This window comes from Aegilops tauschii, chromosome 6, assembly GCF_002575655.3.
Source record: "Aegilops tauschii subsp. strangulata cultivar AL8/78 chromosome 6, Aet v6.0, whole genome shotgun sequence".
Classification (NCBI taxonomy): Eukaryota; Viridiplantae; Streptophyta; class Magnoliopsida; order Poales; family Poaceae; genus Aegilops; species Aegilops tauschii.
In genome coordinates this window covers 484,662,230-484,803,627 of record NC_053040.3, presented here as the reverse complement: position 1 = coordinate 484,803,627, position 141,398 = coordinate 484,662,230, and the positions used below count along the sequence as shown (strand labels likewise).

General features: G+C 47.8%; 10 protein-coding genes, 1 long non-coding RNA gene and 1 other non-coding gene across 14 annotated transcripts; 4 read left to right on the top strand and 8 right to left on the bottom strand.

The window, feature by feature from the left end:
* Positions 1-23,336: 23,336 nt before the first annotated feature.
* Positions 23,337-25,424, bottom strand: LOC109762413 (heavy metal-associated isoprenylated plant protein 6). Its single transcript, XM_020321266.4, has 5 exons — positions 25,322-25,424; positions 24,802-25,174; positions 24,357-24,661; positions 24,150-24,246; positions 23,337-23,973 (listed from the first exon to the last, which is right to left on the bottom strand). Exons 1-5 carry the CDS (start codon positions 25,328-25,330, stop codon positions 23,621-23,623), a joined length of 1,137 nt encoding a protein of 378 aa, XP_020176855.2. The 5' UTR covers positions 25,331-25,424; the 3' UTR covers positions 23,337-23,620.
* Positions 25,425-31,177: 5,753 nt separating this feature from the next.
* Positions 31,178-32,287, bottom strand: LOC109762406 (uncharacterized). Its single transcript, XM_020321257.4, has one exon. It carries the CDS (start codon positions 32,169-32,171, stop codon positions 31,494-31,496), a length of 678 nt encoding a protein of 225 aa, XP_020176846.1. The 5' UTR covers positions 32,172-32,287; the 3' UTR covers positions 31,178-31,493.
* A 52,872-nt stretch (positions 32,288-85,159) lies between these two features.
* Positions 85,160-87,428, bottom strand: LOC109762404 (uncharacterized). The gene is made up of 4 exons (XM_020321255.4): positions 86,793-87,428; positions 86,577-86,694; positions 86,250-86,434; positions 85,160-85,816 (listed from the first exon to the last, which is right to left on the bottom strand). Exons 1-4 carry the CDS (start codon positions 86,805-86,807, stop codon positions 85,607-85,609), a joined length of 528 nt encoding a protein of 175 aa, XP_020176844.2. The 5' UTR covers positions 86,808-87,428; the 3' UTR covers positions 85,160-85,606.
* A 278-nt stretch (positions 87,429-87,706) lies between these two features.
* On the bottom strand, positions 87,707-89,497 carry LOC120961810 (pentatricopeptide repeat-containing protein At2g22410, mitochondrial). The gene has a single exon (XM_040393850.1). It carries the CDS (start codon positions 89,495-89,497, stop codon positions 87,707-87,709), a length of 1,791 nt encoding a protein of 596 aa, XP_040249784.1.
* On the top strand, positions 89,407-91,891 carry LOC109762405 (uncharacterized). Its single transcript, XM_020321256.4, has 9 exons — positions 89,407-89,701; positions 89,829-89,895; positions 89,997-90,062; positions 90,168-90,261; positions 90,348-90,464; positions 90,652-90,752; positions 91,175-91,249; positions 91,337-91,429; positions 91,522-91,891. Exons 1-9 carry the CDS (start codon positions 89,688-89,690, stop codon positions 91,780-91,782), a joined length of 888 nt encoding a protein of 295 aa, XP_020176845.1. The 5' UTR covers positions 89,407-89,687; the 3' UTR covers positions 91,783-91,891.
* Positions 91,892-103,641: 11,750 nt separating this feature from the next.
* On the top strand, positions 103,642-104,944 carry LOC141025448 (uncharacterized). Its single transcript, XR_012186911.1, has 3 exons — positions 103,642-104,183; positions 104,271-104,396; positions 104,492-104,944. It is a non-coding gene; the product is annotated as an uncharacterized lncRNA (long non-coding RNA).
* A 7,483-nt stretch (positions 104,945-112,427) lies between these two features.
* LOC109762400 (uncharacterized) lies at positions 112,428-115,978 on the bottom strand. 2 transcript variants are annotated; one of them, XR_012188256.1, is made up of 4 exons: positions 115,663-115,978; positions 113,196-113,505; positions 112,815-113,097; positions 112,428-112,663 (listed from the first exon to the last, which is right to left on the bottom strand). It is a non-coding gene; the product is annotated as an uncharacterized protein (transcript). The 2 variants fall into 2 exon arrangements; XR_012188255.1 differs by having other exon boundaries at positions 112,457-113,097.
* On the bottom strand, positions 113,898-115,413 carry LOC141025389 (uncharacterized). Its single transcript, XM_073500670.1, has 4 exons — positions 114,551-115,413; positions 114,230-114,455; positions 114,057-114,125; positions 113,898-113,938 (listed from the first exon to the last, which is right to left on the bottom strand). The coding sequence occupies exons 1-4, from the start codon at positions 115,043-115,045 to the stop codon at positions 113,898-113,900; spliced, it is 831 nt and encodes a 276-aa protein (XP_073356771.1). The 5' UTR covers positions 115,046-115,413.
* A 6,011-nt stretch (positions 115,979-121,989) lies between the features above and the next one.
* LOC109762399 (NAC domain-containing protein 23) lies at positions 121,990-122,541 on the top strand. The gene has a single exon (XM_020321249.1). It carries the CDS (start codon positions 121,990-121,992, stop codon positions 122,539-122,541), a length of 552 nt encoding a protein of 183 aa, XP_020176838.1.
* A 732-nt stretch (positions 122,542-123,273) lies between these two features.
* Positions 123,274-128,753, bottom strand: LOC109762397 (riboflavin biosynthesis protein PYRR, chloroplastic). The gene is made up of 9 exons (XM_020321248.3): positions 128,286-128,753; positions 127,663-127,797; positions 126,469-126,568; positions 126,229-126,354; positions 125,825-126,138; positions 124,932-125,051; positions 124,179-124,424; positions 123,878-124,003; positions 123,274-123,753 (listed from the first exon to the last, which is right to left on the bottom strand). Exons 1-9 carry the CDS (start codon positions 128,694-128,696, stop codon positions 123,523-123,525), a joined length of 1,809 nt encoding a protein of 602 aa, XP_020176837.1. The 5' UTR covers positions 128,697-128,753; the 3' UTR covers positions 123,274-123,522.
* Positions 128,754-129,563: 810 nt separating this feature from the next.
* On the top strand, positions 129,564-134,048 carry LOC109762396 (probable voltage-gated potassium channel subunit beta). Its single transcript, XM_020321247.4, has 4 exons — positions 129,564-130,274; positions 133,014-133,157; positions 133,420-133,584; positions 133,684-134,048. The coding sequence occupies exons 1-4, from the start codon at positions 129,711-129,713 to the stop codon at positions 133,795-133,797; spliced, it is 987 nt and encodes a 328-aa protein (XP_020176836.1). The 5' UTR covers positions 129,564-129,710; the 3' UTR covers positions 133,798-134,048.
* A 551-nt stretch (positions 134,049-134,599) lies between these two features.
* LOC109762395 (auxin-responsive protein IAA10) lies at positions 134,600-136,895 on the bottom strand. 2 transcript variants are annotated; one of them, XM_020321245.4, is made up of 5 exons: positions 136,367-136,895; positions 135,607-135,908; positions 135,251-135,353; positions 135,093-135,154; positions 134,600-134,886 (listed from the first exon to the last, which is right to left on the bottom strand). In XM_020321245.4, the coding sequence occupies exons 1-5, from the start codon at positions 136,702-136,704 to the stop codon at positions 134,840-134,842; spliced, it is 852 nt and encodes a 283-aa protein (XP_020176834.1). In that variant the 5' UTR covers positions 136,705-136,895; the 3' UTR covers positions 134,600-134,839. The 2 variants fall into 2 exon arrangements, with proteins under 2 accessions (XP_020176834.1, XP_020176835.1); XM_020321246.4 differs by having other exon boundaries at positions 135,607-135,905; positions 136,367-136,893.
* Positions 136,896-141,398: the final 4,503 nt, after the last annotated feature.

The window sequence follows — 141,398 nt, the reverse complement described above, 5'->3', positions numbered from 1 at the left end:
GATCTTTTGTACGACTAGATCTAGAAATGACTTTAACATTTTCTTTTCAAATCTCACATACAGGAGTTCATGTTCAACACAAATAGTGTAAAACAGTACCCCTTAATCAGCCACCTGAGGAGCTCGTCCTTTGGTGGAGCAACCTTCCTAGTTTTTACCCTTTTGGTGAGGTAGCTGCACAAGTAGACGTGCAGTGCAATCATGTGTGCCCTTTCTCCTCGTACCGTCCTTTGTTTCATTGCACTAAACAATTCCTCAAGACTAGTGGTGAGTCTGGTGGGTGTTGGAACCAAGGATTAGCTACAGCTACTTCTTGTTTATCTTTAGGGCTCAACTCCATAGAATCCAGGGCACCTTAAACCTCTGCAACTTTTAAGGTTTTTTCCCACTCTTATCTGTCATAGACTAGACTAATCACAAATGACTAATAAATACGATAAAGGTTGCTTTCCATGTAGAAAAATGTTGCTTTTGGTACAACTAAACATAGGTCTTATCTTTGGCTCTTTGCACACTGCCTTAACTTTTGCGCCTCGTATTTAGGAACGCCAACTTTTTTTACTAGGAACCGGCTTTCTTCTTTCTTTTCTTATTTTGCCAACTACCTAAAGCCCTAGCTCACTTATTCCTTGTCCATGTGATGTGCCCAGCCATTTGTCTATGTTTGGAGGAAGAATTAATACATTTTAGAATACAACAAGCTAGAAGGTTACCTTTCAGGTGAAGTTCACCCTACCCTTTGAGAAAGGATAACATAATTTTACAATAAAGTAGTTTAACGTTACTAGCTAGGACGAATACATGAAGTTACTACCTAGTACACCTGAAAGTATATTTATTTCGAAAAGGAGACACCTTCCAGTATGTAGCTACTATGCAATGTAATGAATTCGCTTCTCTTATTTCAAAATTAATGGCACACAATTGCCTCGTTTCAAATAAAATGGGGTGGGGAAAACTCCCTTATTTTTCAAACAAGATTCCAAATGAATACCATTTGGACTCTCACAAGTTTATAAAAATCCCACTTTATCAGACAAGGGTCGAAAGAACCATGAAACTTTGATCATAGTAATTTCTCGAAATAATCCAAGGCATCATATCATGCATAGCTATACAACCATCATAAGTACAGAAGACAGCAAAATACTGCCAGTTTAAAAATAATGTATGGTTTCAACTCCAAGCTGGATTTAACCTTTCAATTGCGCGAAGGGCACTGATCCAAACATAATAAAAGGTACATTTTATATAATAAAGCACATGCTAACAACTAGCTAGTAGATCGATACAAACACTCCCAAATTAATCAAGGCTGAGTCATCCTAGCTAATTAGATCCAAATGACTGTATACTTGCAAAATTAAAGTGTTTATGATTACCCCGCATCCTTATTACTCCCTCCGTCCCAAAATTCTTGTCTTAGATTAGTCTAGAAATGGATGTATCTAATACTAAAACGTGACTTGATACATCCGTATTTAGACAAATCTAAGACAAGATTTTGGGATGGAGCGAGTAACTTTTAGGAAGAAAAATTATCATTAAGCACACTAAATCCTATAAACTTGCATATTACTTGACCACACACTTGAGGAAGCCTTATATTTCCTTTTATCCCTCCCTTTATTCAGGGTGAAACAAACATGCCTTTCTTTTGCAGTGCAGTGCTTCTAGGCCTACTTTCAACTTGCTCTCAACCATATATTATCTGTGGCATCCATTTATTATTTGATATATATGTTAAGCATCTCCCTAATAGTTAATTCCTTAATTACAAACTAGTACGTACCTACCTGAGATGAAGCCAGTCTAGGAATCTTTGGGGAAAGGAGGCAGACCAGATGCTGGGCTTTATAATTTTCGTCGTAGGCGTGAACCATAAAGTAATCGGTCTGCTCATGATCGATCCCTGCAGCAAATCAAAATCATATTCGGGGTCCGTACAGCCCTTTGCATAATCTAGGTTTGGCGTCTAATGTTGTGTCACCGAGAGCACCAACTTTTGATGTCATCCATGTGTGTGCTCTTATCTGCCAAGTCAGGCAATGAAATTAATTGAACACGCTAAGAAACTACATTCACACTTTGTCTATCTAACCTTAATCGATGGTGTGAATTTTTTTTTAGTAAAGAAGATGTTCATCATTTGATACAACAAATTAGGAGTACATTACATGGTCTATTTGATTTGCCCACGATGCAACAACAATCAATTATTAAACCCTCCCAAAAATGTCGAACGCGTCATAAGAACGGCATTTACAATTTCTTTACTGCCAATGTATGCATTTATCTGTGTATGTAAAATGGTGGGGTTCTGAACATGGTGTGGGGGGAGTATACAGTTATATCGGTAGCAGAGGTTGTCTCTGTGAACTAATTATGAATGGATGCTTTGATGACCAGCCGCAAGTTGTACTGACATGTATACTAGTGGTAATGGTAAGAAGATAAGTTGACTTAAGGAGTGTTAAGATGTCGGCATGATCCACGGCTAGCGTGCCCATCACACAGCCACGGATGCACGGCTTTAATTAGCACTAAGCATCCTGCTTAGTTTACTAATTAACCACCACCCCCATAATGTGAAGGCCAGCTGTGCCATGTACTTGAGATTCGAGCTCCAATCGCGACTCACTCAAACAAGTGAACTAAAAAGAATACTTTAATTTATGAAAAAATTATACCAACCGGTTGCACGAAAAATTCGGTATCGCTTATACTATATATATGTCTGTTTGGACGTAGTGTCATAACTCCGCAACCAACATCGGACGCGGCTAATATAAATTTCTCATTTGAAAAACCCCTCTCTCCATGTTACTCCGACTTGACGGTGTTGTGAAAACTATGCATTCGTGGCTTAGCCACGATATAGCCGCGCGCGCCTCTACGTCAGATGTACCCGCGACATAGTTGCATACCCTACCAACCATAGTTTGTAACAAGAGTGGAGGCTAGAGCCCTCTAGCAGTGGAGGAAAAGAAAAGGCAACGGATTAAGGTTGTGGTGATTGAGAGGGGCAATGATTAACAGTGGTGGAGTATCCAGTGTTGTTTCAGGGCAGATCCATGGAGAGGGAGGAGGGATTAGGGTGTGGCTGTGTGTGGTGAGAAGGTGCCCGGGCTAGGCGTGCATGTTCTTCCGGGGCCGGGGCGGGGGACCGTCCATGGTGGCCATGGCAGCAAGCAGTACAGTGCCACCGAACAAACAGCTGAGGCTGCTCTCTGCAGCCACCAATGGCCGCCCTGCTGCCCTGACCTGCCATTGCTGTTGCAACCTGCACCGGCCCCCAGTTTTCCTTTTCTCTTCATTCATATCCGCATCTCTTCAAAAAGAGAAAAATATATCTCTACTACCAGATCACATCCGTACTACATACTCTAGTACTATCTTTTTTTCCCTTCAAAAAGTGATGCATGTTCTGGTATAAAACTACCTTCGTAACATTATATAAGGCATTTCTTGACAGTACAAACGTCTTATATTATGATACGGAGGCAGTAGATATCAACTGAAAAGAAGATATACCCTAAAAAACAACTCAAAAGAAGATATACCCTACAAAAACTCAAAGAAGATATAATAAATATATAAAGAATAAAAATGTGAAACAAAACCTAGCTGGATATGTCTTTCTCGGGGTCTGGTAGCCAGGTGACACGCACGCACATCCATGTCACGCCATCACCTTCACGTCAGTGAGGAAAAGGAAATGGACCTTAACTTTATTAGACACGGACTGAGTTCCTGCTTGTGCCAGTCACCATCTTGTGAGTTGTGAGTGATGACTGGTATTTGCAATTTTTTCCTCCTAAATTGATACTTGCACGCACAAGCTAGACACCCCCACACCCCCTACAAATTGCAAGCTTTTGAACATGCCCCTGTCCCCTCCACCCCTACCTACTCCTATTGGCATCAATTTCTCATTAGTGGTGTACATGCCACATGAACTTTGGGTAGAACTAACAAATCTTGAACTTTTTTCCTCCCGCCCCCACTTTCGCGACAATTTCCAATGGGGATTAATTATACCACGCATGGATAATCTTGTATTCTTGTGGTCACATGATGCATCATGGATGGGCTAAAAATATCCCTCATAGGTCTTATTGTAGTTGTTAGTGGGTGTTTATAGAATGAGAAAACTCTGTATGCATGATTCTTCCCCATGGTTAGTCGTACCAAACTACGTCTCCAATGTGATTGCCTGTAATAATTTAGCGGCTAAATCATGTGGTGTGAAAAGGACTACCCATCCGACTTCGATCATGACAAATCATGCATACAACTATTTTGTGTAGTATCATAGGTGGCTACACAGACAAAAAAAAAAGCATGCTACACTAGTATTGTGATCAATTGTCAGTTATTAGCTTTCTCATGAAATGTTGTCTATTTAGAGTGTATGTGTTAAGTGAAATGTTAAGGTTCATAATGCTCCATGAAGCGTCTAAAAGAATGATGCTTTCGACACCCCCACTATCTCCAAAATGTAACTTCATCAGCCATTAAATTCCACTACAACACAAAACCCGATAAAAAAATAGTTATATATCATGAAAGTTCATATTTTAAAAAAGAAAATAAAATGTGAGTATGATTTTTCACACATCCAACCCAAATATTTTGATTAATAGCAGTGGTAAAAGTTTTACAAATGTTTGTCAAAACCAATGTGTAAAGTTGTCATTATTTTAGGGTCTCTTCGGTTCAAAGGAATCTTACATAAGTTTGGAAAGAATATACTCCTTATGAATCCTTTATCAAAAGATACTCCTTAGGAATCTTTCCAAATGACTCTTTTGGTTCATAGGATTGGAAACCACAAGAATAATTGTATGTTTTGTTTGTGGGTGTAATAATTTTATGTTTTAGTTTTATGCAATTCCAATAAAAAATTCCAACGAGTGCAACCTCATGGGAATTTTTCTTTGCTTGTATGACAACCATGGCATCCTTTTTTTCCTACGGTGCAACCAAAGAAATTTTGTTATAGATTACTATGTTTTCAATTCCTTTAGGCTATGTTCGGTTACTAGGGATTTGACCCCCCCTAGCTAGGGGATCCAATCCATGAGGGGGTTGGGTTGATCCCGCCCCTTCACCATTCCTTGCAGGGATTAATTCCACACATATAGTGGAGAGGTTGTTTTCCCTGTCAAAACCACAAGGTTGTGAGGGGATTGGATGGGGTTTATATCCTTGCCGGATATAACCGAATGCACTATATGGCACAGACGGGGATAAATCCCCTGGCCTGGGCGATCCCGGCTGACCCGCGGACTTTTGACCCCAAATCCTGGTGGGGGCGGGATTAACCAAACGAAGCCTTAGGACTCAGTGTGCCATGACATCCCAATCTCCTGTTTTCGGTATTCCTGCATTTTACAATCTTGTGAATCAAAGAGGCCATAGAGATTGGAGGGGGTGTATTTTCTCGCGTGTGGTTGCGCAGATGTGTGAGTGCGGTGTTCGGGTAGCGCGCCTTCATCCCGGACTCCTCTCTGAAAAGTTTCCGGTGCGGTATATTCCGCAAAGTCATTATGATTGCGATTATATAATGACTAATTAAGGAAGAAGAGGAGAAGAAAAGGGAGAGAGTGGGGAGTGAGTGTGTGGGTGGCGCTGTCATGTGCCCCCTGCGAAAACGATGTAGAAGTGGACCAATCCGACGCCCCCCTTTGGTCTCGCCTCAACCAGCAACAGCTCCCCCCTCCTCCTACTCCTCTTTTTCATTTATTTTCTCCACCTCTCTCTCTCTCTCTCTCTCTCCACTGGCCAGGCTTTCATCGCCATGGGAATGGAGCTCAAGAGCACCACCACCCAGCAGAGCTACAGGGCCACCTAGAATTAAGAAAGGCTAGCTGGTCAATTAACTCCCCGGTGCACATCTTTCTCTCTTGCTACGCATAGATCCAGCCCATGCCGGTACCACTATTCCTCTCTATCTAGGGTTTTTGGTGCTCCGCCCCTCTCTACCTTGTTCTTGCGAGCGTAGGGCTATATATAGCTGGCCGCCACCTCCCCTTGCTAGTATTGTGGAGGTGGCCGTGCCAACCAATCGATCTTGACCTAGCTCTACCTCTCCCTACCTCCGTCCTCCGTGATCTACTCCAAAGGCCGATCAATCTCTCTACTTGTAGAGAATTCCCCCCTCCTCATCCTCCCAACTCCTCCTCCTCCTAGTTCTTCTTCTTCTTCTTCTTCTTCTTCTTCTTCTTCTTCTTCGAGTGCGGCGACGCGGCGCGGTGCGGTGCGGTGGATGGCAGGAGGGAGAAGAGATAGATAGATCTATTGGGCCGGCCGGCCGCCGGCCTCCTAATTCTTTTCTGTGGTTTGTTCCCTTGTTTATTAGGTGCCTCTGCCAGTTTTCCCTTTATTAATTTCTCTCCATCCGCCTCCCTTTGTCTTGATCCATTGCATGAGAGAGTAGTATATTTTTCCTATTTTTCTTCTTCTTCCACTTCCTCTTGTTCTTCTCCACGTACCACAATCTCGCCATGGAAATACATGGGAGAAACTACATGGCCGGAGCAGATGGAAGATATCAGATCACAGTCGGTTCTTGCAGGTGCAGCACCACCAAGATTCACATCGGATCCGTCGTAAAATCAAATTTATGCGACGCGCCAGGTGATGAGAATCTTGATGATGCTGCATCAGCAGGCACTCGACTCGACTCATCCTGGCTGGAGAGATCAATGAGAAGAATCAGCTGCTAATCCGTGGTATGTACACTTTGAGCCTCGATCCAACCAGTAATAGTCTTGACTTAATTCCTTCGCAAATATTCTCTCCCTGGCTGGAGATCACTCAAGATCAATTTGACCCGGCCCAAATTGACCGACCAATGCTTTAATTTTCTCTGCTACTAGCTGGCCATTTATTTATTTTTGTCTCTTCTTAATTGCATTGATAGCTTATTGATTTCACAGGATTTACAGCTAGTGCAAGGTAGTAGTAGTAAGTAATTTGCCCTTGTCCTTTTGTGCATTAGTTGGTCCTCTTAATCTCTAACGTTCTTTGACTTTTGGCATCTGCATCTTCTCTTCTGATACACAGTAAAAACTACAGCTATTTTGATGTTTTAAGGGGAGTTAAATCCCGTGATTTTATGATATACGCCGTACCATGTATGATCGAGCTTGTTTGGAAGTTTCCATTGTGACAAGTAAGCACATCAGCACATATATTTATTATTGGCACCATGTGTACACTTGTACAATGGACGCTTCTTAGTAGCTTCCAAGCTTGTGACAAGTAAGCAAGCTCATACGTTTGCAGTGTTGTTTCTTGTACATATATGAATGGCTCGATCTCGATCCCCCGGTTTTTTTTCTTCCACCTAGGATGCTTTCATGCATGCATTAGAAATACTAGGTACAACCACTAATCAATTAACAAGTACTCCCTCTGTAGACTAATATAAGAGTGTTTAGGATCTAAACGCTCTTATATTAGTTTACGGAGGGAGTACTAATGATTCCCTACTCAATCAGTGCTAATCTGATGAGTTCTCAGAGAGGGGACACAAGACATATGAACACAAAGCTTTTGAGTCACACACACAGCTTGGGACTTTGACAGGCACTAGTTAATAGCATGTTAATTCCCCCAGCCAGTACTTCCCTGAACAAATATATATATATATATATATACTTTATCTCCTAACTGTACCCAGCCAATGGGCTTACTGCACTGACGACAGCATGCACCTGATTGACGCAGAGACATATGCTCTCTCTGCGTTTATATTCCCCATCATCATATCTTATATAGCTGAGACGGTGCTGCAGAGCTCAATCATGCATATTCTTTAGTTATATGTACACATTTCATTCCATTTCCTTGCTAAAGGGGGGACATGTCCAAGAAAGACACACATGCATGCATGCACTTTGAGCTTGTTCAGTATATATGCTTGCAGCTTCTATATTCTCTTGCCAGCACTTACTAGCTGTATTTTCTTTGTGCAGTGCAAATAGTATAGGTTTCCTTTCTCAAAAAAAAAAGTATAGGTTTCCTGCCAGGGGTATGTCCAACATGCATGCACTGGCTAGTCCAAGATGTATTTTTAGTAACCACAAGTGATCAGTTTAAAAATAACAATCACAAGTGATCGACAATATTTCTGATCTATGTATTCCTGATAATTATTTGGTCCTATTCGGCATAGAGAGGCATATACTTTCCCTGAGCACCATAACCTGAAAATTGACAGTAACTAATGGAAGATTTGCTTCGGGCCTCGATCTGCACCAACTAAAGATGCACACGATCGAACGCCGGACATAATGAAACCGGCGGTGGCCGATCTCAAGATCGATCTGCATCCTTGATCTTTTGATGCTAGTGTGTGGTGCTCATGTGCTGTGAACCATGCATGTGTAACCACACCAAAGGGAAACGCATATGATCCAGGAGGCGAATGAATGGGAGGACAGGATGCATCAAGAACTACAGTAGCTGGATGAATTGGGTGGACCATGACATTCAGAGGTAGGGGTATTCGTAGTACATTGCTATTATTGTGCCAATGGAAGGGGACCAATATAGTGCAGGCTCAACAGAGAGGAGAGGAGAGGGAGGGACAAGCCTTGCAGCTTGCAGCTTGCAGGACGGTGGTACAACTGTACTGTCTGATCAAAGGTGAAGTTTTTCTCCCTTTTTATTCATGTGAAACCATCACTTTACCCTGTCATAATTATTACTTTCACATTCTGCATGCATGAATGAATGAAGGCTGCAACCGGCCAAGTGGCCTGCCGGCAACACAGATCACTGCACCTAGACTCCTTTGCTAATCATCCAGTTCCATCTCTGGTTTTGACATGTATGTCTGCGTATATTTCCCAGCTTCTCTTAGTCATCTACTCCCTCCGTTCCTAAATATAAGTCTTTTTAGAGATTTCAATATGGACTACATATGAACCAAAATGAGTGAATCCACACTCTAAAAAATGTCTATATATATACACCCGTATGTAGTCTATATTGAAAACTCTAAAAAGACATATATTTAGGAACAGAGGGAGTATATAAGTATGGCTTAATCCATCTCTTCTTCTTGATCTTGTCAAATACTATAGCTTAGTTACCCCTCGGCCTTGGGAGTTTAATTAATCCCTTGGGGAGTACTAATAAGCTGGTGGGTATAATGAAGAGGAGCAAATTAATCAGCTGTACTCCCTCTATTTCTTTTCAGTTCGCATATAAGATTTGCCTTAAGCCAAACGCAGTAAAGTTTGACTAAGACTAGGGAAAAATATCAACATTCTCAATATAAAATCGATACTATGCATCAAAGTATATCTCTAGTATTGTAGATGTCGATAATTTTGTATATAAATTGACTTAAGACAAATCTTATATCCGAAGTAAAAAGAAACGGAGGGGGTACTAACTGAAAAAGTTCAGTCAAGTAGAAACAACACCAGTGAAGGGCTTGCTTGAATTCGTTTTTGTGTTTTGTATGATGAACCGGAATTGTACCGTATATACTGTTCATGCTTTATGTGGTATATACTGGCGCACAAACTGTTGAGTCCTTTTGTGCAGAGATTGAACAATTTCAATGACAGTGCCATTATATGGTTGAGATAGAGAGAGAGAGAGTGTGTGTGAGTGAGCATGAGTAGTGAGTAGTACGTACGAAGTGAGAGACATGACTAGTGCAACTGCAAAGCTCCTATTGGCGCTGCTGCTGCTGCTGCTGCTTGGCACATCCATCAAGACGACCTAGTAAGTGGAGTAGCAGTAACATCTACCAATGGATGAACGAAACCTGCGTGCTGCTGTCTCAAGTAATACTTCAGACTAGCTGCTGCATGCTGCCTGAAGAAAAACTTCAGATCGATCATAGCTGGTGCATGCCATCGTCTGCATTTTTTTCTCTTTTGGAGCCAGATCCGCTGCATGTATGTATGCATGACTTGGCTGCCGCTGCAAGCACAAACACACATGCATGCACACACATCACTTGCTGTCAGATGTAGCTAGCCGTGCGTGCCATCGTCTCTGTCTTTCAGAGTCTACAGTACGTACTGATCGATGGAACGCGAGAAATCGTCGGATCGATCGATCGACAGAGCTGGCTAGCATTTGCTGAGATGAGATGGGATGCATGCACATGCCAGCCATTAATCAACAGCCAGAGCTACTAGCTAGCCATGGCTGAGGCCCCTCCCAATGCTCCACCTTGTACAGGTGCTAAGCCTTTCACATAGGCAAAAAATCTGATGTGGCAAGTTATTTAAGAGGAGAGAGATGAGTTTTGTGACCCAGGAAGAACCAATGCTAAGCGCGTGAACCTAGACAAAACATTTAAAGAAAAGAATCCCACCAATACATGAAAAGCTTTAGTTGCTAAATCATTAAATGAAGCAAGCTTACCAACCATAAGCTAAGCACCTATGCATTGAGGAGTATAGTTGCTAAGTTATTTAATGTGCTTAGCACCTCATCTAAGCACCCATGCATTGGCAGCACCCTGAAGCAGGTGAGGCACGATGCGATCGGTGTGGTCACGGCGATCGACCAGCTAGCTAGCGTGCGAGCGTACGTACGTACGCACGTACTAGTACGTTTCAAGGTGCATGGACCACGCACTGCCTATCATTGCCATGCCATGCACGTACGTACATGTGCCTTCCATCCGACGGTCGGTCGTCGATGGGGTGTGTCTCGATCCGACGGTGCAGCTGGAATTAGCAATGTTTGCTGAATTGGCCCCGTGCACCGACCTGTAAATTCCGCACTACTACAACATGCAGCGCGTGCTTGTTCAATGTCGCGGCATGCTTGCACCAGCACTCTTCTTCTGGTTCTCTCCCTCCTATTTTTCTTAGTGGACTGATAGTAGTGGGTTTGACAGAGACATAGCAAAACCGTTTTTGTATGTTGTATCCATTATCTCTTCTCACCGTGCGGCATCAAACGATTCAGCTGAAAGAAGGTGGGGAAGATGAAGCAAGCGGTCATTGGATTAGGGAATATCCAGAGGCGGCAGGAGGAGAGCCATGGTTAAGAGTAGGATTATATGAGTCTCTCTGGAGCGGTTAGGATGATAGTCTTAATCGACGAGGACATCCACTAGAGGCGGAGAAGGGGAGTTGGCAGTAGGTCGTTGGATTCGGGATTTGCCAGAGGCGGAGGGAGGCGGGTTAGTAGTAGGATCGTAGGAGTCTCACTAGAGCGGTTAGGATGATGGTCTTAGTCGACGACGACATCCGCTAGAGGTGGAGAAGGAGAGTTGGCGGTGATGTCAAACGATTTAGCTGAAAGAAGGCGGGGGAGGAGGAAGCAGTCATTGGATTCGTGATTTGTGAGAGGCAGAGGAAGGAGGAGAGCCATGGTTAGGAGCAGTGGCGAAGCCACGTAGACTACCCGGCTTGGTGAAACTAGCATATATAGGTGTGGAAATATTGGAACAAATTTGTATAAATTCATATATTTGACTACACAATTTGAAATTGACTACACAAGATTACATTTCTAGCACCGCCACTGGTTAGGAGTAGGACTTTGGGAGTCTCTCTAGAGTGATTAGAATGATGGTCTTACTCGATGATGACTTCCACTTGAGGTGGAGAAGGGGAGCTCACAGCGGGGTCAACGATTCTCTTGAAAGAAGGGGGGGTGGAGGAAGCAGTCATTGGATTAGGGATTTGCCAAAGGCAGAGGAAGGAGGACAGCCATGGTTAGGAGTAGGACTGCAGGAGTCTCTCTAGAGTTGTTTGAATGATGGTCTTAGTCGTTGACGACATCCACTAGAGGCAGAGAAGGAGATTTGGCGGCGGCATCAAACGATTCGGCTGAAAGAAGTAGGACTGTAGGAGTCCCTGTCGAAGATGACATCCACTAGAGACAGAGAAGGGGAGTTGACGGTGGCAACGACAAACAGTTCGGCTCAAAGAAGGTGGGACGAGATGGAGGAAGAAGTTATCCAGTAAGGATTCGCCAGAGATGTCTCGTTAGTGTTGCGCTAGTGAGCAATTTGGTTATGAGTCGGCCTGGAGAGAGAAAGAGATGGATCAAGGAACATAGATTTGATCATAAATATTGCTTCAAGAATACTAAGGTTTCATTGTGGTTAGTCTCGCCGAGTCGAAGTCGTAGGCGGTGGAAGTGGGTCGAAGAGGAGTGGGAGGGGCTGAGGGTGAGGTTATGTGGTGGTGGTTAGGATTGAGGGTGAGACGTCAGCTCCAAGAGGAAAAACCATGCACCGTGGTGATGGTGGTTGGGTGAGGGCCAGCGGCAAGGCAACATGGTTGAGCGTCACGAGAAGACAATCGGTTGACTAGATAGAAGGGTGGTCACTAGATAATGGTTAAAGTAAGAGATTAAAATGAACAACTTTTGTTCTTAATGAATTATTATTTAGGCAAAGCAAGGAAGGTCTTATGTGAGCTCTTCCAAACTAAACATCAGGGCACAATTGAACCTAAAAATAGCGACATTTTTTCACACACCATGTGGTGTCAATTGTTTAACGTCAAACAATCCCACAAAAGAGAAAGGGAAACACTTCCTTTCAACTGGTTGATTTTGGTGTGCGACGACCGCCTTGAACACGCACTACACATTCAATTTGGGACCCACACATCGCTTCTCTTCGTCATCCTTCAGCGCATCCAGCACACCACGGATTGCACATCTAGCACATGCCGCTGCAATCTGGCACCAACCACGGACCGGCATCGCAGTTGCCTCACCCTGTTACAACCTCTCCTCCTAAACACCCATGCTCTGCTCTGCCACTGCAAACCCGAGACACAACCCCTTGCTCACGCTCCTCGCCGCCGATGACTCTTGCCTGCTGCTGCAAAGCAGGCCCCACTAACGCAAGACCGGCCACCACTCATCCTGGCGCTAGATGTTGCAGGATCATCATGGCATTGGCGTTGCTGCAAAGGGCAGCGTGGCGACGACAGCAACATTGATGGTGTTGTGCTTGCCCATGACGCAAAATTGTTTGCGGAACGCCCTGTATTCCTCGTCTGGCCTAAAGGGCCTACACGGCGGCGAGCTGCAACGGCGTCCATATTTAGCAAGTGCAACGGTGGTCGAGTTGCCATGTCGTCCATGATATGTTTGCTACACACCGCATGACCTGCGGTTGGACAATCGGCAAACACAGCATGACCTATGTTGCAAACGGCGAGCGCAATATGACCTATGTTGCATACTGGCGGGTCACACTGAACGGTTGATCGGATCGGATGGGGTGTGAATCCAACTCAACTGCTCAGAAGGCGATGGATCTTCTCCTTGTGTCGGCTGGCCAGCCGACGCATAGCGTGGCCCTAAAATGTACCGGCTCAATCATCACGTGTAGCGCCGACCCGCCGCCGACCGCCACTCTAAGTACGTTACGTCGCCCGCGCCGAGCTGTAGCAAAAGTTGCACACTGGCACGTCCATGTACGTGCACGCAGGTACGCGTACGGGATCCGAACGGGCGCGCATGCGTTTGGTTTTGCTGCCTGTTTAACCACCGATGATGATCCCGATCCAACCCGTACGTTCTTTTTTCATGGTAATACGTGTCTAATTTATATCATAACGGTCATAATACAAGTCACGTACATACCAACCTGACAAACTGAAAAGACAGCAGAACGCTAGCCTTTGCACATAGGAACATCAGGCAAGAAATAAAATTACAAACAAGACTGAAGAATCCTCTGAGCTTGACACCAACACCCGTCACCTGCCTCTGGCACCACCATAGCAGCCACCAAAGGAGAAAATGATGGATCACCTCCACACCCGAGCTCGACGCGGCTCCATCGCTGATATGCAGCTTTGCGGGTGGCTCGCCAATAAAGGCGAAGCCATTACCGTTGAATGAATCAAACCGGGGCAACACCCCGGACACGTCATCGAACTCCAGATCTGGCACCCCCGCCCAACTAAGACGTTGGAGGAGGAAATCATACTTGCATGCCACGAACCACGAACCCAGATCCGCCATCTTCCAGATGCCGTCGATGCAGACCACAATCTGCATCCGCTCCTGGACTACCTCCCAAGCTCCACGCCGGCGCTGGAGCAAACGCCGTCGCAACAGCGAAGCCCGAGGACAGAGGTCCACCACGAGGATGCCGTCGCTGCCGCACCATCCTTGCTTGAACAGTCTGGTTTCCAAATCCACCCTAAAGGCGGATCGTCTCGTTGGGGAAGGATCTGAAGATTTATTAGTCGGCGCCGCCATCGCAATCGCCGAAGCCATGACGATGAACAACCCAAAATTCTAAGAAACTAAGGCCTAAAACAATCCACACGCATGGATCCGGCGACCCCTACGTGCAGCGTCTAATTCCCTTGCTCGATCGGGCCGGACGTTTCACGTACGTACGTACGTACGTGGTACCGACTGACAGACCTAGTTGATGAACAGGTTTCACCGCTACTTCCACTCACACGTACGTACGTACCTACGTGAGGCGTCGTAGGTTACTGTTGATGATTGAAGAGCGTACGTACGTGCTCATGGATTCACACAGCCGGCCGGTACCTATAACGTAATACTCCTCGGCCCATGCGTCATTTATCACCGGTCCTCCACGCTCACGGCACTGAGATTTGGGAGGAGACCATGCCCGTGCTGTAGCTTAGATGCAGTGGTACTACGGTACTGCGCCACGATCGATCCAAAGCGGAGCACGGTAACAGTAGGCATGTGATGCGGCATCGAAAACCCCCCTCTCTCTACCGGTCCAGCCTGCTAGTACATGAATAGGCATCTAGTACATTTTTTGCAATGAAAGAGAGGTACAACTCAAAACCAACGTGTTAATCATGGCCAGCAGCGACGTTGTTTTCAGGCTGAAGCCAAGTGTGCTTCTTTTCATTGAGAAGTTCTTCTCTTCAGGCTGAGGCCAAGGGGGCTTCTCTTTGCTTCCGAAATACTAGCAAAAGTTCTTCAACTACATCAGATTACCATTTTTTATGGGACCTCGTCAGAGGACAGCGAGCTCCCGCATCGCACTAAGAAGAGTATTTGGTCCATTTATTTGGAAAAACCAGACCCAAAAATCACACAAGAGCATGGTTAATTAAGGAAAACTGGCTCAAACCACCCAGACCACCATTTTGACATGTACTTGCAAGAGCTGAGGCTTTTGGCGACATATATTCAAACATATGACGACATTGGGAAATGAATTCACACATACATAGCAGGATTCTTCAATTGTTCCAGGGCTCTTATGTTAAAGATACACCAAGTGAAAAAAGATTTCAATCTAGTTTCCAAAAAAAAAAAGATTTCAATGGCGGTGCTCGTAACTATGCCAAAGACTCGCTGAAAAAGCTTTCTAGCGCGCCTCCTACCATGTAGTGTACTAGCTCATCTCATAGGGGTATGCAATGTGAGTGTGAAGCTATGGGAGACGGGCTCCTTGAAGCCTGTTATTTCAAAAATCTCGACAAAGATATTTCAAAGTTTAAAAAAAACTTCTGTGGAAACATAGAACTGTGAATCTGTGAAATTTCTTTTAAAAATATTGTAATTTGTAAGCTAAAAAATATCCCGGCCCAAAAACAACACAAAAGTCGGCCCTTTTTCGTGTATGCATTTGTCTCTTTTTAACGCCTACGTATGAAAATATATTTTTATAAAAAAATCGTCACGTATGTTATAAGCTGCTTGCTGCCGATTGACTTGAGAAATCATTGACCGGTCAAAATCATGAACCAAATTTCAAATTGAACAAGTCAAAATTGGGAACCCAATCCAAATCAATGTCCTCAACTGGAAACCTTGGGGATTATAGATATCATCTAAATTTTAGTTTGGTTAAAATCAAAATTGAGGCAAATGTGGCGGCGTATCAAATTGTGAAATCTTTGCTTCAATACTAGTGTGTTAGTGGATAGTCTACTGTCCTGCGTGAGGAACTGCATTTTCTATGGTTGTACGAATGATTATTGATTCATATGGTGTTTTGTTTTAGAAAATAAATGCACCGAAGCAGAGGAACAACAACGAAAACAAAAATGCCAGGGCTATATCTCACTGTAAGCAAGATATAAACTGCGACATTGTATATTTTTTGCATACATCTAAGAAATGCACCGAAGCAGAGGAACAACAACAAAAACAAAAATGCCAGGGCTATATCTCACTGTAAGCAAAATATATGTTTTCATGTCTATTTTTACATACACATTGTATATTTTTTGCATACATCTAAGACATTTTTTATATATGTTTGATTTTTTTAAACATGATTTATACTTTATTAAATATTTTGAATTTTTTTAAAATCTATTTTCAATAGACCTTGAAATATATATTTTTATGATATAAAACCTTTTCTTAACTATGTGAACATTTTTTACATTGGATAATGTTTATTAAATGTCACAAATATTTTGTTTGAAACATGTGGACATTTTTCTAAATGTAGTGTGCGATTTTCTGAGTGGTATGAAACATTTTTTTACGTCATACATTTCTTTTGAATGGTAGAAGCATTTTTCTGAAAGCAGAGTGAACATTTCTTTTACACTGTGTTTACATTTTTTAAATGCACAATGGATATTGTTTTTCGAAAAATAACTAAATTGTTCTATTTCATTGTACACATATTTATTTTTTTAAAGTATAAACAAAATTTAAAAAACATTCATAATGTCGGCGTGACTATACCAGGTGGTAACTGTACCAGCTCACGTCCGCCTCGCTGCAGGTGATGCTTGAGTTGCTGTCGCTACGGGCGATACATAGTCGCTCCTAATAAAAAAACTGGCAACTATTTGACAGGTACCCCTTCGTGGGTGGGGGCGTGTTCCAGCAGGCAGTGTTGCGATGCACGCTGTTGGGGGCAGTTCAAAGATCTCGATGCAAGGAACCCAACCGTGAAAATAGTTCGTAATTTGGACATGTGGTTCAAGAGATAAACGTGTTCAAAAAATGAATCTAAAAAAAATCCTAAAACTCACAAGTTGTGCAAGTGTTACACATAGTGTGTCATTTGTCACCAGCAGAGAAGGTGAAAGTAACATTTATAAAGAGTATCATTTAACTAATGATTTTGCAACTGAAAAAGAAAGTGGCAAGCCAAGCGGATAACTACCCGAATCCTCCTAGAAGGAGGACGACATTTCTATTCGGCACACTCTCATTTGTGCTGGGCTGGCCCATCTTCCTATTTTTTTCCCTTTTCAAGCCCCAAAAAATTGCGCGCCTAGTAGGTTTCAAACCAATGACCTCCTGGTCCTTTGTAGCTGCACTACCCACCCCACCATCCTCACTTGATGTGCTCAATTACACCGTCTTCTTTTTTTCTTCTTTATTCCCTTTCATTTTCATTTTTTATTTTTGCTTGTTCCTTTTTCCTTTTTTATTGGAATGGTTCTGTTCGGTTTTTCATTGTTTTACTTTTTCCTTTTGTTGCTATTTGCAGTGAACTTTTTTTTCCAAAATTGAATGAACTTTTTCCAAAATCAACGAGTTTTCTAAAAAATGATGAAAATTTTCAAAAATTGATGAACTTTTATCAAAATTGATGAGCTTTTCCAAAATCAATGAACTTTTTTCAAAATCGATGAACTCTTTTTCAAAATGGATGAACTCTTTTTCTAAGTCAGTGAGCTTTTTTCAAAACTGATGAACTTTTTCAAAACGGCTGAACCTTTTTCAAAATCGATGAACCTTTTTATCAAATTCGATGAAGTTTCTTCAAATTCATGATTTTTTATCAAAATTCATGAACATTTTTGAATTCTTGTTTTTTTCTTTATTTTCCAAATGCGATCGAGTGAACCAGGAACTAAATGTACCAGGCCACCAACGGTTGCACGTGGGTGCCAGGGAGCTCCCCAGGTGCAGCTCCTATTACGCGCCTTTATCGCCACAGAGGCCGACTGGCGGTCACTACAGGGCCCAGTTGGCCAGCCCACAAACGCACAATGCAGCAAACCTAAGCGCGAAAAAAACGCTCAAAAAGTTGACCTCTCAAAACCCGCACCATTGCATTCACTTACGAGTTCGGCTAACCACAACATCCACTTGTCTCTAGTGACTGAGAATGGCGCCAATGATATAAGGACAACTGTGACCACGATATTTATTGCACAATACTGCTTACTGTAATACTTAGATTTTAAAAATATTTGGAAAATCGTGAATTTGAAATGAGTCATCGATTTCGAAAAGTTCAAAATTTTTGAAGAAACCTTCACAAACCTGAAAATGGTTCATCGATTTTGACCAAAAGTTTCACGAAAAAAATGAAAAAAGTTCATCAAGTTTTGAAGAAAAGTTCACCGATTTTTCAAAATGTTCACACATTTGAAAAAAGTTCATCCATTTTAAAAAAAAGTTCATCAAATTTTAAAAAAAAATCATAGAATTGAAAAAAGTGCAACGGATTTGAAAACAGTTCATCGGTTTTTTTAAACAAATTCAACAAAATGAAAATAGTAAATTGTTTTTTGAGAAAAAGTTCATCCGATTTGAAAAAAAAGTTCATCAATTATTTTAAAAAGTTCATTGATTTTGAAAAGAAAGTTCAACAATTTTGAAAAAATAAATCATCTATTTGAAAAAAGCTTACGCATTTAAGAAAAGAACAAAACTGGAAATATAAAAAGAAAGGATAAAAAGATAACATAGAAAACATAGGGGGGCATTTCTTATGCGTAAAATATATAAAAATAAGTAGCTCCCAAGGAGGACCGGCCTGGTCTTTCCAGCAAATTATGATCCACCGTATCCAGGTCACAAAAATAAGCCCACTCGCAAATAGAGGCCCGTGAAAGAAGAGAACTCGTTAGTGTGTTCTCTTCCTTTTCTAATATTTTCTTTTTCGCGGGGAGTTTCTTCACTTGTCAGTGAATAGTACAAGAGGCTCAAAAATAGTGATACCATTATACCAATATTTAGAGACTCGAGAAGTGGGGATTTCCAGTGAAATAATAGCAGACACAGCAAACCACTATTAGCAAGTAGTAAAACTGTGTGTAGTAGTTGTTGCTATATCAGCTTCCAATGATTTTACCACTCCGCCAAGTTCAAAAGAATCCGCCCTGTTCAAGCAGTCGTTGAGAGAAAGAGGATGGTGCCAAAAGGTACGTAGTCTTTGCGCATCGCCCGCCGCAGCCTTTCCTCTGAATCTGTGAGGGTACATCTGCAAAGGCAAGCACACTTTTCCCTCGTTTGCTCTGCGGTCCAAAGGCCGGGAGCCGCTTTCCTCTGGCCCAAAACCAGCACCAACACCACACAGCCACTCCGTGCAGACTAGTGCAGTCTAGTACTGCGCTGCAGAAAAAGAAAGAAAGAAAAAAGAGTTGCTGCAGCATGCGGTGCACACCTCACTCACATGCCAGAGTGCCAGTGATCTACATGTCGGCCTGCCAGTGTGATGGAATAGCCAAAGCCCAGTTGCAAGCAGTGGCCCATGGATGAAGTGGAGCATCATCATCGTTAGCATTCTTCATCTCTTTTTCTTTACCGGGAATTCTCTTCATTTTTCAGTGATCGAAGCAAGAAAAGAGAAACACGACACTGCCAAACCCCTACTGAAACACTAGTAGTAATTCTACAAGTGAAATTGCATCATCAACCAAACTGGTAGAATTTATTTTCACTTGTAGAATCCATCCAATCCAACTGGTCCTCGAGACAAAGGAGAGGCGCCAAAAAGGGGTCTTTGGAGAGCCAGCAGCCTTCTTTTCCTCTGCAGACTGTGGTGGTACGTCCTCTTTTCTTTTCTCTGGGAGGCCCAACACCAACACCACACCACTCCATGCAACTGCAGCTCGACTACTAGTACTGCCTCCTGGGTACCAATGCTGCAGCATGCATGCATGCACACCTCACTCACTCACAATGCTCCACTACCTGACCATCTACGATAACACAAGCATGCTGGCTGGCCTCAGTACAGTGCCTCCCAACCAGGAACCAGCAAACATCACACGATTTCGATTTTTTTTGAAAGAATTTTAAGATTTTTTTTTTTTGAAAGAACACGATTTCGATTTTGAGGTGCAAATCTGAGGAATCACGGTCTACGGGAGGTCCAAACGACGGTCACCCAGGGCGTACAGCTCACGGAGATCATGCGTAATGTAGCACCACCATGTTTCTCTTCGACCAGTGGCAAAAATCTTGCCACATTCATTGATTGCAAGCACAGTTTTACAGACGGCTCATCCGAAGGTGAGAACAAACAGTACAAATAGTGACCGTAACGACTTCTCTACTGTATTTTTTCATTATTAGAAAATAATTTGATGCACGAACACAGGGGGAAAAGAAAAGGAAAGATAATCTATCCAACACCAGTTTTTTCCAACATGATGATTAAAGTAATAAAAGACTTAATAATCTGAATAATTCTTCGCTTCAGACCAATGAGGCAATGAAGCAATCCATGCATTAGTCAAGGCTCTCATGAGTCTTCTCTTCGTTCCTATGCTTAAGAAGCATAAGACCCTACTTAAGCTTAAAATGAGAAGAATAGATTCTCGGAGTTTCAATTTTGAAAATCTTTCCATCAACTTGCATCTAGATTTTGCCCCATGATTTTGACTTGGTCAACGTCTCAGTGCGATCCCTTTGGTCACTGCATGAGATTTTGTTTATCACAACATGGGATTTCGTCAGACTGAGCGTTCGTTCTAACCAAGCATATCGGTTCGATTCTTAGTAATAAATTTTTTGGTTTCTTCGTATATGTGATGACTGGTTGGTTACTCCACAAATGCAGAACCGATTGTTTTTTTTTTTTTTTTGCACTGAGAACTCAATTCGGTTTTTGTAATAAAGGAATTTGGTTCCTTCGTATATGTGATGACTGGTTTGTTACTCCACAAATGCAAAACCGATTTTTTTTGCACTGACAACTCGGTCCAGTTCTCGGTCATGACCGAAGAGGATCGATATTTTCTAGGATGGGCAAATCAGGAGTCAAATCTTCAGCAAGAAAGGATGGAACATACAAGCAAAAATCTAGCATGGGCAAAAAAATGGTAGGAGGAAAGAGGAAAGAACTATTGCCAAAAATCGTTCGCACCCGCTATGTGAGTGGTAGGAATGCCATCTTCGGCCAGCCATGACCTTCGCGCGTGGAAACCATGCGAACGATCAGCCGTCGTGTATTGGGAAATACAGGAACAATCTTCGGCCATGAAGAAGCCATGGCCGTTGGTGCATACAAGTCATGGGCTGAGGTAAGGGTGGTTGCTAGGACTATGTGAGGTAGGCGAACGAAGGCGGCGGAGCTGCGGTGAAGAATGGAACAAGTTAGGGTTGGGGGTTGCATACGTTTGGGCTGAGGTAAGGCTACGCGTAGGCTTAGTTGTTATTGGACATGTATGTGTATGTGTACTTGGTAGATAGGATATTGTCCGTTCGACTTAGTTTGCTAGGCCCTGAGGCAATATCTTGGCCCAATGACGTAAGTTCGGTTTTGTACATTTGCTAACCTTTTTCGACTTCAATCTCGGGTTTTTTGCATCCAGTTTTTGGTTTGCAGTTTTTCTACCCACCTCTACCAATCAAGACGCTTGTTACCCCAAGCCTGATCGGATGTCCCCATGCCGCTTAGTTGTCCTTTTCGATAATGTGTGTCAGTTTCACGTGTGTTGCTTAGCTGGGGACCTGGGGAGGGACGAAACGGGTCAGTTTGCTACTTCGATGAGTACGACTGAAGACTGTGAAGTCATTACATTTGACGGTTGTGCCACTGCACTCATCTCTGTCTTTCTGTTACTAACGTTGTGGCTTCCCCGTCAAAACCCCTGAGCTACCATCGTGTGAAGCCGCCACGACGTATGAATGATGTCGTGGCCTCGTGGGTGTTGGTTTTGGTGGTCTATGTACCATTAGTCTATGATATATAAGTTGAGGAACTTCTTGTAGTTCAACCTGCCAATGATGAAGGAAGGGAAGAAGACCAAGTTCATTGTCGTCATCATGGAGCCCAAGGTTGGGTTCCACATCATCAAGGTCACCAGAATATGTTGCAAGCCCAAACGAGTATGTGTAGCACTACTTCATGCCGTGTGACTGCATTCCGATTAGTTTGCCGACCATCCTTTGTTTTCCTTTTTGTTGCGATTGCTCTTTTAGTTTCAGTTTGGGATGGGCTAGGAGGAGAGGTACTATCAACCTGACTCCTGAGATTCGATGTTGCTGGGGTGTTTGATCGGTGGGTTCTGGGCGACGCGTTTCCATTTCGATTTGATGGATTTGGGGGGTTATTGTGATGGTGCTTAGGTGCTACGTTCTTTCGTTGGGGAGCTCGATATCATTATTGGGGAGCGTCGGTCTCTTCATAAAGGGCGGTGTTTCATGACCTTTTTTTTTTCTATTTGTTGTTGTTTCTTCGCATTTCTTGGTTTTGGTCTTTCAGTTTCTTTGTTCCTCTTTTGTCTAGTCCTTTGTTTCTGTGTATGTGCCCGGCCCGTGTTCTGTTAATACAAAGAACATGGAAGCAATCTTAGGACGATCGCTCCACTGAAAAACAATAGCAATAACATTAGTAAACAATGGGAAAACAAGACCAATTACAAGAGAGACGCTCGGAGGCAGGCGGCGCGGTTCTAGTCTTTAATCATGCGCCATAGAGCCATATACAGAGAACAACTTCAGAACACAATGTTCAATCATCACAGATCATATAATGCAGTACTCCATCCATGATCCATCCATCACAAGAACCTGAGAACATGTACAAATTCCAGGAACACGGCACGCAATTCTCCGGTGCAAGGCCAGTCCAAATGCATGCCGGAGAGAAAGAGGAAGATGCGAGTGCCCAAAAGTAGCCTTTGCGCGTCACCCTCGCAGCCTTGTTGTGGAGTTGTGATGGCAGACGCACATCTCCTGCAGATGCGGCATCAGCAGGTCCTCTCGCTGTTCCCTCCTTCGTCCTCCGGTCCAAGGCCACAAGCCGCTTTTCTCTGGCCCCAAACACACACACCCACTCTGCGCAAACTCGAGTACTCTCTGCTCACAGCAGGCAAAACAGACAAAACATCTCTTATCTGAAGGAGCAAAAGAAAGATGCTGCAGCATGCACACACGTCGCATGTCAGTGATCTCCATTCCACTAGTACCTGACGATCTACAAAAACACAAGCATTCATCACAATGCAGACGATCTACAAAAACACGAGCATTGATCGTAATGCAGTACCCCCAACCAAGAACCAACCAACGTGACACGGTTTTGGGGTACAAAAAACCAATGAACTAGGACGTACATTTCACGGAGATCATACATAATGCTGTGTCATCATTGATCATAATGATAATGTAGTACCATCCATCACCCCATCCATCACATCACATCACAAGAACTTCAGCAGTTCACCCCAAAATCGATCGATTGCGGCAGCCAGCCAACGGTTCCATCAACAAGCCATCATCATCACATTACAAACATGGCCAAGAACCTAGTGAGAGGAACTTGCATGCACATTGCACTCCTCCCTCACCCAAAAAACAGAGTAATCATCAACCAACGACTGAATTCTGCATCGATATGTTCGGTTGCCTATACCAAATCCAGGTTTCTCCCCAACTTGCTATCTATCTACTATCTGTCTGTCAGTCCTCCGATCGTCCGCCGGTCGCCGGCCAAGGACCAAGGTCACATGACGGCGCAGGCGTTGGGGTTCTCGTCGCTGAGGAGGAACTCGGTGGCCTGCATCGCCTGCTGGTCGTAGAAGGCCGTCTTCCACAGCTGCAGCTCCGCCGCCAGCGCCTTCTCCGCCGCCTCCTTGCACTGCTTCCCGTCGCCCCCCTGCTGCTGCTGCTGCTGCTGCTTCCCGTCCTTGTTGCACCCGTCCTTGTCCTTCTCCTTGTTGTCCCCTTTGCCGGGCGGCACCACGTCCACCGGGCGGCGCAGCTTCTTGCGGAGCTTCTCCGGCAGGGCCTTGGCGTCCATGGTGCCCGTCACCGTCACCTGGTTCTTGCCCGGGTCCATCTTCACCTGCTCCACGCCTGCAAGACACAATGTAGGTACGCGATCAGAGGTACAGGGAATGTGAATGCGCAGGTACAGGGAATTCAGTCGAGCACCTAGCGTGCGTGCCTGCGCCGTGTGTGTCTCTGAAGAAAACTCTAGCGTGCATGCGGGATGGGGCAAGTGGAGTGGAGGAGGAGCGGCGCGTGCGTACCTTTGATCTTGAAGAGCTTGCAGCGGATGCGGTGCATGCAGCCGTCGCAGTGGAGGCCGGCGGAGCCGATCTTGAGCACCACCGTCACAATCACCGGCTGCCATCAACCAAACCCAGCAATCAGTCGAGCAGAGCAATCTCATCATCAGCACACGCATCGCAATACAAAATGGCAAGAAGGGTGGATAGGATCACCGAAGGACGCACCACCGCGGGTTTCTTGTTGTCCTTGCCGCCCTTCCCCTTCCCGGCATTGCCGCCGCCGCCGCACTTGTCGTCCTGCTCCTTCTTCTCCTCCTCCTTCTTGCCCTCGCCGTCGGCGCACTTGTTCTTGTCCCCGCCACCGTCAGCGCACTTGTCCTTGTCCCCGCCGCCCTTGTTGTCCTTGCCGCCTACGAGCTCGACCTTCTTCCTGGTCTTGGCGGCGACGCGGTCCCGCAGCTTCTTGGCGTCGAAGCGGCCGACGACGGTCATGGACCCCTTGTCCACCTCCATGGCCACGCCCTCCACCCCTGCAGGTCGACACGCAAGCGCGCCCACCGGGCCGATCATCGTGAAAAATTAAGGGAGAAATCATGCACGGACATGCGCGGAGAAAACAGAACAGGCACGCGCGTGACAGAGAGAGGAGATGAGAGGATCTTCTTCGTACCTGGGAAGCGGCGAACGGAGGCGCGGATGCGGTGCGCGCAGCCGTCGCAGTGCATGTCCACCTTGAGCACGGCGGTGACCACGGGGAGCGGCGGCGGCGGCTTCTTCGCCTTGTCCTTCCCGCCCTTGTCGTCCTTGCCCCCGCCGCAGCCCTTATCCTTGTCCTTGTCCTTGTCCGCCTTGTCGTCCTTGCACCCGCCGCCGCCCTTTTCCTTGTCCTTGTCCTTGTCGTCGGCGGGCTTCTCCTTGGCCTGGCCCTCGCAGCCGCTCCCGGCGTCGGCCTCGGGCTTCTCCTCCTGCTGGACCCCGCCGCCTCCTCCTCCCTCGCCTCCGCCACCCCCACCCCCACCACCGCCGCCGCCGCGCTTCTTCTTCTGCAGCCACGAGACGAGACACAGAGACAACGATGGTCAGAGCAAGAAAGGGAGGTAGGAACACGATGCGATTCGGTCGAACAGATGGTGGCCGGCCGTCGCGGGCGCCGCCGTGGTCGCCGAGGAGGTGGTGACGCGCGCACGTACCTTGCCCATGGCCGCCGCGCGCGCGTGTCCGGCCGGCCCTCCTCCGGTCGAGAACCTTCCTGCTCTGCTGCTGCGGCTGCGATGGAGGAGGGGGAGGGGTTGGGTTGGGGTTTTAGCTAGAGAGACCGAGGGGGCCTAGCTGGCTGTAGACACGCCTGCCTACCAACTCGCCCGAGCCGAGGTGGCATCCTCCTCCTGCCTCGCTGGCTCGTGCCGTGTGTTCGTACCGATCAGATCACCGGTGGCAGTGGAATCTACCGCCCGGGCCCACCCGCCAGGCCGAGGCCGGGCTCTCCGCCTCCTTTCGGGCCCACCGGCCAGCCACGCGGCACGGCACGGCACCGGGGAAGAAAAGTCGCTGCGACGGCGTGTGGCGTGGCTGTCACCGTCAGTGGGTTCCCAGTTACCGTGTGGCAGGATGGACAGTGTGCGTGCGTGCGTACGTACGTGGCGGCCGTGGATCGCCGTGCGGCGCGGCAGGATCGCCGTGCTGCGACACGGCCAACGGGATGATCAATGCGGAATTGATGGATGGATGGATGGATGCCGTCTCTCTCCAGGCCGGCCGTCCGGAAGCCTGGCATTGAGATCGATCGATCGATCGATCGGCCGGTCGGTTTACGCGTGGCGCGTGCCATGCCACCGTGCTTTGGCAGGTGCTGGCTGGGTCTGGGTGTACGGCCGGGTTGCATGCTGGCGCTGCTGCTGCTGCGGCAGGGAGGGAGGGCGGACTCCACCAGGCGAAAGGAAAAGGCGAGCGGAGGACATTGTGGCTCTGCGACTCGGCGGCCACGGCCCAGCGCGGCAGGCTCGTAGTCGTAGTACGGCCGTAGCCCATCTCCCAGTCGCCTCTGCGCGCTCCGCCTGCCCGTACGCGCGCACGGCCCCTCCTCCTCTGCTCTGATTCGTGACTCTGGCAGCTGCTGTGGTAGTGGTGGTGGCGGGCTTTGGCTTTACAAGGGCAGCGATCGACGACCGCGGTCCGGCTCGAGCAAGACCAGGACCCGTCCACCGGCGACGGGAACGCACCCTGCTTCGTTTTCACTCAACTACTTACCTTCTTGATCCAAACGAAGACCATAAGGTCAGCAACATGCTACTCCTACAGTCCTAGTACCAATTAACGGACGGACGGGGGTCGAAAGATGTGGGACGTAGTACATCAAGCAACATGCCAACATGGCAACATGAATATAGCGAATCTAACTTACTGGATATCCAGTTTGGCTTTAGGGAGCACACGCTCTTGCGTGCCAAAAATGAAATTTACAAACGGCATCTTTTATTTTTTGAAAATAAATAGATGTGTTTGTTGCCACACCCAAATGGTACATTCAATTTTGCAAGTGAAAAACAAGCATTCTAACATATGCAAGAAAAAAACAAGTCGAATGCCAAATGTTACCCCAAATGTAACACTTAATTATTATTATTTTCACCGACGAAGAACTGCTATCTCATATGGCATGAAAATTGTCAAGCACAATGACAACACTAATATGAACATTTAAAAAAATGAATTTTAAAATTTAATTTACTACGTATTTATTTTGATTTTACTGTTCATTAGGGAGCATGTGCTCCCCAGTTCCCGTCCATACCTACCACCATTTGAGTCCAATACTATATGCACTGCACCCGATTTTGTAGCCATGCGTGTAATTTTTTTGGGACCTCAATATCCACGTGACATTCCATCTGAGCAAATCACGTAACAGTGAATGGTTTCCTGAGAACCGATCAATGGAGCGAGCGAAAAGCATTCCCTACGACCCAACTTCCAGTGCGACCCAACTTCCACGTGCGGCGCGGCAGGATCGGCGTGCTGTGCACGGCCAAGGCGAGATGATTAATGCTGGATTGATGGATGGAGTGATATGTGTCGAGTGCGCGTGCCATGCCACCGTGCTTTGGCAGGTGCTGGCTGTGGCCTATACGGTGGTCTGGCTGGGTGGTATACGGCCGGGTTGGATGTTGGCGCTGCTGTTGCTGCGGCAGGAGAGGGAGAGGAGAGCGGACTGCACTCCACCAGGGAAAAGGAAAACGCGAGCGGAGGACTGGAGGAGGAGACTGTGGCTCTGCGCGTCCGCTGCGCCACGGCCCAGCGCGCCAGCCTCGTAGTACGGCCGTCGCCCATCTCGCAGTCTCCTCTGCGCGCTCCGCCTTCCCGTACTACGTACGCACGGCGCATACACCTGCCACCCCACGGCCCCTCCTCCTCTGTTGTGATTCCCCTCCTCCTCTGTTCTGATTCGTGACTCTGGCAGCGCAGCGCTACCAAAGGGCAGCGATCGACGACCGTGCTCCGGTTCGAGCAAGACCAGGACACGTCCACCGGCGACGGAAACCGCAACCTGTTTCGTTTTCACTGCTCACACATTATCGCTCCACTATTTACCTTCAAAACGAAGACGATCAAGGTCAGCAAGATACCAACCGGGCGACGTCGTGCCTTGTACGCATTTTGTTTGTTTGGGTCGGCCAGCCAGACATGCGCTCTGATTTTTTGTTTTGAGTCGGTTGTTAATGAGAGGCATACTCATTTTGGCCCGCATGACCGAAATAAACTTAAAAAATATGATTAAACGTAATGGCCGGTCAACTACGGTCAAAGCTCACTTAAACAATAGTTAAACATTAAAAAAAACCACACGCTGCCCTAGTCGTCCGCCTTGCCCTTGCCCTTACCGTCGTTGTCGCCGACGGTGAGGTCGATGAAGATGGGGGGCAGCCTCCTCCGACGTCTGCTAAGGCGCGGCATTGCAGCGAGGCGGGCGCGCTCCTCCTCCTCCTCCTCGCAGTCCCACTGCATGCGCCGCTCGCCGTCGGCGCGCTCCTCCACCAGCGTGTGCTGCCTCCAGTGTTTGAGGTACGCGGCCTCCTGCGCCGGCGTTGCGCCGAGCCAAATAGGGTGAGGGGGCGCTAACCCACATGCGCAACGGTCAGTCGGCTCGGCCTTAGGCATCGAGGGGTGAGCAGCGGCGACGACGGTGGCACCACATAATCGCCGACCGCAGAGAGGACGAGGGCCTTCGCCCACCTCGCCTTGTAGTCTACCTCCTCTGCCTTGCGCCGCCCCTCCTTGATGGAGGTCTTCATGGCCGCCGCCTGGTAGGCAGCCTCCTCCTCCTCCAGCATTTTTACTATATACATGAAGAACAAAAAGGTAAATTTGCCATCAAGGAAAACTAAGAAAACCGTATCATGTATTGTTTAAGCCATGGTAGATTTGCCATTGTGCTTCATGCATAGTGCAAAAAAATAAAAAAAAAAGAGGAGAAAAGTGTATCATAATAAAAAATTGCCATTGTCTGTTTCAATTTGCTAGGATTTTAAAAAATATGAATGTGTCATGGTGCGAAAAATAACCCTTCCATTCTATGAGAAAAATTGCCATGGTTCAAAAACAATGTTGCCATGATAGAGAACGAAAAATAATGGCCGGACGGGCGTACACCGGGTCGGATCGAGTAGATGACATCGGACCACACCGCCGGCCCTTGACCGACGACGGTTCCCAGCTCAGGCCGGTCGACGATGTCTCGACGGATTCGGTGGCCGGTGCACCGTCGTACGTCGTCTCTCTCTCTCTCATCTCACATCTCACAGGCTGGCTGTGTCTAGTTTGGCGACGATGTGGTGCGTGCACGCATATGAGACCGGCCGGCCACACACTAGTGTTAAACTGCTCCTTCGGTCCAACAACCGGCCGGGCCAATGCAGGATTGCACGCAGCTGTTGCAAAAGGAAGGCACCGGTAATAATAAGCGGAGCGGAGACACCGCTGCGCCAGTGAAGGAGCAGATGGACCGAACAAAAGTATCAACAAGAATCTGCTTTTCTGCCTTGGCCGCTGCCGCCTGCCTGCCCTGCCCTGCCCTACCCTCTGAACCCAACGCAGCGTCTCAGCAACTGACTGTGGCCCCTGGTGATTGCAGGCGGTGGGGATACATCTGAGCTGCCGTGCGCGCACTGTTCGTTCGTGCACCGTGGCCCGTGGTCCGTGGGGGGCCTGGGCCTCAGCCCTCATCCTTCCCCCGTTGCATGCCCTCTACCGTCGCCTCGCCGGCTGGTCGCTCCTCTGTTCACACTTCACAGGGAGACAAGACAATAAAACCGAACCAGTAGAGACAGATGAGATCATATACACAAACCACGCTCGCCTAATTCGTATCTTCTCACAATCCAAACACTGCTGCATTGTGCGTTGCGTTTTGTCTTGTCAGTCCAACTCCAACGCATGATCCCATTTCGTCCGGTCCAGCCCATCTGGGATGTAACGGAGCGGCTCAACGCACGAGAGCCAACTTCATCCGTCTCCTCTCCGCTCCTCTTTACCCAATTTTTGTGCAAACTGAACCGGATTTGCGTCCAACCGGGCAGTGGACGAACGCGCATGCATCCTCTCGTCGTCCACCCTCGGGCCCGTATCTCGGCCATGCAACCATTTCCCATCGGTTCCATTTAATACACACACGGGGACGAGCCCACGTGTCAGCCATCCAGCTGCTCCCCAAAACGTCCTTCTTAATGGCGAAGTCGAGGATCGGCTCGTCCACATCCGCCACCGCTTCCCTTCGCTTCTACACCCATCTCTGCCTCGATAAGCCCTAGAACTTGCCGGCAGCCACCGCCGCCCAGCCATGGGAATGTGGAAGTCGATCCCTGGCAAACCAAGGAAACAGGACTGCGAGGTGAGGTCGTCTTCAGGGCCACGCACCGCGCGGCGCGGATCCGCCACATACGTCATGGTGGAGGTGTGCCAGCGCTACTGGGGAACTTCCACCCCACTGCCTTGGTCGGAAGACCATCTTCCGAACGACTGGCATCTGAGCCCAGATCGGGTGCTACTATCGGCCATTCTGGCGAGCGCCGCGCCCGGCTTCTTGAGATCAACTGCCCCATGGCCTTGCTACCTCTGGGCCTCATCGATGAACCCAGGTACGCCATGGACTTCTCTCTGCGTGAAACATGGTTCCCGAATGAACACGACTTGCGGCAGCAGACTTTTTTTGCCGGACGTGCTCAGAGCCCGCCATCGGCGCGCTCTAGGGCACCCCATGACCGTGCTCCCAGCCATCACCGCTCGTGCGGGCCTGCAAGAGGGCGCACACGTACGCCCTCGCCACCACCACATCATGCCATGATGGTCGAAGAGGAGGAGTTGGTGAGGAAGGTGCTCAAGGACTCGGCGGTCGAGTCCGAGCACGTCAAGTGGGACGGCCTTGACGTGCAGATGCCATTGTCGGCCATCGACGACGTCACCATCCCGGAGCTCGAGGAGATGAAGGAGCGACACGACACGGAGCTACGGTGGAACTTGGCGTTGGTGGACCAGTACTGGACGTGGACTACGATGGTGGCCATCACGGCCGCCGGAGTAGGGGGCGGGAGCCGTATAGGCAGGGGCCGATACGTGGTCACAGCCCATCGTGCCAATGCAGGCGCCGCGACCCTTGCAGTGCAACCACCGCAGCGGTCGCAGGCGCCACCGCATGAGGAAGACGGTGACGACGACATGCAATGAAGACGACCAAGGACGACGGCGACAACCGATCTATTGTTCATATTAGAGTTTATATCAAATGTATGATGGATATATAATTCGACCGGTACTTTTGGACCAAGTTCAATTTATTAGTTTAAGTTGAAGTCTGTGCCTTTTTTGCTAAGAAATGTAGGTCAAGCGTTGGAGTTGGACATGCCCGTGACTGTTCGATCGATGGAGAAAGAGGGGAAGAAGGGGGAGGGTTCAAATCGTTTCAGGGACCTACGTGCTGTCTTTCTCTGCTGGGCCTCCGGACAGGACAGGACAACAAAACTTTGGACACAAGAAAACGACGACAGTGAAGCAAGTGTAGAAACTCCAACGATTTTCATTCATACGCATAGCATAGGGAACTCCAACAATCTCTCAACCGCAAAATATACATGAACAAAGAGCAAAGGAAGCAGTACTATATCTGCTCCCTGGATTCAGTATCGATCACAGCTACTACTACCACTACCCGATCATCCGGCCGATTGCTACCAACAATTAACTGAACTGAGATATAATACTGCTAGTACAAAAGGAGTACGCATATGTATATGCCATCGTCGTCTGGCGATCCGGTATGATGATCCGACGTACTCGCCCGTCTCCGGCCGCGCGGTCGGCTCGGTCGACCGATCAGTAGCCCTGGCCGTGCCACGCCGGCGAGCTCGCGCCGTAGTAGCCGCCGTGGCCCTGGGACGGGGCCTGCGCCTGAGGAGCGTACCCGTAGCCGCCGTACGCGCCCCAACCAGCACCAGCGGCGGGCGCAGCCGGGTAGTAGGAGGCCGCAGAGGAGGGCTGCCACGGGTACGCCGCGCCGTAGCCCCCAGCACCGGCTCCATTCCACCCGCCGCCGAGGCCGAGCAGCTGCTGCTGGTGCTGCTGGCTCGCGGCCCACGCGGCGCCCTGTCCCCCGTACTGGTGACGCGCCGCGGCCTGGCCCCCGTACTGGTGGTGCAGCTGCAGGTCGGCGAGCAGCGCCTGGACCGCGGCGGCGTCGGCGTCCCCCTTCTTGCGCTCCTTGGCGGGCGGGAAGACGAGGTCGACCTTCTTGCCGGTGGCCTTGCGGAGGGCCTTGCGGAGCCGCTCGGGGTCGGCCGTGGCGAGCACGCGCACCTCGCCGGTGGCCTCGGCCGCGGTCTGGTCCACCGCCTCGACGCCGGGCGCCAGCGTGAGGTCCCGCACCGCGGCGCGCAGCCTGTCCGTGCACCCGTGGCACTTGCAGTGCATCGCCACCTTCAGCGCGAACTCCCTCGCCGCCACCTCCACCACCTTCTCCCCGCCGCCGTTGCCGCCGCTCTTCTTCTTCCCCATGGCAAGGCAGGCTACTCTGTCTCTCTCTCACACACAAACCGAACGAGCTGAAAGAAACTTGAGCAAATGAGGAAGCAGGGGAGTGGATGGAAGTGTGGCGGAACGAGGAGCGCCGGGGCGGGATTATATAGCGGAGCGGCCGCGTGCGATGGGAGACAGAGCGTGGGCGCGTGAGTGTGGAGTGTGGACCGGCGGGTCAAGGTCGGTCACGGCCGGCCAGTCAACCGGAGGGGCAAGCAAACCGGGCGCCACGCGACGGAGATTTCCGTGTACGTACGCTGGAGTAGCTCATCTGTCGCCGTCCGGTCCGGTCCGGTCCGACGTGATTTTGATTTGTGAGGTGACTACTCACTCACGTAGCTCACTCAGCTCACTCTGCTAGCTAGGTAGGGGGGTGCACTGCGGTGCCGCGCAGCCAGCTCAGTGGAGTGGAGTGGAGAGAGAGAGGTCTGGTCTTTGACCGCCGGTCCGCGGGGTGGATCCATCGGTTCCTTCGTTGGGAAGGAACGCAACAGCAGCGGCAGCAGCGCACACAATTTCCAAACTCTGAACGTGAAGCATGCATGGTCTATTTACAGTATGGAGTGCTGCTTCATCAAACGTACTGAAAATTGACAACTCGTGGACGTAGCAGGTACAGGTACATTTTTAGAGTATGGAGTGCTACTTGGCCATACTGAAATCAACCACTGTAGTACAGATCGTAGAAATGATAGGTCGATAGCAGCTCTCCTCACAATGCAGCTCCATGAGAGCAACAGACTGGCAAAAAAGGCTTAGACCACCTTAACCAATGTCCCCTATCTCTCTGACAGCCCTAAAGCGAAAAAGATAATCTCCTTTCTGAGAGTGAGAGAGAAGGACCGCAGGCAAGCAAAACGAGGGGTGTTTGGTTCAGAAGTCCTACGACTAATAAAAAAGACTCTATTAGTCCCTGTAGAAAAAGTCCCTCCTGTTTGGTTTCTAAAGACTTTTTAGGGACTTTTTCTAGTCTCTGGTACTAAAAAGTTCCTGAACCAAACACCCCCCGAGACATTGGGTGTCCATGTGCAGAATTTGGTGAGGCCAAAAACACATTGCCGGTCTTCATTCATGAGAAACCAAACTTTGGACAAGGTTTGCCCGAAACTGCCCAGTGATTCTGGCGCCGGCCAAGACATGCGCTTGCTTTTTGACCGAACCGGGCGGGTTTTGATTTGGATGGAGATGGGCTGTTCTTTCTTCACGCGCCCTGCACGTCGTTCAATTCACTTCGCCGTGTCCCGATGGGGGATTGCGGCAAACCATGTTGATCCGCGACCACGTGGTGGCAGGCGGAAGAAGGAGCTGCGCAATTCGCCGCTCCACAGAGACAGAGCAGGAGTAAACTAAAGACTGAAGCCCATTGACCGGACTCGCTCGAGTCGCGTCCGCCTCCGCGTGAGCGATCGTTCGATCGGGCACGCTGATTGGCCGTCACTAACTTACTATTGCTTGACGCGTAGGACACGGCTTCCATGCATCCACTTCAGTTCCTTCCAACACTAATTTTTTTGCACACTTGATGATTGTTCTATATGAGATGAGAAACAGAATCAGCTCTCAAGGGCATCCACGCACCGACGTTGTAATCCATAACGACCTGCCAGGATACTGATAGATACTTGCACACCTAAAATTTCATATGGAAACATACCTTAAAAGGTTTGTTCTTTTCTTTCATTCAGATGAATAAACATCACCTAAAGCTTTTCTTTTTAGTGGAAGAAAAGTGCACGCGCGACAAATTATTCAGCAAATACCCCAAGCGCCGCGACACAAGAGTGGCAATTTTCATTGTTATTTTTCCAAAATGAAAAAAAAACCGACATCAGATTTCAGACGTCCAGATCAAACGCCTTTTGTACCGTTGGATCATCTCGCATGGATTTCAAAGCAAAGCTCATGTCACTTCAATGTTGCAAAAGTTCGCGCAATCGAGCCAACGTTCACGTCGCTCCCTTTCCCAGTTTACCTCTTCATTTTCTCGTGGTCGTTCCTCATTTCTCCTCCACATGTCCTCCTATGTCGTTGACCCACTCTTCTATTCCAACGAAGAAACACGGCGGCGGCCCGACATTTTGCAGTTGTTTCCTGGAGGTTCCCGACGATTATTCAAGCATGCGGTGCGGGTGTATTTGTATTGTATTGAATTCTACTCCTGTTTTGTATTGAATTCTTTTGGAGATATTTTGTTTTCGTATGGCTTTTTTGTATGAAATTGTAGTACTTGATTAAGCCCAGACGATGTTTAGGCTTACTTAGTCCTAGGCCTCATAATATGAACTTTGTGTAGTATGTAGAATTTTGATACTGACCAAGCCTATGGCAAATTTGCATAAAATGTTTTTCAAATGCCCCCCATGGCAGAAGCATTCACACTTTATGCGGATGGCAAATTTGATTAAGCCCATGGCTTTGTGGTAGATGTAATTTTGAATTTTATCTTAGTCACATGACGATTTGTAGATATATTTTCATTATCTTGCGAGAGAAAATGCAACATGCCATGTCAAGTGTGTAAATGTCAATTTTGTGGCCCTCGATTGTTTTACCGGAAATAAAGTATGATTCGACATGAGATTACGAAAATAACATGAGATTTTTTTAACAAGCGTGTATGTGAAATCAAAACGAAACGGAATTCATATTTGTGTTTGCCATTAGACGAGTACTCTGTGCTTACAAATTTGCCATCTACATTCGAACACTAGGAAATTTTTTATAGCAGTTTTTTTTCATTTGCCATGATATTTTTTTTATGAAAAATTGCCATGTCACTTGCTATAGAACAATTTTTTCCAAGGGCATTTTTTTTATATTTTTGCCATGACCAACATATCAAATTTCACAAAACAAATGTCATGTCAGTTGTACCTTTTGTTCTCCTAAGCTCCCGTATGCATGGCAAATCTAGATTCCCAAGGTTGGCAAGCAATTGAACAAGCATATCTAGGTTCGCAAATAATTCAATCAAAATATCAAGCACTGTCAACTTTTATTTGTTTATAATTTTCTTTTTGCCATGGCAAAAATGTGTATAGCTGTTGTCATGTCACTGATATAGATTTTGCCATGTCACCAATACAGATTTTTTTTCAAGGATACACCAATACAGATTTTCCCCCCCCCCAACTCATGTACATTGCCATGGCAAATAGGAACGTGGAGCATGATCTACTTGCAGTATGGAGTGCTACTCCTACTTGAAACGTACTGAAAATTGACCACTCGTTGAAGTAGTAGCAAGTAGGTAGTGCAAGGATGGCAAAGCTCCTTCCCGCAAAAAAAAAGGATGGCAAAGGTCCTCCATCGAATTAACAAAAGGAAAGGAAAAATATACATTTTTTTTATGGAAAGAGAAAAAAAAAACTGATGGCGAGAGACAAGCTTAAGCACCCTTCTCTATCAGAGAACCCTGAGGGAAAAAAGATGATATCCTTTCTGGGAAAGAAGTAACCTTTGGCAAGCAAAACGGGGCGCTGTGTCCATGTACATTGCCTATCCTCATTGATGGAGAAGCAAACTTTGGACAAGCTTGGGTTTGCCAGAAACAGCCTCGTAATTCTGGCACCGGCCAAGGGCATGTCCCTCACTTTTGACCAAACCGGGTGGGTTTGATTTGGATGCAGCCATGCAGGGTTGTTGTTCTTCTTCCACGCGCAATGCACGTCGCTCGGGTCCGTGTGTCCGTCCCAATGGGAATGGGATGGAGGAAGGATTGTTCCCCAAAAAGAAAGATTGATCACATGGCACGAGACGAGCAGATGGGAAGGAGCTGCGCAATTCGTCGCTCCACAGTGTAGGAATAAACTAAAGACTCGAGTCGCCTCCGCGTGACCGATCGATCGTTCGATCAGGCACGCTGAATGGCCGTTGTTGCTATTGCTGGGATGGGATCTCATCTCATCTCCACCCCAACCAACCAACCCATGTTCCAAAATCAAATGCTACTTCGTTGTTTACTGTAGTTGACGCGCAGGACTTGGCTTTCCATGCATACATTTCGGTTCCTTCCTACACTATTATTTTTTGGCACTTGCGTCTTCTTTACTGAGAAGAGATGAGAAACAGAATCAGGTATCAAGGGCATCAACGCGCCGACGTAATATATGTCTGCCTGCCAGGATACTGATAGATACTTACATGAATATCACTGTTTATGTGGAAACATGCCTCAAAAGCTTTTTCTTTTTTCTTTCTCTTTCATTCAAACAAATAAACATGACTAAAAAGCTGATCGTGGAAGAAAAATGCACGCGCAGCAAATCAGCCGGCAAATGCTCCGAGCATCGCCACACAACAGAGCCAGTTTTCATTGTTATTTATTCGAAATGCTTTTCTGTTCAGATCGAACGTCTGTTGTATCGTTGGATCATCTAGCACCGATCTCAAAGCAAAGCTTATGCCACTTGGGCGTTAGAAGAGTTCCCGCAACCGAGCGAACGTTCACGTCGCTCCCTTTCCCCATTTACCTCTTCATTGTCTTGCGATCATTCCTCATTTCCCCTCCACATGTCCTCCTTTCTCACCGATTCACTCTTCTATTCCAACGAACAAATACGGCAGCATCCCGGCATTTTGTCATTGTTTCCCGGTGGTTCCCGACATTTAATTCAAGTGTGCAGTGCGGGGCGTAGGCAGGTTAGGTTCGGGGCGGTGCTGGTGGCTGCGGCCGCATTGGTGGTGGCCGGATCTATGGGTTATTGGTGGCTGGTGTTGCGCGAGGTGGTCCCCGGGGCTGGCGGAGTTGGAGTAGCCGAGGAGGTAACAGGCGCGGGCCATGGACGAAGGTGACGATGTGGATCTCGATGTGCATCTCGACGCGGGCGGCGAGGTGTGCTTGATGGCGACGACGCGGCCAGAGAGAAGCGTGGCCTTTGTAGACGGCGTCCGCTTTGTTTGGATGCGTTGTCGAGGGGAAACTACCGTATCATGGAAATCAAATTTGGCATGATATTTTTAGACCATGGCAAATCCCTTTTTTGCGCCATGGCAAATTTGATTTACAGACGATGACAAATCCACTTAATCGAACATTAGCAAAATGAACTTTTAAAACCATCGAAATTTTTATTTTTTGGACCATGGCAAATTTATGGAACAATCCATGGTAATTTTTTGTTCAGCACTATTATCGGCAAAACCATGCATCCCCTGTTTTGTGGCACCGACCGACCGACCGTCCAATTCCTCACCACGGCACTACGTATCACACGGAGGAGTCTGCTGCAGCGGCACAGAGAAGGAGCCGCGCAATTCCTCACCACGGCACTACGTATCACACGGAGAAGCACATTGACCCGGGCAACATTGTGAGTCGTCGATCGGTCGGGCCATGCAGGTGTTGCGCCGCGTGAGCCTGATGATGATACACCAGCACCGCGGAGGCATTGTTTCGTTTCTTTTGTTGGGGTCCCCGGTCGGCCGGCGCATGCATGTTCCACTTCCAAGTCTCTAAGACTTCATCGAAGTTTATGCCGACACCATGCCAGCGCCCGACATACAATGCCAGCTTCAAAAAGAACACCACACAGTTCACGCTGGTGCTCTTGCCAGCGGCCGACACACATGCCAGCACGCAAAAAGGGGCGGGAGTTCGACCACACCATCGCGGCCGTGGTCATGCCAGCACACCGCCGGCATACAAAAAAGGATGGTGCTCGCCGTCATAGATCACTCGTCGTCGAACTTGAGCATGTCGGCATGCATCTTCTTGAACCACGGCCTCTTTCTTGGCGACACGGTGTTGAGATCCACCTTCATGATCTCCACCCCCGTCATCATGCTAGCGAGAGCCACTTCTTTTGCCTTTGTCTTTGCAGTGGCGGCCTCGATCTCTAGCATCTTGGCTTGCTTCTCCGTTTCCATCTCAAGCATCCTCGTTTACTTCTCCGCCTCCATCTCAAGCCTTCTCCTTTGGATCTCCATGAAGGCGTTCATTTGCTCTTTCTTCTCTTGCCGACGCTTCTCCTCCCTCGAGTCCTTCTTGGTCATCATGTCCTCCACGGTTGCGATCAAGACGTTCGACGCCGCATCCCGCTTGTCCTCCTTCTTGGAGTTGGTCTTCCCCCGCGGTCGTGCCTTCTCGCCCGCCCCAACCTCCTCCACGTCGTTCTTCCCCCCACGCGCCATGAGGGCGGCAAATTGCGCCTTGAACTTCTCCTCGTCTTTGATGACCCTCCAACAATGAGAGAGATTGAAGGACTTGCCTTCGTGTTGGACCTTGAATGCCTACAAATGAATTGCATTGAAGCATATTGGCAAATAGATATGGAAATGGACATGCAAGCATAAACCGAATGACACAAAAGAGGGGCGCTTGCATGGATACCATGTCTTGCATGCCGATGCCGCTCACGGGGCGTGCCTTGATGCTTGCAAGAGTGGCACAAAACTTGTTGCACCACCTTCCATCGCTTCGAAATGGATACCCACCCGCGCGTGCTTTGCATTTGGTATGGCGGAAACTTCTTGCGTTCATGGAATTTGCGATGGACACGAGTCCAAAAGGTTGATGCCTTTTGTTCTGCACCTGTCGTGGAATTGTCACGGCAGATGTCCTCGTGAAAGGACTTAGTCGTGGAGCCATCGCAACTAGGAAGCTCAAAGGGGTTAAAACGGGACAAAGGACACGAGGGTTTATACTGGTTCGGCCCCTTGCGGTGAAGGTAAAAGCCTAATCCAGTTGAGGTGGAATTACTAGGGTTTCGATGACCAGGGAGCGAATCCGCTATGCCCGGCTCTCGATTTGATGTTACTTGCCCTAAACTGCCGCCGGGTCGTCCCTTTATATACAGAGGTCGACGCCCAGCAGCTCATAGAGTCCCGGCCGGCTCATAAACAGCGTCCGGCTCGGTGACTACTTAATCTTGCCTTACAATACAAGTTATGCTCTTATGGCGGTTTATCACTACAGGCCTTAAGTCGCCTTTGGGCTTCGGGCCCTTAACTGAACCGCCATCTTCAAGCTTGATATTGGGCTTCATATGATGAATCGCCATAGCGTAACTCGACCCCTCCTGGGCGGGTTACACTAGTAGTTATATCCCCAACATTAGGCCCCAGATTGATTTGAACCGGTTCATGTCAATCTTCAATATTTAAGAAAAAATCTTTTGTCTTCCACCTGTGCGAGAATTTATAACCCGCCATGACGTCATCTTCTGGATTCATGGAAACCCGCCGTGACGTCATCTGCTATTTAGTTCATTTTTTATTCAATCATATCCCAACGGATCCTTATCTTAATGACCGTCCTGCGAATCGAGGCGTCTGAGTAGCTGGATAACCATGTTTGGCCTCCTCGTTTTTCGCGCCCGCTTTATCAGTCTTCCCTTATAAATAGGCACGACCTTAGGTCTTTCTTCATTCTCCCCCTTTCGTCGTCTTCTTCGTCTCGCTACTCCACTGCTGCTCGAGCTCCACCGCCACCGCCGCCGCAGAGCACCTCGTCTTCGTCGACCTTGGCCGTTGCATCAACCTGAATCGATCAGAGAACGGCAGCGATCCTCCGCAGTAGATCTGCAGCTGTAAGTCCTCGCCGTCCCGTACCTCAGATCCGCATTTAGGGTTTGCGAGTTCCTCTGTGTCTTCCGCTGTTCATCACAGATTTCTCTGTGGCTCCTTCATTGCATCTTCTTTCGATTTCAAAAGGAATACTAAACTCATGCGGTAGTTGTTTTGCATCCATTTCACATGCTAATAGATCCCTTTTTCTAGTTCAGAGGCCTCATTAGAACTCACGAGCTCATCTGTACTAGATTTTTAGGTCTAGAATATTTCCTTTTCTGAACAGCCATTTGATCCAAATTAATTGTTGCGTCATGTGAAACCTGTTTTTGTATACTTAGCCAATGCCTGTATCTTGATAGATCCACTTAGCCATTGGCGGCTCACACCACCGGCTCTAATTTGAGATGCTCAATAGATAACTTCAAACGCGCCCGGCGGCTTAAATAACCTCAACTGCTCATGGCGGCTTAAATAATCTGACATAATTAACCATACACCATTAGGCCCCTTTGCAAGCCGCCATCTTGAGTATGAATTGAAGTATTTCTCTCCGGCTTAAATTTGAACCGGAAATTTTTATTTTTTCGTAGGCTTCCATCCCACAATGCCGCCCAAGGCTCCCAAAGCGCCCGTTACATGCAACTGGGTCAAATCCATCGTCACAGACAACACATTTAATGATTTTGTGAAGACTGGTTATCTGCCGAAGAAGGAAGTCATGTCCTATCGTGCTCCTGATCCGACAGAAGAAAAACCTCAACCCAAGGAAGGGGAAGTTATCGTCTTTACTTATCACATGAACCGGGGCTTTTCTCCACCGGGCTCAAAGTTTTTCAGAGACGTCTTGCACTTTTTTGACCTGTGACCTCAAGACATCGGGCCCAATTCCGTGTCAAATATTTGCAATTTTCAAGTGTTCTGTGAGGTGTACCTTGGAGAAGAACCCAGCTTGCTACTCTTTAGAGAGTTATTTTATTTGAATCGCCAGAATGAACATGCCAATGGGCCCAGCTTGGAACTCGGCGGAATCTCAATCCAGCGACGGAGAGACTGTCTCTTTCCATATGCCGAACCGCCGAGTCACCCTAAAGATTGGAACCAGACGTGGTTCTATTGTCAAGATACTTATCCGGCTAATGAGAACCCTCTGCCCGGCTTTCGCGCCCTGCGCCTCGAGTCCACTCACCCCTTGCCAGATAAACTGTCTCCTGCTGAACGTCAAACACTTGCCCCCACCATGAGTAAGGTCAAGGCTCTTCTGGGGAATGGCTTAAACGGCATTGATTTGGTCCGGGTTTGGCTTGCCTGGCGGGTTATTCCTTTGAGCCGCCGCCCCAGCTTGATGTGCGATTACACAGGCCAAAAGAATGATCCTCTGTGGCACAGCCCTGATGACTTACCTGAGGATGTCATTGATGATATGACAAAGTCTCTTCTGAATGAGAGCCTGGCAGATTGTGGCAAAGTAGGTTTAAGTCCTTTCTGCAAAGCTAACCCGGCTCCAGCGTTAGCCATTGACTTCAGCATTTTTACCTTCAACTTTGACAATTTCGTCTTTACTCAAAGAACCTTGTTGCAATTCACAGGCTGATGACGAATTTTGGAAGGTCAAGTATGACCATGAAGCTGCAAAGAAAGCCAGGAAAACCAAGAAAGCCACCAGGAAAGCCGCTGCTCGGAAGAAGGGGAACAAGCCTAGCGCCTCAGATATGCTTCATTTAGAAGATACCTCCGAGTCAGAGGTAGCTCTTGACTCTTTAGGCTCCTTTTTTAACCATCTTATTGACATCGATTATCATCAGGAGGATACAGGAGCGAGTCATGCAACGGTTGAAGAGGTAACTATAATTTCCTCCGACTCCGAGCCTTTGCCAAGACAGAAAGTCCGAAGAGTAACCCGGAAAGTAAGATTTTCACATCCTTTAGCTTACCAAGATCCTCAATTTCTTTTGAAGCGACAGATTCATGAGAGCCGGAGGCAGACCCGGACCAGTAAAGATGCGGAACTCTCCTCCGGCTTACCTGATGTAACAAGAAAACGCCGGACCGAGGTCATCTCCGATTTACATTCCTTTTATCCTTTGGCGGGTCTCACTCGTCAACCGCTCAATTCTTCTGACTCAAATTATCAGGGAACTTCACCTTCCTCTGGCGAATCAATGCAGTCCAATTTGCCGGCTTTCAAAACCGCTCCAGGGTAATGATAACCTGCTTAATCTGTGCTTAGTTCAACTTGTTGTATTTTTACTGACCTTTTGATTTTTATGCAGTGGTCAAGCAAAGCCCAGCAAAAGGGCGAAGAAGAACAAGCCAGCTGTCGTGGAATTGTCACGGCAGATGTCCTTAGTGTCAGGACTTAGTCGCGAGGCCAGCGCATCTATGTGGTAGCTTGAGAGGGGTTGGGCGGAATCGAGAGACGCAACACAAGACAAGGATTTAGACAGCTTCGGGCCCCGGGAAACATCATCCGGTAATAGCCCTACATGCTGTTTGTGGCTAGGTTTCATTATGCTCATGAGAGAGTCGTCGGTAAGCCGGCTCTTTGTGTCTAGCCCTAGATATTGTTTCTTGTTGCTTGTCCCTTCTTTGGGGAGCCCTGCCCCTCCTTATATAACTTGAAGGGGCGGCTTACATGCAGAGTCCTGGTAGGATTAGAACTAACTTATTCTCTATTACAAGTCGGATAGAAGTGCGGGTCTTGCTTCCCTGTAAAGGAAATATTCCTCATGCCTTCCGTCTTAAGCCGGTCCCACAATAACATGAGCCGGCCTTCTGGGCCTTGGGCCTAGTCTTCTGTCTGACCCGCCGTTAGGGCCATCCGTGAGTCGTCAGGCTCGTAAGTCGCCACTCCGGCTGGTTACCAATGAAAGCGCCAAGCCCGGCCAGGTCATACTTCCGACCGGGTCATACCGCGGGGTATATCCCCGACATTAGCCCCCAGTTTAATTTGGATTTATCCATGTTAAACTAATCTGCAATATAAACACAAGAACAAATTTGACAGGTTGTGCTCCGGGTTAAATATTCTTGTAAGCCGAGTCACGGTGCATGCTGGCAGTGACATGGGACTTGCATATTTGATGTGATCTCAATTTAAATAATGTAGCCCCCAAGTGTCGGGTCGTAAGCCTGCAACGACTCGGGACTATTCTTTCCATTTTAGAATAAATCATATCCATTGATAAAATAATAACCATTGCGCCAAAGCGACTTTGAATACCTCATCTGCTGATAAGTCAATCCGGAGTTTAAATACCCGGCGGCTCTTGGCCGATGGCGATTTAATACGCCCCCATTGTAAGCCGGAATTTGTACAACCCGACGGCTTATAGCCTTTGAGAAAATCAAGAATTGATAACCCTTTTGAGACACCAATTTCAATCTATGATGATGGGCTTGAATTTAATCATTTATGTAAGTCATAGCTCTGTAAATCCTACAGAGTTTAAACAACATATGCCCTAGCGACTTAACGTCAAAAACCAGGGCGGGTAACCACCCAAATGTAGTCTTATCCTGCACATAATTAGATCACAAGATCCCTTGGCAGTTTACCGCAGGGCAGGTCATAATATCTCACATATAACCATTGATGTGTAACAAGGAGTAACAGATAAGCCTGTTATGAATCATAACTTTGAAACATAACTATAATAATAATATGATACCTGTGATATTAAATTTTCACTGCCGGTTTATGTGACCTGTGCAGTAAGGGTGATAACCCAATCTTTAGAAATCAAGACTTCCAAATGTTTATGATTGCCATATGATGGCGACTTATCATCCAAAGTCAAACCGGGTTAAATAGCAACCACTCATATACACTTTAGATATGATCAAAAGAGCTTCAAATAAATCCAAAAATTGTTTGCAAAAAGAGACTTCAAAAAATTTGAGGCTTCTGATTCGAATACGATCACAAAACCGTCCCAAAGGGGTTAAGCTAAGATTCGAATACGATCATATAGCCCCCAGTGGCTTTGGCATTGCCGATCAAGAGGGTACCGATAGCTATGTTCTCTTTGCTTCGAATACGACCTATGTTTGAACAGGAAGCCCCCAAATGACCTTGAGAGTTGTTTAACGACCCTGATTCGAATACGATCCACGTCGGTTCCCAAAGGGGGTTGAGCTATGGTTCAAATATGACCAATAAACTCCCCAATGAGCTCGGCAGTGTGCCGATCAAAAGGGTATCGACAGCTATGTTCTCTTTGGTTCGAATACGCCTATGTTTGAACAGCAAGCCCCCTAGTGATCATAAGAATATTTAACGACTCTGATTCGAATACGATCAGGGTCACACCAAAAAGGTTAAGCTAAATTCGAATACGATCAGCTCCCAATGGTCATTAAAGCAGGGTACCTATGTTTGGGTTGTGCTTTGTAAAGACTCTTTTTGGTCCCTTTAATTTTTCCTGAGAACTCGAACTTTGTGAGAGATAAATTCTTTTTGAACCGGAAAACCCGGATATTGAGAGTTTCAAAGCTTTGTGATAGACAAATTTACCTTGAACCGGATTTGAGAGCTTCAAAACTTTGTGGCAGATAAATTTCCCTTGAACCGGATGTTGAACCGGATTTGAGAGCTTCAAAGCTTTGCGGGAGAAAGATGTCTCTTGAACCGTATTTTAAACCGGAATCTTTAATTTGAACCGGCAATTTTCTGACGGCCTTTAAATTTTCATCAATATGGTGGTGGCCTCCGGAACCGGGTTATCCTTCCCTCCAATGACCCGGAGTTCCCGAGTCATGTCATTGTAGCCCCCGAGTCTCAAGACGACTCGAGAAGTTGGCTTGAGATTCCCCATATTTAACCGTGATATAAACCGGCATGAGTTATCCAATAGCTCAATGATATAATAATCCCTTTTTGCAGTGGACAATTTGTCCTGCATTAGAAAACTTGCAAGCTAGAGTAATTGCTCTTTTAAAGAAAGCAATATATAATATAAAAATATAATGGAGGGATTTCACCTGATATGTTAAGCCAGAAAATATCCACCGCGGAGTTGATGATCACCACGGTGAAGCTGAAATCAATCATGGGCGAGTCGGTCATGCAAGCAGACAGATGAATCGGCCGCGGCGTTGTAAGCCGGTGTGGACGGGGAGAGTCGGCACCGGCATTGTAAGCCGGCACGGACGGGCGAGTCGGTTGTATGTTGATGTAGACCGGACTGCGGGGGACTGCGGCCTATGCACGCTTTATCGGGCAATTCGCACGGTCCTGACGAGTTGATGCGGACTGGACCGCGGGAACGGCGGATTGCACGCATATCTGTCGAGCAGCGTGGCATGGACGAATGCTAGTGCATGCACTCCGTATCCGCGGTATAATGGCATAAAAAATTGTCTTGCGTAAAAAATATTACAGGGCAGAGTAATTGTTCTTTGACAAAAACAATAAGTGTTAATAAGATAAATTTAGATGGATATCACCTGATGTTTGTGAACGACAGATGATCTGTGCGTAAAGTCTGTCAGTCAACCCGGCACTTTGAATAGGCCGGACTGCAGGGCGGACAGTAAAACAACCGCAGCATCAGAGGCGGCTTAGAGAGGTGAGTCGGCCGCGGCATTGTAAGCCGGTGCGGACGGGCAAGTTGTCCTCCTCGTTGTAAACCGGCGCTGTCGTAAGAGACGGCCACGGTGCTTTAAACCGGTGCGGTCGCGAGAGATGGCCAAGGCGTTGTAAGCCGGTGTGGTCCGTATCCGCGGTATAATGCCACTTTTGTAGTAAATGGTTACCCTGATTTGTTTATTTTGGACGCACGCGGGTGCGGCCATTAGCGCGCAATTGGTCTCCATGTGTGCTTCATCCAATTTACACATACTACTCTCCGAAGAAAATTAACCCAATACGGAGTAGCAGTACTTGTCGCAACATTGACAAATACTAATGTCCCTGTGTTTGATCCAGCCTATTGCCTGCATCTCTCCTCGACAGTATGATGGACTGGTGCTTTTGACCTTGACGTTGAAGTGAAAGGTGTTGATATCTTACAAGGAAAGGCTGAAGCTGCAGCTCGCCCGTGCGATTGCTCAAAAGCGAGGCTAGCAGAGTTGAACCGGCAAGGGAGCAGCCAGCAGGAGCAGCAGCAGTGAGCCGGCGAGGGCGGGCCCCTGGCCACAGTAGCGGCTGAAGACACAACGGTGGAAGTAGCGGCAGCCGGTGACGGAGTTTTGATCCGTGTCCGGGTTGTGGCCGCTCTGGCCAATTTGTTTTCTTTGAGTCGTGATCCGACGAGCAGATGATTGTTTATTTTCCTTCTTAACAATACTTGGCTCGGGACTTGATTTTACTTTCACCTAGTCACATGACCGACTACTAGTTGAAGTAGTACGTGAGACTGCTCACAGTGGGTAGTAACATAGGGTAGTAACTTACCGATGTTACTAGTCTATGTTACTACCTCCATAGTGGGTAGTAACATATGAGTGGTATCATGAAAGAGTTCATTTATTAGGCTATAGACTCATTATGTCTTGAAATGTGTGATGTTACAGTAACTAGCTAAGTTACCACAAACCCCTCTCTCCTCATTAATTAGCTGCCACATAAGCAATCTTGTATTGAAATGTGTGATGTTACTAGTCAAGTTACTCCCACTGTGACTAGTCTGATGACTCCTTGATTCTGACTTGAGTCCACAAATCACAGAGTAGACAGGAGCAGCCATTGTTGACTACCTCGGGACTTGGAACCTTATCATCTGCCGTGGAGTAAATCGACATTACTTTATAAAAAATATCTGGTCTCTGGGCTGATTAGATAGTTCGATTCCGACTTGTCTTCCTGCGTTACAGCGATTTGTGCAGTTGGTATTGCCGTCGGACCTGGTGATCAGAACGAGGACCCAAACCATGCTGATTCTGGCGATTTCAGATTGGATTTGATGTGGTGACGAAACGGGCTGTAGCGGAAAAACGATGGTCTCGGCGACTTGTGTCGGCGACTTACGGCAACGAAAAAATTGTAACCCTAATTTCTTTTGAACCTTAAATCCCAGATCTTAAACCTGGACTGATGAACTTGCAGCTGATACAAATCCTTCTGAACCGGCTTTCTCCATCCGGAAAACTGCAAATTTCTCGATCCTTGGAAAAAAAATCCCTTCAAGAACTCAACACCACCGTGCGCCTGCCCCACGGTGGGCGCCAACTGTCGTGGAATTGTTACGGCAGATGTCCTTAGTGTCAGGACTTAGTCGCGAGGCCAGCGCATCTATGTGGTAGCTTGAGAGGGGTTGGGCGGAATCGAGAGACGCAACACAAGACAAGGATTTAGACAGCTTCGGGCATCGGGAAACATCATCCGGTAATAGCCCTACATGCTGTTTGTGGCTAGGTTTCATTATGCTCATGAGAGAGTCGCCGGTAAGCCGGCTCTTTGTGTCTAGCCCTAGATATTGTTTCTTGTTGCTTGTCCCTTCTTTGGGGAGCCCTGCCCCTCTTTATATAACTTGAAGGGGCGGCTTACATGCAGAGTCCTGGTAGGATTAGAACTAACTTATTCTCTATTACAAGTCGGATAGAAGTGCGGGTCTTGCTTCCCTGTAAAGGAAATATTCCTCATGCCTTCCGTCTTAAGCCGGTCCCACAATAACATGAGCCGGCCTTCTGGGCCTTGGGCCTAGTCTTCTGTCTGACCCGCCGTTAGGGCCATCCGTGAGTCGTCAGGCTCGTAAGTCGCCACTCCGGCTGGTTACCAATGAAAGCGCCAAGCCCGGCCAGGTCATACTTCCGACCGGGTCATACCGCGGGGTATATCCCCGACATTAGCCCCCAGTTTAATTTGGATTTATCCATGTTAAACTAATCTGCAATATAAACACAAGAACAAATTTGACAGGTTGTGCTCCGGGTTAAATATTCTTGTAAGCCGACACCTACTGCTGACCCGCCTGTCGAGCAAGCCATTGATGGTTCCGAGAACCCAGAGATCCCTAGCCCGGCCAAGACAGATGACCCGGATATTGAAATCATCAAGACCGGCTTTGTTGAACCGGGAAGACCGCCCGTACTGGCCAAGTGCTCCTCCAAGGAAGAACTTCGGGAACGCCGTAGGACTAAACTGGATGTCACTGATTATACTCACATGAGTATTGGAGAAATCTTCTCTGGCTATATGAGCCAAGTGCACACCAGCCGTGACATGGAAATTGACATGGTGAAGCAGATGCACCAAAAATCTGAGGTATAACTCTTCTTTCTGTACTTCATTTATTCTTACCATACCAGCCCCCAAGTCTATTGCTTATGATGAAATATGCTATAGATTTAAAACCAGCTTAGTAATACACATAAAACTCCGGCTTATCGTGTAGCCCCCAAGGGCCGGCTTAAGCAGCATGTTTGACCCGGTCCTTATCATGTTTTAATCGAAAAGTATTTTGAACTGCAATATGCATTAGCCCCCAAGTGCCAAGTATCTTTGCCTGTAAAGTGCTTGGGACTTACTTGCATGAACCGCCACTGTAAACAGAGTTCTTCAACATACATTAGCCCCCAAGTGCCAAGTATCTTTGTTTGCAAGGTGCTTGGGACTTAATGTTGTATTATGATAATCCTGATTGTAACCCGGCATTTGTACAAGCCACCATTAGTCAATTTGAATCGGAAATATCTGACTTGAAGAACCGCCTGGGAGCACAGGAGATTGAAACCCAAAAAGCCAACTCCAAATTTGAATTCAGTGTATTTGAACAAGAAAAACTGAAAAAAAAAGACTTTGAAGCAGAGAAGAAGGCCTGGGCTGATGAAAAGATGGTCTTGATCAACCGGACTGAGAAGGCAGAGGCCGCTCTTGCAGAAGCAACAGCCAAATTATCCGGTTTAAAACGCCATATATCTCAGATGGTCTCAGCAATCTTTGGTAAGTTACTCTGCAATTGTTAGATATTTGAATCTGTTTGGAATAATCATATGAATTGTCATCAACTCACCTGACATTGTAATACAGGCCCTAGGAGCTCAAACCTTCATCAGAGCATGCTGATAAAACTGAAGGCGGTTTACACACTGGTGGAACAACTTTACACCGGGTCTCAGCGTGCCTTAGCCGCAGTGGCCCTGTCAAATGAAGTTCCCACCCTCCTGTCAGACGTATTAAAGCGGCTTGTTGTGTTACCTCAGCGGTTCAATGAACTAAGGCGATCTTCTGCAAGAGCCGGAGCCGTAACTGCATTAAGCCGGGCTAAGGCGTGGCTACCGGAGCTAGACCCGGCCGACCTCGCCATCGGCTATCCAAGCTTAAAAGAGGACGACACACCGTTTGGACAGGAGGATTTCACCACTTGTGTTAAGGAAATCCGCCCTGTGGCCACCCTGATTGCTAATGACACGGATCTTACCAAGTATCATCCGGGTTATGATGCCGAAAACCGAAGGATTCCAATGCCACATTATGAAGAGACCAGCCTGATTCCTCCAATTCGTAAGCATACCTCGCCCCTGAAGTTGACCCGGCCGGAGGATGATGAAGCTGAATTTGAAGCTTTGAGTGGCATTGACTGGTCATCGTCAACCTTCCAGGACAAGGAACAAGATGGAGGAGCAGAGAGGGATGATCCAGAAGCTTCAGGCCAACAACTCAATTGATCCATCAGGCGGCTCATATTTACGCTTTGCTTGAAAAACAATGTTTCATCATTTGGACTCGGGGAGTCATGTAATAGGGTAGAAAAAACTTGGTTTTGTCGTGCCATCGTGCATGTGTCTGGCACTCAACACTGTTTAAGCCGCCATCTTATATCCCTCCATATTGTGCTGATCATCTGTTTTTCTTATGTTTAAAAGAGCTTTTTAACTGCCCTGCATAGAAAAACAAATCACAAGTCCCTTGGCGGTTTACCGCATGGCGGGTCATACATCTTACATGTAACCCAGAATATGAACAAGAATCATAGATAAACCGGCTATGAATTATATCTTTGAAATATAACCATAACATCATACCTGTGATCCTTTGATTTATGCTGCCGGATTATGTGATCCGAACAGTAAGGGTGACAACCCAATCTTGTATAAGCTGGTACTTCCACTCATATGATTATTGTTATATACTGGCAATTTATTTACCAAGGCCAAGCCGGGTTAAATAGAAGCCACTCATTGGATGCCTCCAAATATGATCAAAAGTCGTAAGACAAAATCAAAACATTGTGATTGCAAAGAACTTTATAAGAAATAAACAAAGTTTTGAGGCTTCTGATTCGAATACGATCAGGAAACCATTCCAAAGGGGTTAAGCTAAGATTCGAATACGATCATATAGCCCCCAGTGGCTTTGGCGTTGCCGATCAAGAGGGTATCGACAGCTATGTTCTCTTTGGTTCGAATACGACCTATGTTTGAACAGGAAGCCCCCAAATGACCTTGAGAGTTGTTTAATGACGCTGATTCGAATACGATCCACGTCAGACCCAAAAGGGGTTGAGCTATGATTCGGATACGATCAAGAAGCCCCCTAGTAGGTTTGGTAGTGTGCCAATCAAAAGGATATCGACAGCTATGTTCTCTTTGGTTCGAATACGACCTATGTTTGAACGGGAAGCCCCCCAGTGATCATGATATCTAACGGCTAGATTCTAATACGATCATGAGCCAGACCAAAGGGAAAGCCGGATTCAAATATGATCAGCTCCCTGTTGGTCGTTTCAAAGATATAATAATGAAGACATATAAACTTTGAGGATGAAAAAGGACAGAGGTCCTGCTTTATTACTTTTCATAATATATACATCGTCAAAATATGTACACCATGAGAGTCGGCGGCTCAAGTATAGTAAGGCCGAAGATGAGCGATATTCCATGGCCGGCGGGTCTCTTCCTCCGACTTACGTGAGTCTTTGCGCTCTCGAACATCGATGAGGTAATATGACCCGTTGTGTAAATTCTTACTGACCACAAAGGGCCCTTCCCAAGGTGGGGATAACTTGTGCGCATCAGACTGATCCTGGATAAGCCGGAGCACTAAGTCGCCTTCTTGAAAGGTTCTGGACTTAACCCGGCGGCTGTGATAGCGACGCAGGTCCTGTTGGTAAATCGCCGAGCGGGCTGCTGCTAAGTCACGCTTCTCATCGAACAAATCAAGTGCATCCTGACGGGCTTGCTCGTTATTAGCTTCAACGTAAGCCGCCACACGGGGCGAGTCATGACGGATGTCACTTGGTAGAACCGCCTCTGCTCCATAAACCATGAAGAAAGGCGTATAGCCTGTAGACCTGTTAGGTGTAGTATTGATGCTCCATATCACAGAAGGCAACTCCTCCACCCAACACCCGGCGTCCGTTGTAAAGGGACCATGAGCCGGGGCTTAATACCTTTCAAGATCTCCTGATTGGCTCTTTCAGCTTGACCATTGGACTGAGGGTGAGCTACTGAGGAAACATCGAGCCGGATATGCTCACGTTGACAGAATTCTTCCATGGCACCTTTGGATAGATTAGTACCATTGTCAGTTATGATGCTATGTGGAAAACCAAAACGAAAGATCACCTTTTTCATGAATTGAACCGCCGTGGCTGCATCACACTTACTGACCGGCTCTGCCTCAACCCACTTCGTGAATTTATCAACCGCCACCAGGAGGTGTGTCTTTTTATCCTTGGACCTTTTGAAAGGCCCAACCATGTCAAGCCCCCAGACTACAAATGGCCAAGTGATTGGAATCATCCTCAATTCTTGAGCCGGCACATGAGCTCGTCGTGAGAACTTTTGACAACCATCACATTTACCGACCAGATCCTCCGCATCAGCATGAACCGTCAGCCAATAAAAACCATGACGGAAAGCTTTGGCCACAAGAGATTTTGAGCCGGCATGATGACCACAATCGCCTTCATGGATCTCACGAAGGATTTCTTGACCTTCCTCAGGCGACACACAATGTTGAAACGCCCTAGTAATACTGCGATGATGCAACTCACCATGAACAATTGTCATTGACTTAGACCGCTGGACGATTTGTCTAGCCAAGGTCTCGTCCTCAGGCAACTCGCCCCGGGTCATGTAAGCCAAATATGACACTGTCCAATCTGGGATGACGTGAAGAGCCGCCACTAATTGCGCTTCTAAGTCTGGAACAACTAAGTCTTCCTCTGTGGGTAACTGAACAGAAGGTTTATGCAGAACATCCAAGAAGGTGTTAGGCGGCACCGGCTTACGCTGAGATCCCAGCCAGCTTAAAGCATCAGCCTCCTCATTCTTTCTTCGATCAATGTGCTCCACTTGATAACCATTGAAGTGTCCAGCGATAGCACCAACTTCACGGCGATAAGCCGCCATAAGAGGATCCTTAGAATCCCACTTGCCTGACACCTGTTGAGCCACTAAATCTGAGTCGCCAAAGCACCTTACCCGGCTTAAGTTCATCTCCTTAGCCATCCGAAGACCATGGAGCAAGGCCTCATATTTAGCTGCATTGTTAGTACAGGGAAACATCAACTGGAGCACATAACAAAATTTGTCACCTCGAGGGGAAGCTAAAACAACTCCAGCCCCCGAGCCCTCCAATATCCTGGACCCATCAAAGTGAATAGTCCAGTATGTGTTGTCCGGCTTTTCTTCAGGCGTCTGCAGCTCTGTCCAATCGTTGATGAAGTCTACCAATGCCTGAGACTTAATAGCAGTACGTGGCATATACTTCAAGCCATGAGGCCCAAGCTCAATGGCCCACTTGGTGACTCGTCCTGTGGCCTCTCTATTCTGAATGATGTCTCCCAAAGGAGCAGAACTTACCACAGTGATGGGGTGACCCTGGAAGTATTGCTTAAGCTTCCGGCTCGCCATGAACACCCCATAAACGAGCTTCTGCCAATGTGGATATCTTTGCTTAGACTCAATGAGCACCTCACTTATGTAGTAAACCGGCCGTTGAACCGGATGCTCCTTGCCAGCCTCCTTGCGCTCCAGCACAATTGCAACACTGACATCACGTGAGTTTGCAGCCACATACAACAATAAGGGCTCCTTATCAATGGGAGCCGCAAGGACCGGCGGCTCAGATAACTGTCTCTTTAAATCTTCAAAGGCAGCGTTAGCGGCATCACTCCAGACAAAGTTGTCTGTTTTCTTCATCATCTGATACAGCGGTATGGCCTTCTCACCTAACCGGCTTATGAACCGGCCTAAAGCAGCGATACGGCCCGCCAGTCGCTAAACATCATTGATGCACGCTGGCTTAGCCAAAGAAGTGATTGCCTTGATCTTCTCCGGGTTAGCTTCAATGCCTCTGTTAGAGACCAGAAAACCCAAAAGCTTGCCTGCTGGCACGCCAAACACACATTTGGCCGGGTTAAGCATCATTTTGTAGACCCGGAGATTATCAAAGGTTTCCTTCAGATCATCTATCAAGGTCTCCTTCTCTCTGGACTTCACCACAATGTCATCCACATAAGCATGAACATTTTGTCCAATGTGATTATGGAGGCAGTTCTACACACATCGTTGATAAGTCGCCTGAGCACTCTTAAGCCCAAAAGGCATAGACACATAACAGAAGGCTCCAAACGGAGTGATGAAAGCCGTCTTCTCCTGGTCCTTAACTGCCATCTTGATCTGATGATAACCAGAAGAAGCATCCAAGAAACTCAAACGCTCACAACCCGCCGTAGCATCAATGATCTGATCTATACGGGGGAGAGCGAAAGGATGAGCCGGACAAGCCTTGTTTAAGTCCGTGTAATCCACACACATACGCCAGGTGCTGTTCTTTTTAAGTACAAGCACCGGGTTAGCCAACCACTCCGGGTGAAAAACTTCAACAATAAACCCGGCCGCCAAGAGCCGGGCCACCTCCTCACTGATAGCTTTGCGCCTTTCCTCGTTAAACTGCCAAAGAAACTGTCTGACCGCTTAAACTTTGGATCGATATTGAGAGTGTGCTCAGCGAGTTCTCTCGGTACACCCGGCATGTCAGAAGGTTCACATGCAAAGATGTCCCGGTTCTCACGGATGAACTCGATGAGCGCGCTTTCCTATTTGGGATCCAGATTGGCACTGATGCTGAATTGCTTAAATGAGTCGCCTGAAACAAAATCAATAAGCTTGGTCTCATCGGCCGACTTGAATTTCATCACCGGCTCGTGTTCCATGGTTGGCTTCTTCAGAGACGTCATGCCTGCCGGGTCAACATTATCTTTATAAAATTTCAACTCCTCTGCTGCACAGACAGATTCAGCATAAGCAACATCGCCTTCTTCACATTCTAGGGCTACCTTCCGACTCCCATGTACCGTGATGGTGCCCTTGTGACCCGGCATCTTGAGCTGCAAGTAAACATAACATGGCAGCGCCATGAACTTGGCATAAGCCGGCCGTCCAAATAGAGCGTGATACGGGTTCTTGATCTTGACCACTTCAAAGGTGAATTTCTCAGCCCTAGAATCATGCTCATCTCCGAAGGCTACCTCCAGCTCAATCTTACCAACTGGGTATGCCGACTTACCAGGCACCACTCCATGGAAAATAGTGTTGGATGTCTTAAGATTTTTATCAGTCAACCCCATCCGACAAAAGGTCTCATAATAGAGGATGTTGATGCTGCTGCCTCCATCCATGAGTACCTTAGTGAATTTATATCCACCAACTTGAGGTGCCACCACCAAAGCCAACTGACCCGGATTGTCAACTCTTAGAGGGTGATCTTCTCTGCTCCATACAATGGGCTGCTCCGACCACCTCAAATAACGTGGGACTGCCGGCTCAACAGCGTTCACAGCCCTTTTGTGAAGCTTCTGGTCTCGTTTGCACGGACTAGTGGTGAACACATGATACTGTCCACTATTCAGCTGCCTTGGATTGCTCTGATAACCCAATTGCTGCTGTTGTTGACCTCCCTAACCGGACTGTTGATTATAACCACCTTGATTTCCTTGAAAGCCGGAACTTGAGCCGCCGCCCGAGCCATGAAAACCGCCTCCACCTGAGCCGCCGCCAGGCCCATGGTTGTCGTTGAACATGTTAGAATTTTTGAAAGCCTTCATGATCGTGCAATCTTTCCATATGTGAGTGGCTGGCCTTTCCCGAGTGTCGTGTTTTGGACAGGGTTCATTGAGCAGTTGCTCAAGAGTAGGACCTGACCCGCCAGACCGAGGGGGCGGCCTCCCCTTGCGTCGTTGATTGTTACCCTGTGAATTGGTGTTAGCCACAAACTCTGGGTTACCGTCGGCCTTACGTTTATTGCCTCCCTGACTCGCCAGGTTATGCTGATGACCCTTTCCATTGCCGTTCTTCTTTCCCTTCCCTGTCTTCTCTTCATCAGACGCGGGATCCTTGGTACTATCAGAATCGGCGTATTTGACTAGAGCCGCCATCAGCTGGCCCATGTCATTACAATCACGCTTGAGCCGCCCCAGCTTCTGTTTCAGAGGTTCAAATCGGCAATTTTTCTCCAACATTAAGACCGCGGAGCCAGCATCCATCTTATCAGATGAATGTATTATCTCCTTGACCAGGCGCACCCAATGGGTCGTGGACTCACCTTCTTCTTGCTTGCAATTAGTTAAATCCACAATCGACATGGGCTGCTTGCATGTGTCCTTGAAATTCTGAATAAACCGGGCTTTTAACTCCGCCCACGAACCAATGGAGTTAGGCGGAAGCCCCTTCAGCCAAGTGCGGGCCGTTCCATCCAACATCATGGTGAAGTACTTAGCCATTGCCGCATCACTGGCCTCCAACAATTCCATGGCCATCTCATAGCTTTCAATCCACGCCCCAGGCTGTAAATCGGCTGTGTAATTCGGCACCTTTCGAGGTCCCTTGAAATCCTTGGGCAGACGCTCATTACGCAGAGCCGGTATCAAACAAGGAACACCGCCGGTTCTCGTGGCCACACCTGCCTCAATAGAAGTCGTTGGATAATCCGGGAAGGTTTGGTGAACCGCCTGCTGAGCCGCCCGCTCATCCTCTCGACGTATCCTGTCCTGGACCGGATTATACCCACCTGGCTGGTTACGGCGCTGGGCGTTGCTTGACAAGGCCTCCAAATCCATATGTCTGCTGTAACTAGGGCTCCGGCTTGGGCGAGGAGTCGAATGAATCCTGTCTCGACTATAGGAATAAGCCTCCTGCTGCGCCAGAGCCGTCTGAAGAAGCTCTCTGACCCTTCGCGTCTCAACTGCTGTTGGAGAGTCGCCATCCACTGGGAGAGCCGCCAGATGCGCTGATGCAGCGATCAGGTTCTCCAAAGGGTTGGAAAAGTGACCCGGTGGTGTTGGTACATAGCGAGGCGGGGCAGTATTCACGTGAGGAGGTTCCATCACTCGGGGCTGAACCGGCGCCCCCGCTCCGGGTGTTATAGACCGGTTTGCCTCCGGCGGGTTACTAGGGCCGGCTCCGGGTGTGCAGAAGAGATTCCGAGGATCATAAACCGGAGGCAGACGGGATTGAGCCTTCTGGTGCCTCCTCCTCACCACCTCATTAGACGCGTTCAGATTCATCGTAAGCTGGAAAGCCTCTGACTGGATCTGCTGAGCTCGAGCATCCAAAGCCGCCCATTCCGCGGCCAATCTGGTGTCCTCAGCTGCTAGGGATTCTTTGGCTCGGGCTATCTCCTCACGTACCTGTGCTACCTCTGCATCATGCTCAGCTTGATCCGCCGTAATAACTGTGGCGGTTAACAGGGCCGTCAATTTGTCCATGAGATCAATCAGCACCTGAGCCGGCGGGCGCACAAGGCCTCCTGCCCCGGCCGCTCCTGACCCGGAGGTTATTGCTGGCGCAGCCGTAGAGTTTTGACCGGGTTGAGTACCAGCCATGAAGATCCCTACCCTGCTCGGCGGCTCAAAGGGGTCCGGAATACTGCTGCCATCGGAACAGCCCCCAAGCCCGCCGTCTTGTAGTTGATACAATGAATCCATCTCACCTGTGGACGACTCACCGTCAGAATAGACGACCGTCTCACCACCGTCCATGGATCCTTCAGAAAATTCTCCTCCATGGATGCAACCCACGAAGGCACGCTTCATGGCGGGCTGAGCCCAGGCGGGTCTCGCACGTTGAGCCGTCTCGATGATGTCGGTGCAGATGTACGGCTCAGGGCCCGGCTCGCCAATCCGGCCGATGAAGACGTGGATTCCGCCGAAGGGGACCCGGTACCCGTACTCAATTGAGCCGGCGTCGGGGCCCCAGCCGGCGTCGTCGATGTAGAGCCTGCCGCGACGACTCCTGGTCATCCGGGCCATAGCGTATCCCTTGAGCCCTTCGAAGCTGCCCTTCAAGAACTCAAATCCACCGTGCGCTGGCCCCACGGTGGGCGCCAACTGTCGTGGAATTGTCACGGCAGATGTCCTCGTGAAAGGACTTAGTCGTGGAGCCATCGGAACTAGGAAGCTCAAAGGGGTTAAAACGGGGCAAAGGACACGAGGGTTTATACTGGTTCGGCCCCTTGCGGTGAAGGTAAAAGCCTAATCCAATTGAGATGGAATTACTAGGGTTTCGATGACCAGGGAGCGAATCCGCTATGCCCGGCTCTCGATTTGATGTTACTTGCCCTAAACTGCCGCCGGGTCGTCCCTTTATATACAGAGGTCGACGCCCAGCAGCTCATAGAGTCCCGGCCGGCTCATAAACAGTGTCCGGCTCGGTGACAACTTAATCTTGCCTTACAATACAAGTTATGCTCTTATGGCGGTTTATCTGTACAGGCCTTAAGTCGCCTTTGGGCTTCGGGCCCTTAACTGAACCGCCATCTTCAAGCTTGATATTGGGCTTCATATGATGAATCGCCATAGCGTAACCCGGCCCCTCCTGGGCGGGTTACACTAGTAGTTATATCCCCAACAACGCCTGTCTTGGGGTCTTGCCCAATGTCCCTCCAACACTCACAAAGAAGTTTGTCCTCGGCCGCCGTGTATGCCTTCGTCCGCCTGCTCTTGCGCTTCGGCTTCGCCCTGGCGGCTTGGTTGGCGAGCTCGTCCTCGAACAAAGGCTCCCCGTCGATGTCCAACTCATCCTCTTCCTCCAGGCCGTAGTCCTCCAGAAACTTGTGGTCGAGCGGGAAGCCGTCCAGGTCCAGGCCGACCTGATCTTGCATGAAGGCGGCTTGCATGCCAGCTTGATCAAAGGTCAACGGCGTGAACGGCCCTCGGCCGTCCTGGCTTTGTGTCTCATCTGGATCATAGCCAGCCATGGTGGCACCGCTAGTGGCCGCCGTACCACCCTCGAAGATGATGTTCCGCATGCAATCGTCGCCGCCGGACGCCGGCATTCTGTCGAACAGGTTGCGGGTGCCGGGGAGCATGTTGGCTGGCATCTCGCGCGCATGTTTTGCTCGGCCCACCGGATGATGAGCCACCGGCTACCGGTGTGGCATTGAGGTTGATGGGCGTGGGCGCGGGCGTGGAAGGCGCCACCACGCGCACCTCCGGCGAGCATTCCCAGGAGAGTTGGGAGGCTTGTGGGTAGACGTGGAAGCTGGGAATCAGGCGAGTCGCCAACGCACGTGGCGACTCTAACAGCACCATCCAAGGAAACGCAGACGAGCCGGTGCTGGCCGCGGCCACGGCGGCGTTGACGAGCCCGTGCTGGCCAGGGTTTAACCCTAGGTACAACTGTTGGGGAACGTAGTATTTCAAAACATTTCCTACGATTACGCAAGATCTATCTAGGAGAAGCATAGCAACGAGCGGGGAGAGTGTGTCCATGTACCCTCGTAGACCGAAAGCGGAAGCGATTAGTAACGCGGTTGATGTAGTCGAGCGTCTTCGCGATCCAACCGATCCAAGCACCGAACGTACGGCACCTCCGCGTTCAGCACACGTTCAACTTGATGACGTCCCTCGAGCTCTTCATCCAGTTGAGGACGAGGGAGAGTTTCGTTAGCACGACGGCGTGGCGACGGTGATGATGAAGTTACCGGCGCAGGGCTTCGCCTAAGCACTACGACGATATGACCGAGGTGTGTAACTGTGGAGGGGGGCACCACACACGGCTAAGAGAAGACTTGATGTGCCTTTGGGGTGCCCCCCTCCCACGTATATAAAGGAGGGGGGAGGAGGAGGCCGGCCCAAGGGGGGCGCGCCAGGTGTGGGGAGTCCTACTAGGACTCCCTAGTCCAAGTAGGATTCCCCCTCCTCTTTCCTTTTCCGGAGTAGCAAAGGGGGAAAGAGAGGAGGAGTAGGAGAGGGAAAGGGGGGGCGCCGCCCCCACCCCTTGTCCAATTCCGACTGGCAAGGGGGGGCGCCACCTCTTGGCCGGCCCTCTCTCTTCTCCACTAAGGCCCATTAACTTTCGGGGGGGGGGGTCGGTAACCCCCGGTACTCTGAAACTCATCCGAAACGTCCCGAACCATTCTGTTGTCCGAATGTAACCTTCCAATATATGAATCTTTACCTCTCAAACATTTCGAGACTCCTTGTCATGTCCGTGATCTCATCCGGGACTCCGAACAAACTTCGGTCATCAAATCATATAACTCATAATACAAATCGTCATCGAACGTTAAGCGTGCGGACCCTACGAGTTCGAGAACTATGTAGACATGACCGAGACACATCTCCGTTCAAGAACCAATAGCGGAACCTGGATGCTCATATTGGCTCCTACATATTCTACGAAGATCTTTATCGGTCAAACCGCATAACAACATACGTTTTTTCCTTTGTCATCGGTATGTTATTTGCCCGAGATTCGATCGTCGGTATCATCATACCTAGTTCAATCTCGTTACCGGCAAGTCTCTTTACTCGTTCCGTAATGCATCATCCCGTAACTGACTCATTAGTCACATTGCTTGCAAGGCTTATAGTGATGAGCATTACCGAGAGGGCCAGAGATACCTCTCCGATACACGGAGTGACAAATCCTAATCTTGATCTATGCCAACCCAACAAACATCTTCGGAGACACCTGTAGAGCATCTTTATAATCACCCAGTTACGTTGTGACGTTTGATAGCACACAAGGTGTTCCTCCGGTATTCGGGAGTTGCATAATCTAATAGTCAGAGGAACATGTATAAGTCATGAAGAAAGCAATAGCAATAAAACTAAACGATCATAATGCGAAGCTAACGGATGGGTCTTGTCCATCACATCATTCTCTAATGATGTGACCCCGTTCATCAAATGACAACACATATCTATGGCTAGGAAACTTAACCATCTTTGATTAACGAGCTAGTCAAGTACAGGCATACTAGGGAGACTCTGTTTGTCTATGTATTCACACATGTACTAAGTTTCCGGTTAATACAATTCTAGCATGAATAATAAACATTTATCATGATATAAGGAAATATAAATAACAACTTTATTATTGCCTCTAGGGCATATTTCCTTCAACAACAGGGCCTCCCTTGTTGCCGCTGCGACGCGGGCGTTGGTGGCTTCCTGCTGGGCGGCGGCCGCCGCCGCTGCTTCGCCCCTTGCTTCGCCGCGTGCCTCCGGCCTTTTCTCTTCGCCGACTCCCTGGCCCGCTCCTCAGGCGCCAGCTTCTTCTTCGGCGTGGTGGCGGTCTTGCGGGGGGTGCGAGTCTTGCCTTTGCCGGAGGGGGCGGTCGTGATGCCGGACGAGGCAAGGGAGGTGAGGCAGGCGGCGCCATCGAGGTTGTCGTCCATGGCGAGCGGCGGGAGCGCGCGGGGGCGGGAGGGTTTTGGGAGAAGTGGAGGGAGGGAGATGACGGATGCTACCACTGACTGGCGGGCCAGGGGAGTAGTTGGCGCGCGTTGCAAATGAGGCTAAAAAATAGATAGGGAATGAGTCGGTAGGCGAATGAAATGTGGATACCCGTCCTTTTGGGTCGGCGCGTTGGGCCGACTTTTCTATCCACCGCGATCTAAACAGACGCGCATGGACGAAATGAGTCGCCGCGTTGAAGTTGCTCTAACGACAACGACTTGCTTCCTTTCTCTTGTGTGTAGCATGTTATGATGGATCGGCGACACGGCCCGTCCCGACCGTGGGCGGGCCGTGGTTGACTGACCAGCTAGCTCGACGGATGGACGCGCAGGACTCGGCTTCCCTGATGCCCCGTCGCCAAGTAGTCGCGCGTCGCGGTGGACATCACACGTCGCGGTGAAACGGGGAGGGACCGACACCGACTTGATTAAAGCAGAGAGGAGCCAAAAGAGACGCTGCTGCTGCCCCACTCTCCTTCACCTGCCTCTCAGCTCAGCTTGGCCCAACTCACAGTTGGCCCCGCCCGCTGCATGCATCAATCCAGGTGGCTCTACACCTTGCACGTTTTGCACTGTTCGTTCATCATGTACCCTCATCAAACGATCGATGCGTGTAATCCGTTGGCCCCGTCTACCTACCTATCTATCCATCCATATTTGTTTCTCAAAAAATCAAAAATAAAGTCCAGTCCATAAATCTTAGCATCGCACTGCATTGGATTATGGTCGGTCACCATCACACCGCGCATACGAACGTACGTAGCATGGTCGAGCGATGGCGGTCTGCACTGAAACGCAAGTGACGTACGTCGTGGCGCCATGATCAGGACTAGGCCTTTTCTCGGATCAAAGGCGCGTGTATCGTGCTAGGTTAGCTAGGGCAACGACACTTTCGGGACGGGGGTGACTTGAAAAGATCATGCATGCATGTCCATGTCCATCAGAGCTGGAACGCTGTATAATACGTAGTATCAGGGTAAGATCAGGCCGGGCCCGATCTGTTGGGCGATGCATGCATGGTCGATTCTATGTTACCCGTTGCCCTTATCTGCTAATCCTATTCTTGGATTTATTTCAGGATTTCTGACGATGCGCATTCAGTGGAAGGAGACGTTTCCCTCGACGACGAGGTGCCTACGGTGACTTCGTAAATTTCAAAATGACATGCCGGCTCAGTCTTTCGGAGTGCTCATAGGGGTAGGGTGTGCGTGTGTGCGTTCTTAGGGGTGCGTGTATGCGCGTGTGATGAGCGCTTGCGATTGTACCGTGTTCAAAAAAAATTCGTTGCTAGGCAACTGGCCACTGGTCTGGTGACTGTTGCCTCTCAGCTCAGCTCAACCCAAGTAACACGCACGGCACCGTACGTACTGTTCGTTCGTAACTTTATTTGTGTACCCCAGCTGGGTCCAGCCCTCTACCCTTTGACACGTAATAAATCAAACGAGAGTCTGCATTGCAGTATAGTTTCAGCGGTCTGCACACTTATGTATACGGAACTTACCAAATATACAGGCTTATTCAGGCTAGCTACTATACTAGCACGTAGACATAATACAGTATGAACTTAGTAAATGATCGATCAGCTCCCCATTATAGCTCATGGCACACATAAGTGTATTGGTATATATGTAAAGTCGGTCGTGTCGTGTCGTCGTCTCGTGCTCAGGTCTGGCTCCGCTCGGCCGATCAGTTGCTGGGGCCGCCGGTCCACCACGGCGCGCTGGGCACGTAGGGGCCGGGTGGAGCCGCCGCCGCCGGAAAAGGGTGCCCGTACGGCACCCACGCAGCAGGGGGCGGCGGGCCCGGGTAGTAGGGCGGCACCGGAGGAGGGTACCCCTCGACGTAGGTGCTCCCGTACCGAGGATAGCCGGGCGGCGGCGCCTGGTCGTGGAGCTGCGGGTCGGCGAGCAGCCCCTGGACCGCAGCAGTGTCTACGAGCCGAGGGTCCTCCTTGCCGCCGCTCCAGCGGCCGGATCGCTCCTGCTTGTTGGGCTTGGGCGGGATGAAGACGAGGTCGACCTCCTTCTTGCCGGTGGCCTCGTGGAGGCTCTTGCGGAGGCGCTCGGGGTCCGCCGTGGCCAGCAGCCGCACCTCCTCGGTGTCCTCCGTCGCCGACCGTTCCAGCACCGCCACCACGCCCGGTGCCAGCGCGAGGTTGTTCAGGGCGGAGCTCACCTTGGGCGTGCACCCATCGCACCGGCAGTGCATCGACACCTTGAGCACGAGCTCCCTCGCGATCGCCTTCTCCCCGCTGGCTCTCCCCGCGTGCCCCATCGACTGGTTCCTCTCCATCTGTGGCTCTCTCTCACTGTCACTCACCGTCACCGAACGAGATGAAGCTCGAGTTAATGACGGTTGACGAAGCAGAAGGACGGATGCAAGTGGCTATATATAGAGGGAGGCCATTGGACGTGACGAGGAACATTGGCAGGTGCAGTGAGGGGGTCGCCTACGTGCAAAGGTCATAAATTTGCTTGTAATTTCCACTGAACATACGCGCGCGCAAAGATCACAGTTTTGCTTGCAATTTCCACTGAACAAACGCTCCTAATTTTCTCACTTGATTGCTTCATCGGCAAGGAGCGCACGAACGCGCACAGATCACAATTTGCCTAGCAATTTCCACTGAACGAGCCCGATCACAATTTGCTAAACTCTCTCAGCCTGCCAATTACCCACCCAGCACTCGCCACGTTTGTACTACTACTTGCATGCATGTGCATGTCGCGCCGCGTGAGAGGTGCGAACTGCAGTGGGCATTGCAGCAATGAGCGATCTGATCTCCAACTCCAACCCATGTTTCCAAATTCTAAAAAGAAATAAAATCCATTCTTTTCTACCACACCGGCTTGACGCGTTGGACGACCTGCCTCCCGTGCCGGTACAGGCAACTGGGTACAGGACCATCTGCCTGCGAAATATCTTCAACTAGACACTCCTCTTCGTTTTCATCCGTCCGACCGAACAGCCCGACCCACGTAGAAAATCTTCATCCAACGAGACCCCTCGTATTGTCTTAGTGGACTGAGTTCTAGCTACACCCATTAGGATGGATGATCCCCGCTAGAACCGATGTCTTTGTTTTGCCTAGTTAACCTGCAATCTGCCCGTCATTCGCAAAAAAGAAGAAGAAACTATCTGCCCGTAACCACAACACATTAAGCGAAAAGTGATGTTGCTCCAGTCCACCCCACCACCTCTGAACTCAGCTCGGCACAGCAGAACTGAATAATGGCCCTGCCCCATGCAAATGGGGCTACGCCTGCATTGTTCATTCGTACTTTCGCGTACCCTCACCGGCTCTGTCGTCTCCCACTCATCAAATGGCAACACAAGGTTGACGGATTTATTAATTATTACTCCCTTCGTAAACTAATATAAAAGCGTTTAGAATACTAAAGTAATGATCTAAACACTCTTATATTAGTTTACAGAGGAAGTAGTTGCCAGACTTAGAATCATTGCACTAGGATGACAAATAGTGCAACCCCCTGTGTTGCTGCTGTCTGCCAGGGATTTGGACCCCGAGAAACAAAATAACCTTTGAGAATCATGTGATGCGATCATGTGCTGAGTCTATCTTCATGTTTGTTCTTTTAGAGTATTTAACCAAAAACTACCATATTTGACGGAAACGTGACGAAAAATTACCACTCTACGATTTTGTGCGGAAACCTACCACTTTTGTCCTAAACCGTGGCAAAAAACTACCAAGTCGCGAAAGCGCTCGCTTCGGCCGCGCTAACCCCGAATCTGACCGGTTGGGCCCACGAATCAGTTGCCACGCTGGCGAACCGACGCCCGCCGCGCGTTGACGGCTGTTAACGGCGCGTCCGCGGTCGGAACGGCGCCTGTCGGTGGTCCAATAAGTGGGAAGCAACCTCAGCCACTCGCTCATCCTCTCCCTCCTCGCTCGCTCACTCACTCCTCCTCATCCTCTCCCTCCCCCTGGTGCTCTGAGCATATCGCCGTCGCCGCCGCCGCCATTGCTGCCGGTAGAACTTGAGGATGCCCTCCTGGAATGACGAGGAGAGCTCGGACGAGGACACCTGCATGGTTTCAATGGATCCTCAGCTCTTTGTAAGTGCATAATGGTGGAACAGAGTTAGGGTTAGGGTTAGTTCATCCAAATTGGAGATTCCAAGTTGCTTTTGGTTTGATTCGAAGTTTCTTTTGCAGGAAACCCCTGACAGTGTGGTGGAACCATCTTTCCGTGGTTCTTACACTGAATCTGAGCCGACGTGCATGATGCATCATCAGAGGCCGAAGAAGATGGTAGCTTTTGAAGGTGCTTTGACAGGGAGGCGATTCCTGGGTTGTCCTGTGAGCCAGGTATTAAATGTTGAACACTTATTTGCTTTGCTGGTGGAGATGTGATTTGCTGGTGCAGCAGGTATTCATTTGTGCAGAGATGTGTGTTGTGTTTAGAACTAAAACTGAAAAGTGCAGCATATATGTGAAAGTAGATCTTGAGTTAACTGAATTAAATAAATGAATGAACCTGAGAACACATGTTAACTGAAATTCTGTTAGCTGTTAACTGAATATATCTATTAACTGAAAAGAACAGAGTTAACTGAATTTATCTCTACTGCTAAATAAGGTGATGTGTGCTTAGTTTGAAAGAATTATGTTAGGTGAATTCAGAGAGCATTTAAGTAAGCATAGGATTCCACTTAAATGACTTGAGTTATATGTACTAAGTTTGTTAGTAAGGTGCTTTGTGCCTAATTTTAAAGAATTGCTTCTGTAGGATGAAGGTGTCAACTGTGGGGTGGTGGAGTGGGTAGATGGTCCTTGGCCAGAGATTCTACAAAGGTGCCTAGGAAGGATTTGGGACATGTACCATGAGCAGAACTTGAGTAGGGTGAAGGACAAACAAGCTCATGAGAAAGAGGTGGGCAAGTTAAAGAAGGGAATTGAGTTTCTGTCAAACAACTACAGCCAGTTGGTGGAAGATGTGTCCAAGCTTTTTGACTATCAAGATGGCAAGATGTCTCATGACATGGACTATACCAGTCAGGCAATCAATGAACTAAATGAGAATAAGAAGCAACTTGAGGATCATGCAAAGATTGAGTTAAGTATGGAAAAGCTGAAGCTTGCCAAGGAGCAAAGGTGCATTCTTCAAAGCCAAGCAGATATCATTCAGAACATGAGGAAGGCCATGAAGGAAGTGGAGGGAGACAGGGACCTACTTAAGCAAGAGAAGAAGAAGCTGGAGTATCTTATTGCCGATCTGCTCAATGCTGGGCATGCTAGCAAAGATAAGCTGGAGAGGATCTAGGCAATAATGAATGAGTGAAGTGGTTGCTGTGTTGGTTAAGTAATTACTAGGCCTATATATATAGCTGGCCTTGGAATGTGATGCATGTTAGGTGTATATTTTGGGTAAGTTTCATGTGCTTTCAGAACCTGAATCAAGATGGTATGAGGGAGGAACTGTTATGCTTTAAGAAGCAGGTGGTTTATCTATGATGTCAGTAACTTCTGCTTCATATTAACATTTCTGAACTGTACATATGGCAAATTAAAACAAACAAAACAAATAAAAACTTTTCTACACATGCACCTGAATATGAACATTTCTGAACTGTAGAAATGGCAAATTAAAACAAATAAAACAAATTAAAACATTCAGTACCATACATTCAACATTCAGGTAGCACAACACACACATAGTAGCATACAGTCCAAATCAAGTTGTAAACCACAAACTTAGTAGCATACAATCCAAATAAAGTTGTAGAACACAAACTTATAGGTGCACACGAACTTCAAGTAGCAGCACAGAGTTTCAATGGTTTCCACTAGCATTGAAATAAGCTGCAAACTTCCCAGGAGGTTTCCTCTTCCTCTTGCCTGTTAATATCCCAGGTTCTCCAGTTGATGTTCTTGGTGCATTGAATGGTCTTGGAGCTCTTGTTGATGCTGATCCTCTTGGATGTGCTGTTGAAGACCTGGCTGCTCCTGCTGATACTGTTGATGATGAACCTCTCTTAGTTGCTGCTATTTTTCTGTTCCTCATTGCTTTAGGAGGTGGAGCAGATGAGGCTGGCATCTGTGAAGTTTGGTGTTGATGTGGTGCTCGTGGAGGCACATGTGTAGCACTAGAGGAACCCCTGAAAATTTCTCTATTCTCCTGCATGACAGAATTAAGTTTTTAGAGGAACCAGTTAGTAAATGTACCGCACCAAAAATAATTAAACAAATAATGTAATTGGTTTGTATATCTCAAGACCTGGTGTAAGTTCTTTCTCATCTCAAGACTAGGTTTTAGAGCTTTCCCACAGTTTGTATATCTGTGGCCTTGTAGACCACAATTGCTGAATGTAATTGTTCCCATCCTGCTTGTGTCCTTTGGTGCAGGCACCTCAAACTGGCCCTTTCTCCTAGCTGTCTGTTTCTTGCCTGGTTTTTCTTTCAACACTGGGGGCTCAATATCCTGAGTATGGGTGTCAGGCCAGAATTCAGGACCAGGGACAGGGTACACTATGTCTTTGTATGCTTCAATATATAGTGCTTTAAAAAAATTCATGCACATAGTCCTCTGGGTGCATGTGAATCTTGCTCATTGCTGCTATTATATGACTGCATGTCACACCTGTCATGTCCCACCTCCTGCAGTCACATGAGTTAGTAGCTAGGTTCACCCAGTACTGATTTTCCTTACTAGACACTTGCCAAATGTCAGGACCAGCCTTATGCGCCTCAAAAAATTTGGCATACTTCTTCTTCTCCTCTAGTTTCTTTGAATAGTTGGGTGTGATCATCCACCTGCTGTTCTCTGTTTTTTCCCTAGTCTTCTGCCTTTTGATCATCTTCTTAGTCCTAATTCCTTCAAACATACTCCTAATTGGTTTCGCCCTAACATCAAGGATCATTTTGTTGAAAACCTCACTAAGGTTGTTCACAACTAGATCAGTTTTGCAATTGTAATCCATTGCAGACCTACACCAAGTCTCCTTTGGAATTTTTTAAGCCACTTCCAGGCATCCTCACACTCTGCTTTAAGCTCTGCCATTGCTAATTCATGGCCATGTTTGGTGAATGAGTAGCTAGCCTGATCTACTAGCTTCTTTAGTTCTGCTCCTCTGAAACCAGCTGACTGAAAATTTGCATATATGTGCCTGAGGCAGTATCTCTGAGGGGAATCAGGGAACACCTCATTTATAGCCTTAAGAAGACCCTGATTGTAAATTAATAACCATGGTCATGAACAAAAAGAAATAAAGCTAGTAATAACAATATATATATCTGAACTACTGGCTAAGATAGGGTGCATACCTTTTGCCTGTCAGAAATAATGGTGTAGGTCCCAAATTTGCTTCCACTTCCAATGCAACATCTTAGCTGGGTTAGAAACCATGTCCAACTCTCTGAATCTTCCTTATCAACCACACCAAAGGCTATGGGGTAGATGTTGTTGTTGTCATCTCTTCCTGTGGCTGCAAGAATTTGCTGTCCAGTGGTTAGCTTGATGAAGCAACCATCAAACCCTGCATCCATACCCAAATTAGCTACCATAAATTTACAACAAGATATTTTGAACAAAATGCAGTTATAGATTTACCTATAAAGGGCCTGCAACCATTAAGAAATCCTTGCTTTGATGCATGCAAGCAGTAGAACATGTACTTAAATCTAGGAGTTGGGGCACGGTTTTCTGGGTACTCAAATGTTGTTACTATACACCTGCTACCAGGGTTTGTGTCAAGAACTGCTTGTAGGTAGTTCCTCAGTCTATAGTACTGCTCCTTCTGGTCACCTTGTACAACCTTAATAGCCTTCCTCCTTGCCCTATAGGCCAGACTCTTTGATACATCAACTGAAAACTTGACTTTGCTGTTTTTAATAAGTGAATCCACAGGTGCTCTAGGATCTGCTCTAAGAGAAGGCTCAACTGCTTTGGAAAGCCACTTAGTAGTAAACTTTGTGTTCTCTGCTGATGCTGGACAAGTGTGCTCCATGTTACACTTATTAATGCAAAATGTTCTTTCATGAGCTATCCTGGAGGCACACATGTAAAATTCACATCCATGCTCTCTCTGTGAACACCAAACAATAATTCTTGTTGGAGTGTTCCTGTGGTAGTGAAAAGACCTCAAAGTCCTTATATGAAAATCTCTTAATGCTTCTCTGAACTGGTAAACAGTATGAAAACACAAGCTCTTGCACAAGAGTAAATGTGAATTGGGAATTGAGGGGTCAAAATATACCCTTTCCTTCATCTTTTTCTTACTACTCTTTGTCTTTGGCTTCTTCATGAGGTATGGTAGTTCAACTTCATCATCTTCTTCCTCATCACTTATGCATGCATCACCAGCAAAACAAAACTCATCTGCTTCAGGAAACCAATCTTCAAAACGTTTTTTCTCTACCTCATTGTGGCATCTGCTAGTTGGACCAGGATTCTTCACATGTTTCACAATAGCAGTAGTTTGCAATGCTGTATCCTCTTCAGAGGCACACTCTATTTCCATTTGTTGAACAGCTTCAACACTCCCATCTGAATGAACTGAATCCTCAGAACAAAATTCAGACACTTCAGTGTCTCCTTCAAAGTGGTTCAAATCTGCCTCTCTTTGAATCCTGCTCCTCTCAAGCTGAGCCTTTCTATCATCTATCTGATTCTGAAGCTCAGATTGCTCCACAACCTTTTTCACACAGCAGCTCTCTTGAGTGTTCATGTAATTCTCATTAGCCTGTGTACTAATTCCAGGTTCAACATTTCTCACAACCTTTATGTTCACTAGCTTGACATGATGAAAATACTCCAACATTTCATGAACACTAGCTTCATTACCTAAATACTTTACTCTTTCAGATCCAATTTCCTCCTCCTTCACATAGTACATGTAATCACTGTCCCCATACCCTTCACTAGCAATGAGTGATTGTAGAGTAAGAAAAGAAATATCTGACTCATATATACCCCTTTTCACAGGGTTTCTTCCTTTTATGATGTATTGGGCACGTTTACTCAAAGGAGCAGACAAGGATGTGTTTCAGGGAGGAGTGTATGTGGGTGTGCTGACAAAGGAAGCTACGGTGCTCGCTCGGCACTTGGCGTGCGCCGCGTGGGACATGTCGCTGGGGCTTGATGTGAGTCCTTGTCCTTCGTGTAGCTTGATGTTCTGCAGTGTCGCCTCAGTGGCTGGTTTCATTAGTCTCCTGTTGCTTTTGAGGCTGGCGGGTAGCATTTTCAAATGCCAGTTTGAGTGAGACAGTTTCCCCCCACTTTTAGGCTGGGTCATCTGGACAGTGTCGTCTACTATTGGCTGGTCATGTTTTAGCTCCGTGTGGTTATTCTATGTGTTGTCAGGTTTTTGCCTGGTAATGGTGTTTTGATGTTGAGCATCCGTGGCAGGTTTCCTGGCAATGCACGAGCTCGGTTCTTTTCTTTCCCACATTCTAGTCTTGCTTGTAATGAACTTGGATTTTGTATTTCCGTTAAGCAAATAGTGTAATATATTTTTTTGAAACGAGTAGTGCAAAATATAATCATAATCATAACAAATACTCCCACTTCTCAAATAACATTAAATTAGTACTACTATACTAGAAATCAGATTGCACTTTGGAGGGGACCACGGCACCCCCACTTAGAACCGCCGCTGTGTCTTGTTTCGCAAAAATCAGAAGGTAAAGTTCAGTTTATCTATCCTCGCACTGCATTGGATTTTAGTCGGTCACCATCACAATGCGCGTACGTCCGTGTCATGGCGGATCGGACCGATTGGGGCGTGGAGGAGAAAGAAACGCACGTAGTACGTACGTACGTACGTGAGGTGGTGTCGTGTTCAGGACAACATTTTGTCTCGAATCAAAGGCGCGTACCGTCGCTTAGGACAACGTCGCTTTCTGGACGGGAGAAACATGAAAGTCAACAAGCATTAGAGCCGGAACACTATGCACGATAGTACTATCCAGATCAGATCAGATCGGCCGATCGACTTTTTGGACGATGCATGCATGGCAGGGATATAAATGGCACCCGCAAGTCCCATTTAGTTAGGTTCAGCTAGCTCGATAGTTCTTTATTTTTTTGAATAGTTTGGATTGCTTACCACATGTGTCACGTGGTAATAGTTCATTTTTCTTGAAAGAAAAAATTATTGAAGTATTAGACCATTAGTGAGCTTAAACGGGCCCATTTACATCATGCATGGTTGATTCTATGCATGTTCGCGGCCGGCCTTAGGCTGGTTGTAATGGGGAGTATCACATACTAGTATCATGCATATGATATTAGTGTATGATACTACCTCCCTAATGCATAGTATCATATATTAGTATCATGTAGTACTTTATTTATTTACATGCATAACACATATATACTAGCATAACATTTATTATGATACGGTATCATGATATGATACTCAACCCTCTCTTTCTTCATTTAATTATATGACACCTCATCAAATTTGCCTAGTTGGCATGCATGATACTAGCAATGATACTCCCATTACAACCAGCCTTATCTGCTAGTCTTTCTCCAGTCTATGCTGGTGGCTGTGGCCTTTATGAAATTTCCACCATAGCGGAGCAGCGGAATGGACTGAAAATCCCGCTAAACGGCTAAAAGTTCAGCATTTAACTACAAAAATCCTCCCTTCCAAACGGAAAGGTTCCCGCGATAACTGCAAAGAGAAGCCACCACGAAAACTATTTCATGGCATATTATGTATATCACCTCGTATTTCCCCGTAGGGTTTTTAGAGGAGACTTGAACAAGAGGATGTATGATAACAAGGATATGCGCTGATTAGGGGGAGTGCCGAGTATTAATTAAGTTAGTTAAATCAGATTTAATCCCTGCTTATACGCTAACTGCCGATGGTTGCTTTTGACAACCATCGTGAAGGTTCGCTAGCGACTATTCGAACAGACGCCTATTCGTTCATGTCCTTTGGACTTGTACAAATAGCAGTTACGATTTGTCAATACTGCATTTCTACTAATAAAGTACGGAACGCTTCTACCTGTCTACTGTCACTTTTTTTGCAGAAAACACCCCGCTATTTCTTAAAATCAACATGCAGTCCCAGTTTAAGTGATTCCAGATATAAAGTTTCACTGTTGGTGGAGGTGGTGAAGTAAATGATGTTGCGTAGCAGGGACTGTAGAGGGAGGGGTTAGTGGGGGATGGGGTGAAGCGAGTGCCGGGGATCCCGTAGGGGATTAAACCCATATGCACCGAACAAGGCCCTAGGGGGCAGAGGCCCCCCTACCACAGTTTCCTATATGGCCAGTACTAGGCGCCGGTCGACCGGCCCAAATTTGGGCCGGTCGCCGCGCAGCCGCCCGATGCACGCGTCTTGGACCACAAAATTGCCTCGCGCAAGTTCCTTCTCTTCTCGCGAGTGACGCCAGTCGCGCATGTCCCCTGCTTGCTAGTTGTTCCCCCGCGGCCTCCCGCCTCTGGCTCCATGGCGCCGGTCGTCGGCTCGCAGTCACCGCTCGTCGGCGCAGCTCGGCGGACCCCCTCGCCGGCTCGATGGTCGCATCGCTCATGCCCCGCGTGTGTCTGCCCCCATGTAGCAAAACACGCAGTCGGTTCCAGCAAAAAAGCCTGCAGGTTGAAACATCCTCGCTAGTTCGTTGCTCCAACCGTAGCCGTCACCATGGCCAATCCCAGCAAAATTGGGTGCCGATTCCAGCAAAATTGTGTGCCGGTTCTAGCTTTGCCAATTTCGTTGCTCCCCTGGCACATCTTGCGCGAGGGAAGGAAAGCGGCCACCATGGCCGTGCTATTGAAGAAGCCAGTTCCAGCAGAATAATTTGCTGCTCCCAGCAAAATACTTGGTTGGTTCCAGCAAAAAGACGAATCCAACAGAAACAAAAATCAAATACGGTAGCAGCAAAAACAAAGGGCGGTGGTAGCAAAAATTTGAAACTCGTTTTAGCAAAATCAAAGACGGGCAGTAGCAAAAATCAGAAGGATGGTTGTAGCAAAATCATATATGGTAGCAGCAAAAATTGGAGCTGGTTCCAGCCAAAAACACCCCCAATTACAAATCCTTGCAAAAATATTCACTAATTCCAGCAAAACAAAATCCTAGTTGTAGCAAAAATTGACGCTGATAGTAGCTCTCGCCGAATCCGGTTGAAGCACCGCTCGTCGCCGGTGGTAGCACTCCGCCTCGCCGGTTCCAGCATGCCCCCGCACCTCGGCACGCCGGTCCTAGCTCTAGGCACAGCGCGGTTGTGGCACTCCGGCACCTCCGTTGTCGCCCCGCATCACACCTCGCCCTCGTGTCTCCCTTGGCTCCGGCCAGCTTTCGTCGGGACCCCCGGCAGCCGCAGCACCAGATTCAACAGCAAAACCACCGCCCAAAAAACACAGCACCTCCCTCCCCCCGGAGTCCTCGCAGCAGCACCTGCCTCCTCTCGATTTACAGCAGCGATTGGTGGCCATTGTGCGCAGCGATGGCTGTGATTTGTGAGGAAGATAGGGAAAGTTGCGGCGTCTTGGTCAAATCGATAAGAGAAAGGGGAACGGCGACACGTGATGAGGTATGTGGCGAGAGAAGAGCACCCGTGGGCCCAGTACATGTGCGCGAGCGACCGGCGGAACAGGTAGCCGGTCGACCGGCTGCAAACGTTTTCCTTCCTATATCGCATGACAAAACTTGAGAGGGGCAAGAATGTACGACCTCGTAGATGGGCTTGGGCGGGATTAAGACGAGGTCGACCTTCTTATTGCCAGTGGCCTCGTGGAGGCTCATGCGGAGGCGCTTGGGTCCGCTGTGGCTAGCAACCACACCTCCTGTGTGGCTTCTATCACCGACCGGTCGAGCACCTTCACCACCCCGCATGCCAGCGTGAGGTACCTCACGGCGGAGCGCACCTTGGGCATGCACCCCTCGCACCGGCAGTGCATCGCCACCTTGAGCACCAACTCCCTCGCGATCGCCTTCTCCCCGCCGGTGCTCCCCGCATTCCCCGTGGACCGACTGGTTTCCTGCCTCTCTCACTCGGTGAAGCTCGAGGTGATGAGGAAGGAAGCAGAGGGCCGGACGGGAGGGCGCTACATATAGAGCGAGAGAGAGAGAGAGAAACCACCGGACGTGCATGATTGGGTGTTATATATATATATAGTGCTGAAGTAGCAGTACCAGAAAATAAGAAGGTGGCAGTATTGGTCGTTCCACTCCACAATTGACGTCAAGCATCTTGGCTGGGAGTAAGAGCATCTACACCCGGAATTTGTAAATCCGACCCCTCAAACGTCGGTGGCCACGCTCGGGCGTGTCCGCGGACAAATCTGCCTCCACCGTTGGGGATCGTAGTAATAATTTAAAATTTTCTTACGTGTCACCAAAATCAATCTAGGAGATGCTAGCAACGAGAGATAGGGAGTGCATCTTCGTACCCTTGAAGATCGCTAAGCGAAAGCATTACAAGAACGCGGTTGATGGAGTCGTACTCGCGGCGATTCAAATCGTGGAAGATCCGATCTAGCGCCGAACGGACGGCGCCTCCGCTTCAACACACGTACAGCCCCGGGACGTCTCCTTCTTGATCCAGCAAGGGGAGAGGAGAAGTTGAGGAAGAACTCCAGCAGCACGACGGCGTGGTGGTGGTGGCGGAGCTAGTGGTTCTCCGGCAGGGCTTCGCCAAGCACTACGAAAGAGGAGGAGGAGTTGGAGAGGGGGAGGGCTGCGCCAGGGGAAGGGTCACGGCTGCCCTCCCACCCCCTCACTATATATATAGGGAGAAGGGGAGAGGGAGAGGCACCCTAGGGTTTCCCTTAGGGGGCGGCGGCTAGGGTAGATTGGATCTCCCTAGGAAAACCCTAGAGAGACTTGCCCCCCAAGCCAAGCAGGTGGAGGCTTGCCTCCCAAGCCAGGTGGAGGTGCCCCACCTCCCCAAGTAACGTGGGAAAAGGGTGTGGGGGCGCACAGCCCCTTAGTGGGCTGGTTTGCCCCCTCCCCTTGGCCCATGAGGCCCTGCAACACTTGCCGGGGCCTCCGAAATACCTTTCGGTCATGCTGGCCATAGCCTGGTACCCCCGGAACACTTCCGGACTCCAATACCCTTCGTCCACTATGTCGATCTTCACCTCCGGACCAGTCCGGAACTCCTCGTGATGTCCGGGATCTCATCCGGGACTCCGAACTACCTTCGGTAACCACATACACTAGTAGAAAAACGACCTAATGTGAAGCACTAATGTAACCGGCACTAATGTTGCCATTAGCGCCGGTTCGAACAGCTAGACAGGCGGAGCAAATTAGTACCGGTTCGTGGCGAACCTATAGTACCGGTTCGTGCCACAAGCCGGTACTAAAGAGGCTGTGGCACGCCGTGGTCCGGATGGGGCCCCACCAGCACCTTTAGTACCGGTTCTTACCACAAACCGGTACTAGAGGTTTTTAGTTGCAGCGGGTTTTTAGTCCCACCTCGCTCCACTAAAAGGGTTTTTACCACCTTAAATATGTTACTTCTCAAACTATCACAACTACTTGGTCTTCATTGAACTCTATTTGTAGAATTTGTGGCCACAATATGAGTTTTCTCCGGTTTCTAAACCGGTGAGGACTCATATTGTCAATTCAGATTGTACACAAAAAGATCATTGATGATCAATGTATTTTTGATGTATTTCTCTATAAAGAAATATAAGAGCATTTAGATCACTATTTTAGTAATCTAAATGCTCTTATATTTCTTTACGAACCGGTGCAAAAAAGTAGAGATGGTTACGTCAAAAACTGGATGCACTTCGTGTACAAACTGGACACTCTCTTTCGAACTATCAGGGTTTCGGACGAAAACTCATCTGTTACACCGGCTATTCAAAATTTTAATAACTTATTACAACTCTGGACTTTTTTTGCGTTCATTATGCACCATTCAAAGCCACGTCGTCAACTTTCAACCCTTTCTAACATAATTTGATATTTTTGATGCATTTACTGATTTGTTTTGAGCTAAATGACCCTGAAATTGAAAAGCACTACAAATGAACTCTGAAAAGGTTGAAACTTGGCATGTTATCATCATTTCACCCACATGGCATGTGCAAAAAGTAGAGATGGTTACGGCAAAAACTGGATGCATTTCGTGTACAAAATGGTCACTCTCTTTCGAACTATCAGGGTTTCAGACAAAAACTCATCTGTTACACCGGCTATTCAAAATTTTAATAACTTATTACAACTCCGGACTTTTTTGCGTTCATTATGCACCATTCAAAGCCACGTCGTCAACTTTCAACCCTTTCTGACATAATTTGATATTTTTGATGCATTTTACTGATTTGTTTTGAGCTAAATGACCCTGAAATTGAAAAGCACTACAAATCAACTCTTAAAAGGTTGAGACTTGGCATGGTATCATCATTTCACCCACATGGCATGTGCAAAAAAGTAGAGATGGTTACGGCAAAAACTGGATGCACTTCGTGTACAAACTGGACACTCTCTTTCGAACTATCAGGGTTTCAGACAAAAACTCATCTGTTACACCGGCTATTCAAAATTTTAATAACTTATTACAACTTCGAACTACTCAGAAATAAATAGAAGAAAATAAATAAAGCAGAAAAGAAAAAACTATATAAAAAAACTACTCAAAATAAATAGAAGAAAATAAATAAAGCAGAAAAGAAAAAACTATATAAAAAACTACTCAGAAATAAGTAGAAGAAAATAAGTAAAAGTAGAAAAGAAAAAACTATATAAAAAATTGTTGGGGCGCTGTCCAGTGGGCTTGCTAGGCCTTGGGCATGTAAATTCAGGCCCACAAGGGCCAGCAGGCACACAGGACAGCGCGCCATAGTTAGGCCCAGAAGCCTGGTTTACAGAGGAGTTCGATAGAGCAGTCGCGGCTGGGTTTATAAACCAGTGCGGCTGCCCATCGCCCGGCGAGGTGGGACTAAACTTTGCGCACCGCAGCACGCCCCTTTAGTACCGGTTTGTGGCTCCAACCGGTACTAAAGGCCACCCTTTAGTACCGGTTGGAGCCACGAACCGGTACTAAAGGGGGCCGCTTCCCGCCGCTTGGCCTGGCCAAAATTGGCCTTTAGTACCGGTTGGTGGCTCCAACCGGTACTAGAGGCCCCTCCTATATATATAGCACTTGCAAAAAATCCAGTTTCATCTCCCCATCTCCAACCTCTTCGCGACATTGCCGCCGCTCCCGTCCCGCACCGCCGCTCGCCCTCGCCGCTCGCCCTCGCCCCCGCCGCCTGTCGTCGCCGTCTCGCGCCGGCGCCCCATACGCCAGCCGCCGCCCGTCGTCGCGGTTCCCATCGTCGCCGTCTCGCAACGCCGCCCTGTACGTCGTCGTCTCGCCCCCGCCGCCCGTACGCCCCCGCCCCCGCTCGTACACACACACATACACAAATAGACACACACACACACAAACACGTACACGCGCGCGCACACACACACAATTTTTTACTTATTTTCTGTTTTCTGTTTTTTAGATTAATGCATGTCAATTGTCAATTAGATGATCGAATTAGATGAATTACCTAGATAAGAATGTTAGATTAATGTCGAATGTTAGATGAATTAGATAGAAAGTTAAATTTTAATGTCAATTGTTAGATGAATTAGCTATATATTAATGTCAATTGAATTAATAGAACTAGTTTAGTAAATGCTTAGTTGAACAAGTTGAATTAATAGAACTAGTTTATTTTTAGTAAGAAAATTTAGGTATATGAGATTTGATGATCTAATTAAAATATTACTATATAGAGAACTAGCTACTTTATATATTTTAGTAAGAAAATTGATAGAACTAGTTTATTTTTAGTAAATGCTTAGTTGAATTAGTTGAATTAATAGAACTAGTTTATTTAGTTGAATTAATAAAACTAGTAAGTGTTTAATGTTTCACCTATATATGAACATATGTTAGATATTAATGTCAAATGTTAGATGAATTAGATAGAAATTATATGTTATATATATATATATATTTAATTTACTTATACGAGATTTGATCATCTAATTGAAATTTTACTATATAGAACTAGCTACTTTATTTTTAGTAAGATAATTAATAGAACTAGTTTAGTTGAATTAGTTGAATTAATTAGTTGAACTAGTTAGTTGAATTAGTTGAGCTACTTTATTTAGGTATATTTTTGATAAGTGCTTAGTTGAATTAGTTGAATTAATTAGTTGAACTAGTTGAATTAAAGAACTAGTTGAATTAATAGAATTAATAAGTGTTTAATGTTTCACCTATGAACATAGGAATGTCGTCTGACGACGAACACGATTTCATTATGTGCGAATATTGCGAAGACCAGCGCGGCCTGTGCGACAGAAATTTTTTAGTTGATGATAGGCGCTTCAGCATCAAGCTGGATGAGAACTTCGAAGTGGATACAGTAAGTCACAACGACAAGTCTTTTTTCGTAATTAAGCATGACTTATGCTTCATTTGCTTCAACTTATAATTTTAAATTTTCACTATTCTACTAGCGTATCCCCTGCCATGCAAGAATTTTTGTCTTGGATAAGATATGTTTCAGTCCTAACAAAACTATGGAGGTAAAGAAAGTTTACTTGAAGACCGAGCATGGTTATACCTTCAACGTCAAATTATACAATGCAAACACATACACCTATTTTGAATGCAAAACTTGGCAAGTACTATGCATGGCTTATGCATTTCAGCCTGATATGGTTATCACCTTTAATATTCGTCCGGAAGATGATATTCAAGGTAATAGAGACATCAGGGTCGATGTGCAGATGCCTCCAGTTCTACCATTATGTGAGTTTCTCAACACCATATTTATTTCTTCGATATAATTTATTCAAAAATAGTTGACAAATAATTTCTATTGACAGCTTATTTCCATTCAAGCAAACATGTCCGACGCTTGGTAGACAAGACCGTCCACTGTCCCGGAGCTGAACTAAACTGCGAGGAGACAAGTCATTATGTTTCATGGCTTGAGGATCTTGATGCTGTCAAGACAAATTATTTTCCTGAATTTGAAAATCTTAGTACTCAAAACGTGCGACCAATAGTGATCGTATTGAACTACGGTCACATCTATTTAGGAAAGATGGTATGATTTTTACTATTTGTTCTCAGTGCATCTTTTGCATACATTATTTTTCAAGCTAAACTTTCATTGCTAAGTATATTACTATATGATGTTCTTCAACAGGGACTCCCGATGACAGTTGTGCCTGAGTGGATCGAGACTAAAGGTCGCATGTCAATGGTTAGCTTACGGCCAAGACATCCTACATTGCACATGAGTTCATTCAGGATTTCTAAAAGCGAGGAATGCTTAATAGTGAAAGATTGGAGTAAAATTGTTAACGATCGCAGAGAAGTACTAGGGGGCAGCAATCAGAAGCACGGCCCATGATTAGGAGACAGGTTCATATGCATGCTCCAATATGATGAATCAGGAGAGCTATACATGTTCTATGCTATTTTACCTGAGAGAGAGCAGCAGAAGTGATTAGCTAGTTCATGCTCTTAGTACTTGTCCTCTCATGTCCGTGTTCTTCGTCCTGAACTTAATCTCAAAGAGTGATTTGCTTTTGTGGTGTTATGAACGCTTATAATATCATGACCATGTTGAACTCGATGATATCTTTGCTTCTGGTACAAGTGAATGTTTCTTCTTTAAGCTAGTGTTGGTGGTGATTAGATAGAGGTAATGACTGTGATGATTAAATAGTGGTAATGACGACTATGATGATTTTTAGCTAGCTAGTATATACTATTGTTGGTGATGATATGATGCAAGAGTTTTTATATTAATATGATGATGATGATGATGATGATGATGATGATGATGTTGATGAGTTATTATATCATTTATGAAAGAAACCGCAGATTAGTTTCAACTGGATGGATCCTAGCTAAGTGATCAAGTATATGCCATATCCATATTACCTTGATCACCTAAGTGATCAAGTAAGTGATCAAGGTAATATGGATATGGCATATACTTGATCACTTAGCTGCCAGGATCCACATGCATCCAATCGAAACTAATCTGCGGTACTTTTACCTATGATTTAACAACTCATTATAATGTAAAACAATCACTAAATTAAATTGAAAACACAAAATTAAAGGAAAAATAAAAAATAAAACCAAAACCCCCAAACATTTAGTACCGGTTGGTGTTACCAACCGGTACTAATGATCTACCCGCACCGGGGGCCTGGCTCGTGCCACGTGGTGGCACTTTAGCGCCGGTTTGTGCCGAACCGGTACTAAGGGGGGGCTTTAGTCCCCACCCTTTAGTGCCGGTTATAGAACCGGCACTAAAGGCCCTTACGAACCGGCACTAAAGCCCGATTCTGCACTAGTGATGGCCGCCACCACCAGCACCGCGGTCGGGCCGCCAATGGAGGGAAGGACACTGGCGGCGATCAGCATGCTCCCGGAGGCGATGTAGATGACCATCTCCCAGAAGAAGCGTAGACCGCGCTCCCAAGCCGAGTCCTCCCGTGTCGTCCCGACGATCTCCCCCAAGATGACCTGCATTCCTCCTGCCAACACTGCTCCGAAAGCAGCGAGGACGAACCATAAAAGTGCATGACAACATCTGCTTCCCTCTGCGAATGGCTTATCTTTTACTTTTGTCTTCCACCTTATATAAGAGTCATGATGATCTTCACCTTTCCTTTTTACATTTTATCCTTTGGCAAGCACAATGTGTTGGAAAGATCCTGATATATTTAGCTAATTGGACGTGAGTTTTCATGAACTATTATTGTTGACATTACCCTTGAGGTAAAAAGTTGGGAAGCAAAACTATAAGCCCCTATCTTTCTCTGTGTCCGATTAAAACTTCATACCCATAAATATTGCATGAGTGTTAGCAATTGTGAAAGACTAAATGATAGTTGAGTATGTGGACTTGCTGAAAAGCTCTTATATTGACTCTTTCCTATGTTATGATAAATTGCAATTGCCTCAGTGACTGAGATTAGAGTTTGTTGGTTCTCAATGAAGTTTATGATTCATACTTGAAATTGTGATTGAATTGTTACTTTAGCATAAGAGATCATATGACTATATATATTGCTGTTCTAAGAATGATCATGATGCCCTCATGTCCGTATTTTATTTTATCGACACCTCTATCTCTAAACATGTGGACATATTTTTCGATTTCGGCTTTCGCTTGAGGACAAGTGAGGTCTAAGCTTGGGGGAGTTGATACGTCTGTTTTGCATCATGCTTTTATATCGATATTTATTGCATTGTGGGCTGTTATTACACATTATGTCATGATACTTATGCCTATTCTCTCTTATTTTACAAGGTTTACATGAAGAGGGGGAATGCCGGCAGCTGGAATTCTGGGCTGAAAAAGGAGCAAATATTAGAGACCTATTCTGCACAGCTCCAAAAGTCATGAAACTTCATGGAAGTCATTTTTGGAATTAATAAAAAATACTAAGAGAAGAAAGTACCAGAAGGGGCCCACACCCTGGCCACGAGGGTGGGGGTGCGCCCCCTGCCTCGTGGGCCCCCTGGTGGCCCTCTGATGCCCATCTTCTGCTATATGAGGTCTTTCGTCAGAGAAAAAATCATAAGCAAGCTTTCGGGAAGAAACTCCGCCGCCACGAGGCGGAACCTTGGCGGAACCAATCTAGGGCTCCGGCAGAGCTGTTCTGCCAGGGAAACTTCCCTCCAGGAGGGGGAAATCATCACCATCGTCATCACTAACGATCCTCTCATCGGGAGGGGGTCAATTTCCATCAACATCTTCACCAGCACCATCTCATCTCAAACCCTAGTTCATCTCTTGTATCCAATCTTTGTATCCAAACCTCAGATTGGTACCTGTGGGTTGCTAGTACTGTTGATTACTCCTTGTAGTTGATGCTAGTTGGTTTACTTGGTGGAAGATCATATGTTCAGATCCATTATGCATATTAATACCCCTCTGATTATGAACATGAATATGCTTTGTGAGTAGTTAGGTTTGTTCCTGAGGACATGGGAGAAGTCTTGCTATAAGTAGTCATGTGAATTTGGTATTCGTTCGATATTTCGATGAGATGTATGTTTTCATCCCTCTAGTGGTGTCATGTGAACGTCGACTACATGACACTTCACCATTGTTTGGGCCTAGAGGGAGGCATTGGGAAGTAATAAGTAGATGATGGGTTGCTAGAGTGACATAAGCTTAAACCCTAGTTTATGCGTTGCTTCGTAAGGGGCTGATTTGGATCCATATGTTTCATGCTATAGTTAGGTTTACCTTAATACTTCTGTTGTAGTTGCGGATGCTTGCAATAGGGGTTAATCATAAGTGGGATGCTTGTCCAAGTAAGGGCAGTACCCAACCACCGGTCCACCTACATATCAAATTATCAAAGTACCGAACGTGAATCGTATGAACGTGATGAAAACTAGCTTGACGATAATTCCCATGTGTCCTCGGGAGCGCTTTCCTTCATATAAGAGTTTGTCCAGTCTTGTCCTTTGCTACAAAAAGGATTGGGCCATCTTGATGCAGCTTATTTACTTTTATTACTTTCTACTCGTTACAAATTACCTTATCACAAAACTATCTGTTACCGATAATTTCAGTGCTTGCAGAGAATACCTTACTGAAAACTGCTTATCATTTCCTTCTGCTCCTCACTGGGTTCGACACTCTTACTTATCGAAAAGGCTACGATAGATCCCCTACACTTGTGGGTCATCAGTCTTGTCCATCACATCATTCTCCTAATGATGTGATCCCGTTATCAACGACACCCAATGTCCATGGTCAGGAAACCACAACCATCTGTTGATCAACGAGCTAGTCAACTAGAGGCTCACTAGGGACATGTTGTGGTCTATATATTCACACATGTATTACGGTTTTCGGTTAATACAATTATAGCATGAACAATAGACAATTATCATGAACAAGGAAATATAATAATAACCATTTTATTATTGCCTCTAGGGCATATTTGCAACATCCACACCCACGTATCTTATATCCGGCACCTTATATCCATACAAATTCATGCAACGTAGTACTTATATCAGCAAACGATCAAAATCGACAGGAAACAGACATATAAACCGATACCAAACAGGCATAATTCACATAAACATCACCAAAAGATCACCAAACGGGCATAATTCACACAGTTCAACGATCTGGCACATTGTAACTACAACTAGAACTAGATTATATAAACGGAGAGGGCGAGCTTCACCATTTCCTTGCCGGCCCTTTGCCCTTTCGGTCGCCGGCACTGCTGTAGGCATCCGCAGCAGGAGGTGGGTCAAAGTCGGAGCAATCGGAGGAGGAGGAATCGGAGATGACAATGTAGCCTTGCAAGCGCTGGACGATGCGGTATTGCTTGCGCTTGAGCTTGGCCACCTCCGCCGCTGCCTCTCCCGCCTCCCGCTCGGATTGCTCAATGCCGAGCTGGAGCTGCTTGGCGTTGATCCTCCGGAGCCACCGGGCGTCCATCTCCGCCGTGGTAAGTGACCGATGGTGCACCCACCGGAGGAGATGCTTCTCCTCATCGGGCACCAGCATCACGTGGCGGCGGCGGGCGGACTAAGCAACCGCGTTGAACCCGCCCCCATCTCCCTAGCCATCCGCCTCTCGTGACGGGCGGCGCGTGTCTCTGACTCCAGAGTTCGCACCCGCGGCACCGGCGGAGCGGGCACTAGAACCCACCACTGCCCGCACGCAGCAGCGGCCGGAGGTGGAGGAGGCCGTCGGATGGGCAGGACTTGCAGATCCGCACGCGGGGCGGGAAGGGCCGGCGTCGGTGTCGGCGCTGCGGCGACGGGCGACAGGAGGCGTCGCATCGGACCCGGGAGCTGCCGCTCGTATCGACTCGCGAGCGCTCGTGCGCAATACAGAGCGCCATCTCATCCTCGTCTTCGGAGCTGCCGTCGGAGTGGCTGCCGGTGCTGGACATGCTCGCCAGCGCTAGGGATTGGACGGATTGGGAAAAGGAAGCGTCGGGGAGCAGAGCGTAGCGGAGTGAACTGAGTTGGGGTTTGCTCCGGAAGAGGATTTTGTGGGGTCGGGATGGGCCAGCGGTGGGCCGGGCTGACATGGCAGGTGCACCCGGGCCGCCTCATATCCGCCCTATATTTAGGTTGGATATGAGGGGTGCCGATCTGCCTAGTCTTTTGTCCACGGTTTGAGCGGCTGGGTCGATTTTTTATGATCGCTTGGTGACCGGCCTGCATGCCAAGGCGTTTGAGACGTTTTTAAGAGGTCCGGCTGTAGATGCTCTAACAAGTTAACCTTGCCTTGGTACCGATAGAGGAACAGCGCATGCACGAGTCGCGCGCCGCGTGACGGAGATAGAGATGCATCCATAAAACATTTGCAGGGTAACAGCTTGAATTTGCCTCTTTTCTCCACAGGCGAGGACGATGCGTGGTTGGACGTTGACGCCGAGGACTTTGGCATCCCGATCGGCACACACTGCACCTGCAGTGATAGATCTCACTCATGTCTAGCCCATGTTCCACAATCGAACGGCTTTCCACTACCGGGACCGGGCCGTCTTGACGACGCGTAGGACCTGCCTCCCGTGCCGGCACAGCTTGATGAGATGGAGGACATTTTACAAGACCTCACCCCATTGACCGTGTAGTACACGTAGTGGTACTTGCATTATGAAATGGAGGTGAAATGAAATAAGAAATCTTCAACGGCGCCCAGAGCAGATCGAAGCCGTGTGCGCTCTGCCGGACGCAGCTTCATCAAGCCAAGTCTCACCGTAACTTAGCCCAATCTATCAGCCATCTATTCCAGATCAGACGGACCAGATTGATCCATATTTTGAATGAATTTTTTTAAAAGTGTTCAGAAAATTTTGAAAAAACTCCAATAAATCGTAAATGTTTCGTTTAGTATTCTGTGAAAATTTCAACCCATTTGAATGTAGAGTTTGCGAATAAACATTTCTTTTTTACTTATTTGAGCTCAAAAAGCTATTTAATCACAAACCATACATCCAAATGGGTTGAAACTTTCCACGAATACAAAACGAAACATTTATGATTTACTGGATTTTTTTCAATTTTTTCTGAACACTTTAAAATTTCCAGTATGGAAAATAGGTCAATCTGGAACGTTGGATCTTTAACCGACGGATGATAATGAGGGCTAAGTTACGGTGAGACTTGGCTTCGTAAAGTCATTGAAGCGGCGTCCCTGCCAGGATCCACAACATGAGATTTATCATCATCGCACACGTACCGCCAGCACCAAGCTACCCACAGGACGGAGTGCGATCAGATGGCCCATAGCAGGTGGCGACCTACTGGCTTCCTACTCCTACTTTGCTCGTAGCAGTCGACAAATGGAGGTACAGACCAACATGATGTGTGGTGTTACTCTGTCTGGGTGTGGGCGTTTTAGCACAAACAGCATGGATTACAAGAAATGAGTAGCCATCAGCAGCCCACCTGCCTAATTCAGCGCAATGTGTACGTACATTCAGTGTCCTATGCATCTATTGTTTCACCAGCGGAAGACGGGCATGAAGGAAGAACACTGCATAGACAGGACCGGAACGAATGCTCAACGGATTCAACAGCAGCCAATCTGACTCGAGTCATGCTCAACCTGACTTCAGATAGTCAGTAGTACGTTACTATCAAAGAAAAGAACAACATAAAGTATTGGAAACAAGGCAATGTAATGAAATGCAGGTTCAAAGTTGTACAAGTACTTTGAAAATGCAGGCTTTTATCTGGAAACACACAAATTTTCAAAAACAAAGGTGAATAGAAGTCAGTAGTTTGCCATTGCAACAAGCAGTAGTGAGCTTCTTTTTGTGCTCTCATTCTCCTTGCTGCAGTTTAACAGCGCATTGACCATGAAGTGTTCAGATATAATTCCGACAGAGTTAGGTCAGCTGTCAATCTGCATTAAACTGTGGGTTGTTGGTTTTGACCAACTCACTTAAGTTTGACAGGTGCATTTTTTTGGATCTCCAACCTTTTTTTGGAACTCATCGCAGCAATAAAACAGAGCAGCAGCAAAGACTCCCCACTCACTCCAGCCAGCCCATTGACACGAAGGGCTTGGGATTCCATGCCCACTTCCTACACTTCTCCCCTGAATTCCTATCTACTACTGCACAACATCACGAATGCACAACGAAGCAAAAGAGAGCATGCCCGTGCCATTAGGTCACGGATAGAAACAAATAACACGTCGGTTAAAGCTCTTGGCAGAAAATGCTTGCACGGCAAAAAAAATCAGCTAGCACAAAGCGAAGGTGACGACGGAGTGCAGCAGCTTTTGCTGGCCGTGCTGTTGAATAAGCCTTCAGAGCTCGTACACCGCCATTGTCCCCTCGATGTCAGATGCGGCCCACACGCCGAGTGCGCCCGGCAAAGGTAGCGACCAACGGTAAGCGCATCTCTGGGAAGGCACGGTCAGGCTCCTCCACGCCTCGGGAATTGGTGGTGCGCTTGGCGTAGTAGGTGTTACTGGGCTTTCCTCTGGTAAGTCCGAAGCGAACAAGCCGGAAGTAACCTGAAAGGTTCAGTTGGAGGAATTGAGATGATCATGTACATCAGATGGTTCATAGCTGGTGACCTACTATCTCCCTACTTGGCATGTAGCAGTTGAGAAATGGAGGCAAATACGAGCATGATGTGGTTGTACTCTGGATGTGTGTGTTTGGACAACATCGATTACAAGAAATGGGTAGCTCAGCAGGTGACCTACCTAATTTGGTGCAATGTGTACATTCTGTGTCCTAACTCCTATGTACCTATTGTTTAGTCAGCGAAAGATGAACATGACGGAATAACTGCATCAATAGGACCGAAACGAATGCTCAACCGATCTAACAGCAGCCAGCTCTGTATTTCCTACCACCATTATATCATTAGATCATAGCATTGATTCTTTATCATCGTAATTTTGATGGACGATCGACTTATTAGCCTGAAAATAATGGTACCTGGCCAACGCGGTTCTTGGTTTCCCAAGAAGCCGCAGTTTCTCCTTCGGACACGGTTCTTTCGGTTTCTATCTTCACATGCTTCTGTGTTAGTTCATGCAGCAAACAGCAGAGCTTCTCTGGGTCCATTCTCCCGACCACTATCACCTCTGCTGTCTCCACCACCAGATCAGCCCTCTCCACCCCTTTGTAATCATGAAGGCCAAAATTTAGATCATTTACAAAGGCAGTGCAACAGAAGACATGCACAAAAATCACACATAAAAACAGATGTATACTATCAGTCTATCACAGAGAGATGCTGATTTAAGCAACTTGCATATGTACCTTCTGAAAGGGCGATCTCTTTCACCCCGTCGTTAATCTTCTTAATGCAACCATTGCACTGGCAGTGCATGATAACCTTCAGAACGCAAGTCTTGGACACGTTGCTCTTGTGTTGTTCCTGTCACATATTCATAAGAACACCTCAATCTCATAACAATATGAAGAACTAGTTGTAACATGGATCTGTATATATGTTTAGATGCTCGAAAAATATACCTTTGCCATGATCATTTAGACCTTGTCTTAAGCCTTGTCGTGATACTTGGTTCTCCAGAAAGAGTGTGATCGTAGTATTTTATACAGAGAGCAAAAAGGTGGAGCACAAACGAAAAGGTAGCTTTGTTGTGGTTGCTCATCACCTTCTTGACATTCTTGTGGATGAAAAGAGAGCTTCCAATAAAAAAGTAGTTCAGTCATGCCCAATCTAACTTCAGATAATCAGTAGTAACGCAATAAAATGCAGGTTTTAAAATTGTAGATGAAATTTGAAAATACAGGTTTTTATTTGGAAACACATAAAAATTTAAAAACAAAGATGAAGAAAAGTGAGTATTTCGTCATTGCAACAAGCAGTTGTGAGCCTCTCTCTGTGCCATAATTTTCTTTTCTGCAGTTTAACAACAAATTGACCATGTTCAGATATGATTCTGACAGAGTTAGGTCAGCTGTCAATCTGCATTAAATTGTGAGTTGTTGATTTTGATCAACTCACTAATGTTTAACAGGTGGATTGTTTTGGATCTCCAACAATTTGAACGCATGCTTACTTTACGCATGCACTGCACAGAAAAGAACAAAAAAGAGAGAAGCTTGCCTGCAATTTGAGAACATAACGGCCATAGTTTGTCCAGAATATTTGCATTAGCGTCACCTGTTGCCCATGCAAGAGCATAACCCTTGTTTCATTTCATGGAGCCTGGCTCCATCATTCAAACAAATATCTCTGCTGTAAATCTTCAAAGATACTTGAAAGATGAATGACAACGAGCATCCAGCCGAATATCACTGTCAATTTTTATTGGCGTTTAGGCCTCAGAATAAATTTACCAACCCAAAGGCTACAGAAACGATCTCACTATGTTGGGAGCAGTCTTTCCCCCACTCATATTGTGTCTGAAAAAACTACACTGCTACTTTGTACGCTTGTGCTTAGGTTTGAGGCGTATAACCTTTCTCACCATTGCAGCCCTTTTCTGTTTCCTTCCATCTGAAAATATGTCAGACAAGACGAGGCTTTCGGTTTCAGGTTTGTAGCTAGGATCAAACCGAAGAAGTTCCTCCTCTGCAAGTTTTCCAATCCTCATATTTCCACGGATCTCACATTCTCTCCTAAGAGAAGCCCAGACCACACTATTTGCTTTGAAAGGCATGTTCTGGATAAAACGGCAAGCATCGTCAAGCCGTCCATCTCTTGCAAGAAGATCAGCCATGCAAGCATAATGCTTAATATCTTGTTCTACACCATACTTGCCCACCATCGAATTAAATATCTCAAACCCTTGTGTCACTAAGCCACCGCGGCTGCATGCACACAAAACTGCCGTGAACGTGATCTTATCAGGGTGGAGCCCAAGCGATCTCATTTCATCAAAAAGCATAACAGCTTTCTCACCAGAATTGTGATGAGCTAGTCCGCCTATCATAGCATTGAACAACTCCACGGTCTTAAATTTGTCATCCACACCAGAAAACACTTCCATAGCTGTCTGTATGAGCCCTTGCTTTGCATACATGTCAACTAAGGCAGCAGCAAGTCCTGCATTTGTGCTAATCAGCGCATTATGCCTCACACGATGATGAAGCCTCTTTGCCACATCGAACGTACGACACTGAACACAAGCTGAAAGCACTTTAACCACCGTGACTTCATCTGCCTCAAATCCTGCCTTCTCCATCTCCTCAAATAACATCAATGCCTCCTTAGACCTGCCAAACTGCACGAATCCACCAATAAGAGCCGTCCACGCGACCAAATCCTTCTCTGGCATCTCATTGAATAACGTTCTAGCCATCTCGAGCTCCCTAGACCTTGCATACCCTGACACCATCATGGTCCATAACCTCACGTCCCTTGCCTTCTCCCCTGCCAAATCAAACACCTTCCTGGCAAGCGCCAGCCCCCTGCACTTTGCATACATGTCCACTAGCACGATCGCCACCGGTTGTGACTGAAACGCTTTAGCCCGAAGCGCTCTCATGGCAACCCCGTGCAATGCTTTTGCTACCCTCAAATCCTTCAGTCCCACACATGCGCCCGATAGCGCCGTGATGGTCCACCCATCGGGCCGCAATCCTCTGCCCACCATAACCTTGAATACTCCGAAAGCATCATCAACACAGCATGCACTCACATATGACCTGATCAGAGTGTTGAACGATATGGTGTCCCTCACCGGCATTTCATCGAACAGCCTGCGCGCCAGATAGGGTAAACCGAAGGACGCGTAGAACTGGAGCAGGGAGTTGGCGGCGAAGAGGTCGGAGGCGTAGCCGGACTTGACGAGGAAGGCGTGGGCCGAGAGACCGGGGGAGGGGGACGCGTGGTGGGCGCAGGCCGCGAGGGCGGCGGAGAGGGAGTGGGAGTTGGGGACGGCCTCCGTCTCCGTCTCCCGGGAGGCTTTCGGCGACGGCCCACGGTCGCGCAGGATTCGGAGGAAGAGGCGGAGCGAGGCGAGGTGGTGCCCCGAGCGGAGGTGCGGGCGGAGGAGGCGCGAGGCGGCGTGCGCCGGGAGCGGGAGACCGAGGAGGAGGAGCTGCGCGTGCGCCTGGAGGGAGGGCCGGCGGCGGAGGGACGCGAGGAGGGAGAGGTGGAGGAAGCCTCCCGGAGCGGCGGCCGCGACTGCGCTGCCGGCCCGGCGGAACCTCGACAGGCGAGGACTCGTCGCCGCCGGAGTGGCGGGGGGAGACGCGCCGCCGCTCATCTGGCGTTTGAATCGGACACGTAGACGTGGGCCTGGAGGTCATTGCCTGAAGCCCATCTGTACAAAAGTATGGGCCTCCGCGACCCAGCTAGACGCCGCTCTCCTCGCTCCTCCGGCCCTCCCCCAAACCCTCGCCGCCGCACCATCGACGCCGCCGGAGCTCCGGCCGGGCAGCAGCTCACCGGATTCCATGGACTACGACAGGCAAGCACGCGACACCCTGGACACTCCTTCCCTCTCGCAAGCCGCCCCTCCTCCCGGTTCTGCATCTAGCTGTAGTTTTAGCAGAGATTGGGCTGCTCCACTGATTTTCTGTGCATCTTGATGGCAGGCTGAACTCCCCGAGCACGTCGGCGATCACACTGGAACTGATGGGCCACCGGCTGCATATTTCTCAGGTCGTCATGCTCCGTGATGCGATGTGGTTTTCATAGCTTTTGTGCTGGCTCAAGCATATGCTGTCTCAGTTTTTCGCTTGTTTCTTACTTGCTATCTGCAGGATCCCAACTCGAAGCACCTCGGCACGACGGTATGGGACGCGTCGATGGTGTTCGCCAAATTCCTGGTAATGGCCTGTTAGTTCAGACTGATGGCTCTTTTACAGTTCTGCGGTATTGACTGAACTCCGTCGATCGAATCTAATCACCATCAGCACACTTGATGTTTGCAGGAAAAGAACAGCAGGAAAGGCAGGTTTTGTCCATCCAAGCTGAAAGGGAAAAGGGCGATCGAGTTAGGAGCTGGTTGTGGCCTAGCCGGGCTCGGTAAGCTGGATCTCATTGTCCTTTCAGAGATATTTATGATCTTGGAGGCTCTTTCTCAAGGGAAATAGTCTTTGTTTCTCATTCAGGAATGGCATTGCTGGGTTGTGATGTTGTTACAACTGACCAGGTTGAGGTGCTCCCGCTGCTCATGAGGAATGTTGAACGGAATAAATCGTGGATTGCGCAGTCTAATCCTGACTCAGGTTTGTTATCAAACAGAACCAACGAAAGCAGAATTCATATCTTTAATTTCGGATATTATCGTCATTACATTACATGTTCTGAATGCAGAGCTCATGTTTTGCTCCTTAGTGGTTAGCTAAACTTTAGTATAGGACACTGACCACACTTGGACATTCCTAGTTCTTACAAAGTGTATTTTCCAAACAGGTTCCTTTGGCTCAGTGACGGTTGCAGAATTGGATTGGGGGAATAAAGAACATATCAGAGCCGTTGAACCTCCATTCGATTACATCATTGGGACTGATGTTGTAAGCTTTCTGACGCAGCATTGGTGTTTGGTGCAAGTTCTTCCCTCAAGTTGTGTATCCTGCTTTTACATTATGCAAGTTTCTGTGCTGAATAGAATTGATCGATCTTAGAAATATTGCCCATGACCTCTGCATAATCGAATTACTATTTTTTATTAGGGAACCAAGTATTTACCTAACTTTAGAAGAAGAAAAACTCGGTCGCATTACAGATTCTTTTTTAACGGAAAACTGTTAGAGGCCCCACATTACAGATTCTTGGGGATATTTATCCAGGGATATCATGAAAAATAGGCATACCGTATGAATTGAAATTGAAATGCTGAGAGTGAAATTAAACGCAGATGAATACAGAAACTTACCACTTCATCACATAAAGAATACAGAGAGACTTGACACTTCATCTTTCGTGTGTTTTCAAGGTTTATTCAGAACATCTATTGCAACCTCTACTGGAGACAATTATTGCGCTATCTGGTCCCAAGACGAAAGTACTGGTGTGTGATTTCCCTGCCCAAGTAGTCTTATTTCACCCCTGTAAAGGACTGTAAAAGATCATGGCTGACTAACTATTTGATAAGCAGCTAGGATACGAGATTCGTTCTACCACCGTCCATGAGCAGATGATGGAAATGTGGAAAATCAACTTTAATGTGAAAACTATATCCAAATCAAAGGTGCGCATTTCAATTACTATTTTCCTTCCACCTATTTGCATCAGTATTAAAGATGGTTTTCACCCTCATGTTGTTTCTGAATTCTCGCACAGATGGATGCTAAATATCAACATCCTAGCATAAATCTTTACATGATGGACCTCAAGGCTTCGTCGGTCCCCGAGGCCGGACCCAACGGCAATGGGAACACCGAGGAGGAGGAGGACGACGATGCCTCCAACCCAGGAGAAGACGAAGATCCAGGAGTGAAGACTGAACCTTGTACGGCTTCAAAAGAAGACATGGACGACTGGGAAATCAGAAGGTCCGGGGCAATGGCTGCAAGACTTCTCAAGGATGTCAAGCTAACATGAGTTTAGATGTGTTTAACTCTACCCAGTTGATGTTGTACTTTTCTGTGTGTGCATGGGAACATGGTGATGTTGTTGCCTTGAACATTTATTCTCGAATTACAGTTTAATCTGCTGGCCCTGTTCAGTTGCTATATGACGCAAAGTTGATGTTATGTACTGTTGAAATAAACGAAGCACGAGGGAATGTGGAGAAGCTTTGTTGCCATCCATCCAGGCCGATTTGAGGATTGTTCAACAAATATGGTATAGCTTTGGAGTTGCCACAAAACAGCTATATGGTGCAGATGTTGTGAGCCTCTGATGAATGGATCATAAAAGATGAAGAGATGACACCACTCGTCAACAGAGAGGACGTAGGTGATATTCATAAGCCGGAACTTAATCCTATCATTCTTCCCTCAAGGATAACTCGAACTTGATTGACCGGATTGTTTTTCTCATGCCAAGCAATGACCCAGGCGACGCTGGTCCGCCTCGTCTCCTATGGTCCTAGGAGCATGGAGGTACGGTGGATCCCGGCCTCACAGGCAAGAGGGCTTCGACCTGGACATATGTTGGGCAGGTAAAGTCGTTTTGTTCAATTCTCTGGTGGTATTGTTCATCGCAATAAAGATCCAAGTCTTCAGCAGGGTGATGTTTGTGCGATTGATTTATATTTTTCCGTGGGAAAATCTCTGATAATGAAGTCAAAATTTTATTTATTCAAGTCAAATTTTATTTACTACTACGGGCCACTGCTATTGTTAGCTCAGGTTTACTGTTGATGGCTATTATGGGTCTGATGTTTCTGAAACTGCTTGCGGCGTCACTGCAACTGCAAACACACATATTGTCTGTCTCCTGCGTGCCGCTCAAAATTGATTGTAGGCTGTGAGGTGCAGGAAATCATGGGCCGCCACACGTATGACCTGAATCTTAGTGGCAATGTGGTGCTCCGTGGATTTATGACTCCCATGTGCACCTAATTGGTGGTGGCCTGCAGGTATCCGCTGCCTATCTGGCTCTCCTCGGCAATCCATAGTATGGCATGGCTAGCCTGTCAAATTACAGTGCCAACACTATTACAGTTATGCATATTTAACTACTGCTGTCTGAACTTTGCTGCAGCTGGCGAGGGACGCTTCAAGGGGTTAGTAGCAAAGATGAGTTCATCGGCAGGGTGAAGGAAGCAGTCAGAGGTTTCTATGAACTATGCTGCTCCTTCCCTCAGTTTAGTGATGTTGTTTTTAATCATCTTGTTGCTTAGTACAACAGATAAGCATCTTTTGAGACTTGTTCTCTAAACATGTAAGCATTGTGGGCAGTGGGTACACAGGGGAGGTTCGAACAATGATTTTTTGGGTGGTGATCTCGCCATTACTGCTTGGTAAGATGATATATCTCCTGATAATCCAGTGTGTTTTCAATCTCGTGAGTTCGGCCTCTTTTGAGAAGCTATTACATAGGGCCAGCCACTGACTCATTTTCAATTACAGGTTTGGCTCCCATGCATTGTTGGTCACATGGGAGTAGCCAATTCACTAGATACGAAGAATGCTGGCATTAACAATAACACAAATGATCCATCTGGTGGAACTGTTGTAAGAACAACTAAACAGGTAACCCTTTTAGAATTAATTTACGGGCATGAAATTACTTACTAATAAACCTTAAACCAATATAAATTTCTTTACCAAGCACATAGAGTTCTAATTCAAACACAAATAAATTTTTATCATACAAAAACTCAGAAGCAAATCGTTAAATGTTACGATCAATGCAGTTCACGATGAATATAATCATCATGTATATCTGTTCAGATTTTATTTCACAATATTCTTATGAAGTTATAGTTCCTACTGTTAGAGTTATATTGATAATGGCCTTTGGCCTTTTGTATTCTTGTCTTTTGGCATCCTTTTGTAGCCTTTTGGCATCCTCTTGTACATGTATATATGTTGGCTTTGGCCTCCTAAATAATACAAGTTGCTATTGTAACATGGTATCAGAGCCAAGTTAGAGTCTCCACTCACGCACGTTGCAACTCGTGCTAATCATATCGGATTTTTCTTCCCTCTTTGCTTGGTCTTCCTGCCATCTCATCGGCTTAGAGATCTGTCTGCCCGTATCCTCCAAGGGGCTGGTGCATTTTTTTTTTCGTCCGATCTGCTCCAAATCGAGCCGCCGTCCGCCGGTATCCCCAAGGGCGCCGCCGCTCGTCTTCCTCCAAGATCGCCGCTGGTCCCGCCGAACCTGGCTGCCGTCTGCTTCCTGCATCATTGCTTTGTGCGCGCCATCGTGCCGCCCCCGGCTCCGATTCCCGGCGCCCTCCCGCGCGCGTTGCTCCTTGCCGGTGTTGTATTCCCGTTTCGGCCGCCCGGATCGAGCGCGCGTTGCTCCCGTTTCGGCCGCCCGGATCGTGCTGTCTAGCGCTCGAGGCGCTCTCCGTCCGCTCTCCGCTGCTGACGCCCGAAGTCCGCCGCTGCTGCGATCTGTTCGTGGCGGCTTTGCAGGAAGTCGCAGTTTGGGCCTCCTTTGGGCCCTTGGCTGCTAGCCTGCAGCCTTGGGCATCGCTGCTGTAGCTCCTCACGCGACGTCATTCTGGTGGATTGGCTGACTTGTGTTCTGTGATAAAAAAAAAAGAGAAAGAGGAAGAGTAAAAAAAGTGATATGATGTTTCCATCGGGGCAGCGTCTCCGTCGCTGCCCGCAGACTTCCGACGGTGTTCCCTATATTGATCCAGTCTCACACATGTGCCGTCGCTCGGTGCTTGGTGCTCGTTCGTCTGTGACGTTCCCTACGACGTCTTCAGTAGGCTGCGGTCACCGCTCTACATCGACTCCTCGAGTGGCTACCACATGTGGCTCTATGTCAACTCGTTATTCTCAGTCGACTGTACACTCAGCTTCCACGGGTGGTGGCAATTGCTCATTGTCGATAGGTTCTGCAGGTTCTGTGACTGACTTTTCTGACACTGAGAAACCACCTTCTAATCATTCAGGTATATCCCCATGGATTCTTGATACTGGAGCGTCTTTTCATATGACTTATGATTCTTCCACTTTAACCTCCGTTCAACCTGTCGAGTCTCTTGTTTGTGTTCTTACAGCTGATGGCACTCCCCTTGTTGTAGCTAGTCGAGGCACTCTTAGCACTTCTTCATTTCATGTTCCCTCTGTCGCTTATGTTTCTCGACTTACCATGCAGCTCATATCTGGTGGTCAGATTGTTGACTCTAGTTGTAGGGTCATTCTCGACTTTGATTCGTGTTCTGTTCAGGACCGTCGCACTGGTGCTCTGCTTGGTGCTGGCCCTCGCCACTCGGATGGTCTTTGGGAGCTTGACTGGCTTCGTCTTCCCTCCGCTGCTACCACCGCTAGTCTCGCAGCCCCTGTTGCTGCATCTACCAGCTCTTTTCAGCAGTGGCATCATCGTCTTGGCCATTTATGTGGTTCTCGTCTCTCGTCTTTGGTTCATCATGGTGTTTTGGGGTCTGTCTCTGGTAACGCTTCGTTGGATTGTCTGGGTTGTAGACTTGGTAAGCAGATTCAGCTACCCTATCCTCACAGTGAGTCAGTGTCCGAGCGCCCTTTTGACCTCGTTCACTCTGATGTTTGGGGTCCGGCTCCCTTCGCTTTGAAAGGGGGTCATCGCTACTATATTATCTTTATAGATGATTTTTCTCGGTACACCTGGATCTATTTCATTTCTTCTCGTAGTGAGGTCTTATCTATATACACAAAATTTGCTGCCATGGTTCATACCCAGTTTTCCACTCCAGTTCGTGTTTTTCGCGCAGATTCAGCTGGTGAGTATATCTCCCATGCATTGCGAGGATTCCTTGCTGAGCATGGTACTCTTACTCAGTTCTCTTGCCTTGGTGCTCATGCTCAGAATGGTGTGGCTGAGCGCAAGCATCGTCATCTTCTTGAGACAGCGCGTGCGATGATGATCGCCGCCTCTCTTCCGCCTCACTTTTGGGCCGAGGCTGTTACCACTTCCGCCTATCTCATCAACATTCAGCCATCTGCTGCTCTACAGGGTGGTATCCCTCTCGAGCATCTTTCTGGTCGTTCTCCTAATTATTCGTCGCTTCGTTTGTTTGGTTGCGTTTGCTATGTTTTGCTTGCCCCTCGTGAGCGCACCAAACTGTCCGCTCAGTCTGTTGAGTGTGTCTTTCTCGGATACAGTGATGAGCATAAGGGCTACCGATGTTGGGATCCTGTCGGTCGTCGAATGCGTATTTCGCGGGATGTGACCTTTGATGAGTCTCGTCCCTTCTACCCGCGACCATCCTCCTCGGCCTTTTCCACGGAGGACATCTCTTTTCTTACGTTTCCGGATACACCTCCCTCTGTGCCCAATATTCCTACTCCTCGTCCCGCTGTTGCAGATCCGATGTCGTCCTCTCCTATGGTTTCTTCTCCTCCCTCGTCTCATAACTCTCCACCTTCATCATCGATACCTCCCCCTTCTCCACCTTCATCACCGGTACATTCCCCGTCATCACCTTCATCACCGGTACATTCCCCGTCCCCACCTTCATCACCGGTACATTCCCCGTCCCCACCTCCAGTGATTCCACCTCTTCCCTCCTTTCCACTCCATTATACTCGTCGTCCACGTGTTGTGGACGAGTCTACTGATGCGCCCTCTAATTCTGGTGCGCCGTCTTCCTCCTCTCAACCGACTTATGGTCTTCGTTCTCGGCCTTGTCCGCCCCCTGACCGATATTCTCCTTCTCGCTATGGTCTTTCGACCATTTTTGAGCCGACTTCTTATCGAGATGTTGTTGTTCATCCTGAATGGCAGTTTGCGATGGTAGAGGAGATTGTTGCCCTTGAGCGCACCGACACGTGGGATCTGGTTTCTCTTCCTCCCCGTGTTCGTCCCATCACTTGTAAGTGGGTCTATAAGATTAAGACTCGCTCTATGGTTCTCTTGAGCGTTACAAAGCTCATCTTGTGGCTCGTGGCTTTCAGCAGGAGCATGGTCGTGATTATGATGGGACTTTTGCTCCTGTGGCCCATATGATCACTATCCGCACACTTCTCGCCGTGGCCTCTGTTCGTCATTGGTCTGTGTCTCAGCTTGATGTGAAGAATGCCTTTCTAAATGGTGAGTTGCGTGAGGAGGTTTATATGCAGCCACCACCTGGGTATTCTGTTCCTGATGGCATGGTTTGTCGTCTTCGTCGCTCTCTCTATGGCCTTAAACAAGCCCCCCGTGCTTGGTTTGAGCGTTTTGCCTCTGTGGTGACTGCTGCTGGTTTTTCGCCCAGTGCTCATGATCCAGCGTTGTTTGTCCACCTTTCTACTCGTGGTAGGACTCTTCTTCTTCTATATGTTGATGACATGATCATCACCGGTGATGACTCTGAGTACATTGCCTTTGTCAAGGCACGTCTTAGTGAGCAGTTTCTTATGTCTGATCTTGGTCCTCTTCGCTACTTTCTTGGGATTGAGGTTTCTTCTACCTCTGATGGCTTCTTTATTTCCCAAGAAAAGTATATCCAGGATCTTCTCTCTCGTGCGGCTCTTAGTGATGAGCGCACTGTTGAGACTCCTATGGAGCTCAATGTTCATCTTCGTGCTTCTGATGGGGAACCCTTGTCTGATCCGTCGCGTTATCGTCATCTTGTTGGGAGTCTTGTCTATCTTGCCGTCACTCGTCCAGATATCTCCTATCCTGTCCATATTCTGAGTCAGTTTGTTGCTGCTCCTACTTCAGTTCACTATAGTCACCTTCTTCGTGTTCTACGATATCTTCGTGGCACGATCTCTCATCGTCTCTTCTTCCCTCGTTCCAGCTCGTTACAGCTCCAGGCCTATTCGGATGCTACGTGGGCTAGTGATCCTTCGGATCGCACTTCACTTTCTGCTTACTGTGTTTTTCTTGGTGGTTCCCTCATTGCCTGGAAGACGAAGAAACAGCCTGCAGTTTCCCGTTCGAGTGCAGAGGCCGAGTTGCGAGCTATGGCTCTTCTGACGGTAGAGGTGACTTGGTTACGATGGTTACTGGAGGATTTTGGTGTTTCTGTTACTACACCTACCACCCTCTTGTCCAACAGTACAGGTGCTATCAGTATTGCGCGGGACCCCGTGAAGCATGAGCTTACCAAGCATATTGGTGTTGATGCCTTTTTTGTGCGCGTTGTTCAGGATCATGTTATTGCTCTTCAGTATGTGCCATCCGAGTTACAGCTAGCGGATTTCTTCACGAAGTCCCAGACTAGAGCGCAACATGGGTTTCACCTCTCCAAACTCAGTGTTGTGGATCCACCATGTGTTTGAGGGGGGGTGTTAGAGTTATATTGATAATGGCCTTTGGCCTTTTGTATTCTTGTCTTTTGGCATCCTTTTGTAGCCTTTTGGCATCCTCTTGTACATGTATATATGTTGGCTTTGGCCTCCTAAATAATACAAGTTGCTATTGTAACACCTACATGATGATATTGGTTATACATTATTTTCCAGCTAACATATATGCACTGTTCCGGTTTCATGACCAATTCATTTTTAGTCTTTGGTCTGTTACACTTGTTTTCATGTATAAAGGCTTTGTTGTTGGTCTCTTAGTGATACTGAAAGAAAGTGTTAACTTCATTACTTCACTTCACGTAAAGGGGACCTATTCCAACATATCTGTATCAACTATTTTGTAGTCGACAAGCTAGCTTCTTAAACCGGTGGCAAGAGGATACTCTGGCGCCGTGAGCCACACTGAACAGCACCACAATCCATGAGGTACAACACCTGAACTCGTTTCTCATCGCCACTTCTATCAGAACATTCAGATCCGCGAATAGTTCACTTCTTAGGAATAGACATGTCTCCTTGACGTGAATTGTAGTACTGTTTAGATTATTTACCTTCATTTAACTTGTCAAGAATCTCCACACAATGGTTTTCACTCAACAAAACTAGGCTCATCTCATGTTCTCATATCTGGTTTAGTTCCTTTTCATGCATTAGTTGCTCTTCTTCTGGATGCATTACACGGGATTTCGCGTTAGTTTCGCTTACTCTCTGATTTACCTATTTGGCTCTAGGATTACTCCATGGATTACTCAAAAGTATTTCTATATTACTTTACTTTGGTCATTGCTTTAGTTTTTGGCTTCAGGATTATTTACATGAATGCTTAGCTGTAGCCATCATGCCTGTCACAGTTGCAGTTTTTAAATCCTTGATTGATGCCTGTCGGACAGAGGGGATGAGATGGGTTCTGCATGGTCTTCTGTTTTTGGAAATTGTCTACCTGAGTTCATTACATGGTGCGTTGGTTTCGTTGTAAATATACTGAAAGATGTGTGTACATTGTGGATGTTGTCCTGTGAATCAAAAAGAGCTTCTCAAAAGATGGATTTGTTTGCGTTCGATTGGGATGGATCTGTTTCTTTTCACATACTTGGTCCAAACTATCAGAAATCTGAATCCATAAATAAATGCAATGTTTGCTTGCTTTAATTCATCTGTTACAATTTGCACACCTAAAATTTAACGTTTACTTTGTTTCCATTCTCTTACTAAAGTTGTTACAAAGCTAAAAATGATTAAGACAGAACTAAATCCATGTATAAAGCATGCTATCTCTGTTATACTATGCATTTCTCTATGCTTCTTGTACTACACATTCACCCTGCCACACTTGACATACAGACATGTCCATTACCAAATAGTAAAACGCACACAAAGACTACAGACACCTGATCATCGCTCAAATTGTACTGATTTACAATTCCATTTCTTCTACGAGTTTTACCAGCAATCAGACCCGCTATTTATTCAGACTTTTCTAACTTATAGTCATATACTCACCATTCTTATTTGTTTTTTCTTTTATCAATATTTGCCAATGGAGATGGTTTCACTGTCAGTCAGAAATTTATGAACACAATCCTTCCATCAATACATTTTTAGGCTTGTTTCATTGTATCCCCATATGGAAAAAGCTTATGCTAATTCTCTATTTTGGTTTAAACCAATGAAAAAAATAGCGCGCTATAGAAAATAGCATGGCCCCTGAAAATATGCTATTAGCGTGCTATAGCGCGCTATATCGTGCTATTAGCGAGCCATTGTACATTGATTTATTTAGCGAGACAATTCTCTATATGCTATAGCGTGCTATTAGCGGCGTTATAGCGCGCTATTTTTTTCAGTGGTTTAAACTGCTCACACAACTCCAAGTAAATTCACTGCTCATACAATTCCAAGTAAATTCAGATGTGTTCTTTTTAACTGGTGCTCTCCTTTGTTTGTTTCCATCTTAGCCTACTTACAATAATCGCAGTTCTTACTCACAGGGACAGCAGGTCAAAGATAAGCCCTACAACTACATCATTCGTGGTAAGCACAGACATGAGTCCTTTCCAAAACAATCCCTCGCCTTTGTTGGCACTGCATCTAACATAAAACACAAAACAAATGCAGGCATGCATGGGGGTGTCAAGTACTTTGGCGAGCTGGAGGATCATTGTTTTGGTGCAATGAAGTGAAACTCTATGAACACCACATTGATAAGCACTTCACATTCTTTTGGCACAAGAAGCGAAAGATCAAGTACTATGTGTGCACCATCAACAAGACATTTGCCAAACAAGGACAGAGGATGGTACGTTCAAACATACAACCTGTTCTTCATCACGACATCATATTGTGTTTTCTCATGCCCTCACTCCTTTTCTTTGTCCTCAAAGTACTTTCAGGTGGAGTGCACAGAGGATAACCTGCAGAAATACATTCCCGAAGATGATGACACCCTGCCACTCAAGCTCGAAGACGGAACCGTGAGCTGTGACAGTCGCTTCATGTTTGGAACCGACAAGAGGGCCACCATCACGACGAACTAGTGATGGTTTGGCCACCATGCATACATCCAGGAAGGTGACATTTGCGCCTTTCATTTCAACCGCAAGGCAAGGTGCCGCCTCTCCCTCACTGTTTCATCATCTCTAGACGCAACGCCGTGAGCGGCTCCTAGCACCTATATATATATATATATATATAAACCATCTATCGTGTTTAGTTTCTCTGTAAGACTTTGTATGCTCGTGTTCTCGTCATCCGACGAACTGTGCCTCTCTGTTGGAGATCGCCCTTCTTTTGGAAGTTCAGCTTTCATTTCACCTGTTGGACGTCTCTCTGTACTCACTGATCCACCTTGTAAGACTGTTACCTATCTGTTAATATAGAATTTTTTTAACACCTGTTAATATAGACTTGCTGCCATGCCTTTGACTAAACACTGCTGCGGCCGTTCAGCTCCATGTATTCTTTTTACAACGATTGGTGAGCATTTGGACTGTATAAACACATTAACAAATCCAACAGCTGGATTGGTGCGCAAAGGATGGCACAGGAGGCGCACCCCACTACCGGAAAACGGGCCTACCCCGACGGCCAAACCTATGCCTACGGCTGCCGTCGGCCTAGTTAGAGCTATGCCGACAGCCCACTCCTGGCCGTCGGCGTAGCCTGGCCGTCGGGTTACACCGATCTACGCCGACGGCAGCCGTCGGCACAGAACGGCCGTCGACCTAGATGCAGAGATGCCGACAGCAGCCGTCGGCATAAATCAGCCGTCGGTATACCTGTGGGCCCGGCGACCCCGCCCGTGACATGCGGCTAACGCCGTCAAACCTATGCCGACGATCGGGACGGGCGGCCGTCGGCATATCTCCGCATGCCACGTCACCGATCCGTGGCGTAGGTATGCCGACGGCAGCCGTCGGCATAGGTGCCACGTCACCGATCCACGGCACGGCGCCCACCAAAACCCTGCCGTCTCTAATGCCGTCGGCATAGCTTTTTTTTTACATGCGTTTTTTTGCATATGTTTTTATGCTTTTTTTACATATGTTTTTATGCTTTTTTATGTATTATATGAATATATATGTAGTTTGTAATTTTTTCCATAGATTATGAATATATATATATATATATATATATATATAGTTTGTATTTTTTTCGAGCACATTAATAATGTGCCGTCATGTTCTTTTGAATATAGGACCTTATATTTTATTAAAATCAAAAACAGCTATGCGACAGAAGTTTAGTGGCGGTTGCAAACGCCCGGCACCCGTCTCCGGAGTGTGACCCCCTCAAGTCCGCGGTGTACCCCCCTCACGGACGGCGCCGCCGCCAGCATCTGGAGGGCGGAAACAGCCGCATCGGGTCTATACGGAGGGGACGTTGCTCCCAAGTGTTTCTATGGGATGACCTACCACAACCGGGTGGTGTTGTGGCATGTCCGAAGAGGCGGCACGCATCTCCGGGGCGTGGCCCCCCTAACGGACGGCGCCGCCGCCGGCACCTGGAGGGGGAAAACGGACGCATCGGGTCTACACGGAGAGGAAGTAGCTGTCGGTTTGGCCCGGATATTGCTCCCAGGTGTCCCTCTGAGCTGACCTGACACAACCGGGTGGAGAGGTCCACTGGTCAAAGCCCGTCCGTGGAAAGTCAAAGGGCTAGATCCCGTGGTCAAACGCTACAGGGTTAGGCGGGACGGGGGCCCTGGGGGGTAGCAATGCCACCGGAGCGTCGCCCCGGGCCCTCATACATGCGGGGTGGTGTGGTGGCATGTCCGAAGAGGCGGCACGCGTCTCCGCGGTGTGGCCCCCCTCGCGGACGGTGATGACACGATAGTAGACGTTCTGCGGTAACGATGCGGCGTGAATATTATTAAATACTCGGAGCGCGATTAAATCATGAGTTTTTTACACGACGTGGGCACATGTGCTATAGGACCGATGGTAATTTTTCATAATTTTTCGTGATGGAGAAGTATCTGAACACTTCCCTCTACGCGGATTACTCTTCGCGCGTCTACGACTGTGGCCGGCGGCCTCCGGGGGCTAGCATGCCGCCAAATCTTGCGTAGGCGGCTTCTCACAAGTCTGAAGGTGTTGTGGCGGTTGCAAACGCCCGGCACGCGTCTCCGGGGCGTGGCCTCCCAGCTCACAGACGGCGCCGCCGGCGGCACCTGGAGGGGGGAAACGGACGCGTCGGGTCTACACGGAGGGGATGTAGCTGTGGGTTTGGCCCAGATGTTGCTCCCAGGTGTCCCTCTGTGCTGACCTGACACAACCGGGTGGAGAGGTCCACTGGTCAAAGCCCGCCCGTGGGAAGTCAAAGGGCTAGATCTCGTGGTCAACCGCACCAGGGTTAGGCGGGACAGGGGCCCTGGGGGGTAGCAATGCCATCGGAGCGTCGCACCGGCCCCTCATACATGCGGGGTGGTGTTGTGGCATGTCCGAAGAGGCGTCTCCGGGGTGTGGCCCCCCTCATTGAATCACTCAACTCATGCATTGTTTGCTTCTGGTTTATGCATGATTGCAGCAACTCTATAGAGTTCTTGATGAGCACAAGGCCAGAGCCGACGTGGTCTTGCTTGCGGCTGCGAAGAAGAAAGCTCGTCAGTTGCAGTACGAGGTGCGCTGGGTTGCCGTCTCGCAGTACTACCACTCCTACCTGCACCAAAAGATGACCAAAACTCAAGCGCAGAAGCAACGACTTACCTTGAACAGGGAGCAGTTCATGATGGTAACTATTACTAACTTTTCATTGTTTCAAGCAGTCAACTATATGTTTCGTGCTCACATGTCATGCTTCCAAAATTTGCATAGGTTGTTCCTCGTTGGTGCTATGGAAGGCATGACGGATGGGCGAGTTTGGTGGATAGGTGGCTCGGCGACGATGCAGAGTTTGCTGCCATGAGCATCAAGGCCCGGGCTAACCGTGGAAAAGACGGGACACACGGCCAAGGAAACAGGAACCACTGAGGCTTCAAGGCCATGAAGGTATATCTATATGCATGATGCATTTTTGTTCTTCTTTACCATCATGTTCTTATGTATGGCTAACTTCTGTTTGACGTTGCAGGAGGACAAGTTGAAGAGGCCGCTCTCAGACATTGAGTCGTGGAAGCTGGCCCGCGAGCGGAGTGATCCCAAGGAGGGCGAGAGCCAGTACTACGGCAAGACCGAGGAGCACCTGGAGTCTTACACTCAGCACTTTCAGAAGTTGCATCCGGATGTTCCTGCTCCTGAGGTCGCCCAGTCTCAGATCGATGACACGGCGGTGGTGGCCATCCAGGGGAAGTCACATGGCCGGTATCCGTGTTTCGATTGCTTGATCACTCCTTCGATCTCGTACACACGGCTTCGGGCTACCAACCCGAGCCAGTTAGAGAGTACGGGGCGTTCACAGACTCCCTTAGCCCGCCAGCATGCTGTAAGTACTTCCCCTTTATCTTTTTCTCTCTAGCATTCTCAGTTTATTTTCAGCATTGCTCACTTAGAAACAACCTAAATTATGTAGGCATATAAGGCCTTTGTCGAGCATAGGAATCTCGAGGTGCGAGAGTACTTGCAACGAGTGAAGGCAAACGATGATTACAACCGTCAGATGATGGCGGTTAGTTTTGCCCTCTTAAAACCAAGCTAAATTTTTGCACTTTCATTCCTTCTGACCTTCTAGTTTGCTTGTTTAACTAACATCCAGGCTATGTTGGCGTCTTGGAGTAACCGCACGGATCCACCACAAATGGGACCCCCACCACCACCTGCGGGAGAACCCCCACACGTGCCCACGTTCGATGAATGGGTGGCACTAGGCAGTGATAGTCCGGTTAGTACATTTGCCTAACTACTGACAAACTAGTTCTCATTCATTCAACACTATCATATCATATTTACCGTTAGAATCTTCTCTCAAACATGTAGGGGACCGGTGGCTCGACTCCTGCTCCGTCGACCCCAGTCACTCCGATCTTCCAGAGTGATGGTGGTCGCGGTGGCGGTTTTGGCGGTGGCGATTTTGGCGGAGGTGGTCTTGGCGGTGGTGGTTTTGGCGGAGGTGGTCTTGGTGGTGGTGGTTTTGGCGGTGGTGGTCTTGGCGGAGGTGGTCTTGCTTGATGTCGATGATGATTCCGTGCATGTGGCCGTCGTGCCATACCTTTCATGTTCCTACTTTTATGATGTTCCATGTCTTGCACTACTTTTATGTTCATGAACTTTCGCCGGTGATGATCTTTAGATGATGAACTTGACTATGTTTAAATGATGATGATGATGAACTTGAGTATGTTTAGATGATGAACTGTCATATTTCTGCATAATCCCATATTATTGTGCTTTGAAATGTTGTCAAATGAATTGAAAAAGAGAAAGCAGGGAAAATACAAAAAAAAAACTATGCCTACGGCAAAGCCGTCGGCGTATATAAGCCCAGGACTTCCCAGGACGCGCCACGTGGCAGAGCTGTGCCTACGGCAAAGCAGTCGGCATAGATTTCCATCTTTGCCGTAGGCATAGCCCTGCCACCAGGAGGCACCATGGAGTGCCACGTGGCAGAGGTATGCCGACGGCCAAGCCGTCGGCACACCTCTGCCATGTGGCATTCCGTGAATCGTTAGCTCTTTTGACGGCGTCGTCCATTGCCGTCAGGCAAAAACACTGCCGACGGCTAAACTATGTCGACGGCTGACGCCCGGCCGTCGGCATAGGCCCCTATGCCGACGGCTATACTACGCCGACGGTCTGACAAGACTACGCTGACGTGATCTACGCCGACGGACCTATGCCGACGGCCCTGGGCTGTAGGCATAGGGCGCGAGTCCGGTAGTGCCCCTGCCACTAGTTATTATCATCGGGCGGACAACGGGTGCAACGGATGGTGGTGGTTCTTCATGGGATTCCTCCTCGGGTCTTCCAAGCCTTCCGGGCTGTAGAATCGTCGATAAGAAGAAGATGGATGATGGATGCATGTGTTTTGATTTATAGATCTGGGTCCTGTTTATATTTAGCTTAAATAAGAAGTACATACGTGTAGCGGACGTAGTGATGTACGTAGAAGAGTATAATATACCGACAACAAATTGTAGCGGCATTTTCCACGTGTTTTTAGTTAAGACTTATGCAACATCTTTTCTTTTTTGACGGAAACCCCCACCCTGTATTCGGCGTTGGCGTAAGTAAAACCGATAGAAAGCTCATTTGTTTTCTATATCAAAATAAAACCGGCGCTAAACGTCCGCCAGCTGATTCTAGGATCAGCCGTCTCATGAGGAGCAATGCTACATCAACGGAGTCTTACAGGCCTTTTACGGGGTAAATATCGAGGGGGGGAGGGGGTATTAGTTGGTTGGAAGGTCCGTGAATACCCCATATTGAGCCTGTCGATGTAGCATTTTTGTCTCATGAGTTGTCCGATTGGGACACACGCGCCCTCCGTTTTTTATTTTGCAAGTGCTGCAGCCACAAACGCTCAATGTGCTATACTCCCTCTGTTCCTAAATATAAGTCTTTGTAGAGATTACACTATGAACCACATACGGATGTATCTAGATGCATTTTAGAGTATAGATTCACTCATTTTGCTTCGTATGTGGTCCATAGTGAAATTTCTCCAAAGACTTATATTTAGGAACGAAGGGAGTATAAGAAGTGTGCAAGTGCATGGTAAACCGTCTTCGACGTATTCTATCCGAACTAATGTCGGAGGACCAAAGTGTTTTTATTCCAGGGAGACTAATCACAGACAACTCTATTATTGTGTCATCTTCAACATGTTTCGAGTTAAATCAAGTGCACGTGATTCTTTTTCAGCATGCAATGCCTTTTCTTTTTCTCCGTGTTTTCAATGTTAGTAAAACCAGTACAACTAAGCAGATTCGAACACAGCTACCATGCGTTTATAGCTTAATCAAAGAAAGTCCATTGTTCCTACCCAAAAAAGAAACCCATGGTAAGCACCAGCCATCTGATTGTAGGATCGGCTACCTCGCGAGCTGTCCGATTGGAACGCACGTGCCCTTTGATTTTTCATCTCTGCGCGCACGAAACCTGTCACGGTGTCCATGTGTCTGCAGCTCTCCCATGTCCCAATCTCATCTCCCCATGTTTCATAGCTGACCTTTTTTTTTTGCGGGAACACAGCTGACATGAAAGGAGATCATAATGTATGTGAAACTTCCATGACAACAAACATGTTCCTATATATCACGATGATGGGTTGTATCATTAAGAAGGGGGTGTTAAGGTGAACCGAGACATTACAAACACATTCAAAGTATAATGCAAAATGCGCAAGCATTCATCCTCGGTTAACAATTTTTCATGAAAGTTACTTGGCTTCTGGCTAAGAATTGGATCCGGGTGCCTCCTCCCCAAAAAAAGTCTAGGGTTCCTCTGCCTCCGGTGGCCTTAGAGCCATGGCGGCGCGGTGGATCTCGGTCCTTGCCGGCGGGAGGGCTCTGTTTTCAGTTGTTCCGTCACGTTTTGTTAGGGTTTGTGTCCTACTTAGGAAGACGGGACGATGACGACTCTCTGAAGATGGAATAAGGTTCTCCCCGGCTAGCCCTCGTCCCGATGGTGTGTCTAGCATCATCGGTGGGCGTGTGATGTGTCTCCGGTGGATCTGTCCTAGGTGGATTTGCTCGGATCTGGTCGTAATTCATCTACGTTCATGTGTTTTCAGGTTGGATCCTTCTAATCCACACTACTCTTCATTAGTGGCGTTGTTGTTCTGCTGTGCTGGTTCTATGGGGTCTTAGCACGACGACTTCCCAGTGTCTACTACAATAAGGTTTGTCCGGCTCCGGCGAGGGAGGGGCAATGACGGTGATGCGCCTTCGGCTCGCTTCAGTTCCTGTAGTCGTCGCTAGGTGGTCTACGAATCTAGATGTAAATTTATTATTTCTGGTGTTTGTTGTACTGTCATGATTGAAGATGAATAGATCGGAAGTTTTCTCGCAAAAAAAACTTGGCTTCTAACTATACATCAAGTCAGGCATACACCGACATATATATTCCTCGAGATTTGACATAAAAACCATATTGCAAAATTGGATTACCCCATAAAATAACAAGTGTTCGTTTCACAATACAAAACATCTTTCAAAGTTGGATTTTCGCAAAAAAGGTAGCAGTGACAAAGGAAAAGGTTAAAATTGGATACTATGAGTCGGTCAGCGCAAGAAGAGAAGAAGGCTTTAGACAAAGAAACATCACCCAAATGGTCCACCAACGGGTAGTAGCTGGCGCAAGGATTCTAAGACAACACCTCTCTTGTCTTCTCAAGAGAAATGAACTAGAGATAATGGTACCTCCCCCCTCCCCCCCGGAACACTAGTGAAGCGCTATTCCCCACTCCTCCCGTAGTTGCTACCGTTTCTCTCCCGGTCTACAAGAGACGGGGGACACAATGTTTACCCAGGTTCGGGCCCTCTATGGAGATAATACCCTACTTCCTGCTTGATTGATCTTGATGATGAGTGTTACAAGAGTTGATCTACCACGAGATTGTAATGGCTAAACCTAGAAGTCTAGCCTATGGGTATATGGTCATGAATCTGTCCTATCCGGACTATGCTCTCCGGTTTATATAGACACCAGAGAGATCTAGGGTTACATGAGGTCGGTTACATAGGAGGAAATCTTCATAATAGGTCGCCTAGCTTGCCTTCCACGCCAAGTAGAGTCCAATCCGGACACGGGCATAGTCTTCGGTTCATGTCTTCACAACCCATCAGTCCGGCCCATGGATAACAGGCCGGACGCCCGAGGACCCCTTAGTCCAGGACTCCCTCAGTAGCCCCTGAACCTGGCTTCAATGACGAGGAGTCTGGCGCGCAGATTGTCTTCGGCATTGCAAGGCGGGTTCACTTCTTCCGAACTCCAGGATAGTCTTCAGATGTGATCATTGTATCCGGACCTGTAACGCACTCCACACACAACCGCAGAGAGAATATAATATTTGCACGAGTCTGATCTGCTGACAGCTTTTTACAACACGACGTACGCCCGTCCGGCCATAACCGAACCGTTTCTTTTTATCTGCCATCCCATGTTTCAAAACGCGGTTGCTACTGGCACGTCTTGTCGAAGCAGAGATCGTGTCCCCATATCGCGGGATTCTCATCAATGCGGGCATGGGTAACCCAACCGCGCCATTTGCACGGCCCTTGGGAATAGGCGAGTTTAAGGCGAGCGGGAGGCGCTTGACATTCGTGGCCTCTATAAGGGGGTAAGGATTCCCCTCTTTTACCCACGCCCCTTTTCTTTCTCAGCCCTTCCGTCTTCGAGCTCCAGCGCCCAAGCTTTAGCTTTTCCCTCGTTCGAGAAAGTACTCCAAAGATGTCCGGGCCCGGAGCTGGAGTTAAGTGGATGGCCTCTTCCGTCAAGAAGAAGGATATCAGGGAGCTCCGGGAGGCCGGATATCTGGCCAAAGAGATCGCTCATCGACTCCCAGCCAAGGGACAGGTCATCCCCACTCCCGAGCCCCACGAGTGGGTTGTGTTTCTCACACACTTCGTCCGCGGGCTTGGGTTCCCTCTTCACCCATTCGTCCGCGGGTTAATGTTTTACTACGGGCTGGATTTCCATGACCTAGCCCCTAACTTCATCCTCAATATTTCTGGCGTTTATCATCGTTTGTGAGGCTTTTCTCCGCATCCCGCCTCACTTCGGCCTGTGGCTGAAGACCTTCAATGTGAGGCCGAAAGTAGTGCGCGGTCAGCAAGCAGAATGCTGAGGCGCTATGGTGGGCAAGATGCCCAACGTCACCTGGCCCGAAGGTTCATTTGCGGAGACGGTAAAGGGGTGGCAATCGGGGTGATTCTACATCACCGAGCCGCGCGACGCTGACTGGTTGGCGGCTACCGAATTCCGATCCGGAATCCCGATGCGGCTCACCTCCTAGCAAGAGAGGGGCCTAACCTAGGGTCCCTTGGACGAGCTGACTGAGCTCCAGACGTGCATCCAAAACATGATAGAAAGGAAAATCAAGCTCGTCAACGTGGTCCAGGTCATGCTTGTTCGTCGGGTCCTTCCATGCCAACGCCGAACTTGTAATTTGTGGGAGTTCGAGCCGGCCAAGCACCAGACGCTACTGGAGCTCTTCGGCACAACGCATGAAGAAATCTGGAAGGTGCTCTTCAAGGCTGGCGAGGCGCCACCGCCTACGACCGAAGACCGCGGGCTTAGCTTGAAGCGCCAGCCCAACCCGGTAAGCTCCTTTAAAGTTTTCAAGGAGTATCCCCTATTAGCATATTTTGAGAGGAATTTTAAGCTTCCTTCCCCTATTTTCAGGCCTGGATTAAGTTGGCCGAGGAGATTAACTGTCCGGCTCCGCTGCCCGAGGACCAAGAATTTTCATTATTGGAGAAGATGTTGTTCCCTGCACCTTATGAGGTGCCGGAGAAGACGGCTAAGAAGGCGGCCCAAGGGGCCAAGAAGAGCCTTCGCCGAAGACGCACTCCGGACGCGACGTCTGGAAGCGAGACTTCCTCTTCGTCCACTGATGACGATGATGAAGAGGAAGAGGAAAACGACTCCCCACCCGAAGCGGGGAGGAAGAAGAGAGTGGCCCCCACAAGCCCGGAGGCGAAAGCGCCTAAGAGGGTTAAAGGCTCCCTCGCGGATAACTCCGCGTGGGATGTTGACAGCAGTCCGGAACGACCTCGCCGGACCAAGCCTCGGGCCGCTTCGTAAGCACCAGAATTAGCAAATGTCTGGCTTTTCCGGTTTGTAATATTGACATATTGTAAACCTTGTCCTTGCAGTCCGGCGCGCGATAACTCCCCGCGATCCTCGATAGAGGATTCGCTGGACACAGAGGAGATGGCTAGCATATCTCTGCCGCCTGCTCATTCCGTCTCACCCAGGGGTGATGACGAGGTGGTGTCCAAAAAGGCCTTCCTGGGCCGGGGGGAGGTTCCGGAGATCATCGGGGTGACACCCCAGGATGACCCCTCGGACGCCGGACACCTGGGGGGAAAAGCCCCCATGGGGACTAGTGATGGGGCCCGAATTCCCTTCGGCCCTCAGCCGGATACCATCCCGGAAACCTATACAGCTCCGGGGTCCAGCGAACAGCATTCCCCACCAGGAGGGGGTGTGCCTGTTCCACCGGTGACCTCTGTCCAACCAGAAGCACCGGATAATCTGCTGGAGGCGCTACGAGGCGCCTCTATCGTGGATGAACATCGTGTCCTTATGGACACGGTAATAGAGAAGGTTCAGTCCGTTAAAAGCGGACTGACCGAAGCCTGCACTAGCCTTCTAACGGGCTTTGAGGTAAGTAATGTGATTATGGGAAAAATATCACAGTATAGACAGTAGCCCCTGATGCTTTATTTGGTGTTCGGGAAGAAAAGCCGAACAGAGGATCAAAAAATCGCAGGAGTCTAACATGAGTTGTCTATGTGAATAAGCAAGTATCGCTGCAGGCTGCCACTGCTCATGTTGCGGAGGTTTCCGGACTAAAGCAGAAATTGGAGCGGGCCGAGAAGGAGCTCGGCCGCGTGAAGAAGCAGTTGGAGGATAGCCGAGGTATGCGATAACCTGTGTGTACATTTCGAAAAGAAATGAATAGTCCGACTGGACTAAAGTGTCATAAACTTTATTAGGGGCCACGGCCGAGGTGGCAGCCCTGAAGAAGGCGCTAGCCGAGGCCGAGGATAAAGCGGCCAAAGAGCGTGTCTCACGCGAAAAACACGAGGCCCGGGTTGGCGAGGCGCAGCAACAGCTCCAGGGCGCGATAGAGAGATTTGAGGCCCTGGAGCGCGATTGTAAGGCGCAAGAGTCTGAATTGGCGAAGGCTCGCCAGAGTGCTCAGGATGCGCGAGCCGAAGCCCAGAGCGCCCTCCAGGAAATCGAGATGGCCAAGAGGATTGCGGCAGGTAAGTTCTTCACCATGCGGAGCAAGCCTGTAGAGGCAACGTCCCTTGTACTTATCCTGAATTTTGGTTTTTCAGGGGCATTTACAGGTCTGCCGCACAGTGTGTCGGATGCGGCCGAGCATTATAGAGCCGAGGAAGGGATGTCTACGAGAAGCTATTCTGGTCCCAATATCTGGGATCCGAACATCCGGTGCCCTTCAGCGACCAGCTGAAGCAGTTGGTCGAGATGCACAGGTTGGCAGAGTTAGCCATGAAGGACTTTATAGTCCGGCTGTGGCCTGCCGATCCTATACCGAGCAGCTACTTCGGACTTGTGCAGCAGCTTGTGAGTGCCTGTCTGCGGCTCGAAGCCGTGAAGCGTTCGGTCTGTATTGAAGGTGCGCGTATGGCCTTTGCCCGCGTCAAGACGCATTGGGCGAAGCTGGATGCCAAGAAGCTGATGACCGAGGGACCGCCGGAGGGCAAGGAGCATCGTCTACCCGAACACTATTTTGATGGTGTCCTAGAGGGGTCCCGTCTTGCGGCGGAGCAATGTTCAAAGGATATAATGTTTGGTTGATGCCATAGGGAGCGTTTGGTTGTATTGCCCAGCTTGCCCATAGCTGAGCTAGCCTAGCTAGCTTAGCTCGGTTGGGCTACCTTTGCCTTAGCTGCACGTTTGGTTCAATGCCCTTGCTAGCAACAGCCATCAGCTAGTCGTTTGGTTGTGCTGCGGGCAAGGTAGCTCGTTTTCACAGTATCCAAATACAAGTAGCTTATAACAAGTGCATCATCACTACAATATTATTGAAAAAATATCAGTGAAACAGAGAAATGGCTACAGGCAGATCAAGTTGTAAATAGCCATGCAAAAATTCAGCGCAACTTCATGATTGTAAATTTAACACACTCTGTAAACACACTGACACACTCTGTAAACACACTGACTGATAAAGAATTAATCTGACTAACAAGCTTATTTTTCAGGAATGAAAAATTCTCTGACATCATTACATGCTAGCATGAGTCATGGACATTATTTCCCTAGGAGACGGTGCTGGAAGACATACAAAATAATCCTAAACTTTTACAGTAAAATGAATCACACGCCAGGAGGAACATGAACGTGTTCAGGAAAGTTATCACGGACCCAGCGCCGCACAAACTCTTGAATAGCAGCCATCGGCCTCCCCTTCAACATGGACGCCACTTGTTCATTGGTGGCCAAAGATGTCTGCAGTGAAAGTCGGACGAATAGAGGGTATTCTTCCATGTCATCAATTATTTTGAATAAATTCTCATTCGGGTTGGTCACGTGTGTGAAACGCATAGTATCCGACATATCACGCAGAGACCGCGTCATGTCTTGAACTTCACCCTCTTACCTTTATCACGTTTGCCACCTCTAGGACGCTTCGAAGATGAGCTTTCATTATTGGTGTCGTCAGGAAGACAATCTGAATCATATTGTGTTGCAGGATCAACCTCAATATCAATCGCATTCTTCTCGGTGTCACCAATAAAATCCTTGTCACGAGCATGAACACGGTCATAGGGTGTTTGAAGGACAGTGAACTCTCCGGTAGCATGCTTATCCTGAAATATGAACTCCATCTCATCAAAGTTGGCAATAGGCACATTGATATATTTTGCCCTCTTGTCTTTGTTCTGGAAGAGAGGAGGAAGCATGAAAATGTTAGTTATAAAAGACAAAACATAATACAAGATGGAAATATAATTTGACAAAATTTAGATGTAATGCTCACGTTCTTCATCCGTACAACTTCAGTATCATCATATAATATTATCTTGTTGACATCATCAAAATTGGCACCGCTTAAATTCTTCGCCTCTAGTATGATCTTCCACTGACCTTTCAGCTTATGGAACTTGTGATAAACTTGCCTTTGTGTGAAGGCGGTGGTAAACTTTGCATTGATTTGTTTTGCACACTCCTCATGATGTGTCTCTTTGAAGACAAATTGTTTTCCCTCAGACTGAATCTTCTCTTTGTAGTAACGTAGCATTTCATCTACAACTTGGGGCTGCCACACCACATTGTTACCCGCCATATCCCTGTGGCATCAATTAAATTTTATAATTCATAGACAGAATAACACCTCTGAGATGCATATCACATTGCACTCGTACCAAGGGAAAGAAATCATGGTTACAAGTTGAAGAAAGAAAACACACAAGTCGTTCTTCTAAGTGATAATACAACTTAGAATCAACAAATTCATACAGAAAGTTTGAAAAAAATCAACCACGTCTAACATTATGCCTATTTCTCCACATATTGGCTGCCATGGCATCCCTATCTCTAAGCACCTCCCTTTGTTTCTCACGTAAATCCCGTTGGACACGGCCAGCTGATCTTGGATATTGCTCAAACCAGTTCTGCTCACTGTAGACTAGTTCATCAGGACCCCCGTTTAGTAATATCCAGTTGTGAAGGATACAACATGCTATGACGACTCGAACTTGTGAAGGAAAGGGATAATAAGGCCTAGTTGTCAGAACTTTGAAACGGTTCTTTAAAGTTCCAAATGCCCTTTCAACAGTAGTACGAAGGGATGAGTGCCTTAAGTTGAAAAGCTCATTCTGGGTGCGAGGTCTATTATTACCCCTCCATTCACGCAAATGATATCGAGTTTGGCGGAACGGTGGTAGGAATCCTTTCCTAGCTGCATAACCTGCATCCGCAAGATAGTATTTACCTAACATGACAATATCAGCAATTAATCACTCATTCACTCTGTATGTTATATGTTCATACGTAACAAATGCAGGGGCCTACCTTCAGGGACTCTAAGGCCATTTGGATGCTCAAGAGAATGTCTTAAAACTGTTGAATCGTGTGCCGAACCCTCCCAGCCCGCACAAACATAAGTGAACAATAAATCAAAGTCAACTGCCGCAAGAACATTTTGGGTAGGGAATGGTTTCCTGCCACGAAATCTGTCGACTATCCGAGGTGGAACGTTACATGGAACATGTGTACCATCAATAGCACCAATACAGTCCTAAACATCCAAGTAACAATTAATTAGTAATACACCTACTACACTATGAAGTTATTTAAAAATTTATGGGTAACTAGATGGACATTGTACTATACCTTAAAATAGGGATCAAATCGTGGGTTGCCTTGAATTTTTGATGGTGTATCAAGTGTTCGATGCCTAAGCATTTCTGGCCCGAGTTTCCCAATTGCAAATAAAACTCTGTTGAAGTAACGACTCACTGTCTCACCTGACCTTGTGAAATGGAAACTAATGTCGATATTTTTCTTATGATGCCCTACTGTAGTGAGGAACATGGCAACTTGCTCCTCTACAGTACAATGCCATGTATCTTTAAGAGGACCCATACGGCGTAATTTATCACAAAGTTTGAAGAAAACTGATTTTCCCATGCGCAATTCACCAATGCAGTGTTTCTCCTCGCCACAATACAGTTTCCGTAGATATGCCATTCTTTCTTTATTTCTCTCTAACAACGAGTATCTTGTAGGGTGACTAGAGTTGCTTAGATATATGATCAATGAACAATATGCCACTACAAAAGCACTGAAGAACGCAATTTTTCTGTTAATTTGCGCACTGTCGTCCATCTATAAATACAAAGATCGAATATTAATGACTCACACAACACGGTGTCGTTAGTATATACAGTCCAGGACTATTGTAGACAAATCTTTGTTCATATAAATGAAAATAAGATGCTGGCACAAGACAAAAATAGAGGAGGCTCTGTTTGTTAAGAAAATACATATGCAGAAGTAATGAATCAGTTCAGATGCATGCTAAGTAGATAGCTCTGTATGCATGATTCAGTACATAGCAAATTAAGGATTCAGGTGCAGATGCATCATACATGTTCAGTAAAATCAATTCATGTCATGCACTCCTATGAGCTAGTACTCAATTGCAGTCCGGCCAAAAATAAAAATCAAGAGCTGGGTGCCTACCAACAACAGTATCCTCCCCAACCCCAACGCCACAGTGGCTTTATACTAGAGTTTCATATCAACTTAGCTGTACCAATCTAATCCCAAACCAGCTCACCCAACAAGAATCCAACCTTGGATAAGACCACGGGGAGTATAGAAAGATAGTACTTAGGATTTGCAGCTTCTAGTAATAATCAATTCCTGAACCATCTAATCCATTGCCAAGAAAAAAGCACACGCATACACAGCAGAATTCAAGAGAGGAGGCGGACACAGACCTGGGAAAGGCGGGTGGAGGCGGACGCAGACCAGAGCAAGGCCAGATGTGGGCTTTCGCTGTCAAATCTGGAGCGCCTTCAGCTATCGTGAAGGGGAACTGGGGCGGATTCGCTTGATTTATCTCTGCAGCTGACGGAGAATACGAAGACCTCGGGGGATATCGTTGGGGATGAGGAAAAATCGGGGGAAAGTGGAGGAGGAGGTCGAAGTGGAGAACGAAGATGTAGGGATTTGTTGCAGTAGACTTATCCATCCGGAGAGTTCCGCGTAGATCCTTTTCGCGCGTTCCGGCTTTGCCGTCGAGGGCGAGCCGAATCGGCTCTCCCCGCGGAGCGAGGACTTTCTAGCCTAGCCAGGCTAGCTGCCCCCAAAAGCTAGGATATTTTTGCGCTACCAAACGGCAAGCCTAGCCTAGCAAGACAAAACTGATTTTTGCCAAGGAACCAAACGCACCCTATATTCCCATAAGAACATGTGTACTATCTTGCCCTGTAATATGGAACAAAGATGTTATGTAGTATAATGTTTATGATTTTAAATTTTACCTCCTGTGCGGCCGTTTATTAAGTCTGAGGGATGACCAGTCGTCGGCTTCTGCCCCCACGTAGATAGTACGGGGGTGTTTGGGATAAATCTAAACACTCTTTACTCCACATTCTGGTCCTTAAAGGAGGTGTTTAGCGCAACGAACGAGGCAATCAGACTATGCGGCCTTTACCGCCCCCACTTAGCCATAGGAGTTTGACAATTAATAAAGTTGGCGAAGCCCCTGGTGTTCGGAAGGCCGAATTAGGGGCGCTATACACGCCTAATCGGAAGAACCGATTCTTCGCAAGAAGCGGGAAAAATCTCCAACGATTTAGAACCTCACGAACAGCTGACCGGCTCTCGCCACATCATGACAGTCAGCTTTCGACTTTCTCTACTGAGGTGCTCGTCCGGAAGAACCGGGACACAATCGCAGTAGTTCTCCCTTTACTACCCTAGCCGATATAGCGGAACGTAAGGTAGTAAGCACAAGAGCCGGGCAACCCAACTATTGACCAAAGACATGATTCGGAGTCGATGCATATAATGCTATAAGTTCGGGGTGCCGAACTATACTGTAAAAGTGTTCGGATTTTTATTGCCGTGAGCGGGGTGTTATTAAGCGCCTGGTGTATTAGTACGTACCATGGTGTACGTGTGCAATGAGTAATAAATACTGAGGTGAGGAAACGGAAAAAATGAAGTAATGGGCTGACGCCACCATTTATTCACCGTTGTGGTGTAATCAGTACGTCAAGGCGTACTTTGTACAAGTAATGCGATAAGCAAGTAAGGCTATTGAAAATGTCGTAACCAAGGGCGAGCTGCGTGCGGGTATGTAAAACAAGTATAGTAATCGTTTATTAGAAACCACCTGGGGGGTTCCCTTGTACACCAGAGCTCCTTGCCTCCTTGGTGTGTTTTGCCAGCAGGTTGTCCGTATAGCCCTTGAAAAGAGAGGAAGACATGTACAAAGAAAAAGCAGAAACATGTGAATCCTAGGGTCTATCAAGCCGTACTGTGGATTGCGAGCGAGTTGTGCCTCCGTCAGCACCCCATGAGTGCGTAGTTTAAATGCGCGCGGTACTAATACCATTGCCTCGTCGGGGCTGGGACGGAGGCCGAATTTGCTAGACTGGCTCGTGACGAGCCGAGCTATCCTTCTGTAGTGTAGTCCGGGCCCTCTTAATGATGTCCAGGGGCTCGGCAACCGGATTATAGTGTTGCTTGAGAAGACCACTCTGTACTTCTGCTGCTAGGGCGGTGGTGCGTTCCTCTGTACGGAGGGAGCATTCCGTGTTTCCATTTACTGTGATGACTCCCCGTGGACCGGGCATTTTTAGCTTGAGATAAGCATAACGTGGCACCGCGTTGAATCTAGCGAATGCGGTTCGTCCGAGCAGCGCGTGATAGCCACTGTGGAATGGGACGGTATCGAAGATTAGTTCTTCACTTCGGAAGTTATCCAGGAAACCGAATACTACCTCCAGCGTTATTGAGCCCGTACAACGGGCCTCTACGCCTGGTATGACTCCTTTAAAGGTAGTCTTCGTGGGCTTGACTCGTGAGGGGTCAATGCTTATTTTACGTACTGTATCCTGATAGAGCAGGTTGAGGCTGCTACCGCCGTCCATTAAGACTCAAGTCAGGTGAAATCCGTCGATGATTGGGTCGAGGACCAGTGCGGCTGAACCGCCATGCCGGATGCTAATTGGATGGTCTCGGCGGTCGAATGTGATCGGGAATGATGACCATGGATTAAATTTTGGGGTGACGGGCTCTACCGCATAGACGTCCCTGAGTGCGTGCTTGTGCTCCCTTTTGGGAATATGTGTAGCGTATATCATGTTTACCATTTTGACTTGAGGGGGGAATTTCTTTTGCCCCCCGGTGTCCGGCTGCCGGGGCTCTTCGTCATCGTCCTCGCCCTGTGATTCCCCTTCTTTGTTTCTGCTATTTACCTTGCTGGCTTGTTTAAAGACCCGGCAATCTCTGTTAGTATGGTTGCCGGTTTGTCTGGGGTGCCATGTATTTGGCAAGGACGGTCGAGTATGCGGTCCAAGCTGGATGGTTTTCCACTGCTCCTTTTATAGGGCTTCTTTCGTTGGCCGGACTTGGAGCCACTGAATCCGGCATGAACTGTTGTGTCATCGGTGTTATCGCCATTGCTTCGGCATTTGTTTCTGTTGCGCCGGAGCTTGCCGGTGCTATTTTTGGCCTCGGAGGGGCTTGTTTCGTTGGCCGTGTTTATACTTCGAGCCAACCAACTATCTTCTCCCGTGCAAAAGCGGGTCATAAGTGCCGTGAGGGCTGCCATGGACCTCGTCTTTTCTTGGCCGAGGTGGCGGGCGAGCCATTCGTCCCGGATGATATGCTTGAAGGCTGCCAAGGCCTCGGCATCCGGACAGTCAACGATCTGGTTCTTTTTGGTTAGGAACCTAGTCCAGAATTTTCTGGCTGATTCTCCAGGTTGTTGAACTATGTGGCTTAGATCATCGGCGTCTGGTGGCCGGACATATGTTCCTTGGAAGTTGTCTAGGAAAGCTTCTTCCAAGTCTTCCCAGCCGCCGATAGAATTTTCAGGCAGGCTGTTAAGCCAGTGCCGAGCTGTCCCTTTGAGCTTGAGTGGGAGGTATTTAATGGCGTGGAGGTCATCTCCTCGAGCCATGTGGATGTGGAGGATGAAATCCTCGATCCACACTGCGGGATCGGTTGTGCCGTCATATGATTCGATATTGACGGGCTTGAATCCCTCGGGGAATTCATGATCCAGTACCTCGTCCGTGAAGCAGAGAGGGTGTGCGGCACCTCTGTATCGGGCCACGTCGCTGCGTAGCTCTGATGGAGTCTGTCTGCGGTATTCGGCCCGGGCGTGGTTAGGTTTGTCACGTCCAAATAGGTAGCCATCTCATGCCTTGAGGTACGTCCGCGCGATCCGTAGATCGATCTTGTATGTCCTGCTTTATTGTCCAGGGTCTGCCGAAGATCGTATGTGTGACCCCGAACTCTTTCTTTATTTTTTTGGGGTGGTGGGGCAGGCTGCTGTTCGGCCTGAGTTGCCGCTTTATCCCGACCGCGGGGTGGCCGGTCGGCCACCCTGTCTCGACCACGCGGTGGTCGTTCCGCATTACGCGAGGGAGATGTATGCTCCGGTGCTTCCTCGTCGAATTGAGGTAGCAGTCTGCGTTTCGGATAGCTCTTAGCTGGGCGCTTGAGGCCGTATTCTTCGGCAGTCAGGACATCAGTCCATCTGTCTACGAGCAGATCTTGTTCGGCTTGAAGCTGCTGCTGTTTCTTATTCAGGCTCCTTGCAGTGGCTATGAGCTGAAGCTTAAAGCGCTCCTGCTCCACAGGGTCCTCCGGCACGATGAAGTCTTCGTTGCCGAGGCTTGTCTCTTCCTCGGAGGGTGGATGGTAACTATCGTCCTCCGAGTTATCTTCTGTGGCCTGTTCATCAGGGTTGTCTTGCCTGTTGTCATGTTCCTCCTGTTCGGATGCCGCACCGACGGGGTCTTCATTGTTTTCGGCGTCACCCGGAGTGCTATTATCTCCGGTACCAGTGTTGCCATCCTTTGAGCAACGAGGCTTAGAACGGCGTTTAGGGCGCCGACGCTTGAACTGCGTCTCAGAGGGTTTGTTCATATTCGGCTCTTCTTTGTCGTCGCCAGATCCTTTGGGTGTATCAACCATGTACACGTCGTACGAGGAGGTGGCCGTCCAACGTCCGGTGAATGGCGGGTCTTGGCCTTGCTCATTGTCGGCATCGTCGTCCATACCTGTGATGTCTTCGGAGCCGTAGTCAAGCACGTCGGTTAAGTCGTCGACGGTGGCTATGAAGTGGGTGGCTGGTGGGAAGCAAAATTCCTCGTCGTCCGCCTCTAGCTCAAACCGAATATAGTTCGGCTGTGAGTCTTCCTCCAGGGTCGAGTTCTTCAAAGAATTTAGTACGTCACCTGGAAGATGTCTGCGGCGCTAAATTCGAAAATCGACAACCGATCCAGCTCGGTGTCCGCAGGTGTATCCGGTCCGGAACGTGTAGCCGGAGACGAGTCCAGGGTTCCGTTGACGCAAGCATTGCAGGATGTCGAGTCCGTGTGCGGCTCCAACGCCGCGGACTTTATGGCCTCGGAGGGCGCGATCTGCTTCGGCTCCAAGGCCGTTATAGCAACAGGATCCATCTCCTAGATATGATCTGATGACAGATTTAAGTCAAGTTCATCGGAGAGAGGGGGGTGATCGCCGCGGTCTCAAATCCATCAAAGATCAAGTCTCCACGGATATCTGTGACGTAATTCAAGCTTCCGAATCTGACCTGATGGCCAGGGGCATAGCTATCGACCTGCTCCAGGCGGCCAAGCGAGTTGGTCCGCAGTACGAAGCCGCCGAACACAAAGATTTGTCCGGGGAAAAAGATTTCTCCCTGAACGACGCCATTGCCGGTGATTGGAGGGGCCATCGAGCCTTACTTCGACGGCACAGTGGAACTCTCAATGAAAGCACCAATGTCGGTGTCAAAACCGGCGGATCTCGGGTAGGGGGTCCCGAACTGTGCGTCTAGGACCGATGGTAACAGGAGACGGGGGACACAATGTTTACCCAGGTTCGGGCCCTCTCTATGGAGGTAATACCCTACTTCCTGCTTGATTGATCTTGATGAATATGAGTGTTACAAGAGTTGATCTACCACGAGATCGTAGTGGCTAAACCCTAGAAGTCTAGCCTATGAGTATATGGTCATGAATCTGTCCTATCCGGACTATGCTATCCGGTTTATATAGACACCGGAGAGATCTAGGATTACATGAGGTCGGTTACATAGGAGGAAATCTTCATAATAGATCGCCTAGCTTGCCTTCCACGCCAAGTAGAGTCCAATCCGGACACGGGCATAGTCTTCGGTCTTCATGTCTTCACAGCCCATCAGTCCGGCCCATGGATAACAGGCCGGACGCCCGAGGACCCCTTAGTCCAAGACTCCCTCAATGACCCTGCATCGAATAAGGTGATCTCTCGACCTCTCCCTTACCATGGTTGCATCAAATAGTCGGGTCTCGTCTGCTTGCCGCTCGCTCCAGGCAATAATCCTTAGTTTGTTGTTTGTGACAGGCTCTATACGGATGACACCGATGGTGATCCTAGAGCACGGTTGGAGGTTTGACGATGGCGGATCTAGCACTCTCCCACTGCATCTACAGCGGAAACCGACGGATCTAGATCCTGCTCAGTGCGGCGACAATCTTGGTGGCTGACGTGCCACATGGACAAGAGCCCCCGCTGTTCATCAGGTCTCGACTCCTTACCAGGCATGGTTTTGGCCTAGATCTGGGGATGTTCAAGATCTACATCCTCTTGCGGCAAGCGTCACGGCGGCACAGGAGGTTGGCGACGATCGATGGTCTGGGTTTGTGTAGAGACCACTAATAAGGACTTAAACATAATAATCTTTTCTTCGAGGTCCTTTCAGCAAAGTTTATAGGACACCCCTGGTTTTTCTGGAAGATTCCTCATCTGTTTCCTTTTCTTTTTTCCTTTTTTTTTGAGTTGAATTCCTCATCTGTTTCTAATCGTACTCCGTTTATTTTTCCAATTTTATTGCGCGGTTTCTGTATAAAAAAGAAGGCAGTGTAGTTTCTCTTCCCCCACTTCTTCCACGCCGCCGACTTGATCAGAATCCAAATCGGTTAATCGAAACCCCTCCTCCTCCTCCTCCGCTCGTCGGCGGCGAAGGCATCGATCCCGCCAGGCCCGCGCTTCCGGGCAGAGCACGCGCGCGACCCCGCCTCGAACCAGATCCAGGCATGGAGGCGTCCCGGTTCGGCTTCCAGACGGCGCCGGCGTTCAAGTTCGACCCGACGGACGCGGACCTCGTCGCCCACTACCTCCTCCCGCGCGCGCTCGGCGTCCCCGACCCGCCCTTCGCCCACGCCATCATCGACGACGACCCGGCCGGCCTCCCGCCGGCCGACCTGTTCGCGAAGCACGGCCACGGCGGCAGCCACCACGCCTTCTTCCTGCACACCGCCGCCGACGCGCCGGAGAGCCGCGAGCGCGCCGTCAAGGGCGGCGCCGGCGGCCGGTGGCGCGGCCAGAAGGCCTCGGTCGAGTCCGTCACCCTGGTGCACCCCGACGGCGGCGAGCTGGACATAAAGTACAGGCGCTCTGAGCTCACCTATGAACGCGACGCGGGAGAGGGGGAGAAGAAGGGGGAGGATGGCGCTGGCGCCGCCGCGGACGCCACCGGCTGGGTCATGCACGAGTACCAGATCGTGTCGCCGCCGCTCCAGGCGACAGTACTCAGCCGCATCAGCAATGTCAGGGAGGACCGGCAGCCGGCTGCCGCTCAAAACTGAAATCTTTGGTGAGATTTGAGGACTAGCAGCATTGTAACTACTGTAGGTAGGAACTGCATAGGATATCTATGGCACTTGAATACTTTTGTTTTAGGGGAGGCACTTGAATTACTTGATCTTGGTATTTATGTGAAACACACTCATGATGCTTACTACTGCGAAATAATCTGTGAGTTCCACACGTCGTGCGTGCACATTGTAAAACTATTTAGAGACCAAGTAACAAAATATGAAAACAGAACAGCACAATGTTCTTGAATCTCAGGGCAAAAGTTGAAGATAATATGTGCCTTTCATTGGGGATGAAGCGACTTTGGTACTCAAATCTTTGTTGAGATTTCAGTGCTGAATCATGAGTTCCCTCGTCTTGCTGGTGAACCACTCATGCCGCATGATGAGTCACACCATAATGGACTACTCAGTCTGCTCTTGAACATGTTAATAGACAGGACAGGCCATCAAGTATCACCTGTGCTTGATGTGAGGGGGGCAGGGAAAGGCTTGCTTGTAGCTCTGCTTGTGCGACTTAACCAAGTCTCAATCAAGTGACATATAACATATAAAAATGAAAAGGCTAAATATAAAGTTTTGCACGAATCTCCAGCCAAGATCTCACGGATATATATAGCATCAACTAAGACATAACCAAGTCTCAGTCGACTAAGATTAGCAACACTGTTTCGTGTATTAGCGTCGTGGATGCTTTTTGGATCTATCAGTTGTTACCTCAAATGGTCAACAAAAAACTGTTATTTGAGCAAGGCTCTGCATGTTGGAAGAGCATCACATGTGCATCTGAACCCCCTTACACTTTAAACTGGAGCATATCAGGTAGTATTAGTTATACAAGATCATCTCTCTCTAAACAGAAACGCAACACTGTGGCTTGACAAAATTTGGTGTCGTCCACCAGAACAAAATGGACACTATCAAGAACAAGCAGAGACCTCACGCCTCCTGTCCTCGAGCCTCAACGCCCGTTCAAACCGTTCCCAGAATCTCTGATCTCAGCTGCATCAGCAGTCTGCCCAGGTAATTCAGGCCCTCACCCTCGCGCCCACCGCCCCAGAACAAGTCATGGGGTGAGGACTCGACGAGGACAGAGCCAGCCGTCGACAGCAGCATCTCGGTCAGGTGGGCGTAAGTTGAAAACTTGCATTTCAGAGCTCTGTACATCACATCAATTTTCATCGACTCCCAGTCTGGCCGTATCTGACAGGGAAAGAAATATAATCAATTAAAAGGAGTGACAGAACTGGTTTGGTTCACATAACCAATCAAGAGCACGCAAATGGTAAATGTTCAGAAAATATTAAAGCAGAATATTCAGATATACCAATTCAGGGAATTCTCTTTGCCGGGTCCTTCCTATTCTAGCAGCTTCTTCAGGGCTCCTTGCCTGCTTTATTTCTTGCACAATGTCGTTTGCTTGAGGATTATCAACACCAACAAACTTATGTGCCTGCAAAAACTTTTGGGCTTACTGACGGGTTCACAGGTGCAGTTATCATGCTAATGTAACATTTGCAGATGTTGCAGGTTTACAAAATGTTGTACTGCGTCATGATCCAGAATTTATTTTCAAAGCACAGAGAATGACACAAAAGTAGCACTAATAAACATCATGAAAGAGAAACCTGGTAATAGTGCTCCACTGTTGGCCATGTCAAACAATCTCCTTTTTCGTCGGGCATGTCAATTGGATGAGGAGAAAAGTTTGAGAAAGCCCCAAAGGTATCCCAAGTCTTGTAAAAGGATATAATGTTTGTTTCATATGGGGATACTTCTGGATCAACTGAAGGTATTTCATCAGCAGATGGTATTACAGGTGATAGATCAGGAATAGGTTGGATGAATCCACTCATGAGCATGTCACGGTCAATCTGCAATATCGTAAGGAAATATATAATATACTGCCATGAAACTAAGAGGGACATATGCAGATGCCATTACTACAACAAAACAAAATACATACACGTACATTCACAAACAGTTACTCCGATGGTTCAGTGTAACTTGTATAATCATATAAGATAAGACTTGTAGGAACTTCTATCCAAAGCTGGAACTGGTAGCCAGTAGGGGACTACTGAATTCTACAGAAATATATCAGCAAGAAAAGCATGACACATGGTGTAATAAAATGTAATATAGCAACTAACAAGTACTCCCTCCGCTTCTAAATATAAGCCCTTTTAGAGATTTCAATACGGACTACATACGGATGTACATAGATATATTTTAGAGTGCAGATTCACTCGTTTTGCTCCGTATGTAGTCCATATTAGAGTCTCTAAAAAGGCTTATATTTAGGAACGGAGGGAGTACATATAATGATATAATTGATGGAGAACACATATGAGAACTAGATTGGAACATAAGAAATTAACCTGTTCATATGAAACATCAATTAAATCAATCGCCTGGGTCATTTGATTCATCCCTAGGTCACCTACTGGTGTTGGAGCAGTTACTCCACCGATTATTTTTGGAGCACAGAATGCATAAACCTGTTGGAAGAACAAAAAAATCACCAGTGTGAAGATGTAAGCAGAGCTCAATCGTAATATGGCATACAACATGCACACAGAGTCAGAGGCAAAAAGAAAAAGAGCAAACCTAATAAAGTGAAACCATTTAATGCACATATGGGGACTGACTGACGTTCAAGGTGCATGGTGGATATAAGATGTTTAGGGAAGTGAATGCAGATGGGCTATCCCTATGATTCTGTGAGTCCCCTCCCAGAACTTACGTCCAAAGTGTGGTCCCTCCCCAAAAGTCACTAAGCAATAATATGTTTCTCCCTGATATAAAGCATGTCTACATAGTGCTGAAATGGGTAGCATCTGCATACCCAAGTCATAAGAATATCCTTTTAACATTCTTATTCTAGAAGACGGGAAGCTGATTAAGCTGAAGTAAAAATCAACTGCAAAGACATTGAACATAACTTGTTCACCAATTCAACGGATAACATGAAATCCATGGTACCACTTCTTTTTGGAAAGGATATAGTTGTGAATATCATTCAGATTTGGTAGTGGCAATCAACACAACTGTACAATTTCACCTAACAATTCACAAGATAACTCTATCAACTTTTTAACTGCAATGGAAAATGGAACAGTGTCTTAACATTGCCAGGTTTGATTTCAGATCCAGAACTCAATGAACTAGAACAAACAAAGGCAGCCAATAAACATTCTGGAGAACTATGCAATATGTTCAATAGATAAGTAAATGCACACGGCAACCATATAGTGAAACAAAAAGTATTTACCTTATGAATAACTCTTGCAGATATAGCAGCAGCTGATAGGGTCCCACCGCACTCCCATAATACAGAAAGGTAACCACGATCATAACAATATGACATAACATCTCTAGGATTTAGCATGTCAAATTCCACTACTTCAACACCCTTCATAGCAAGCTTCTTTTGGAAATCTCTCCGAGCACCTCTTTGTGTTGCAACTATTGTATAGGCCTCATGAACATTCCATAAATTTGCTTCTTCAGGAAGGTTACAAGTTTGTGACATTACAATGCGCACTGGAACATGCCCCTTCACATGCCTTGCGGTTAATCGAGGATCTACAACACAACTAAAAGCCTTTCAATCCTACGAAGGAACACCAATGTGAAACACACTAAATAGAAATTATTGCATTATTTATTCATTACCATCACGGCGGACTGTATTCCCACCAACTATAACAGCATCACTTCTTCCACGCAATTCAAATACTCGGCCTCTGGATGCTCTGCCGCTTACCCAAGACGCATGCCCACTACTAGCTGCAATTTTTCCTGTCATTTCCATCGATGGAAGTGAAGCAAGTACAAGTTGGATATTAATACTCAGCTGTAGTATGTAACAAATTAACCAAACTAAAAGAGCAAATGGAAAAAACTAGGCCTCACCATCTGCAGTCATAGCATACTTCAGAACAGAGAATGGAACACGAAAGGCAGCTCGGTAAAGTAATGGAGCATTTACGATGAGGCATGAAGTAAGGGCTTCCTACAATGAACACATTAAAACATATTAGCAAGCTGGCTAAGTTCATGTTGTGGTTACTGCACTGTAATGTTCTCATTTGAAAAGCCGGTGGGGAATGATAACCATGATCTATTGAAATGCCAAACGAAGTCTAAGTAACCAGTACCTAATGCACAGAAAACTAAAAGAGCAAACTGATAACATATATTTCTGAGATGCTTACTAGGTTAAACTTTAAAAACAATAGAAGACAAAAAAAGGAAGGGGTTTGTAGGTGCTCCAAACTCATAACAAAAAAACTGAAGTGAATAAATGAGAGGTGGTATTAAAAAGCTGCCGAAATCAAGACTACCAATACAATATAACCATACAACCATGAAATAAAATTAAATCATTATGCTACATTGTTATTTGCATTCAGTAGGGATGCTGACCCTACAGCTTAAAAGGGCATCAAGGAGCTATTAGCTTTAGTGAGATGCTCAGTATTTGTTAGTAATTATACTTGAAATGTTAGACACTTTGGTGAATCAGTATCATTGTTACATTCTATCTAGCTACAATGCACATCATATCCATATTGCTTAGGACATGGAGCAGTCTGCAAACAATGCATCATCTCAGATATAGTCCTTGTGTTCACTCTTTCCAATATGCTATAAATGAAGTTAATGAACTTGAATTTCTGATTACACTCAGATAGATCAATAGAAGTGGACACTACGAAATTCACATTTGTGTTAAAGATAATCTAAGAATATAAAAAACATTTTATCATTAGTGTCAACTGTCACATTCACAAAACTATAACCGTGCAACGCATGATCTTACAAAGCACGGTTGCATAGTGATTTAGATCCAATGGTTACTCAAAGTAAAGCATACAAAATATTTCTGGAACTTAATGTCCAGTTGTGTGCTTTTCTTTAGCATTCATATTGCAGAAACAAATATTTGCACTTTTGAATTGCTAAACCACTTCTAAAAATGGTTTCTAGAGAAAATGATGCAACAGCACTACTAGGTAGGGTGCCCCTCGCGAAGTGCTTACTGCTACTTTGACTTGTAGCTAATAAAAATAGTAATTGAGAATTAACATATAAGCCAAGAGTCACCTTGAACAATTTGCTCTGGAGATCTTCCCCCACAACATCGACCTGAATGCCTTCACTTCGCAATGATTGAATCGCTTTCCCTCTCAAGTGCTTCAAGGGGTGCCTAAGGCCCACCACAACTCTTGTGATTCCTGCCTGATAAAATCATTAGTTTTCTCCCTGCATTTAGGACATCTTTTTACACGACTATACAACGGCAATCTGAATGCGTATGACTAAATTATCAATAAAGAAGGTTGAGGAAAATATATTTCTAATTTTTATCAGTGTTCATGCAAGCAAGCTCACGACGATCAAAACCTCCTAATTGGAACAAAATATGGGATCCAATTTGCACACCCTTATATCGTCATCTTCAGTAAGATAATACTCTGCCACTGCAACATAGTACATAGAACTTTAGGGGGTTCAGATAAGGGAGAACAAGTATCTAGCATTGTGGTTATTATACCCATAGAACGTCCACTATCTATGACAGATCAGAATTATGATCACAGTGCTACCATCGTATGCTTGCAGTAGTATCCACATTTGGTTTTATAACAATCTTCAGAGATATACTAGCAATCTTCTTAGAGAAATCGAAGGGAGACAGTGAAGAGGGGATTCATTCAGGCGAGCACCTGCACGAGGGAGGAGACGGCGGTGCTGTCCCCGTAGCAGTCGCCCGGCTCGAGGTTGAGGTAGGCGGTGGCGCCGCGCGCGCGCTCGCCGGCCTCCTCGGCGGCGAGGAGCTCGGCGCAGCGCGTGCCCTGCGCGTAGAGGAACCCCTCCCCGACCACGCGGGCCTCCGGGCCGCCGGGCTCGGGCCGGGCGATGACGCACCCAAAGTTGGGGTGCGGGCAGGTGAGCCCCGCGGAGCGGTCGGCCACGTCGGCGGCGCGGCGGAGGAACGCGGCGTCGTGCGCGTGGGAGGCGGCGACGGATACGGCTCGGGGGACGGCTGGGATGCGGCGCCGGCTGGGCGCGACGCGGATAGGGCAGGGTGCTGCCGGGGCAGGCGCGGCCACCGGCGGCCGCGGCGGCGGGGGCATGCTCGCTCTCGGGTGAGGTCGCACGGGTGTGTGGTGCGGCAGACTGGGAGCCCGAAACTGGAAAAGGGGGCGACGGCGCTGTGCGAGAGCGAAAATGAATCTTGCGAAGCCGGCCCGAGAGTGGAAGTGGAGGCCCAGCTCGCCCCGTACGAGCCCACGCCATGTTTTGGCCCAGCATTTCTTTTTCTTTGAGCTATTCTTTTGTCCAAAATATCAGTCTGCATGCCTGCCTGCTGGGTGCGCTCGTGTAGCTGCATCGGATCCGGGTCTGACAAAGAGAGCGCACATGGAGTGTAGTATAGATCGGATCGTTCGTTTGGACGTGCTCTCACGGCACGGCAGCATCACCTCACCGGCGCCGTCCACACCACGTTGCGTCCACATTTTGGCTCGGCTCGGCCACGAAGAGAGAGAGGCGACGACGCCGGCTTTTTTGAATGAAAAAAGCAAACTGAAGGACGTTGCTCTTGTTTCTTCTCCCTGGATCGCCGGCCGGAAGGCGGCCGGGCCCACGCGTCAGAGTGATTCGCTGTCCATCCATCCATCGACCGAGGTGGGCTGCTTTTTCCCGATCAGTACCCCGCACCTGACTGATTCCCGAACCTCGAGGGATTTGGATCCGCTTTCGCCTTTGCCTTTTCTTCTCTCCTCTTCAATCAACTAATAAAAAATGCGGCTCTCTCCGTGGCCCCACCAGCCAGACACCGGATCGATTCCCGCCGCTGAAGCCGCCAGATGCTCTCCTTGTCCCCACACGCCAACCGGGACCGCTCAGCCCCCTGTCCCTCCCACTGACACGCGGGCCCACGACAGCCCGGTCCACCTGTCCGGCCCCCGGCCCGCCACATGCGCCGGCCAGCCCACAACCGGAGTTTAGAAATACCCACATCCACATCCCACACCTTCTCCCCCAAAACGCACACTGCACCACCGCACACAGATCTAACCGAAACCCATCCCCCACCCCCACCGGCGGCGAGCGGCGCACCGCCGACGACGAGCCAGCCATCGAAGATGCAGTACAACAACCTGGGCCGGTCGGGGCTCCGGGTGAGCCAGCTCTCCTACGGCGCGTGGGTGACCTTCGGCAACCAACTCGACGTCAAGGAGGCGAAATCCCTCCTCCAGGCCTGCCGGGACGCGGGGGTCAACTTCTTCGACAACGCCGAGGTCTACGCCAACGGGCGCGCGGAGGAGATCATGGGGCAGGCGATCCGGGACCTGGGCTGGCGCCGCGCCGACGTCGTCATCTCCACCAAGCTCTTCTGGGGCGGCCAGGGGCCCAACGACAAGGGCCTCTCCCGCAAGCACATCGTCGAGGGCCTCAAGGCCTCGCTCAAGCGGCTCGACATGGAGTACGTCGACGTGGTCTACTGCCACCGGCCCGACGCCACGACGCCGATCGAGGAGACGGTGCGGGCCATGAACTGGGTGATCGATCAGGGGTGGGCGTTCTACTGGGGCACGAGCGAGTGGACCGCGCAGCAGATTACGGAGGCGTGGGGGGTGGCGAACCGGCTTGACCTCGTCGGGCCCATCGTCGAGCAGCCCGAGTACAACCTCTTCTCCCGCCACAAGGTACTACCACCGCTGCTGCCTCGGTTGTTACTTCAGTTAATCCTACATTCTGCTGCTGCTGCTGCTAATCTCGATTCGATCCTTAATTAATCCATCCATGAGTGGTACTGTGGTACTACTGGAGTATTAGCAATGATTCGTTCGATGTGTTGCTAATCTCGATTTGATGTTTAATTAGTGAATCAGTACTACTTTACAAGTAGTACTACTGTATTAGCAATGATATCTTGGATGTGTGGGTCGGTGCGTACTTGCTGGATGTTTTTGCTCACCAGTGCCAGTGCTTTCTGATGTTTTCAAGTCCCAGAATGTGCCTTCGTTGAAATCTGTAGGGGATAAATTGATTTAATGCAGTAGTATAACTGTTGCTGCTGTAGCTTAACAAATCAATTTAGATCTGTTCTAATGGTACTGATCTTAAATTAATCAGTGGGTAGCACTGAACTGGCAACGATGAATTGGATTGGTTGGGTATATGGATCCATGTGTACTTGCTGGATCTTTGACTAGCCAGTGCCGGTCCTCTCTGATGTTTTCAAGTCCAAGAATGTGCCTTCGTTGAAATTCGTAGGGGATAATCTGATTTATTGTAGAACTAGTACTACAACTGTTGCTGCTGTAGCCCATGCCTCATGTTGGAGTGAATTCGAATGGATAATTGTCTTCTACAGTAGGCATTTAATTGACTCTCTGATGAAGTACAATTGATAGTTGGAGAGGAATTTCCTCTTGGATCCTGTAGGCACCAAGTACTTTCCCCGTTAGAAATCTACTATTACCTAGGAGTACATGGAAAATTGGTCCAATCTCAATTGCGCATTTTTTTTAACTCAAGGGGGCACTATTTTTTTATTTTCAGTGATGGGGACAGCTTCCCTTTTGCAACTGTAGAACATATGAGTTAGCACTTACTACAGTCAAGGGAGTTAGGTAGCATAAATCTCACCTCTCATGATTTGACGTGCATCATTTGGAGTCGGATGGCTGATAAATCAGGCAGTGATGCTGGCTGGTCTCCTGCATCATTAAGTTTTCCAAGCAACAACAACACAATGCTGATAACGAAAGGTTAGGTGTACGTTGAGACAACTTAAGGTACACAGAAGTTGCTTACAGGGTTGTAGCTGGAACCTGGGACCATTGTTTGATATTGTGTCGTTGTCGAATAGATAATTTGATATTGGTCTGGGCCAAACAGAAAAAAGGCCACCACATGTCCTTGTCATAGATGATCTGTGTATTCAATTGGCTGATGCCTGCTTCCTGGTTAACTCAATAAGCTGCTTCCTGGTTGATCTTAAATTAGTCAATCGGTGGTAGTGAACTGGCAACTACGAATTGGATTGGTTGGATATATGGATCCATGTCACAATGTGTACTTGCTGGACCTTTTACTAGGCAGTGCCAGTCTTTTCTAATGTTTTCAGGTCCCAAAATGTGCCTTCGTTGAAATCTGTAGGGGATAATTTGATTTATTGTAGAAGTACAACTGCTGCTGCTGTAGCCCATACCTCACGTTGGAGTTAATTTGAATGTATATTTGTCTTCTAGACATTTAATTGACTCTGATGAAGTAGTAGTACAATTGATGGTAGGAGAGGAATTTCCTTTTGGATTCTGTAGACAGCAAGTACCATTCCCCATTAGAAATCTACTACTCCAGCATCGATTGCACACATATATATATTTTAACTCAAGAGGCCACTGGTTTGTTGCAAGTGTAGATCATATGAAGGTTAGCAGTCAAGGGAGTTAGGTAGCATAAATCTCATCTTTCTTGATTTGACGTGCATCGCTCTGGAGTAGGGTTAGCTGCTAAATCAGACCATGATGCTGGCTCGTATTGTTTTATATACTTTACATCATCAAGCTTTCCAGGCAAACATCATCACATTGCTGCTAGCGAGAGGTTAGGTATAAGTTCAGACAGCTTAGACCACACGGAAAGTTGCTTATAGGGTGTAGTTGGGACAATTGTTTGATAGTATCAAACTTTCAATCGAGTAAACAATTTGATATTGGTCTTGACCAGACAGAAAAAAGGGCACCACTTGTCCTTGTCACTGCTGATCTGCATATTCAATTGATTGATGTCTGCTTTGTGGCTAACTCAATAAGCTGGTTCAACTTAGTAAACAAAGTTGCTTTATGAAAATCTCCGAAGCTAGTTAAAAGCTTCTATTTTGAGTCCCATAAGCATTCTTGCAAAGCTTGTTTTAGATCTCAGTTAAACAGAGTGCAGAAGCTTAGCTTAGTTAAAGTAGACCTGGAGTTTTCTATGATGGATAGTAGAAGTATGCTTATCATTTTCTGTGACTGGTTTGGTGATGATTAAAATTACTACACAGATTGTTGTTTGCTGCCTTGGGGGATGAACAGCCATGTAGTTTAGCACCTAGCTTCTAAGAAGAAACATTTTGTGTTAGTTATATATATTTTTGCAACTCATACTATAGGTACTTCTGATATGTCAGCAGATCACTCGTATGAAACATTCTGATAAGGAACTGCCAAAACCCACATCTAGAATCATTGTTACATCTATTTGTGTCTATTTGCATTTTGTTTCTTGTTTGTACTGAACTGTCATTGGTATTCAACTTAGCAAGTATCGGCTCTGCTTTTGTTTACGATGTGCTGTGGACAGTTTTCCAGAATATTGGTCGACACAATTTGTTGATGTATGCAGGTGTTCGTGTTCCCGTGTCGCAAAAACTAAGAATGTTTGTGTTACTGCAGGTTGAGTCTGAGTTTGTACCTCTCTACAGTACTTATGGCATTGGGTTGACTACATGGAGTCCCCTAGCTTCAGGGGTTCTCACTGGGAAGTATAGCAAAGGGAATATACCCGCTGAAAGTCGGTTTGCCCTAGATAACTACAAGGTAACCATGGAAACTTTGTCACTGTATTACACACACATATTCTTGCTTTTCCTCCTAACTGCGTATAGAATAGCTGTATTGCCTCCTTAAAAATAATCCTTAAGAAAATAGGGATGCACATGCCGCTACATCCTTGAGATTCCGAGTATGCTCATGTGTCGTAATCCAACCCCTAACAGACACATCTGTGCTAAATCAGTTTTCCACACCGATGTGTATTTCCAGAATGATCCTCACATACGCATCTTGTTTCTGTTTCCAGAACCTGGCCAACAGGTCTCTGGTTGACGACACGCTTAGAAAAGTGAACGGGCTCAAGCCCATCGCTTCGGAGCTCGGCGTCTCGATGGCCCAGCTGGGCATCGCGTGGTGCGCGTCGAACCCCAACGTGTCGTCCGTGATCACTGGAGCCACCAAAGAGAGCCAGGTACATACGCCACACCCTGTCTCTGTTCTGCATCAGATTGATTCTTTCTGCGACCAAGAGTATTAACATGTCACGCGGCAACCGTTTGATGAACAACAGATCGTGGAGAACATGAAGGCCCTGGAGGTCATCCCCCTGCTGACCCCGGAGGTCCTGGAGAAGATCGAGGCGGTCGTCCAGAGCAAGCCGAAGCGCCTCGAGTCGTACAGATGAAGCGGTCGGTCGGCTTCATCAGCTGTGCAGCGTGTGCCCGCCCGTCCGCCCGCCGCCTGGTGGGGTTTTTCTCCCTAGCCGGAGGTGCTTACCTCCAGTACCCGATTCTGTGAAAAAACTATATACCGAATGTCCTGTGTAGTCGGTGTGTCCAGCGTGTGAGACATTTTGTCGAGTGGGCCTGTTGCTGTTGCCGTGTATGTGTATCGTTCCTGTGTGTTCCTGGTGATGGATGCGGCATCCTTTTGTGATTCCTGGAGCGTTGTGCCTGGACCGTTTCTCCACCGTGTCTGCCTGTTGGTTGGTGATATGCTGCCATTGTTTGCGGGCATCGAGCTTGTGGTGGGGTGGACCACGAATCTGCGCTGTGTCCCGGGCTCTCGCTCCATGGTTGAGATGCAGGATTTTGATGGCAGGGCAGTGCCAGCACCAGCATGGTTTATGCTACTTGTATGCTTGCTGCTGTCGCTTGCATTATGTGTGTACGGTTTGCTGCAAAATTCGAGCGTGAGGTGAGCTGTTTTCCTGTGAAGTTGCTGTGATCTAGACAGGCCCGGAGCCGCACGCTGTGTGCCACATATCCGAGACGATGCCATGCGGTGGGCGTTCATTCTCTCTGCCGGCCGGCAGGGGCAGAGCAAGTGTAGCTGTTTGGTATGGTTGTGCCGGTTGGTTCAGCGGCAAACATTGCCGCAAGACTGAGCCATCTATCTACCAGCGTTTCATTCCTCATACGTTCTGTCGCACAGGGCACTGAGGTGGGCTTCTCATCTCACAAACTGAACACAACAGAGCAACACACTTGTGTCACACACAAAAAAACATATATGACGAAAAAAGAGCACATATGCTGGCAGTGATCAGCAGCACTTCACCAAGTGTAGACAGAAGAAGGGAGCGGGAAAAGAATAGATACTACGTAGATCGAAACGAGTCACCACTAGATAGCAGGAGCACATCTTTGCTCCTGCAATCCCAACTAGGCACACAGGTAATCACAACGGCTGCTCGCTCCGACATGGTCGGTGGGTCTTCAGCGCTCTCATCTCATGTCCGCCCTCGTTCTGTGATTGGCTTGAAACCGTGGTCCTGCGGCAGCGAAACAACAGCGGCATCAATGGATGGATGTACATCCAGAATGAAACTCAATACCACATGTTAACTGATTGCAGTGGTGAAAGCTTTTGCGTGCTAAAACGGTGATTATTTTGACGGCCACTACATGTGAACTCCGCTTTGATTAAGACTTTCTTCGAATGTTTGGATCGTAGGAAGGAGGCGATAAAGAATCTAACCGAGACCACTGGCGTCCGATGTCCTCATGATCCTCAGCCTCTTCACGGAGCCAACAAACATTCTGCACACGAGGACATCCGGAGGATTATTCCAAGGAACTTGGAAGCTTGTAAGTACAAAAGTCATTCCGAAGAGATGCATGGTGCAGAGAGCTTACTCCCAAGGGACATCTCCAACAAGCATCCAGTCACCATCCCTGTCTTCGTATGTCATCTGGTATTCACAAGAGTTTTCTAACAGCTTCAGAGACTTCGTGCTATCTGACAATTCCATGTTCAAATAAGAAATGCATCAAAAGCTAGAAAGAGTGGACTGTTTGCACTTAAATTTGCAGTCAGCTTCTAAGTAGTATGCCTAGAGACACTGCACTTCAGAACTGTAGCACCATAAATCCTAATGCTTGAAGTGACAAACCAACTAAAGTTCATATACTACCACTTAGATTTATGACGTGATCTTGATATCAGTGTAATTACGAAATGCACAAGGTAGTAGAAATCAGTTGAGGCTTACTAGAAGCGCAAAGGCCGGCAGACGGCTTGGTGAACATGATCTCAAGGGCCAAGGCAAGGGTCTTGTACGAGCGATGGGCGTTGAGGTCCACCTTCCTTCCAATGACCTCCCCATCCATGTTCACCTTCACCCACCCGGGCACCCGGACCTTCTTCTCGGTCTCATCCTTGTCTTTCTGCGAGCCGGAATCATCGGCGGCAGCCTTCTTGGTTTCGGCATCCGAGGCATTGTCTTTCGCCTGGCCGAACAGGCTGTTCATCCTGAATGTTCTTATTGGTGGCCATCCCACCACTCCAAAGCTGCTGGCACACCAAAAAAAAAAAACAGGTAGTTTGGATTAGTCCAGGTGAGGCTTATATGGGTAGCTCAGCAAATCAGGCAACACTGACATCACATAATGTTTCCTTTTGGTGCCATACACAAATCTCGAACGGCGGTCAGACAGATGTGTTTTTGCTGCATCAGAATGGCAAAACAACCGCCAGATAATCTCGGTTCAGTTTTGCTTGCAGTATTTTTGGGAAGTGTGAGTAAACTAGGCAGTACAGTTACAGTACAGGTGTGCAGTTGAGGGCTGAGAGTTTCATTCAGACAGTCAAAATCATGCAGCAGCAAAATATGGGATTTGCAGGGAGGTGATAGAAGCCAGGAATTCGAGGGGCGCAGCGAGGCAAAACTGGTGAGTTTGGCCGGGGGGGGATCACAAAATTTCACTCTTTTATTGGGAGTGCCAAAGAGACAGAGAAGAGCAAGAACAGACCTCTGTGGGTGGCCGGAGGCGAGAGTCCCCGGCGAGGCGGCGGGCGCGGGGCCGTCCTCCGCCTTGGCCGCGGCGGGGGAGGAGGACGACACGGAGGAGTCCGGCGACAGCGCCGCGGCCGGCTGCAGGTCCCTGGCCGTCAGGATACGGCACGGCGACGGCGCCGCCGGCTGCTGCAGCAGCTGCTGCTTCCTGGACCCGAGGCAGAGCCCCAGCTCGAGCTCCTCGTCCTCCTCCCCGCCGGAGTTCTCCTCAACCACCTCCTCCGCGGCCGGAGGCGGCTCGCCGGGCCCGAACGCCGCCGCCGCGGGCCCAACTCCTCCTGCTAGCCCTCGCATCGGCCGGTTTCTTGGCTGCGCTCGCGTGTCTGAGCGTGAGAAGAGAGGGCAGGGGAGGCGCCTCGAGAGGGAGGAAAGGGAGAGAGGAGAGAGGGGAGGAGGCTATGATTATGCGAGCGAGGTACGACTCCGGCTGAGCTGAGCTGAGCTGAGTGAGTTCTCTTCTGGGTATGCGTGTGGGCGTGTAGTACTAGTGTGCAGGAAGCTACTGTATAGCTTTCGCCTCGTCCTCCTCCATCTGCTTTACTGAAGTGTGGGCCATGGGGTGCCCGGATGGGCGATGAACTGCTATGGAGCCCCGGATGCTTGTCTTGTCCATCTCTATGAATGGAACAAATGAACTTAAGAGCCTCTTTGATTGGCATTGAGAGGAAACATGTGGGGTATCACCATTCATGCATTTGATTGGAAGGAATGGAACATGAGGAGGGTGTCGAGGCGTTTTCCGCAGAACTGTCCGAGATGCTTAGTTTACGGGTTTTTCGTCTTTTTAGAAAGAGTGTGAGAAAAGTTGCGATCTATCCATTAACTGTCAAGGTTGTATAACAAACACGAGAAGTAGAAATTACATCTAGGTCCATAGACCACCTGGCGACAAATACATGCACTAGAGTGAGCCGAAGGCGCACCGCCGTCATCGCCCCTCCATCACCGAAGACGGGCAAACCTAATTGCAGTATGCGGTCGGCAAGTCGTCGTGCTAAGACCCCAGAGGACCATCGTCTTTTCAATTTATCTATGAACAAATGATGGAACCCTGAAAATATTGAATGGTCAACGTCATTCCTTGCATCAATGGGCATGGGGGAGGGGGGTTTTGAGCAGCAGTGATGTCGCACCTACGTCGGTCAGCCTCCCCCTTCTTGCATGACAAGCGAGGCTTGCATCTTCTAGCCTCGGTGGTCCAATCCGACATCGACATTGACGGCCACATCCTCGCGTGCTTTCTCCAAGCATGTTTCGATGACCAATTTTGAAAGTTCCGACAAACATATACACCTCTGATATGTGAACATTGTTTGCTCTTATATCGGTTATTAATTTTCTTCAAGACAATTATCAATATGACGATCAGATCACCAATGCATCTTCTCAGAATCAGTTGTTGGTAACGGGTGGTTATGATCGGAGCGAAACTCATTAATGCAACATAGATTGTCATTGTGAAGGCTCAATCGAATTATCGAAGGGCATTCGGTTCACATGGATTTACTGTTCTTCTGACATGGGATACCCTGCACAATGATTGTTACATGCATACAACATAATAAAAAAAAAGTTGTAAAGATATAAGTAATGAGTTGAGACATACTCCACATAGACAGTTGAATTATTGCGTCGCTTGAATATTCTTAATGTTCTTTCAAATTCTTCCAGAGCGGATGTCAAAGCCCATCTCTCATCTGTATAAGTTGTAGAAGCTACTATTGAAGCATGTTCTGCACACAATAGAATCCCTTGTGCACGTTGAATATGCATATAATGATTTTTTCAAGAGCGCAAAAATGTGACATCATGTTGATCATCTATCGACTGTAAGGAGTCGTTGGTATAATTTAGACTTTTTTGTCATTCGAAAAAGTAAGGTAAAACAAGTGAGAAAGAAAGTGAAAATATCGTATAAAAGTGAAAATATAGTGTGGTGTGCGGTGTGTGAAGTTGGATGCGTGCACTTTGTTTTTTGGATGCTTTTTGTTGCGCGAGTGTGTAGCACGATGGTAGGCCGAAGCGAACGTTGATGGATGGATGGAGCGGCCGGCTTCGCTTTTGTTGGGCGTACGAGATTGAAGGGCCACGGGAAAGGGGAAAAGATAAAAGAGACCCGACGCGGAAATGGGTGGACAAAAAGGCAGCCGGGCGTCCCTCCGTATCGCTCAACGCCTTGGACGTCCAGCTCCTCTCCTTTTTCTACTACAGGAGTAGTGGTGGTGCATCATGTTTTTTCCCTGGCCGGCCGATTCTTTTGCCGGTGAAGAAAAACGAGCGACGTGTGTGTGCGCACGCACCAAGTAGTACGTAAAATTCCGTATGTGGGCAGACAGAAAACGGAGACGCCTCCCTTCCTTTTTCTGCTCGTTGGCTGGTTGATAATCGTGTGTCCGGGCTCGGGGCGGCAGCATTAATTTTTCTCTTCTCGTTGCCCGCCGGGACTGTCCGGGCCGTGCCGGCGTGCACAGCGCGCGGAGCCAGCTCGCTCGGCTCGTTGCCGGCCGTAGGTCGGGAGGACGGAGTCATGTGCAGTGCAGTGCAGCTGATGACGTACATCCCAAGAGGAAGACGACTGAAACCAGACGAGAAAATCAGCCATGCGTGCACGTCTCCTGCCGGCCACAACAATCGGCTGGCCAGCTCGTTAAATCCCCCATCCTCGAAAAAAGTCTAGGGTTTCCCTGCCTCCCGCCGGTGCCGTCATCGGTCCGCCTCGTCTTCGGTGGCCTTAAGGTCCCTTGCCGGTGGGAGGATTATGTTTTTAGTTGTTTCTTTATGTTTTGTTAGGGTTTGTATCCTGTTCAGAAAGACGAGACGGCGGCAGCTCTTTAAAGATGGAATAAGGTTCTCCCCACCCAGCCCTCATTTCGATGGTGTGTCTAGCATTGTCGATGGGCCCATGGAGGTCTGTCTCTGGTGGATCTGTCCTTAGTGGATTTGCTCGTCTGGTCGACATGGGGCCTTAGCACGACGACTTCCCGACCGTCTACTATACAACAAGTTTTGCCCGGCTTCGGCGAGGGAGGGGCAATGACGGCGGCATGCCTTCGACCCGCTTCAGTGCTTGTACTCATCGCTGGGTGGTCTACGGATCTGGATGTATTAACTCTTTCTGATGTTCGTTGTGCTGCCATGATCGGAAATAAATGTCAGCACTAGAGCTCTGTTGCTGACGAACGGCGCATCAGGGAGCAGACAGGAGAAGAAGGGGACAGATGCTAAGTGGCAGGCCGAAAGTTGACTCAAATGTATGGGCCGTTGGCCCATCTCGTAGGGCAAGAGGACCCATGTAATAGAGTGCGTAAATACCCAGTAGCTGAGCCGGAGAAGGCAAGGAATTGTAATTGGATCTCGATCCCCTCTCAGACTCTCCCTTCTTCCTTCTTCCCCAAGCTGTACCTCTCTTCTCCCAATCCCCATTCCAATCTCTACGAAAGTACTATGTATCCTTGAATCCGTTCAATAGATCGTGAGCAGAGGGTTCTGTACATCACAGTTGGTATCAGATTTGGGTCGATCGGCGGCAGGATCGGGCTCGGCGGCGGTCGGGTTGGGTTCTCTCGTAAAATTCCCGTCCGTTGGCTGGGTCTGCGGCGGCGGTGTGTAGCTGCAGTTCCGGTGCGGCACGGGCGGCGTCTTCAGTGGCGGCGGTGATTTATTCAGCGGCGGATCGAGCGTGGCTCACGGTTGCACACAACTCTTCCGTGTGTGTGAAATCCCGGTGAGGCTGCTTGATTGGCGCTGCAGGGCGGCTGCAAGGAGTCGGTTGCAGAGGAAGGGGTCAGCGGCTGCTGTAAAACTCCCTGGTACTCCCCGATTTCCGGTAGGCGGTGAAGCTGGCGACTACGGCACCCCCCAAGCCGAACCAGCAGACGCGTCTTGTGGTGGACGCCATGGAGACGATTGAGGCACGGGTCGGAGAGAAGTTGCAGATGCTACAAAACGTGGGTGACAAGCTGAGTAAGCTCGATGATCTCTTTCGTCGATTGGATTCTTTGGATCAGCAGTTTGCAGCGCAAGCCGAGCAGATGCACATTGTACAGAACAACGTCAGTCTCACGATGAAGTCAATCGGAGAAATCAGACAGCAGCAGGCAGTGGCTGCTCAGGAAGTGGGTTCCAAACAATCCCCTCAGGGTTCGTTTGCAGGTGATGGAATCCTTGGTACGCCACCACAGCAGCAATGTCCACCAGTTACACCAGTTCCACCACCGGTGTTTGTACCTCAGCCTGTACATCACGAAGCATTCTGGGGCAGAAGTTCAGTTGAAGAAACCGTGGATGCCCAAAATGGATTTTCCCCGTTTTGAGGGAGAGGATGTTCGTATCTGGCTACATGGATGTGAGGCCTACTTCTCACTGTATGCTATCCCTGAAGAATTCAAGGTCACGTCAGCTACGCTGCACCTGTCTGGTGATGCAGCAAATTGGTTCCATGCATACAAGGCTCTACATCAGTGGCCGTGCTGGAATGAGTTTAGGATGGCAGTTATGCAGGAGTTTGATGTGAATGTTCATCGCACAAAGATGAGAGCTCTGTTGTTACTTAAACAGACCGGATCAGTGGCTGAGTACAAACGGGAGTTCACCCAACTAGTGTATCAACTTTTGTTGTATGAACCGACAGTGAGTGACACATTTTTGGTGACGATGTTCACTCTGGGCCTCAAGGAAGAACTCCGGGCTGCTGTTGATATGCAGCTACCCACTACTGTTAGTGAAGCAGCTTCATATGCATTAATCCAGGAAGAGATTGTACGACGTGCTCGCTCTAACAGAAGTTTTACTACCAGAACTGCCTTCTTCAAGCCGGACACACGCCCAAGCACTCCACCAGCTGGAGAGCTATGGAAAGCAAGGCAGTTGAAGGAGTATAGGCGCACTAATGGCCTGTGTTTCAGTTGCGGTGACAAATACGCACCTGGTCATACTTGTGTGAAACCACCCACTCCTACTGCAGTCATGCCATGAATAGTGCAGCTGAA

What these genes read in the sequence shown, in the direction of transcription:
- LOC141025389 (XM_073500670.1), bottom strand. Translation starts at nt 115,045, where the DNA reads ATGGACGACAGTGCGCAAATTAACAGAAAAATTGCGTTCTTCAGTGCT. An exon ending in GATTTGATCCCTATTTTAAG is followed by an intron (nt 114,456 to 114,550) that starts GTATAGTACAAT and finishes TTGGATGTTTAG; the next exon opens with GACTGTATTGGTGCTATTGA. An exon ending in TCATTTGCGTGAATGGAGGG is followed by an intron (nt 113,939 to 114,056) that starts GTAATAATAGAC and finishes TCTGACAACTAG; the next exon opens with GCCTTATTATCCCTTTCCTT.
- LOC109762397 (XM_020321248.3), bottom strand. Translation starts at nt 128,696, where the DNA reads ATGCCCCCGCCGCCGCGGCCGCCGGTGGCCGCGCCTGCCCCGGCAGCA. An exon ending in GTATGCTATGACTGCAGATG is followed by an intron (nt 126,355 to 126,468) that starts GTGAGGCCTAGT and finishes TGGAAATGACAG; the next exon opens with GAAAAATTGCAGCTAGTAGT. An exon ending in TTGATGTTTCATATGAACAG is followed by an intron (nt 124,425 to 124,931) that starts GTTAATTTCTTA and finishes ACGATATTGCAG; the next exon opens with ATTGACCGTGACATGCTCAT.
- LOC109762413 (XM_020321266.4), bottom strand. An exon ending in CTCCGTTCGCCGCTTCCCAG is followed by an intron (nt 24,662 to 24,801) that starts GTACGAAGAAGA and finishes GTCGACCTGCAG; the next exon opens with GGGTGGAGGGCGTGGCCATG. An exon ending in ACAACAAGAAACCCGCGGTG is followed by an intron (nt 24,247 to 24,356) that starts GTGCGTCCTTCG and finishes GGTTGATGGCAG; the next exon opens with CCGGTGATTGTGACGGTGGT.
- LOC109762404 (XM_020321255.4), bottom strand. An exon ending in AGAGATCGCCCTTTCAGAAG is followed by an intron (nt 86,435 to 86,576) that starts GTACATATGCAA and finishes ATGATTACAAAG; the next exon opens with GGGTGGAGAGGGCTGATCTG. An exon ending in CCAAGAACCGCGTTGGCCAG is followed by an intron (nt 85,817 to 86,249) that starts GTACCATTATTT and finishes TGAACCTTTCAG; the next exon opens with GTTACTTCCGGCTTGTTCGC.
- LOC109762396 (XM_020321247.4), top strand. Translation starts at nt 129,711, where the DNA reads ATGCAGTACAACAACCTGGGCCGGTCGGGGCTCCGGGTGAGCCAGCTC. An exon ending in TTGCCCTAGATAACTACAAG is followed by an intron (nt 133,158 to 133,419) that starts GTAACCATGGAA and finishes TTCTGTTTCCAG; the next exon opens with AACCTGGCCAACAGGTCTCT. An exon ending in GAGCCACCAAAGAGAGCCAG is followed by an intron (nt 133,585 to 133,683) that starts GTACATACGCCA and finishes GATGAACAACAG; the next exon opens with ATCGTGGAGAACATGAAGGC.
- LOC109762406 (XM_020321257.4), bottom strand. Translation starts at nt 32,171, where the DNA reads ATGGGGAAGAAGAAGAGCGGCGGCAACGGCGGCGGGGAGAAGGTGGTG.
- LOC109762405 (XM_020321256.4), top strand. An exon ending in TGGTGTTCGCCAAATTCCTG is followed by an intron (nt 90,063 to 90,167) that starts GTAATGGCCTGT and finishes TGATGTTTGCAG; the next exon opens with GAAAAGAACAGCAGGAAAGG. An exon ending in GTCCCAAGACGAAAGTACTG is followed by an intron (nt 91,250 to 91,336) that starts GTGTGTGATTTC and finishes TTTGATAAGCAG; the next exon opens with CTAGGATACGAGATTCGTTC.
- LOC120961810 (XM_040393850.1), bottom strand. Translation starts at nt 89,497, where the DNA reads ATGAGCGGCGGCGCGTCTCCCCCCGCCACTCCGGCGGCGACGAGTCCT.
- LOC109762399 (XM_020321249.1), top strand. Translation starts at nt 121,990, where the DNA reads ATGGAGGCGTCCCGGTTCGGCTTCCAGACGGCGCCGGCGTTCAAGTTC.
- LOC109762395 (XM_020321245.4), bottom strand. Translation starts at nt 136,704, where the DNA reads ATGCGAGGGCTAGCAGGAGGAGTTGGGCCCGCGGCGGCGGCGTTCGGG. An exon ending in GCCTCCGGCCACCCACAGAG is followed by an intron (nt 135,909 to 136,366) that starts GTCTGTTCTTGC and finishes TTGGTGTGCCAG; the next exon opens with CAGCTTTGGAGTGGTGGGAT. An exon ending in TGCCGGCCTTTGCGCTTCTA is followed by an intron (nt 135,354 to 135,606) that starts GTAAGCCTCAAC and finishes TGGAATTGTCAG; the next exon opens with ATAGCACGAAGTCTCTGAAG.